The 133246-nt window shown below is 41.1% G+C and overlaps 1 protein-coding gene and 1 long non-coding RNA gene across 5 annotated transcripts; one reads left to right on the top strand and one right to left on the bottom strand.

The window, feature by feature from the left end:
- Positions 1–21616: 21616 nt before the first annotated feature.
- On the bottom strand, positions 21617–104344 carry ITGB6 (integrin subunit beta 6). Of its 4 annotated transcripts, none has more exons than XM_061135011.1 (16): positions 104199–104344; positions 104015–104090; positions 103188–103267; positions 100442–100646; positions 99441–99687; positions 89886–90051; positions 88077–88238; positions 83752–83847; positions 60121–60210; positions 53542–53676; positions 52681–53098; positions 45647–45869; positions 42566–42663; positions 35597–35716; positions 30274–30440; positions 21617–23782 (listed from the first exon to the last, which is right to left on the bottom strand). In XM_061135011.1, the coding sequence occupies exons 2-16, from the start codon at positions 104073–104075 to the stop codon at positions 23684–23686; spliced, it is 2367 nt and encodes a 788-aa protein (XP_060990994.1). In that variant the 5' UTR covers positions 104076–104090; positions 104199–104344; the 3' UTR covers positions 21617–23683. The 4 variants fall into 4 exon arrangements, with proteins under 4 accessions (XP_060990994.1, XP_060990996.1, XP_060990998.1 ...); XM_061135013.1 differs by having other exon boundaries at positions 89886–90048; XM_061135015.1 differs by lacking the exon at positions 104199–104344 and having other exon boundaries at positions 100615–100646; positions 104015–104029.
- On the top strand, positions 100744–105685 carry LOC133050769 (uncharacterized). Its single transcript, XR_009691693.1, has 3 exons — positions 100744–102980; positions 103074–103144; positions 105307–105685. It is a non-coding gene; the product is annotated as an uncharacterized LOC133050769 (long non-coding RNA).
- Positions 105686–133246: the final 27561 nt, after the last annotated feature.

Raw genomic sequence — 133246 nt, 5'->3', positions numbered from 1 at the left:
AATTTGTTACAATCCTAACTGCTCCCCCCCTCCCCAGTTGTATTTGGATATAGGGATTTTAGGAGTTAATTAAATTTAACTGAAGTCTGAAGGCTTTGGCCACCTTATGCGAAGAGTTGACTCTTTGGAAAAGACCCTGATGCTGGGAGGGATTGGGGGCAGGAGGAGAAGGGGACGACAGAGGATGAGATGGCTGGATGGCATCACCGACTCGAGGGGCATGAGTTTGAGTAAACTCCAGGAGTTGGTGATGGACAGGGAGGCCTGGCGTGCTGCCATTCATGGGGTCGCAAAGAGTCGGACATGACTGAGTGACTGAACTGAACTGAACTGAAAGGCTGGAGTCCTAGATAAGGTTGACCTTATAAGGAGAGGAAGAGAGATATCTTTCCACCCAGGCACCAAGGAGAGGCCATGTGAGGTAGAAGGTAGCCATCTACTAAACAGGCAGAGACCTCATCAAACCCCAAAATCTTCAGGAACTTGATTTTGGACTCTCCAGCCTCCAAAACTGAGAAATATGTTTCCATTGTTTAAACTGCCCAGCCTCTGATATTTTATTGAGTCAGCCCAAGTGGATTCATACTGTCTTACCCCAGATCCCCTGGAAGCAGAGCCTGGAATGAGATCCCTGGGCAGGGAGTGGAATTGAAGATCAGAGTGAAATAGGGAAGCAGGGACAGCCCGGGGGCAGGCAGCAGCAGGTGCATGGCATGGGCAGGGGTGAGGTGCTGTCACCTTTGCCCCAGAGGGGAGCTGTGTAGGGCTGGCTGTTGCTTGAGTTAAAATAAAAAAAAAAAAAAAGGTGGGTCTGAGAAAGTGGGAACATTTCCAATAAATGAGCCAATAAATATTCTTTTATGTAGAAGTCAGCATCCCTGCCTGGAGCATGTAGAAAAGGGATGTTTTCAGCATACAGGAGTATATAGACCTCAGTTGTAATGTATTTATCAGTCTCTTCTGTGGCCTCAGAACTACATTGCATACTATGGGAAAACCCCAAAGTAGATGATTCAGCCCTGTCTGAGTGGGCTGGCATCTATTGCAATAACTGTTATCCAAGTGGCACAGTTAAGTAAGAAAGTGCAATCCTGATGTTAATCCTTGGTGAGGTGCAGTACAGCGGGAGTAAACGTGGGAGAGGCCAGGAGGTGCTAGAGTGACTGTGCAGGGTTAGATGTGCTGTGATGGAGTGAAGAATATTTGGGAGGAAGAGGCTGTTTTAGGATGGGAAGAAGCTGTGCCAAAAAATACAGAAGTTGGCATGAGCAATGCTTGTATGGGAGAGAGTGAGTGGGCAGAGCTTCTGGAGTGAAGGGCAGCTACTGGGGCAGCCTGACAAGCAAGGTCAGTCACTGGGACACTCGGCTTCCTCCCACTGGCAGTGGGATCTGGGTGATGTGCACCTGCTGTGGCTTCAGTTTTAGCCTCTGTATAATGAGGGGAAAAAGCCTACCCTGACCCACAGCAGATAATATTCCAAAGGAGCAGAGCTATGAATATGAGCAGGATAAAGAGGGAAACAAGCCATATTTCATCTTCAAAGCAATTAGTGTAACGAAGAATGGTGATGACAGCTTCCTGGCCTCCTGACATCAAATTTCCTATTCAATGATTAGAAGACTCCTAGAGAGCTAGTTTTCATCTCTTCCTAAAGTATTGCATGTGTCTTTGAGGTGGAAAATGTGGCAAAGAGCTTTTAAGCCTTTGAGAAAATGATCCTTCCCCATCTCACGGTCTTGCCTGTGTTTCCGATTTGTGAGGCAGGGCAGTGTGATGGTTAGAGTAGGTGCTTTGCCACTTATCAGCTGGTTATTTAGTCTCCTTAGCCCCAGTTTCCTCCCCCCCCACCCTTTAAAAAATTTATTTATTTGGCTATACCAGGTCTTGGTTACGGTATGAGGGATCTAGTTCTCTGACCAGGGAGGGAACCCTGGCCCCCTGCATTGGGAGCATGGAGTCTTAGCCACTAGACCACCAGGGAAGTCTCTGGAAGTTCCTTCTGTATAAAATGCGGGTAGGTGGTACTATTTGCTTCATAGTGCTGCTGTATTAAATGAAATAGTGCTTGAAGAAAAAAAAGAAATAGTGCTTGGCACAGAGTCTGGCTTATTTTCAGTGTCCTTTTATGGGAGCTGTGGATGTGGGAGGAGGGAGTGGGGCTGCAAAAAGAAGAGCAAAGGGAAGCTCCGGAGGGAACCCTGAAGAGCTCTGTTCTGCTGAACTGATGTCTCCTCCTCACCCCTGCACCTCACGCACCTGGAACACCTGCATGCCTTGTACATCTTCCATCTCTCAGTTTATAACTTTGAATTAGAATTATTGTTTTATTTATATCTTTTACCTGAATGTAAATTTCTTGAAGAGCCCACTACCTTTTCCTTCTCTTAGACTCTCCAGGGTGGCGCCGTTCTGACACTTAGTAAATTCTCAGAATGTCCCTGCTGAATGCCTGAATGAAGGAGGGAAGGAAGTAGAAAGGGATACAGTATTTGGAGTCATTTGAAACTGGAAAAACAATTAGAAACATGAACTATGTTGAGTGAAAATGGTGAAGAAAATTCATTATATCCTTGCAGTCTCTACCCACATCATCACATGGATTTCTTCCCTATATATCTCTCTTATGAAAATATCAGTATTGCATTTAGGAACCACTGTGATCCAATATGACCTGATTTTAATAGTCATCTATTTCCAAATAAAGTCTTATTCTGAGGTTCCATGTGGATGTGATTTAAGGGGGACACTTTTCAATCTAGTATAACAACCATATGATCCAGACATTCCACTCGTAAGTATTTACCCAAGAATGTCCATGTAAGGTTTGTTCATGAATATTCATAGCAGCTTTATTGTTATAGCTCCAAACTGGAAACAACTCAGATACCCATCAAGGAATGAATAGATAGATAGATTTAGGTCTATCTATGCAATGGAATACTACTCAGCAATTAAAGGAATGAATGACTGATGCATGGAACAGCATGGTTGCATTTTGAAGCAATTATGCTGAGTGAAAGAAGCTAGACAAAAAAGAGTATATACTTTGTGATACAATTTCTATAAAATTCTAGAAAATCTAACTTAAGCTGTGGTGTAAAAAACAAGTGAGTTGTTGCTTGGAAATGTGAGTGGGAATGCAGGGCTGATGGGATAGGAGAGACTTAACTGAGCTAACAGGGAGTGTAAAAATGTACCAGACAGAGAGAATAGAGGCAAGGGTGGACATCAGATGCTTGAGAAGTTCTTTGAGTAGGGAGACTAGAAATTGAGGTGAGAGGTTTTGGGAACATGAAGCGTGACTAGGAAAGGCTTAAGCTAGGCCCAAAATCATGTTAAAAATCTTTGTGCTAAAGCCAAGGGGAAGCCATTAAGAGGTTTCACTGTGACCAGACTTATGTGCTATGTTTTAAAAAGAACTTTCCTGCCGTATTTTGCAGAACGGATAGGAGGTAAGCAGTTCCTAAGGGTTAGGACGATGTAGCAGGATCTTGAATAAAGAGATGGCTCTTGTCTGGACTAGAAACAAGTTGAGGAGAGGAGATGAGACTGGCTCTGATGTCCTCAGAGCTGCTGGGGAAATGTGGCCAGACATCTGGGCATCACCAAGGGCTCAGAAGTGGTCAGGGACCATGATTTCATAGTAGATGGTCTTTTCTTAATGATACGTAATAGCCCAGGTAGATGCAGGGAGAAGGTGGACGCTGGGCTTCATCCAGATTGATGTCACCCAGTCAGATGACAGCAAACTGAAGACAGTGGCAAGAAAGAACTTGATGATTGATGGTGATGGAATCTCACAGGACTCAACTGCATTATCACAGGTCGGCAAGTGGAGGCAACCAGAGGAGGCCCTGGGGCCAGACTGTTCCAGACCCTGGGTTTGTCATTCACTAGTTCTGTGACTGGAGCGGGTTGACTGTGACTCCACTGCCTTAGTTGTTTCATCTGCAAAATTGCAATAATAATAATAATAGTGCCGTTTCACTGGCCTGTTGTTAAGATTTAAGGAGTTTATACCTGAAAGGTGCTTCGAACAGTGACTGACACAGAGTAAACCCTCGGCCAAGGTGGTTTTATTACTAATTGTTATTACTTAAATAAAGAAAATATTTGGGGGGCAAATAAAGAATGGGGGTGATTTGGTTTCTTGCTGGGTGGAGAGAGAAGCCGTATAATGGTCCTGGTTTCTTCTCAGGAGCTGCCATTCCTAGAGAGCTTGCTGTATTAACACCGTGGTGGCGAAGAGGTAAGGCAGCCTGGGTGCCAATCTGCTCTGTGACCTATGCCAAGTCACTGCACCTCACCCAGCCTCAGCTTCCTTTCTGTAAAATGGAGCACTACTAGTGTCCACTGCATGTTGGAGCACGTGGAAAACACCCATAACCTGGCAAGGAGTGAGCGCTCATGAGATGTGACCACAATTATTAGATAATACCCACGTTGGTTCTGCTGTGAAGTAGGTCTCATTACAGTCATTAGATGCTGATGAGGACACTGAGAGCTTAAATGACGTATTGTTAAAGCCCTGCCCTGAGCTACCCATTAGCTTCATGTAATAAGCTATCTCATTAAGAGGAAATCGTACCTTAGATAAAAGAGAATATTGGTTTATGTAAGACAGGAATTTTCTAACCTATTTAATATGTATTTTCAGCAGCTTTCCCCAAGCCATTTATTAAACACTCCCGAGTGTGTTCAGAATATTGCTTTATGTTGTGCTCTAGCCGCAGCGTGGTATTTTAACTAATAACACCCACAGTGGCTGGAGTACTAAGGGGTGAAAACAACTGAAAGTTCATTGGGCTAAAGGCTTATTTCAGTAGTGAGTTAATGAACTAGTTTTTCACCTTTGTCTAGGCAGCGATTTATATCAATTCAATCCAATTAATGGCTCTCCCAGTATGCAGTATTTAGCCAGAAATTTCCACTCACATGGTAGTTTCAGCTGAGCCTCTGTCTTGACTGGTCTTCATGCTGCTGCTGCTGCTAAGTCACTTCAGTCGTGGTCGACTCTGTGTGACCCCACAGACAGCAGCCCACCAGGCTCCTCTGTCCACGGAATTCTCCAGGCAAGAATTCCTGGAGAATTCCCAACTGGAGTGGGTTGCCATTTCCTTCTCCTGACTGGTCTTCATAGGGTATCTTAAGTCTCCCCTATCAGGGCGTGATCTCATTTCTGCACACTCATGTTCTCCTTCAGTTTTCCACATGTAGCCTTGCAGAGGATGTGCAGACGAAGTAGGCAAAGGGGCACACATCTGAAGAAGAAACAGGAACCCCTCTGGGGAGCATGACCACCAGCAACACGTGTTGTCTGAAACGTAGCTGGTCTAGCGGTGCTCAGCCCTCGCCATGGTCAAAGTCCCCAGAACAGCTTTTAAAAACCACCAACGCAAAAAAACAAAACAAAACAAAACAACAACAACAAAAATACCACCAACGCAGAGGTCCCAGCTCCCAGTGATTCTGGTTCAAATGAGCAGGAGTGGGACCCAGGTGTCAGTACTTTTTTTTTTTAAAGTTCCTAAAGTGATTGTAATGTGCAGCTGGGGTGAAGAATTTCTGGCTTCTCCCATGAACCTCTCTTGGGTTCTGAGTAGGTAGGGGCAGAAGGTAATGTCTGGCACTTGAAAAGGAAAGGAAACCTATAAGAAACCTCTTAGTTCAGGGAGAGAGACTGGTTTTAGAAGTAAAATTTCCCACTGGCTGTGTTAACACAGGGAGGGAGGAGCCAGGTGTGGGCAGCCACAGCAGGCCTGGAAGCCTGGCGTGGTTGTCATGGGCGAACGGCACTGCCTGACTCGAGGGGCCCCATTTGGGAACTTGCACTGCGAGAGAGCCTTCTCCAGCCCTGCATCTCGTTACCCTGCAGGCTATAACTTTCCAGAACTTAATGGGAACCCTGGGGAACAATATTTATTTTTAACATTTGTCATTTTCTAGTAATTTAGATATTCTATTCCATTTAGTATTCAGAAAAGTGTATAAGGCAGTTTTTTTTAAAATCACCAATGCTGTTTTTAAAATAAAAACAATGACAAAATAGAGGGGTGGTTGCACCTTTTGATTTCACCTAAAGAAATTCTGATAAATCAAAACAGGTTCAATGGGCATGTTTGTGTCTTGAAGGATTAAGTAAAAGGAGGAGGAGGAGGGATAGAGCAGGGTAGAGTTGATGGGTTAAAAATCCTTCTTCCTCTATTTCTTAGCTGTGTTACTTTGGTCAAATTATATCATTTTGCTGTTTCCCCTCTGTATGTAGAACAACAAAAACCTACCATGCAGGTTGTTATAAAATGAGAAATAACATTGAGTTAGATGCCATGTTCTAGCAGGGCCTCCCCCATGCTCTGGGACCCACAGGCGTTCTGTGGGAGGGAAAATGATCCTAATGGAATAGGGACAGAGAGCCTGTGCTGTGTTCATACTTGTCTTCTCACATGTGCCCAGAGGGTTGGAGACTTGTCAAGTCTCATTTCTAAGACAATTCAAAATGTTAAAGCTCAGGGTGGAAGATGAAAAGAGGATTAGACATGAGCTAGTCATGGGGCTATGACAAAAAACTTGCTGACAAAGAGCTTCATTTGCCCTTCTCAGGTTAAGTGGGTTAAGTGTTAAAGTTCAGTGTAGCTTTCTGAGAAGGTGTGCAAAGCTAAGCGAATAGAGCCCTAATAAGTTGGCAAGCCTGTTTTATTTTTCTTGGCCTTCTAGAAATCTTCCAAGGAAGGCTACTTAGTTTTTCCACACCTTAACAACTTTTCTAAGCTAAAACAGAATTTATAGTGTTATTGAAAGTATGGATTTTGTAAAAGGAGAAGATATTGGTAGCCAAATGACCAGGACTTCATCAATTTAACTTAATTTTTCCCGTATTATGTTTATAAATCGACATGTAGTTTTGTTCCTGAATAATGGCTTCATTTTCATTTTATTACTAGAAAAAAGCAATTTGTTGGCCAGAAACCTCAGCCTTTAAGAATGATGGGTGAAATAACATTCTTAATACATTCCTAGTGAATCCAGTGGATTAGAAAATTATAGAAGACCTTTGCTGTATATTTAAAAAAATTTTACTTTCTTGGGCTCAGAGCATGCAGGATAGTGGTAGTTCCTCAGCTAGGGATCAAACCCACATCCCCTGCGGTGGAAGCACAGTGTCTTAGCCACTGGACCACCAGGGAAGTCCCCCTGGTATTGTAGCTTAATTGAGATGAAATTGACAAAAAGTAAACTACATCAGTGTAAAATATACTGTTTAAAAAAATTTGACATATCTATACACCCTTGAAACTGTTATCATAATCAAAAGAGTGAATGTATCTATCATCCTTATTAACTCCACTGTGTTCCTTGAAAAGCCCCCTCTTCCATTATTCCCTATCCTAGACCCCAGTCAACTACTGATCTGCTTTCTGTCACTATAGATTAGTTTGAGATTTCCAGAACTTCATGTAAATGAAATTATATAGCATATGCTTTTGGGGGGGGTTCTGGTTTCTTTCGTTCAGTATTGTTATTTGGAAATACAGCCATGTCATTGCATACATTAAAATTTCAATTATTTTTATTTCTGAGTGATTTTTCCATTGTATGGATATACCACAATCTCTTTATCCATTTACGTACTGATAGATATTTGGGTTATTTCTAGTATTGTGCTCAGAGAAGGCAATGGCACCCCACTCCAGTACTCTTGCCTGGAAAATCCTGTGGATGGAGGAGCCTGGTAGGCTGCAGTCCATGGGGTCACTAAGAGTCGGACACAACTAAGCGACTTCACTTTCACACATTGGAGAAGGAAATGGCAACCCACTCCAGTGTTCTTGCCTGGAGAACCCCAGGGATGGGGGAGCCTGGTGGGCTGACGTCTATGGGGTCGCACAGAGTCGGACACGACTGAAGTGACTTAGCAATATTGTGCTATTATAAATAAAGTTGCAAAGAACATTCATGTATAAATCCTTATGTGGACACATATCCTTTCATTTTTCTTGAGTGAATAACTATAAGAAGAATAACTGGATAAAAGAGTAGCTGTGCATTTAAGTTTTTCAGGAGCTACCAAATTGTTTTCCAAAGTGGTTGTACCATTTTACCCTTCCATCAGTAGTATATAAATTCCAGTTCCTCCATATCCTAGCTGTTGTGGGTTGAATTCTATCCTCCCTAAAGATATTAAGTACTTGTGGCCTAATTTGGAAATGAAGTCATTACATGTGATAAAGTTAAGATGAGGTCATCATGACATTTGGACACAGAGACAGGCATGCATATAGGGAAAACACCATGTGAAGATGAAGGCAGAGATTGCAGTGATACATCTACAAGCTAAGAAATGCCAAAGAATGCCAGAAAATCCCCAGAAGCTAGGAAAAGGGCATGGAACAGATCTTTCTTGAAGAGCCTTCAGAAGGAACCAACCTTCTGACACTTTTTTTGGTTTCTAGCCTTCAGAAACATGAGACAATAAATCTTGTTTCTTAAACCACCTTCTTTGTAGTACTTTTGTTATGGGAGCCCTTGGAATCTAATATTCTTATCAATATTGAGTATGGTCAGTTTTAAAAATTTTAGCTCTTCCTTATAGGAGTAGAGTGGTATTTCATTGTGGTTTAAATTTGCTTTTCTCATACAGCATGGTGCTGTATGTAGTTAGTAAGTTTATGTATTGCTTGTATTAAAATTTTCTGAGAGTAGATCTTAGGTCCTCACCAAAAAAATGGCAACTATGGGAGATGATGGATATGATAATCAACTAGATCATGGTAATCATTTCACACTGTATATGTATATTGTATACTTTAAATGGATGTAGTTTTATTTTTCAATTCTACCTCATTTAAAAATAAATAAATTTGCATTTCTCTGATGACTAATGTTGAAAATATTTTCATATACTTATTTGATATCCGTATATCTTCTTTGGTGGAATGTCTGCTCAAATATTTTACTCATTTTTGTTTTCTTATTACTGAGGTTTGAGAGTTTTTTTATAATTTGTAGATACAAGTTCCTTATCAATGTATACTGTAATTTGTAAATATTTTTCCTAGTCTGTAGCTTATTTCTTCTTCTCTTAATATTGTGTTTTGAAGAGCAGAAATTTTAGATTTTGGTAAAGTTCACTTTATCAGTTCATTCTTTTATGGATCACACTTTTGAAATCTACGTGTCTTTGCCTAATCCAAGGTCACAATGATGTTCTGTACTTCCTTCTAAATGCTTTATATTTTAAGACTTTAATTTTAGATCTCTGGTCCATTTTGAGTTAATATTTTTTTGTGCAGAGAAGTTCATTTGTTTACATGTGAATAAGCCCCGTTTAATTTTGAATATTGTTGGATTCAATTTGCTAACATTATGTTTAAAATGTTTTCCATCTGTGTTCATGAGGGATATTTGTCTTTAGTTCTCTTTTCTTGTAATGTTTTGTCTGGCTTGGTATCAGATTAATGCTGGCCTAAAAGAATGTGTTGTTAAGTATTCACTTCAGTTTTCTAGAAGAGTTTGTGTAGAATTGGTAGGTATTTTTTTCTTCTTTAAGCATTTGGCGGAAGTCATCTGTAATGCTATCTGGGCCTGGTGTTTCCTTTGTGAGAAGATTTTTAATTGTAATTTCAATTTCGTTTGGAGATATAGGAAAGTCAGATTACCTAATTTTTTTTCTTGAACAAACTTTGGTAGTTCTTGTCTTTCAAGGAATTCTTCTATGTTATGCAAAATTTCAAATTTATGAAGTTTGTTCATAATGCGTGCATTCTAACTTGCTTCAGTCATGTCTGACTCTTTGCGACCCTTTGGACTGTAGCCTGCCAGGCTCCTCTGTCCATGGGATTCTCCAGGCAAGAATACTGGAGTGGCTCACCATGCCCTCCTCCAGGGGATCTTCCTGACCCAGGGATCCATCCCACTTCTCTCAGATCTCTTAGGTGGGCTCTTTACCACTAGCACCACCTTGAAGCCCTTGTTTGTAATAGTTCCTTTTTTATTCATTTAATATCTGTGGAATCTAAAGTGATGTCACCAGTCTCTTTTCTGATATTGGTAACTTGTGTTTTCTCTTTTTCTTTTCCTCATCAATCTAGCTAAAGGTTTTCCCGTTTTATTTACCTTAAAGAAACTTTTGGTGTCATTGATTTTCTCTATTGCTTTCCTGTTTTCTATTTCAGTTTGATCTTTACTATTTCTTTTCTTCTGCATACTTGGATTTTATTTTTTTCTTCTTTTTCAGTTTCTTGAAGTGGAAGGGTGAGGTTGAGGTCTTTCTTGTTTTCTAATATAAGCACTTATTGCTACATACTCCCTTCCCTACTCTGATGGCATCTTATATAGTTTAGTATATTGTACTTTCATTCAGTTCAAAATGTTTTCTAACTTTCATTCTGAATTCTTCTTTGACCCATGGGTTACTTAGTAGTGTTATTTACTTTCCAAATACGTGAGGATTGTCCAGATATCTTTTTGCTATTGATTTCTAATGAATTTCTTTGGTCGAAGAACACATTTTGTATGACTTAAGTCCTTTTAAATTTGTTGAGATTTGTTTTATGGCCAGAAGGAGTATGGTCTACTATGCTAAATTTTTTTTTTTGAAAGTCATAGTATCTTGTTTATTTATATCATACCTGTTGTAAGCATCTGTGCTGAGTGGTTAGTCATCAGTCATGTCTGACTCTTCGGGACCCCATGGACTATGTAGCCCGCCCCCCGCCAGGCTCCTCTGTCCATGCGATTTTCCAGGCAAGAATACTAGAGTTGGTTGCTTTCCTACTCCAGGGGAGTGCTTTCCAGGTGTCACTAGTAGAAAAGAACCCATCTACCAATGCAGGAGACATAAGAGACACAGGTTCAATCCCTGGGTTGGGAAGATCCCCTGGAGGAGGGCATGGCAACCCACTCCAGTATTCTTGCCTAGAGAACTCCATGGACAGAGGAGACTGGTGAGCTACAGTCAACAGGTTTGCAAAGAGTCAGACACAACTGAAGTGACAGCATACACACTCCAGGGGATCTTCCTGACCCAGGAATCAAACCTGCGTCTCCCGTGTCTCATGCATTGCAGGTGGATTCTTTACCTGCTGAGCCACTGGGGAAGTCCCTTATTTTAAAATTATTTGTAAAGTAATTTTTGTTGGAGTATAACTGATTTATAATGTTATGTTCATTTCTACTATGCAGCAAAGTGAATCAGCTACACACATACAGATGTCTACTCTTATAGGGTCTTTTCCCTTATAGGCCGTCACAGAGTATTGAATAGAGCTTCCTGTGCTCTGCAGTAGGTTCTTCTCAGCTATCTATATAGCAGTGTGTATACATCACTCCCAGTCTCCCAACCCCCTTTCCCTCTGGGTAATCATAAGTTTGTTTTCTAATCTATGACTCTATTTCCATTTTGTAAATAAATTCATTTGTACCTTTTTTTTTTTAGATTCCACATATAAGGGATATGATATGATATTTGTCTTTCTCTGTCTGACTTCACTCAGTATGACAATCTCCAAGTCCATATGTGTAGCTGCCAATTATGCTAAATATTTCATACATGCTTAAAAAGATCACATTTTCTTCTGTTTGGAGTAGAGCGTTCTACAAATGCCAATTAGGTAAGTTGGGACAACTGCAGGACTGTAACTTCAGGCCACCCAAGATGGCTGTTCTCTTGCTCTTCACACATCCCCTGCCTTACCTACACCCTCCTCACCTGACTGTCCCTTTCTATTTAATCTTAGAGTCTCATCAGTAACTGCCTGCATACTTGAGAGCTCTCTATACTATGATAGTTTATCCAAGGGTCGTGAGAGGTATGTTCCCCTGTTGGTTTCTCTGAGCCAACCTGATGTCAGTTTCCCTCTCCCCCTGGGAGCAAAGACTGCTGCCTTGTCTTGTCCACTTTCTGATGCACTTGGTGGGGGTGTTGCTCCAAGACCTTGCTTCAGACATGTCAGATTCCTCCCATCAGTTAAACCACTGAGGTCTCTGTCACTGACCCAGGCTCTTTCTTTGGTTTGGAGGCTAGGCAAATACAGAGATTGCAAACTCAACAATGACTCACCTTGTTTGTTTCCTATCTCTCAGGGATAACTATCCTTTAATGCCTGGTGTCCATTGCTTTGAAAACCAAGTTTCATATATATATATATATATATGTGTGTGTGTGTGTGTGTGTGTGTGTATGTATATATATGTATATATACATATATATATGATACTTGATTTTCATATATATATATATTTATGTATATAAAACTTGGTTATATATATTTAAATATATCTTTATATATATTTATAAATATACTTAAATATTTAAATATATTTATATTTATATATATGAAATATATATATATATTTTTTTTTTGCAGGAGGGAAGGTAAATCTGGTTTGTCCCTGTTAGTCCATCTTTTTTGAAAGTTAAAAAAAATTTAAGGGATATTTTTTCTCACATTTACATTTGACCTCCAAATTGGCTTTAGATGAGGAGAAAGAGGAGACAGGAAAAAAAGACTAGCATAAGGAAGTCTAGAAATCTGTACTGTAACTTTTTTTTTCATTAGTTCATAACTCTGCTTTGCTTTTTCCCAAGGAGTATTGATTGTGTATGTGTGCTTGTGATTAGTATGTAATGCATTTCACACTTAGCTAAAATGAGTGGATTTTAGAACCAATGAGTAAACTTAGATAAAACCCACCAATCAAATCTGAGCAGCTAAATTAGATGTAAAATCTTAGAAGCATGTTACTGTGTCTGGGCTAAAATGTCTGTTTTTATGGGTACAAATGAACTTATTTACAAAACAGAAGTAGAGTCACAAATGTGGAGGACAGGGTTTTGATTACCAGTGGATGAATTTGGAGACTGGGGTTGACATATACGCATTACCATATATAGAACAGATAATTGATAAGAACTTGCTGCATAGCACAGGGAACCCTAGTCAATACTCTGTAATAGCCTTTATGGGTAAAGAATCTCTTGAAAAAGAGTGAATACAAACACATATGTATCACTGATTCACTTTGCTGTATACCTGAGGCTAACACAACAGTGTAAATCAACTACACTCCAGTAAAAAATTTTTAAAAAACATCAATGTCTGTGTTTTATTTAAGAAGAATACTTCAGACTCATAGTCTTATCTTATGAATGATTCTCACATTGGGATATCAGGTTTTCATCCAGTTTCACAGCAATGATATTTGAAGGACAAGGGGCTGTGCTAGGCATTCATCCTGAGAAGCCCAGTGAGTGGCCCCTGTGCCCCTGCAGTCACCCCTTTTCAGGCCAGGGCATGCCCGTGCCCACCACTTCTGGTCTATCCATCCATCTTAGGCAGTACAGGAGAACCACTGACCAGGGCTACCCTTCACCCTTCTTTCCTAGTCTTCATGAAGACTATTTGCCTTCCATTGGCATTGCTGAGACCATAGAACAGAAAATACCATCACTGTCTTGCATAAGTTACTAATTTTATCTATGAATGTCTACATTTTCTTTAGTCACTTACTCAAATACGGTCTCTTGGGTGATTTCTACAGGAGGTTCATCATCTCCATTTGTGCAGATTTTTGCTAGTTTCACTTCCAGAGTAATTTAACTTCCACCTCTGGGGATTGGCACAGTTGCCCTCTGCTGTGTTAAAGGATATCAGTTGCTAGATAAAGGGATGCTGTGCTTAAACCAAATCAGCCAGGTAGCTTGACTGTACTTTCTATAGAGTTCCACTCCCTCCAGTGTGATGACATACTCTGCCTTCTGGTTTTTCTCTGGTCCTCTGCCTGTGATTGAACTCCCTGAGGGGGTTATGTGACTCACCTAGGTGAGCCATAGAAAATTTGCATCTCTTTTCACCTCATCTTTCTTTCTATGTTTTGACTTGTGCTTCCTATTCAGGCAAATTCCTGTTTATTAGTAAGAGCAATTATTTTTCAAGGAAGGTTAAACGCAGATCTGAACTGGTCCTGGCTTGTTAGCTTGAGTTTCTTTAAAAAAAAAAAAAAATCTGAAAATCTGTCACTTGTATTCGTTGTTTATCATAAATAGTTGTGACCTTGTTACTTCCATTAGCATTCTTAATTTTGCCTGCAAGGCCTCACGACCTAGATTGTTCCTCTTCTCCCGACCCCCTCCATCTTCCCCACTGCCTCCTTATTTCTGAGAAAAGGCTGCAATTTGTTTTCTGGGCTGTTGCTCTTTGGGGACTGGCTAGGGAAAGGACTAAGTGAGATACATCACTGTGAAATTATTTTTAGAACTGAGTGATGACCTCTAAGGGTGTGCAATGTTAATCTGAGAAATGTTGCTTGAAATTGTTTTTCGTTTGTTTCCCTTCATAGCAGATATGTCAGTCCTTTGAGTCCCAAACCTTCCAAGTGTCAGCACCCAGTGGGTTATGAGTAAAGTCTTCTTAACATTCAGACCTGAGTTTCATTGGTGCTATTCTTCACCATGGTGCCTGGAAGACTAACGGTACCTCTTCTGAGGCTCATATTCACTTCTAGTATCTGGGGATCCCTAGGGGAGGGGGGCAACTTGCATGCCCCATGGAAGCTTGGTGGGACTCCTTCTGGCAATTGCCTCCAGGGTACCACACCCAGGCCTGGAACACTGCCCCAGCTCCAAACCCTGAGCTGAGTATGTGTCTCCAGGCCCCCCTGAGGCTCCCATCACTCCCTGATCTCCCTCCTGCTGCCCTTCTCCAGGCTCTGCTCGCTGCCCCAGCCCTGATTGAGACCTGTTCCACTGCATCCACTCACCTCTGCACCACAGCTGGATGCTCTGCCTTCCTAACCAACAGGGCCCATCTTTCTTTGGGCATTTGGAGGCAGCTCTCCTTTCAAAGGGGCCCCCCTCAGTAGACCTCAGGGTTTAGCAGGTCAGACTTCAGTTTACACAGAATTCTTTTAAGCACAGGCTTAAGAAGCTGCCCCCTCAATGTACCTAGAACCAGCATTCTCTGGTTACAATTTGATACTTGTTTTGTGTTATCTAGCTCATGGTATCAGAGACTTTTCTATGTTATTCTTTTTCATGTTTTTTTCTTGAAATTTGCTGTCTGTTTTACCTCCTCCCTTCCTCAGTTCTCTAATTATACCTGGACTTCAGCCTTGGCTATTCTATTCTTTTTGACAGAAAGTGATTATTGGAGGCATTCAGTGACTGAATACAGCTATCATTTACTGAACATTTACTGAGTGTCTATGTCAACTACTCTAACATATTATTTCAGTTAATTCGCACGACAACTCCAGGAACAGGTGAGAATACATGCAGTGGTGATAAGCAGACCCGGGCTGAGGACAGGAGCCTCTGTCAGATCATGTCTCTTCCCTGTGGACTCAGTATGTGAGGTTCAGTTCAGTTCAGGTGCTCAGTCATGTCCGACTCTTTGCGACCCCATGGACTGCAGCATGCCAGGCCTCACTGTCCATCACCAACTCCCGGAGTTTACTCAGACTCATGTCTATCAAGTCGGTGATGCCATCCAACCATCTCATCCTCTGTCATCCCCTTCTCCTCCTGCCCCCAATCCCTCCCAGCATCAGGGTCTTTTCCAATGAGTCAAACTCTTCGCATGAGGTGGCCAAAGTATTGGAGTTTCAGCTTCAGTGTCAGTCCTTCCAATGAACACCCAGGACTGATCTCCTTTAGGATGGACTGGTTGGATCTCCTTGCAGTCCAAGGGACTCTCAAGAGTCTTCTCCAACACCACAGTTCCAAAAGCATCAATTCTTCGGTGCTCAGCTTTCTTTACAGTCCAACTCTTACATCCATACATGACCACTGGAAAAACCATAGCCTTGACTAGACGGACCTTTGTTGGCAAAGTAATATCTCTGCTTTTAAATATGCTATCTAGGTTGGTCATAACTTTCCTTCTAAGGAGTAAGTGTCTTTTAGTTTCATGGCTGCAATCACCATCTGCAGTGATTTTGGAGCCCCGAAAAATAAAGTCTGACACTGTTTCCACTGTTTCCCCATCTATTTCCCATGAAGTGATGGGACCAGATGCCATGATCTTAGTTTTCTGAATGTTGAGCTTTAAGCCAACTTTTCACTCTCCTCTTTCACTTTCATCAAAAGGTTTTTTAGTTCCTCTTCACTTTCTGCCATAAGCGTGGTGTCATCTGCGTATGTGAGGTTAAACACAATTAAATGTTCACATCCCATTACTGCCTACATCTAAGTATAGGATAGTAAATGGTAACACTGAGTGCGGAGAAAGTTGTTTTGCAGTTGCAAGATAAAAATTACTGTGTGTCCTTTCCTGTGTCCATCTGGAACTGAAATCATTTTCAAGTTTTTGAATGAATCATGGAATTTTATTAAGGCATAAGTTGGTTATCTCTTAAAATGAATACTAGATTTGGATAAGCCAAACAATGAACGTGACCAAGAAAGCGTCAGGAAGAAAAGCATTGTGTCTTTTTCTTGCCTCTGTGACAAATTCATATCTTTTATTATGCCCAGTGTTTTTAATCTTCTTTTATTTCTACTTTTCTTCCCCAATTCTATCTTCTTAGTAGAAAAGTTTCCAAAATCTGACAAACTTCTTGAAATCAATGAGATAGATGTTTAATATACCAAAACTATGCAAGATACATTTAATAGCTAGTCTGCTTAATTTACATTTTCATTTTCCCACTGCAGTGTTTATAAAACTAGTAATATTCTGTAGAGAACGTGGGAGAATCCCATGGAGCCTGGAGAATGACAGTCCATGGGGTCCCAAAGAGTTAGACACGGTTGAAGTGACTTAGCATGCATGCACAGAGAACATAGAATATTGTCATTTATTATGGAAGGAGATAAATAAATAAAAAAAGACATAGTTCTTATTTTTAAAAAGTATGAAACAAAATAGTTATTAGTCAAAGGGTAGAATTATGAAATAACTGTTAAGTTTATTAGTAGCATTAAAGTGTTTTTTTGTAAGACCTTTCATAAAGGTGATTACAACTCGAATTCTAGCACTTTAAACAGTGTAACCTAAGAAGAACTCTTAAAAGAAATTTTAAGCAAATGGTAATTATCATTTTTAATATTTAAAAGACTAATCACAATACGTATCACTTCTTTAGGAAACTAAAACAAAACAAACAAAAGCCAAGAGCTTCAGAATTACCCATACTGGAGAGTCGCAGTCATTATCATTTTCTGGCTACTTCTGCCGCCTCCATCACCCCATCTCCACCTCTGCCTCTCCTTTCCAACTAATTAGCTAGCAAAGGGAGGCACTGGGCCACTTCCCCCTCCAAGCTCCCTGTCTCCTCTAGGAGGCAAGGCCCTTGGGGATGCTGGACAAGGGCTTGCAAGGTGCCGACTTCTTCCAATGCAGCCCCGAGGGCAGCAGGGTCAGTGAGGACAGCAGTGTGTGCCCCCAGCGAGGACTTGGAGGAAGATGGGGGCTCTCCCATCAGACAACCAGGTCCACCTACTTCACATGAAACACCAGCATTCTCAGAAAACACCCCTATGGATGTGGAAGTCTTATCTGCTGACAGAAGTTTCCTTGATATGCTAAGACCCCCCCCTCCAGGACCTAAACTTTCCCTTCTGACCTCCTGATGTGGATGCCACCTCTGTGTGCATAGCGGCAGACCTCTGAGGCATCTGACTTAAAAAGTGGCAGGCACGGCTCTGGAAGGAGAACTGAGCTCTACGTGCTTCACATTGACACTCAGGCTTGCTAACTTTCCTGGTTAGAGTCCCACACCAAGAAGGCGCTTTACTTTGCAGCTAGGTTTATCATCACCCTGCAGGTAAGCCTATGTAGTTCAGTGAAAATCCATGATTACATCTGGGAAAGCAACTCTAAGACCTACCCTACCAGGCTCGGATTAGTAGCAGTGAATTACTGGGAGGACAGAGGAGTGGGCAGAGCCCAAGGTAAGCACTGTCAGTGACCGTGAGGATTGTATGGTGTTTTAAGACTGAAGCACTGGAGTGAGCTGGCCTCAGGTCCAAACCCTGCCCTGAGCATTTATAAATTTAGGAACACTGGGCAATCCCTCAGTTTTCTGAACAGCTGTTTCCCTCTTAGTAAAATGGGGAAAACAATACAACCTCTCAGGAACTAAATACAGTAAGATGCGTAATATGCTTTACATCATGTTGGTTATAGTAGATAATCAATGAATGATGGCTTTTATTGTCATTATGTCCTTACCGGATTTAGACGACAGGAGAGCATGGTGGTTAATAGCATGATTCCAAAATCCAGAGTTCAAATTCTGGCTTCAAAGCTTGCTAAGTTCATGACCTGGGCAAGTTACTTACTATCTGTAAAACAGGAGATACTAGTAATACCATTCCATAGGATGGTTATGGGCTCTGTATGTGTTAGCCTATATAAAACTTTTGGAACAGTAGGTGTTACCTATTTTTAATAACAATACAAGTTATGTAATGCTAGTAAGTTACATCTATTAAAATAAGAAATATACAATAAATACCTCAACTAAAATAATAGATGTTTCTGGTAAGATGTGCCTGCACGTATGAGCTCAGTTGCTTTAGTCGTGTCTGATTCTTTGCGACCCCATGGACTGTAGCCCACCCGGCTCCTCTGTCCATGTGATTCTCCAGGCAAGAATACTGGAGTGGGTTGCCATGCCTTTCTCCAGGGGATTTTCCCACCCCAGGGATCGAACTCATGTCTCCTGCGTCTCCTGCACTGTAAGTGGGTTCTTTACTGCTGAGCCACTAGGGAAGCCTTCTAGTAGGATACATGTATTAAAGAAGAAATATATATGTATGTATATGTACACACAAACATGCATCAGTAGTAGGTCTAGTGAAGCCAGCTGAAAAAGAAAAAATACATAGTGACTTTTTCCCCAGTCAGTTATTGACAAACAATGGAGTTTCATGATGCACTGTGTTTTGTTGTTGACTTGGAACTAGGTTGGCTACTACACAAGGACCATGAATGTAAACACATTTCAGGTTGAGAAAGCATATCCTTTTTGAGCAGTAAGTCTCCTCAATAAATGTGTACCTAGAAATTACAAGGAACAGATTGAAATTTCAAACTGACTTCTGTGGGATTTGTAAAGCCTTGAAGTTGTTCATGACACCAAAGAGTGTGTGTGAGTTAAATTTGTGCCTCCCGGGGTCTAGCTCCAGGACAAGCTAAAGAGAGGAAAAATTCCCGAGTTGCCTATGCTGCTCTCTCATTGCTGGTTGTGCAGCCAAGTGGGAGAGAACTGAAAATCGGATATTTGACCTTCACTCAGCCTAGGGCGATTCACGTTTGAATGCCTCCAAAGCACAAGAAAGGCAGCATTTAACAGCCCACAGTCCATAGCTCAGAAGAATTTATGTCTTGGTCCAGGTAGTAGGACTATCAACCACTGCCTACTATTCTGGCTACTGAAGCCTCATGCAAAACTTCACTCATTTAGTACCAGGGCATCCCAGCCCAGCTGACCTAGTAAAGGAGGTCCCGGCCACTTTAGTTTCCTTGCTTTTTAGCTGTGTTGAATCTGCTGCTGTATAGTGAAATTTAATAAAAGACTTTCTATTTATCATGTTGCATTCAGTTCCTATTTCTTATTCCCTCTGAATAAGGAGTTTTAGATTTCCATAAAATGAGGACGATATGAAATCATTATGAATGAGCAACATTTAAATACCCTTATCCTTTGGAGAGATCAACTTACTCTCTCAGTTAAAGACTACTGTTGGTGGGATTGCTTCTCTTGTATCTTGTCCCTTCAAGAAGTTCTGCAAGAAATGGATATGGAGAGGTGAAGAAGAGAGCAACTCAGAAGACTCTTGGTTGCTTTGGGGGATTCGGAGTCTTCCATTTGGTGGGTTTCACAGGAGTATTTTGGGGCATGATTGTTTCTGGTGTTAACAAGGGGAAACCTGAGCCAGATTCACATACCATGCTGATTCTGCTGAGATTCTCATGGAGCTAGTCCTTCTTGCTCCTGCCTTGGAGCCCTGCAGGCTGCCTTTGTCAAGAGAGCAGCAGGCCCAAAAGGACGGATAAGTTTAAAGGTTGTTGCATGGCAGAAACCGACACTATTGTATAAAGCAATTTTCCTCTAATTAAAAAAGAATATCCAACTGCTCCTACCCCCATGTACCTCATTCTCAATATTGCCCAGACATAGTCGCGTTCCACAAAGACTCTTTTGTCTCTCTTTCCCAAAATTTCCTGCCTCTTCCTCAAAACCAGCCGGTAAAGCATGCTCTCTCTCCCTTCCCCTTAACGGCTCAGTTCAGTTCGACCAATTATTGCATTCTTCTTTTAATGTTTCTGTTTTCTCTCCCAGGTCCAGCTGCCACTCTGGACTCGGGCACAAGACTTGCTGTGGCCCTTGACCTCTGGTGAGTTTGTGGGAAGTGTGACTCTACCCCCAAGAGGACTGTGTGGATTGGTGCTGGGGCGACTCTCAGCTTAGACTTGGGGGGCCAGGTAGAGCCAAGTGGATCTGGGATGTGCATAAACTGGATCCAGCACCCTGATAGTGTGTATTTATTTGTTTGTTTTCTTTTTCCTGACTTGGGAGCACAGAGACTGGTTATTTTGTTCATTGCTGAATCCATAATCATAAGAAACATGTCTGGCATACATTAGGTACTCAACAATACTGATTGAATGAGTTCATTGAGCCCCTACTATGTATCAGAGATTGTTATAGGTGATAGAAGAGACAGGCACTGCTACCATTTTACAGATGGAAAAACTAAGCAGAAAAGTGACTTTCTCAGGACTATTCAAGATAGGAACAGTTTCCAGATTTCCTGACATCTGGCCTTTAGTCTATAAGAAGCATTTTGTTTCTGAATATTAGCGTGCTTAACTTGAGTTCCCCTGTCTTTTTGTAAAGAAAAGGTCTTATTTTCTGAGGGAAAGGACTTTTTCTAAGCTGATGTCCTTTGTGAGCATTTGGTCCCTCTCTGCTTAATTTTTCTAATTTGGAAAATGGCATTACACCACAAAGTCTACAGATGGATGCTCAGGAAGACAGCACTACCTGACTGTTGGTTTGCTGGGTTGCCATAGCAACCCAGACTGGGGAGCCTAAAGAGAAGAAATTTATTTTCTCACAATTCTGGAGGCTAGAAGTTCAAGACCAAGCTGTTGGCAGGTTCTTCCAAGGCCTCTCTCCTGATTGCCATCTTCTCCTCTTGTTTGGTCTTCTCTTTGTGCATCTCTGTGACCTAATCTCTTCTTATAAGGACACCAATCATATCAGATTAGAGTGACCTCATTTTAACTCACCTCTTTAAATGTCTTAGCTCCAAAGGCAGCCATATTCTGATTTAGACTTCAGATCGTGAATTTTGGGGCGAGAATCACAATTCAGCACAAACACTTACCCTAAATAACTTGATTTTACACAATGTGGGGTAATGTCCAGACCTGCTTAAAAACCTCATGATGTCAGTATTGTAAACTTGCAGCAAATTACAGCCGACAACCTGCTGTCTCCTGCCTTTAGTGGCTGCCTCTTTCTGCTCTTCTCCTTGGCTGAGACCAGCAAACCTGTCAGAACAGGTCACCCAGGGATACAGAAATCCAAGAAGAGGGTTTTGTGCCAGGTAAATAAAAGAAATTATCATTCACTTAAGGTTCATTGTTTAAATTACGATGTTTATTTATGTCAATGCAAAATACAATAAAGCAACTTACAAAAAAAAACCCATTGTATCTTCATGTAACAAAACTCTTCAGTGAACAGAAGTACTACTGTTAATGTTTTGACTTTTCAAGGTCCAGCCTTGGGTCAAAACAGGATGCAGAGAAATAGCAGATTTTTTTCTACTTTCCCCAATATACACACAAAGGAAATTTATATATACTAAAATCCCATTCTAGTAGTAATACAAAAATATCACACGTAGAGATGAATACCACTGTTGTGTCATTGGAATTGCAACTTCCTTATTGCTTGAGATTTCCCACCAACTCTGGGCTTCAGTCAGGAACGCATGGGTACATCAACCCTTCAGGTTTCCCAAGTGACTGTTTAGTAATTCTTTTAGTATAACTGTATACTCCCCAAGTATCTAATTTACCTGAGTTATTTAGAAACCTGAAAAAAATAAGAATTTAAGTGATCAAATTTTGTACCAAGCTCTCTGACAGAATTGAAGAGACTTATCATAGATTATTCTGTGCCAGTTCAGTGGATAAACAGGAAGCCTCAATTACCTAATGAACTACTCACCTAGTAAAAGGCTTCACATTACAATTTTCTCAAAGGTAATAAACATTGCACAAAAGTAGAAGACCTCATCTATATTCCAGTAGTTTAAGTGCTATTTGTCTAGCCACTACATTTTCAAACAAATGGCAATTATCACTTAACTAACAAAATCTTTCTATTATTTCACTGATAAGAGTCAGTCTCACACTGCGGAAAGCAGCAGCAGCTTGGAGTTAGAAGATCTCGATTCGGGAAGCTTGGAGCTAGAAGATCTCGATTCGGGACCAGTTCCTCCCACTCTCTGAGACTTAGTTTCCTTACGGGGATCAATGAGATGAAAGTGCTTTGTGAAGCAGTATTAACTATAAGGAATAATATTCTACGGAGTTCATCTCTTCAATTAACCTGTGGATCCCTAATTACCCACATGTATTTTGCAAGTAAAATCCAACTTTTTCAAGTAGCATATTCACCATATGCGACTGAAATATGCAAGTTGGGTTATGCAAATGGAAAAAAGAATACAGAATTAAGTAAGCCTATTACTCACAGGAGACTTGTGTATTCTTGATGTGTTTGGTTTAAAACCATTAAAAATTTTATTCTGTTTAACACATGGTCCTTTTGTGTTATTGAAGCTCATTTTGAATAAGCTATCTCACTATTTTAAGTTTTTGACAAGAAATTAAAACTTTCATATGAAATTTACGGGGTTTACCTGACTGTGAAACTGAGTTAAATGGGTTGAGAAATACAGAAGGAGTAATAGTCTGAAAACTCAAGGTCAATAAGGAAACTGAATATAGAAGTTTATTTTTCAGGTCATTAAACATAACCTAATGATAGGCCTGTTATTTTTGTTTTTTGCTGGTGACTTCCTAATCTATAAATTACTTTTTCTTAATCTGTAAAACAAAAAATATTTGACTTTTAAGGACATTCAAATCTGTAGAAATTATTAATACTTCGTTTTCATTCTTACATGAGGAGCATCTTTAGGAGAATTACATCCTATAGCTTAAGTAAAAGTTAGTATCTCATTTTTTTCATTGGTTAAGAAAAAATCTTTCTTTAGGAAAGGGCAGATTTACTAAAAGTTTAGAATTCATTGGCAAGTTTGACTATATAATGTGGCATATGGACTTTGTGACTTTGCTGAGACAAAGACTTCAGGTAGCTGTATTTCTGTAACAAATGAGATTCTAATTTCAAACATTTTTCAAATGCAAATCAGGCCTTCATGAATCATTTTGATGATTTTTTGAGGCATTAATGCAACAGAGTTAGTATTTTTGAAATGATCCCCAAAGTAACCCCTTTGCTAAGGATATTTCTCTTCTTGATTATTTTGAAATTGTTAACATCATCTCTAACCTTCACACAGAAAATGACTGATCTCCAAATGACCTATTATTATCTTAAACCAACCTTAAAACAACAAACAGAGAAAAATTAAATAGTGCAATAACATTTCATATCAGTGAAACAAAATTTGTCTGTGCATAAAGTAGTTCTATCCATCCGTGGAAAGATCAACCTTTTGTTTTTCCTTGTGTTTATAGGTTACATTTTTAAAGGTACTGGTGGAGCCTCTGTACAGTGGATTGGTTCCCTAAAAAAAGAAAAAAAAAAAGTCCAAATGAAAGTATGTATATTTTGTTACTACACAGTTTTAATATATCTAAATAATTTCAGTGTACATTACAGACTGGAAGAAGAAAGGCTTAATCTTGGAAGATATTTGAATAATTTTGATTAATTTGACATGTCATACTTTTGGCATTTAAAAATATATACATCTTTATTGTTTTTTTATTATGAAAAAATAATTCTGTATCCTAAAAATCTTGCCCTTTTTGGAAATGCACTAAATCATGGATTTTTGGAAATGCATATGGAACAAAAAATGGCTGCTTTGTTTGCTGCTGTTTTTCCAGAGCTGAAAACAGTTCAACTAGCCCACAGCAGGCCCTCAGAATTTATCAAATGAACAGAATGAACCAACAGGTGACCCAGAAGTAAAATGTGAAAGATAAAAATAGGAAAAGTGAACTGGTAGAAGCATACAAAGATGAATGGCATACACAGTGAGTGAAGTCAGACAGAGAAACAGAAATATCATATGATGTCCCTTATGGGCTGAATCTAAGAAGAAATGACACAAATGAACTTATTTACAAAACAGAAACAGACTCACAGACAGAGAACCGATTTATGGTTACTGTGGGGAGGGTTGGGGTGAGAGATAGTCTGGAGCTCGGGAGGGGTATGCATACACTGCCATGTTTAAAATGGATAACCAACAAGGACCTACTGTATAGCACAGGCAACTCTGCTCAAGGTTGTATAACATCCTGAATGGGAGAGGGGTTTGAGGGAGAATGGACAGATGTATATGCATGGCTGAGTTCCTTTGCTATGCACCTGAAACTACCCTAACATTGTTAATCGGCTACAATCGGATACAAAATAAAAAGGTAAAAAGAAAGAAAAGATGAATGACATAGTATCCACCTTTAAGAAATGCATTGATTGAGATGGTGAGAAGCATCAAACTAGGGCACAAATAATCTTGTTAAAGTAAGACCAAAATTCAGAAGGGGTTACAACTAGCTTCTTGGGACAGCAAACACCTGCTAGTAATAGTCAAAAGAATTTGGTGGCTTTCCCTTGCTAGAGAATGACTGTGGGAAGGAGAGAGTCACAAGAGATGGGCATGTGGGATGCCGGGCTAATGACAGAGTACTGGTCCCCAGGAGGATTGGGCATAACAGCTTTGCCCCGGGGACAGTAGAAAGGTTGTGTGCAAAGCCTGGATAATTCAATTGCTCTGTCTGGACTGTAGATGTGTTTCCAGGTGCCGTCACCAGGACCAGACAGCCCAAAGCTCTCTAGGTTTTTGAATAAATGCTCAACCTGAGCCTCCAATTTCTCTCCTTCAGTTTCATTGTTCCATGAAGGCATGAGGTGTCTGGATAAGGAACATTTCCTTTCCTCCCATTTCTCAAGGTTGGGCATGCAGACTTTGGCTTCAGAGAGCCTGGGTTCTAACCCAGCTCTACCATGTAACCTTACTTAAGCCGTTCTGAACCTTGGCATTCTCATCCATAAGAGGGATTACCAAAGTGCCCACCTGGTCCATGAGGACCATACTTCAGCAGGTACCTGGCACATAGTAAGTGCTCAAAAAACGCTGCTTCTTCTCATCAGTTCAATTCAGTCGCTCAGTAGTGTCTGACTCTTTGTGACCCCATGGACTGCAGCACGCCAGGCTTCCCTGTCCATCACCAACTCCCAGAGCTTGCTCAAATTCATGTCCGTCAAGTCGCTGATGCCATCCAACCATCCTCTGTCATCCCCTTCTCCTCTTGCCTTCAGTCTTTCCCAGCACTTTTTCAATGAGTCAGTTCTTTACATCAGGTAGCCAAAGTATTGGAGTTTCAGCTTCAGCATCAGTCCTACCTACATATAACTTCTTTGCATTTGGAATTTCCTTTTTTTAAGGTCCTGGATAGAGTGCTAAAGATATGCCCCACTTCTGGGCTTTGGGATTCAGCACAGCATTTCCAAGCCCATTTTTGAGTATGTATGGAGTCTGGGTGCCACCTCTGACCCTCTAAATTATCATACTTTGATCTCCTTATGCCCCAAATGGCAGAGGTGGTAGCATTTTCTAGGCATAGATTTGAAGAAAAAAAAAAACCACAATGCAATTGTATTTGCTTCCTCAGTACATTTCTCTCAGCTCTCAGAAGAACTGAATAAAATTAAAAACCATTCTCTGGCCTCTCCCTCTTGTTTCCCGTGGATACACTGCAGTATCTTCATTTTGAAGAGGAATTACATCTGCACCTGTTTCTGTGTTGCCCAGAGCCAGTGGCCTACCTCTGACTGAGCAACGTGTTACCTTTGTCCATGTGCCTTTGCTGAGAGATGCTATCTCAGTAATGAGGGCAAATAAAAGAGGTTCCCTGGTTGTGGATAATGAGTGAAGGTCAAGTCACTATATTGCTTGTACTCCTGAGGTCAGCTTGGATAATCATGAGGACTCTCCAGTCCTTACTTGGCCCTACTGGAATAAGAACTTGAGATTTGGAGGGTATATGGCAGATGGATGTGGTCTTAGATGCAAGCAGAGTGTTGTTCACAAACAAAATTCATGTGTGGAATTCTACTAAATTTAAGAGATTAATTTAATTGCAAACTAGTAAGTTTAAGTTGGGTACAGAAGAACAAGGTACTGGACTGAAGAGGAAAGATGGGAAAAAATGAGATGTGAAGGCTGTGAGTAATGAGTGGGGTACTGTCCTGGAGGAATTGAGGGACTCAGGAAACCAGACATTGTGTAAGAGGAAACAAGCTGTGAGTAGGGCCAGGGCAGAGCTTTGTAGGACTAGGAGCTCTTTTGTGGACCCCATCCCAGATCATGTCAGTCATCCCACATCTCACACTAAACACAGTTGATATGCACAACAAAGGAGGTGATTTGAGTTGCAGTTGACTGGATACACAATGCTATTTGGCAGATATTTTGTTGAATGTTTCATTTTGATTGTGCAGTTTTCTGTGTTTTGAAGCAACTTTGTTTATTAAAGTTTACAATATTTGATGGGGGTGGGGGGTCTCTTGCAAAGGTAGTCATAGGGTCTGGGCATGCTAATGGGGTGGTAGATAAAGCAGACCCCAACATAGTAGGAGGGTAAGGTGGAAGCTTAAAGCTAGGGTAAAAGCAAGTACATTTGATGCTGGCCAGTAGTTTTTCCTGGCCTCAGCCAATGATCAGAACTCAGAAGAATGAGCTCAAATGAAATGTTGTTGGCAGGAGAAAGTGGGGTGATGTCCAGCACTGCCTCCTTCAGTGCCATGCCAGTGGCAGCCTATCTGTCTAGGATTTCCAGCTGAGACACAGGCTTGTGTCTGGCTCCATTTCTGGTGGATCTGCCCTTCTGCGCTGTTTAAACAAGGTCAGGTTTCCTCCAACCCTCTGGAGTCACTAGGCTGACTCCCTCAGGAGTTCTGGGCGGTGCTAATTTAGGCTGTGGATTTTACAAATGCAATGGCACATTTTTTGAGCTTGAAAAAGTGGTAATAAGAAAGCTCTCTGTCATGACCTGCAGCTGCCTTAATGACTGCCTAACTGCCAAATGTAGACCTGATTTGCTTAGCACAGTGCAAAATCAATCCATGACTGTAACGAATGTCAGACTGAATGATTTTTGCCTTTAGTTAATGACTTGTCATCCTAGAAAAAAATGTCTACTCAAAAATGGATTTAAATATCTTCCCTTTATGTTTTCATAAAGACTATGGATGGGGGTTGTATTTCTAAAAGTGTAATAAGAGGTAACCTTTCTTTATAGTTGATGAATGAAATATTTTAGGAGGCAAGAACAAAGCTCTTTCTTATCCAGAACTCTATCACCTTTAGAGTCTAATGGGGGCCTAAGGGTTGGAAGATCCCACTGTTGTCCCTTGAGATCCCCTGGGTTTGAAGACTAAATTCAGTTCTTCGAGAGGAAAAAGGTTTTAGGTAAAAACAAAATCAAATCAAAAGACCCCAAAATGGATGCACTGAGCAGCATTCTCTTTTTTTTTTTCCAATAGGACATATTAGTGAAATTTGAATTGAATAATTTGAATTAAACCTCTTTTGCATCCAAGTGAATAATTATGACCCAGTCATTATCTAGTCAAGAACATCAAACATTTGTTATTCAAAGAAACTCAATTTAACAGGGAATAATATTTTTCATTTATGCTTTTATCTGTTTAATGCATATTTTAATTCCACTTTAGGTGAAGAGACAACAAAAATTCAGCATTTGAATTTCAGTCATGTTCTACATCCTGAGGGAAAACAATTCATGTTTTGGGGAAAATTAACTGTTAATTAAAATGTTATTTTAAAGATATTAATCATTTGTCAGGATTCACGCCTTTGTAGGAGAACATGAAAAAGTGCTGGTTAGTAGATACACACATTATAATTGCCCAAGTGCTTGTTTTCAGAACACCTGCCTATTATTTCTAGGAGGGTCAAGGCTGTGCTTGGAAGAAAAGGCTGCAATTAGGATTTCAGCTCCATCATAAAGCAACAATTTGGGAAATCTCTTATCCTCTCTGAGCCTCAATTTTCTTACATTCAAAAATGGGAGTATCAAGACTACTGCACAGGGCTCATGGTCTTTCAACTAACTACTGCTATTGCATTTTGTACTAACTTAATCACATTCTTGTTTGCTTCTTTTCCAAAAATTTTTCCAATTTAGGTTATTACAGAATACTGAATCGAGTTCTGTGCTATATGCAGTGGGTCCTTGTTGGTTACCTGTTTTACAATAGTAGTGTGTATGAACCTATGGTTACCAGGAAAATGGGTTGGGTGGGTAAGGGATGGATTGGGGGTTTGAGATTGACATGAACACACTAATCACATTGTTTAACCTGGTTGCCTTCTGACCCCTTCCAGGCATTTTCCTGACAGTTGGTGAGAGTTAAAAATAACATTTATGGCCAGGGAGTCAGGTGAAGTTAATTGCTCCAATACTTTGGCTTCATAGTACTGGGTTCTAAGTCACCAAACTAACTTGTCAGGTTACATTTTTACCTCATTAGAGATAGAAATATTATATCTTCATTGCAAATCCTCACTTTACATTACTAAGGATTTTGTTTAATTAGGAAAAGTCCACACATACACAAAAGAAGAGGAAAGTCATATCTCGAACCTCTGTAGACCCATCACCCAGATTCAGGGGTTATCAACATTTTGCCACAGTTACTTCAACTATTCCTCTCTCTCTTTTGGCTGAATTATTTGAGGGCAAACCCAGCTTTCACTTCCTTTTTACTGTAAACCTTAATTATTTTCTATCAAAGCCTCATGCCATTATCCTATCTAACTGAATTAACCATAATTTCTTGCTATCAGTCTAATACCCAGGTCTATACTTTTTTCCAGTTGTCAAAAAATATATATTAGTTAGAGCGCTTAAACCAAGATCAAAACAAAATCTATACATTGCATTTGGTTATGGTGTCTAAAGGTATTTTTAATGGGAAGATAAAGTAGATAAAAATATTCATGGTCTATTGCCCTGCATCATATATTATATTTATTTCAAAATAACTGCATAAGATATAACATCTCTTATTAAGATAAATGTACCTAAAACAGAAAATTCCATTTGCTTTAGGTATGGAAGATATCATTATAGAACTAGAGAAAAAAGTGTTAACATCAATTATTTGGGGAGATGAACCCAAAGGAACATTGCATTTGCCTGTATTTTCTCCAGTGATATCATGGTTTTAAGAATCAGCAATGTAAGATAATTGCTATCAGATAGCTGGACACACCATTAGAGAGAGAGAGATGAAATTAAAACCATGAAATTGTTTCTATGGGCCTCTAGAAATGTAATTATCTCTCCTGTGGAAAAGAAACACAGAAAATTGGAGTCCTGTTTTGTGTTTGCCCACTGTGAAGAGAAGACACATAAATTATATCTATTGAGTACATATATTTAAAAGTCGATACTTTGGAGGGTTTTTTTTTTTTTTTTTCAGGTAGCTGTTTAAAATTGATGCTATTCAGAAAAGCTAACTGGATGGTATTTTAAAAGCCTTCTTGCCTTGCTTTTTTAACCTATTATGAGTAATGAGTATTTCCATGGAAATTGGCATGAACTGTCATACTACTCCTGAACATTATTCCATTAGCTCTAACAGCCGATATATGGAAATGTTTAGATGTAGCATGTATGCTTGTCAAATGGGGCCTGCAGGAACCTTCTGGTGGTAAAGAATAAAATGTATCGCCTTGATGTTCCTAAGTAGCTAACAGTATAAGGAGTTTCATGTGACTCTTCAGAGTAGGGGAAATCTTCATTGCCATGAGACAAATGAACGCTGTGAGGACTATCTGAGTTCCAGATAATGGACAGAGGTCCCTTTGTCCCCAAAGCAGAACAGAAACCAGCTGTTGGGGATGTGGGGAGAGGAGCAGAGAAAGAATGTGACAGTTTAACTCTTAGTGCAGAAGAAATCCAACACCCCATCTTTTCCTCAGGAGGAGTAGCTAGCCCCTAGGTGTGCGCATACCGTTTGCCACTTGGCCTTTGACCTTTCTGCTTCAAATTTGGCAACTTCTTTCCTATCATGAAAAGACACCAGGAGCTTCCAAATGCACAGTAGGACGACTCCAATAAGAAGAATAGCCAGTGAAACCCCCAACATGATCATGGGAATATTTGGAGGTTTTGGACAGTCTGTGGAAACAAAGAAAATTATACTAAGGAGATTGTTCAATTAATGTTCTGATGTAGAGAAAACACTTCTCATTAAATTTTCAAACCATACTTTTTCTCCAGTAGAGGAAAGATAATAATCTCTTTTGTTTTGCTGAATTTTAAAAAATGACTTACTTGTTGAAGGATAGCCCTATTTCTTCAAAGGAAACAAAAGATAAAGTAAGAACTTGATTATTCAAAGCAAATGGATATATACTTGAAATGACTGACTCAAAAAGAATTAGAATTCTAAAGTGACAATTAATATACATGGGGTATTTAAAGCATCAGTGAAAAGACTGTAGTTTACTAAAGATGACCTCTTTTGAGTATAAGACAAAGTAGAAATGGAATGTGTACACACACATACACTTTTTCATGGATTTTCTTGAATCATATAGATTGCACTCAAAATTAAATACAACCTACCCCCGAGAAGTATACTACTTGCTCTTCCTTTTAAAATATATCGACAGAAAATAATCATGGTTTTCAGTTTTATTTTCACTCTAATGCAGTGCCCTGGTGTCTTGGAAAATTCCTGAATTGGGTTCAAGAGAGGTGGGTTCCATTCCCATCTGATGGACAGTAGCTGTCTGAAATCCATTAAGTCTCTCCATCTCTCTGAGCCCCAGTGCCTTCGTCTGTAAAACCAAGGTGTGGGGCTTCAGTGTTCCCTTAACTTCCTGATAAGATTAAGCCCAGGTGCTCATGCTTATTAAACCCACCTCTGAAATTCCTAGACCCATCCCCTGAGATTCTAATTCAGTTGGTTTGGATGGAGCCACAGACTCTTTATTATTAAAAGTATCCCAAGTGATTCTTATCTCTAGGGAAGTTTGAGAAATTAGGTGTTCTGTATAGTCCTTTCTACTCGAACATTCTATGAAATGTTATTTTGACTCTATTGACAATATTAATACAATTTTGTAATTATACAGTACCTTCTCTCATTGACAGCAGAATGACTAATAATACTTGCAATATGCCTGGGAGATGATACATTTCTTAATGAAGCATTATAATTAAGCTCTCCCTTTGCTATCAGGGAAAAAAAGTCCCCCATAAAATTTATCATTAAATATCTGCCTCCCTCTGCAAGAAGTGAGGCAAATCCGTTGTATCTGGGGAGGAAATGAATCATGTTTAGTTTATCCTAACTCTTATTGCTTTTAGATATTTAATAAGGAGAGTTATACACACAGGACGAGTCATGCTGCTTTCAAGGTAAGATCTATAGCTGATCTGAATTTGAGCAGGACTAATGACCCCCTCACAGCATGACGCCTGGCCTCACACAGTTTTGTTCTTTAGCCAAAAAGCCACGTAAGGTGATTAGGCAGAAATAAGTAGAGGAGTTAATGAAATAGTTACTACACTATGAAGATCTAAAGACCGTTTCTAGAAGAGCAAATGAACCATGGCTGCTTCTAATAGGTTAGCAACACTCCTGCAAAGAAAGTGGCAGGCCTGTGTCCATGAGAATATATACTGGCTATATCTTTGACTATGAAATGTCTGGGGTGGGGCATAGAATGTTCTTGCTCAAAGCAAAATGAAGCTTGCTGAGACCCTGCAGCCAGAATATGAATTAGGAGGGCTCTCTGGTAGGCAATAAATATAGGAGGAACGGGCATGGCCTGGTGGAGATAATCATTTGAAGAATTTAGAGTCGCTGGGAATTAAACATTTTTCAAGCAAGGATTTTGGCCCAGGATCCATAACAGGTATTACACAGAAGAAATTTCCACTTTCCATACTCTCTTTAGTATCTCTTGAGACGCTCATACTGAAGACCTGTTGTAGGTAGGAGAAAAGGCTTTCTCTATCACTGTGTACCATCCAGGCTTGTCTGTTGAGTCCAGGTCAGTGCGGCACCTAATTCTAAGGTGCTGAATTTCTAATGCTGCCTATCTGGTAGCCCAGTCACATGTGGTTATAGCTCAATAGTCACTAGAAATGTGACTTTTCAGAATTAGGCTTTGTGTTAAGTGTGAAATACACTCTGATTTTGAAAACTTGATAAGAGAAAAAAGTACAATATCTCATTAACAATTTTATATTGACTGTACATTGACATAAGATTTTGGATGTAATGGATTAAATAAAACATACTATTAAAATTAATTTCTTTTATACTTTTTATGGGAGGCGGGAGGATGGCTCCAAGAGGGAGGGGTTATAGATATAATTATAGCTGATTCGTGTTGTTGTATGGCAGAAAGTAACACAACATAGTAAAGCAATTATCCTCTAGTTAAAAACTACATAAAGGTTAACTAGAAAATTTAACAATACAATGTGATTTGCATAACATTTCTATGGGAGAGTGCTCTCTGACAGAATCTGGGGATCCAGATTTCTTTATGCTCTTTCAGCCAGTGGGAGGCAGTATAGCACAGTAGTTAAGAGCATGAGCGCCTGGCCAGCCTGCCAGAGATCCCAACCAGTGCTAGTGTTTAATTGCTGCAGGACCTAGCAAATTATTGACGTCTCAACTTCCTTACCCATAAGATGGAAATAATAGCAATACCTGCTTTATATGGTTGTTGAGAATGTTAAATTAAAACATGTGAAACATATGGAATAACACCTGACATGGTATTAATAAGGGCTCAGTAAATGACAGCTGCCATTACTGTTAGTAGCAGTAATATAGTAGTATTACACAAAGGCACCCTTCTCCCTTTCTATGCTCAAGACCTCAAGGGCTTGGAATCTCCAAGGTGGAACCTGTGGGTGTCAGATCCACACTCATATCTGTGCCAGGAAGCCTCCCCAACTATCATTCATCGTGGTTCTCATGAAGGCGGCTCTTGTCTGCTGAAAGTTTCTCTGGAAAGTAGATGAGTGAAGATATCCCTACATTCACACACACACTGATGGTGACTCTTCACTTGGCTATCTTTTTCTATTTGGTAGGAGAACCCTGGGACTCCTTAACTTTCACATTCTCTTTTCTCATTTTGCCTCTTTTCTCCGGGTGCCTCCAACCGTCTGCCCTGGGCTCTCTGGTCTTAAAGCTGTGAGAGGGGACAACAGACTCCAGGGTCAGGCTCTGTCCAGGGCCACCGGAAGCTCTGATCTATTCGGGAACATTTACCAGGAAAGGAGCATCCTTCAAGCTGTCAGGGGACTCCTGTTAAACCTTAGGGAGGTCATTTCCCACTCACTTTTTCCTGCTGCAAAAGCAGAGGGGGAATAAAAAGTCTTAATAAAAAGACATCAGGGCAGCTGAGGGCTTCTCAGAAAGATGGCATGTTGATATGCCACTCATATTGTGTGGACAAAAGAAGAAAAACCCAACAGTTCAGTAATGAGGAAACATTTAGCAACCAAAGGCATGTTTCACAAGAAAAGAAAAAAAAAAATCAACTAGACACAAAAGTCCTTGAATTAAAGACAGAGCCTATTCTGGAAAGTTTCATTTTTGTTTGAAACTTGCTTTTCCAGTGAAGTTAATAGTATAAGGAATGGCTTTGATTCCAGGAGAACTAGTTAAAGCCATTACCATGGTCACAGAGGGCGGGGGGTGTAGGTGAAGAATTTGCCTGTAGAAAACAGATAATGAGGAGGCAGGTGTTTGTACTATAAAGTATTTCTTCTTGGTACAGCAGGAATCACCTTAAATTTCCTTAACTAATGGCCTCTACAGTGCCCTTTATGTATGCATTTCAGATGAGATCTGGTGTGTTCAGGGTGGTATGGCCATAGACAATATGTATGTATTTCAAAGCAGCTGATTTACAGGAACTATTCAAGAGCAAGTCTCCAGGAGTACTCTGCCCATCTGAGCAACAAGGTCACCATCAGACACTTGTATCTTGCACTGTGCTGACCTCTACCTCTCCCTGACCCCTAGCTACAATGTGGTACTTTTCTAATCTTGTTTTCTTGGTAAGTTCATAGTGCTTTGAACTTACTTCTTGATAATGGTGTCATTGCTTTTCACACTCTTAAGTGATGGCAGTTTGGTGTTCTCGGGTTCACATTCAGGACTGGATGCTTTGTCAGCACATTGGTAGACCAGCACACACGACAAAACTCCTCGGCCTTCTAGCCTGCCTTGCTGCTATTGTCTGGGCCAGAAGTTGGGCTCCAGGCTTTTTGGGGAAAGAGGAGGAGGCTGATGACAAGAGCCAGAGAGGTCTGATTTCATGCAACTGTCGTTTCTATCGCAAAGGTTTAGGGGCACATCATTAACCGAAGACAGAAAAGGTGAGGCACCTGTGAGTATCTAAGCAGGCAGGCAGGCCTGTGAGGGTTAGAGTCACCCAGAAGAGGTCTAGAAGCCAGCTCTATCAGAGTCACCTGGAGAAGTGTTACAATGCAGAGTCCTGGGCCATATCTGGCCTGCTGACTCAGGACACAGGCAGTCTAACAAGCCCCCAGGTGAAACTCACTAAAACTTAAGAATGTCTCAACAAAAGTGCTTTTCTCACTATTTTCTTCTCTCCTGGCTATAAGCTTCTCTCTCACCCCTTCGCTGAAAATGAAGCTGACTCCATGAATTGCTATGGAGGAAAACTCACAAGAAGCGATGGACTCTGACTTCCTTTAGAGATTCCTTCCTTCCTTCCTTGTCACTCATGCCTTTTCTGACTCAGCCATCATTTAATGACCCATTGGGTAAGTTATTAACTAGTACATGTTTTACATGCATTTTTTCACTTAATCCTTGACTCAACCCTTAGAAGAAAGTACTGTTGTTTTCCCCATTTTACAGATGAGGAAATAGAGACATGCAGGGCAAGTATCTTCCAAAACGTCGATGAAGTGGTGGAGCAGGATCTGAGCCCAAGGTTGGCCTGATTCAAAGCTTGTTCTCTTAGACTGTTGTACTCCTCTTCCCTGTTCGTCTTTCCTAAAGCCACACCTTTCGCTGACATTTAACTGGTCCACCTTTCTATAATTCATCAGCCACCTTTTTGGATTAGAACACTCTTCTCTTGTATTTGATCTTAATAAGAGACATTGGTACATACCAAACCTTTCAATAGGTATCTTTCAGTCATTGGGAAATCAAAAAGTTGGAAATGTCTTTCCTGGCAAGCTACCCAGAGTACCTTTCTGATTGTTTTCTCCTTTCCCATGTAGTATCTTTTATCACTGACAAGGGAAGGCAAGCCACCCACCTTTCTCATTGATGCTGTGAATGATGGTTTTCCCTTCATTATCTGTAGTTAGTAGGAATGTAACAAGGCATTCATTTTCTCCTTGCAGAGAACAGGAAACAGAGCTATCCTCTGAGAAATCTGTAGATAAAGAAGTCATTCATTAGGTTAAATGAGTTTCCAAAAGATGTTTTTTTTTTTTTTAAAGCAAAGTAGTATTGAGTTTTATTATGCAAATAGAAATTTCCAACATTGCAGAATAGGAATAGAAAAGACATTAGGATTTTCCTCCACCCACTGAGGGTTTAATTTCTACTCCTGTTCCAGAAGAACAGTTCCAGGTGTGGTCAATCAGGACTGACCATCAAATGCACCCATCAGTCTGATAGGTGCACAATTTCAATGGAGTGAAGTGCTTCAAGGCAGGTACTGTAATGGGAATAGAATGGCTCAGATTATGGCAGTGAGGAAGCCATATGGTTTCTTTGGCTCAGAGTATCTGGGAAGAAGCCTAGATTACATTTCAGAAAGAGACTACACAGTTCAAACATAGTGGTATTTCTAAAGGGGCCTTTTCCACAATGTCCTAGTCAGATTGCTGGCCATGTATGCTCACAACAGTAAATATAAATCAATACGAGTTAACAGAGACTGAAGTGTTATATAGCATGGGGACCAGCAGGATAAAGATAAATCCCAGAATAAAAGGAGACTAGGATGCCCTAGTGGCACTAGCGGTAAAGAACTTGCCTGCCAGTGCAGGAGACTTAAGAAATGTGGGTTTGATCCCTGGGCTGGGAAGATCCCCTGGAGAAGGAAGTGACAACCTACTCCAGTATTCTTGCCTAGAGAATCCCGTTGACAGAGGAGCCTGGCTAGCTACAGTCCATTCGGTTGCAAAGAATTGGACACGACTAAAACAAATTAGCGCAAATACACACAGAGGATGCCCATTGGCCTACCACTCATATAGCCCTTTTCTCAATTAAAAAAAAATTTCAATTTTCCTCAAATCTTTTTCAAATAAATTTGAGGTTATTCAAGAACCAGAGAATGAGTGTCATGACAGAAATTGATCATACAGTAAAATGGTCAATAATGTTAGTACTATGTATCAGACATTTTAGTGGTCTGATACCTATGCCAAAACTATGTAAGGTTTTTCTAATTTAAAAAAAAACTTACTTAAAGTTCTCCTCTAAGTTAGAGACTTTTTAACGATACTGTTACACTTTTTTCTGTGTGTAAACCTGTAAATAGAATGACTGTTTGCTCTTATCTTAAAATTTTAAGACATATGATCCAAGTGAAAGTCGTTCAGTTGTGTCAGACTCTTTGCGACCCCATAGACTATACAGTTCATGGAATTCTCGGGGTCAGAATACTGGAGTGGGTAGCCTTTCTCCTCTCCAGGGGATCTTCCCAACCCAGGTCTCCCACATTGCAGGCGGATTCTTTACCAAGTGAGCCCTAAGGGAACCCCAAGAATACTGTAGTGGGTAGTCTATCCCTTCTCCAGTGGATCTTCCCCATCCAGGAATCGAACTAGGGGTCTCCTGCATTGCAGGAGAATTCTTTACCAGCTGAGCTATCAGGGGAGTCCATACGATCCAAAGCAAGTGTCTTATGATACAATGGGTCAGAATATAAAGCTGAGATTGTCTCTGATAATCTTGGACATAGTCTTTTTAGATCTGTAATTTTTCTCATTAGCTTCAACATAAAATTTTTTTCAATAAAACAGAATCTAGCTATGTTCCTCTGACTCTAATGAAGAAAAATTAAGCAATAATCTATTTTTGATTTCACAATGCCATAACCATAGAAAGATAGCAACGTTTTTTTTGCCTTTAATTTATAAAATTAAACACACCATGCCGAAGTTATAAGAAGCACGCCTGTATTATCCACAACAACTGAGACTAGTAAAATATTTGAAAGTGAAAGTCGCTCATTAGTGTCCAACTCTTTGCAACCCCGAGGACTATACAGTTCATGGAATTCTCCAGGCCAGAATATTAGAGTGGGTAGCCTTTCCCTTTCCCAGGGGATCTTCCCAACCCAGGGGTCGAACCCAGGTCTCCCACATTGCAGGTGGATTCTTTACCAGCTGAGTCACAAAGGAAGCCCAAGAATACTGGAGTGGGTAGCCTATCCCTTCTCCAGTGGATCTTCCCCACCCAGAAATCAAACTGGGATCTCTTGCATTGCAGGCAGATTCTTTACCAACTGAGTTATCAGGGAAGTCTTTAGCATTATTAATAAGATTTCAGAGGATAAATTTAAGTGAACAAACTGTTTCTGAATCCATTTGTTGGTGTTGTTTAATCACCAAGTTGTGTCTGTTTTGCGACCCCATGGACTGTAACCCTCCAGGCTCCTCTGTCCATGGGATTTTCCAGGCAAGAATACTGGAGTGGGTGGCTATTTCCTTCTCTAGGGGATCTTCCCCACCTAGAGATCCAACCTGCATATCCTGCATTGGCCGGTAGATTCTTTACCACTAAGCCACCTGGGAAGCCTCTTCAAATCTTTTACAAGCATCTTATTTACATAGGAATATTAAGAAATCTAATTACAAACTATTCTCATCTGGTCATTCCCAACTGTTTACCATCATCTGCCTGGGAGGCTTCCCAGGCAGCACTAGTGGTAAAGAACCCGCCTGCCAAGGCAGGAGACATAGGAGATACAGGTTCAGTCCCTGGATCCAGAAGATCCTTTGGAGGAGGGCATGGCAACCCACTCTAGTATTTTTGCATGGAGAATCAGATACAACTCAAGTGACTTAACACACCCACATGGAAATCACCTAGGAGTTTTGAAATGATGGATTCCAGGGACTCACCCTGGCTATTCTGATTTAAGAAGTCTGTGGACAGGAGCTTGCATATTCGTGAATTGTTAATAGTATCTTTAAAGAGGTGATTCTGATGAAGAGGTTTGGGCACCTCCAGGCAACACTTGATTAGTGAAATTTGTGCTATGTCATGTGTTTGACAGCAACACCACTACATATATAATTCATACTTTGGTCATTTTCAGATGACCTCCACCACACATTCTCCTACCAAACCATTCCAGTTAGCTAGGACTCATGGAATCTTACGGCATATGCTTTTACTTGTTGGAGTGTTTTTTTCCTTCCCTTCCTGCTTTGCCATGACAGTGCACACCCGCCCTGCTCTTCTAAAACTTACTTAATGGAACATTTCATTCTCAGGTAGAAAATATGTGGACAGCTTATAATACTGCTTTCAGTAATATTAATCCTGCTTTTTTATTTCCTCTTAAATAGCTACACCAAAGCACAGGGAGGCTTAATTTACTTGGCCGGGATTTTTTAAGTTTTAATGGAACTGCTAACATGACCTTTGAGTCATGACTCCCTTCTTGCTTTAATTACTTCACCACTCCTTTTCATGACTGTTATGACTCTAGATTTTGCCTGTTTTGTAGTGTTTGGGTATTAAAAGGGCATTATTGAATGTGTAGTGAAAAGGTCCAGCTTGGGCTGGAGATTTGCATAATTAGCTGCTAAGCTTTTCTTTTGTTATTCATTAGAAATGGACCTTTCTGTTTTACTCACTTGTATGAGTGCTAGCAGCACTGTTTTAGAATAATAGAACGAAAATAAGATCTCAGGCAATCCATGAAATCGTACATAGAAAAGGAAGAAATGTGAGAATGGAGGTTAAGAGGCCGGGGTCTGGGAAGGTCTAGGAAGGATGTGGAAAATATAAACTGTCTGCACCATTGACTCAAGATAACCATGTATTTGAGATCTTCCCTTTGGGGCAGAGACAGTACTTCTCAGAGAAAACAGTTTCCCAGGAAAGAAAAAAATAGGGTTCTGGGGTCAAATAAGTTTGGGAATCCCTCCTTACTCTAATTTTTCCTTTTGCCTCACCTGAAGATTCACAATGCACATTTAATTTAATGTACATGACAGCTCTCAGTCTTGCAAAGCAAACAAAAAGCTTAACTTCCCATTTGCAAAATTCATATGACCATTGGTGCTTTTATCCATGTGACATTTTCAGAACTAGGGTTCCATAGAACATACTTTGAGTAACAATGCTCTGAGTACATGAATGTTGGGGTAAATTCAAGACTTCTATTTCAGTAGAAAGGAATATAAAAGTTAAGCCACATGGCCTTAGAAATGCTCACACAAGTCATCATAGCACATTTGAGGAATAATTTATTTAGATTATGAAGTTTATGCTTACTTTACTCTTCACGTCCTTGTGAGGGGAAGGATGAGCTGATAAAAGATCCCATGGAAGAGCAAATATGCAGTGATAATTTTAAGATGATACGATCAATAACATGACCGAGTGAGTAATTTGGAACAGGACTTATTAAAAAGGCCCATTAGAAGATACATATGCTTGTGGCACTCATGGTAAAAGAATCTGCCTGCCAATGCAGGAGACACAAGCAAGAGACATAGTTTTGATCCCTGGGTCAGGAAGATCCTTTGGAGTAGAAAATGGCAACCCACTACAGTACTCTTGCTTGGAAAATCCCATGGACAGAGGAACCTGGCAGGCTACAGTCCATGGGGCCACAGAGTTGGATAGGACTTAGCGACTTAATAACAGCAAGAACAACAACAACCCATTAGAAGAGTGACTTTTAGATTCTCAGGCTGACAAAGATATTTTTTCTTTCAAATTCATCACAACTACTGCTTTAAATGGTATTAGTAAACCAATCACTTTGATTTCTGAATTAGAAATAGTTGTAGTCCCCTATTTTGAAGATAATTTAGTCAATTACACCATAAGAATAATGAAACAATTTGTTGGCTACTTGAGAATATAATCTTCCTCTCAAATCCAAGCACTTATGATCATCTATACTCAGAAAGGCATTTCCCTGGTGGCTCAGATGGTAAAGAATCTGCCCATGATGCGGGAGACCCAGGTTTGATCTCTGGGTCAGGAAGATTCCCTGGAGAAGGAAATGGCAACCCACTCCAGTATTCTTGCCTGGAAAAGTCCCATGGACAGAGGAGTTTCGCAGGAGTTTCCATGGGGTCTCAAAGAGTCAGACATGGTTGAGCAACTAACACTAACTAACTAACTATACTCAGAAAACTGTATATGTACATTCCCTATTTGTGATTTACATGTTTCCAAGGTTGATTTCTTTTTCCCCTCAGCACATTAGATGTCCCATGCTGTTAGTTACTTTGGTTCCAGTCATTTGCAGGGCATTTTCTGCAATTTTTAGTCATTTCTTTGAAACACATGGTAAATATACCAACTGTTTGCTGTGAAATGAAGCCAGAGGATATGCTGAGATTGTGGACTTGTTACTAATGTGGACAGGCCACAAACGCCATCTTACCCGGTGCTCAGTGTATTAGTGTAAGGTATTAATATATTAGTGTATTAGTGTAAGGTACATACCATCTTGTCCAATTTATGGCTATTTGGCATATTTATCTTAAGGCACCAGAAATGCACAGGCAAGGGGTTTCGTGAGCACTAAACCCACCCCTCCATATAGGGTTATTTAACTGTGCATAGTCAGAAACCTCAATTTTAAAACAATGTTGGTAATTTTCAAAACAATAGAAATATCACTAACTTATATCACTTTGGAAATGGATTAATTTCTATATTCTAGTTTCATTATTCAAGACACATATGCTAGATTGTCATAAATTATCATCTTGGTTATTTCACTCCACCCAAAATACATCGGAGTTGCACCTCTAAGGTGTGCAGAGCAAGGTTCCTACCTGAGCAGCGGTTTCTACCTCATGGCGGGTTTGTGATGATGGAAAAACAAATCCCCCCAGACAGTCCCTTTAGGAGGGTCAGTCATCAGGTTTTTTTTTTTTTTTTTTTTTTATCAGTTTTATTTTAAAGATCACAAATTATTTTTTAAATGCCTTCCCAGCTAAAATACAACCTATTTACATATCTGAGATAAACTTTTGCCATTAGAAGGAATCTGATTTTAAGTAAGTCACTTCAAAAATGGCAGACAGAAGCAAGAGCAGAGTTTGCTTAGCAGTAAAAGGTAACAAGGCTTCCCAGGTGGCACAGTGGTAAAGAATCTGCCTGCCAATGCAAGAGACACAAGAGACGCAGGTTCAGTTCCTGGGTTGGGAAGTTTTCCTGGAGGAGGAAATGGCAACCCACTCCAGTATTCTCGCCTAGGAAATCCCGTGGCCAGAGGAACCTGATGGACTGCAGTCCACGGGGTCACAAAGAGTGGGACATAACTGAGGTACTGAGCAAGCACCTCCTAAAGGGAACAGGCCTTTGTTGGAGTTTGGGACTGAGGGCACAGAGGATTAATGATGACCATGTGAGGAGGCAGGGTGGGAGGGAGGTCCAAGACAGGGGGGCGATATATGTTTACATAGGGCTGACTCACTTCATTATACAGCAGAAACTAACACAATATTGTAGAGCAACCGTACTTCAATTAAAAAAAAAAAAAAGATGACGATGTAATATCCAGGTCTGGAAAGTTGGGAGTAAAAACATGGAGGGAAGGGGAGGAAAAATGGCCACTAACCAGAAACTGCCCGATGCCTGAGGGCTGCTGTCAGAAAACCCATACTACACCTCACTTCTTCCTATCGTGAAATAAGGCAGGCAAATGACGGAGGATGATTTCAAGTTAGGGGGCTAATATTTAGCTCTTTCTTCAATTTTCCTCTTTTCTAATTAAAAAAAAAAAAAAAATTACAGCATTCTGGAATTCTCTCCAGCTGCATGTGTTAAGCGGAGATGAATCTGCCAACAGAGCTAAAGCCAAACAGAAAAGCTGGGACTTTAAATTGCTTGTATCCCAAACCATCAAGTCTTTAGCCTTCTGGAATGCATTTACTCTTAAAAATGAATGCGAGTGAACTAACCCCCCCAGTACAAATGAGGTTGAGCTACTGAAAAGCCCTCCACAGAGTTTCTGCCTCTCTAAAACTGTGCAAAGGAAAGGAAAGCAATTTAAGACAAGTAGAACCTTCTTCTTCACTGATGGTCGCACCAGCTAGTTTGCATTTGTCAACACATTCTTCTTGGGCCTGGCCATCTGCAGACAGGTAGCATTCAATGCAGCTCCTGTGAACATTATTCAATAGAATTAATCAGTTTTGTGATGGTGTAAAAATGGATATGCAATTGGGATTTTGCTTTCATGCTGTTACTGTAATTCCAGCTATAGAAATGTCCCAGAGAGGATGTTGTGTTTTGTTACTTTCAAAAAGATGGTTGGGTGATATCCAAGAGGAAACTGCTTTAGTCTGAATTCCACTCAGTAATCATTGCTCCCTAAGGCAGCCTTGATAAGAACTACTATCCTCATTATCTTTAATGATTGCTTCTGATTGGTCAGATTAAAAAAAAAAAATTTCCCCAACAAAAAAAATGTCCCAATTATTTTGGTATTTAATTTAGCTATATTTTCATTATACATTTTCCTGGGAAGGGTTTATGCTGCTAAAATAAAATTAGAGACTAAAGTGTGAATTTCTTAACAGAAATAGTCTGTATTTTAACAAGAATTCCAAAAATTCTCGTAGGTCATGAATGACTATTTCAAAGATTCACTTTTCTGTAACTCTTTTGAATGAGTTCAAACCTTGATAAGAGTATTTTCAAAAGCTGAGTATTACAGCCTGGATCCTCATTAATGCAGATTTTTAAGTAAAGGATTGCTACTTATTTAAAAGTGTATTTCCAAGACCATAACCCAGGAATTAAGCTACTCTAGTGATGGCTATACAGCAAAAGTAAAACTTAGATTCTGAATTAATCTTGTGCTGAAAATCACTTTACAGATAGTGTTTGGGGTAATCCAAAGCTGCAAAACTTTTCTTACTGTGAGCAAGCATCATACCGCCTCTCTCTTAACTCTGGCCCAGGAACTGTACACTCTTCTAAGCGCTGGAAACACTCCTCATTCCCGCTCATGCCTTATCACACCTCAGCTGAAACCGCACTTCCTTAGGCAAGCTTTCCCTAGCCCTTATCAGTCCCCTTGCAGTGGAAGCCTCTGAATTCCTCTGCTGGAAGGGTTTAGGAGCAGCACTCTCTGTGGAGTGGGGATAGGAATCTTATCTGGAAGTTGCCTTTGCACCGCAAGCACACTGCACTTATCGAGGTTATGTATTTACTTGGGGTGGTTTTGTAGGGGGCTGCTGAAGACTGTGAAAGCCTTAAAACCTCTATCTCTTTGTGTACCCTATTGACGGCTGCCCAAGCTAGCCTAGTAGCTTTATCTCCTGCCAGAGAATTCTATTGTTCCCTCTTTATCCCCTATTATAACTGTCAGCCCGGATATCATTATAATTACTTTTTAAATGTTCTGTCTTTGCCAGTAGATGCTTAGCACCTGTGACCGCAGGAACTATTGCTGTTTCACTATCACTGTATGTCTAAGACTTAACATGATTCTCGCCTGTAAGTAGGTATTTAACACCTATTTGATAAAGAAGTGCATGAAAGAATAAATGGAAGAATGGATTCCCCTCAAAACTAACAAATACCAAGTGGATCACTCTACTCAATTCCTCAAATTCAAACTACTTTGACCATTAATTTCATACCTTATAAACCAGATCTAAGATTGAAACATGTCTGATGAAACAAACAAACAAACTTCTGGTTACCAAAGGGGAAAGGGGAGAGGGAGGGGATAAATGAGGAAGTTGGAATTAACATGCACCTAGTACTATATATAAAATAAACAAGAATTTACTGTATAGCACGTGGAACTATATTCAATATCTTATAATAACCTACAGTGGAAAAGAATCTAAAGCTGAACACCTAAAAACTGACACAATATTGTAAATCAATCATAGTTAAATAAAATTTTTTTTCAAAAGAGATTAAATCAGGTTTACAGAGAAGATAAATTAGAAAAATAATGGAATTTAATATTAAATTGTATTCCAGTAAGCCTAACTTTGGGCTTCCCAGGTGGTGCGTTAGTGGTAAAGAACCCGCCTGTCAAAGCAGGTTAGACATAAGAGACACAGGTTCGATCCCTGGTTTGGGAAGATCCCCTAGAGGAGGGCAAGGCAACCCACTCCAGTATTCTTGCCTGGAAAATCCCATGGACAGAGGAGTCTGATAGGCTGAAGTCCTTAGGGCCTCACAAGGTCGGAAACTATTGAAGCAGCTTAGCACACACATACACAAGCCTAACTTTGTGCCAATGCTTCTCTTGGCATCTGTTCAGGCACAGTGACAGAGAAATTTTGACACTTGAATAGTGAGTAAACACTGAGTGAAAATTGGTAATATTGATTTTCTTACTTTGTTCACATTGGATATGCACATGTCCCCATTGTGGGTACCAAGTTTTTTTTAATGAAAATATGAATTGCTGAAGCATATTTGCTGTATAATACATTAAACCTGCAATGTTATAACACAGCCAGTTTGGAGATTTGCTTTTCTTGACCTCAATTTTTCATTAAGAAGTTAGCTGCCAAGCTAAGAAGAATTTTTTTTTTTTTATTGGAAAAAAAATATGATTGCTTTTTGTTGTTGTTGTTTGATGATAAAAAGAAAGTGTAATTCGCTCTGTAGAATGGCAACCAATGAAAGTTGCCAAAGAGCATGAGTGGAGAGCCAAGATCATCTTTCTGCTTCTTTGCCTTTTTGAGTCTGTAGATAGGAATGAATCAGTAAGGTCAGGCTATAAACTTGATAAGAAGCTCCTCTGTTTCCCTGTAAAAAGTACAGAAAGTGAGTGTCAGTCTCCCCCCAGGGCACTCCTGATGTGTGGCTGGTATTGTAAGGGAGAGGCCATCTGATGTTATCAGTGTGGGACCTCAGCTTAGCTTCCTTGAGAGGCTCTCATAGAAATGTGACTTTGTGGACCTGGATAATCAGCATTGGGAGGTAATGGAGAGGCTGATGTTCCAGGCTGTTGATCACAAGGGCCCTTCGGGTTTGTGTGTTTTGATGGATGCTTGGAGACCAAAGCCAGCAAGAACAGTCTGAGGTCTGAGTTTATAAAATGTCGTTACAACTTTGATCATCATGAAACCTAGGGACAAAGAGAGATTTTTGTAGATGGTAGATACGTTACCGTTTAGAGTTGCAGGGATCGCTGCAGGTGGGACAGCGTTCACAGGTGGGTCCCGAGGCTCCAGGATTCGTGCAAATGCACTTGCCGCACACACAGTCCCCTCGGCCGCTGCAGAGGATCCCGTCCTCGGAGACACAGGGGTCCGTGCTGGTGGTGCAGTTACAGTACTCGCCTGTCCAGCCGCTCCTGCACACGCACTCACCACAGTCACAGTCGCCATTATCTGCAAAACAAAATTCTGGGTTTCTTAGGGCTAAAACCACTTCCGGATTTTGTGGACCATCTTTTTTCTTTGCCTTTAAACACCATCAAAAAGACTGAAGAAAAAAAGAGGGAAAAAAGTGAGTGCTGTGCAGGGGTGGGAAGGAGTGTAGATAGGAGTGTATTTTGCTAATGGTGTGTATTTATTGACTTGGTCTCTTAACTGAAGATCAACTAGGTTGCCTGATGTTATATCCAATAGAATTTATGGGCTGGCTTCCCAGGTGGCATAGTGGTAAAGAATCCGCCTGTCAATGCAGGAGACTCGAGAGATGAGGATTCAATCGCTGGGTTGGGAAGATCCCCTGGAAAAGAAAACTGCAACCCACTCTAGTATTCTTGCCTGTGGAATCCCATGGACAGAGGAGCCTGGCAGGCTATAGTCCATTGGGTCACAAACAGTCCAACACAACTGAGCACATATGCATGAAATGAGATAATCTAGAAGCCTATAGTTAGCTACTTGGTGTGTGTGTGTGCGATTATGTGTATGTATATATACAGTTGGCCCTTGATCAACCCATGGGTTGGGGCACCGCCCCCTACTCTTAGGTCTCCCCTCAGTCCAAAGTCTGAGAATAACTCTTAACTCCCCCCAAACTTAACTGCTAACAGCTTCTTGTTGACTGGAAACCTTATTGATAACATAAACAGTTGATCAACACATATTTTGTATGTTACATATATTATATAGGGCTTCCTTGGTAGCTCAGCTGGTAGAGAATTCGCCTGCAATGCAGGAGACTCTGGTTTGATTCCTGGGTCAGGACGATACCCTGGAGAAGGGGTAGGCTACCCACTCTAGTATTCTTGGGCTTCCCTAGTAGCTCAGATGGTAAAGAATCTTCATGCAATGAGGGAGACCTGGGTTCTATCTCTGGGTTGGGAAGATCCCCTGGAGGAGGGCATGGCAAACCACTCCAGTGTTTTTGCCTGGAGAATCCCCATGGACAGAGGAGCCTGGCAGGCTACAGTCCATGGGGTCACAAAGAGTTAGACACCCCTGAGTGACTAACTGTATCTATCAATACTGTAAGTTTACTAGATGAATCATCTGGCAGTACCTACATCAAAATCATCTTATAATACTGTAGATATTAGGTAAATTACTAACACTAGATATCAAAAATGAAAAGATAATGTGAAAAAGAAATTCATGTTTATTTACAAATATAGCTATTTATGTATTGATAATGAAGAAACAATGATATGATTACTTTATGGCAGCCTAGTGTAATTAGTATCATTGCTTCAGAGTAGCCTGACCTATACACCAATGAAGGAATTGTTAAAATGTTTATGGTTATAGTATTATGGACATATTCATATTACAAACATGATTCCCTTTTCTTAAAAACCACTTACCTTTAATACTATATGCAGTTTCTCCAATCATGAGAGAGGCATACTAGACAATAATATAATGCTTTGAAAGCAAAGTTATCAAACAGTAAGAAAACTAACACATTATTAATTTTACATTAAATATCACTCACTTTATGCCTATGTAAGAATAGAGCAATATCTATATATACTTTATGCATTCACAACACATGTAAATTTTCTTTTTTGATATCTCTGTCTGGCTACATAGTTCCTCTGTAAATATTTTCAAATCATTGCAAATCTCCAAAAATACTTACAATATATTTATTGAAAAAATCTGCATATAAGTGGACCCATGTACTTCAAACTTGTGTTGTTCAAGGATCAACTGTGTGCATGTGTTTATATATTATTTTTCTCCCAGCAGTATAGATAAGAAGCTGTGAGTCCTGAGAAGTGTCTGTGGCCTTGGATAGGAAAGGGAATGAAATTCAAGGCATGAGATGCCCAGGGAAGAGGGGGAGGGAGAGAGAAGATGGAATTCTTCAGATGACCAGACTGGGCTGCTAGCTGGATGGGGCCTCTTCTTATTGCCCTCGAATGGAAGTAACACTTGTGGTGCCTTATCCACAAGGCCTGGCATAGAAAGTTTTTAATTTTTAAGTGAATAGATTGTTTTGAGGGAGAGGAGGAACAGCTTAGGACAGGGAAGACAATTAGTTCATTTTTGGTTCTGTGGAGTTTGAAAGACATGTGGGTGGTTGGATACGTATACACAGCCCTGAAGTTTGGGTTTTGTAATCCACCAGGGATAAGTGGCGATTGAAACTGATGGGGATGAGATTATCTGGGGCAAGCAGATAGAGTGAGTAAGTCCCTGGAGTGTTATCAACATTTATAATGTAACCAGAGATCCTCACAGAAGAGCCAGAGAGGTAAGAAGGTCTCCTGAAGAGCTGGCCAGAGGAGTGTATGAACTACTACAAAATGGTAAATAAAGTGTTTCAGACAATGGGCCTGTGTGTTCTTGCATAGTATTTTCTGGTTGCCTACCACGCCCAAGATCCTAAATTGGCATTTGATGATCCGAACAAACACTTACTTGCAAATATTGTAACATACTTTTCTTCGGAAAAAGAAGTGTGCACCAGGTATTGCCTCTCAAGGTTTGCTCCTTGGCAACATTCCAAGGACACATGGGCATGGAGGTGGTGCATGAGTACACAGTGTGTGGTACACAGACATAGCCGCTGATAGCTCGGCTTTGCGTCCTGGCTCTGGTACTTCTGGGCTGGGCAAAGTTGGGGAAATCACTCAACCCTTCTGTGCCTCAGTTTACTCATTGGTAAGGAGGGATTATTAAGAGCACTGCTTCATAGGACTGTTATGAAGACTATCTGAGATAATACATAATAGTGTTTAGAACAGTGCCTGGCCCATAAATAAGCAGTGTGTGCCGTGCTGTGCTGTGCTAAGTCATTTCAGTTGTGTCCGACTCTTTGTGACCCACTGGACTGCAGCCTGGCAGGCTCCTCTGTCCATGGGATTCTCCAGGCAAGAATACTGGAGTGGGTTGCCACGCCCTCCTTCAGGGGATCTTCCCAACCCAGGGATCAAACCCACATCTCTTACATTTGCTGCACTGGCAGTTGGGTTCTTTACCACTAGTGCCACCTGGGAAACACAAGCAGTGTGTAAATGTAAGTTATTGTCATGATTCCTAAATACTACCCAGTAGGAAGAATTTGATAGCAAAATTATCCAGCAGTATTAAAACTCCTGTAATTATACTGAAAACCAAACAGATGTGAAAGAAATCCCAAGTGAGGCAGGTTTCCATTTTTTGGAGATGCTACCATATTCATTGCAGAAAGAAGGATTCTGAGTTTTCTCTTGTAAACTTTGGTCCAGTAGGTGGTTACTTTTCTGTCTTCATGACCTGGCCTTAAGAGACATGGAGTAAGTAATCCCAGAACAAATGATAAACCACAAAGATTTTGAAGCTAGATTCTGACTGATGCTGGTGTGTGTGTGTGTACACATATGTAGGGAGAGAGACAAAATATGACATACACTTTTCTAATGAAAGATGAGTTGAAATTTATCTGGATCCATGACATTAATACTGTATTTCATAACCTATTTAATTCATAATTGAACTAATTAATTTAAAGCTAAGAATAGTTAGGTGATTTAGGCCAAAACCATTCATTTACTTTTTATACGTAAACTGTCATCTAAACTTCAATGGCTTTTTGTTTATTCTTTATCAAAGGGGGAAACTTACTTTCATGATAGGGAGAGATTACTATATTAAAGTTTATTCTGAAAAATGCATATAGTGTGTAAATATTGGCAAATGAAATGAGCATCTTGAAAGGCTTTGAGAATGCCCAAGTATATCCCTCCATATAAAAATTACTTGGCAGAAATTTTAGAAAACCCTTCTAAGAGCTCCTTGCAGAATTTAGAAACTCCTTTCTTTGGGACTTCAGAACCATTAACTGGGTCACAAAAATTGTTAATTGATATCCTCAAACAACTACTTATCTAAGGTACCTGTTCATACAACAGTAGCTTTATAATGACTTCATGTAGAAACAACATGATAATCAAAGATCAAGGAAAAATTATTAGGCTCTTTTGTTAGGGATAGATCTTTCTGGAACGCCACTGACTGATAACTAAGAGGACAATGGTAGGAAGTTTTTTCTATAATGCTGTTTGCTGGAGTTTCCAGTTTCTTAGAATCAAAATTTAAAAGACTAATGGAATTTGGGCAAGGGAAAAAAAAAAAATCAGTGGAGCCCTGTATCTTACAGATGGATGGAAGAAGGTGCATGAAAAGAACATCATGATAATAGCCCTTTGGAAAAGCGACACATTGCAGAGTCTATTTGTTGTAAAATAAGTAAATTTACTTGAGGAGTGGGGGCTTCCCAGCTGACTCTAGTGGTAAAGAACCCAGCTGCTAATGCAGGAGACTAAGAGATGTAGATTCAATCCCTGGATTGGGAAGATCCCCTAGAGGAGGAAATGGCAACCCACTCCAGCATTCTTATCTGGAGAATCCCATGGACAGAGGAGTCTGCTGGGCTACAGTCAATGGGATTGCAGAGTCAGACAAGACTGAAGCAACTTAGCACGCACACACGCACATGAGAAGTGAGGCTGTAGTATAGTCGGGCTGCTGCTGGAAACAACTGCATCAAGAGCATGTGTGTCCACAGGCCACGAGCAGTTTTACCCCCACACTAAGCACAATGCCAGGCACATAGTACGTATTCCATTACTCTTTGAATTTAAAGCTGAGAATAGTTAGGTGATTTAGGCCAAAGCCATTCATTTACTTTTGTACTTTTTTGTACTTGATTGTACTTCTAAAAGAGAAAGTTACAGAGTAACATCATTTGAGATGTTACTAAATACAAAATTGCTTTTGAGAAACAGTCATGGTTGAGGATGGGGAATAGATGAATACTCCAAGAGATGAAGGAAAAGGGCATTGGTAAAGTTTTCTGAGTCCCATTGCAGAAATAATTGTATTTTCTATATAGAATTTCTTTAGTGATCACTGTATCTGATACAAAAAGAGGCAGTATTGTCAGACTGTCTGAACTACAAATGGACAGATCAAACTGACTCTTTGAATTTATATCTGTCTGCACGCATGACATAAAATAAAATGAAAGACCATCAAACACTAGGACGAACTGTGTTGTTGAACACAACCCAGGATTTCTACCACCTTACATTTCTTTGACTTCAGGTTTAAAGGGTGAAATATAGGTGGGGTCAGTATTGCTGTTATACTGTATTTTATTACATTTCGGATTTTTTTTTTAAAGGCAATTTCAAATGTCTTGAGCACATATTTTATTAAAGATTTCTATTAGAACTGCAATCTAAGGTTCTGCTGAATAGATTCTTTCTGAGACGTGGTGACGGTCTCTGGCTTCAGGCTGTGTTCTGTCTGTATCTTGTGAAAAAGGACTGATGTGGGTTTGGAAACACACCCATTAGATAAGGAAAAACACCTTTGAATGAAAGGGGCGAGAAATGTGTCTCAGTCTGAACAGACCCTAAACTTTTCACTCTCCAAGGGGAAGGAACGAAGGCAGCCTCAGAGAAATCTGTTGCAATAGCAGAAGCCAAGAAATGAAACGGAGGCGCACTTCTAAGGGTATCAGATGGTTTTCAAAGAGCTTGGGATTCTCAGAGGCTTCTTTTCTTGGGCCTTTTCTTCTGAAAATCAGTCTCTTTTATATGTTCCTGACACTGTGGTTGGAAAACATAACTTGCTTGGTTTTCTCTAAAGGTAATGGCTTTCTGTTTTGAAAAGCTAACTGCTCACACACTGTGAAAAAAAAAAAAAGATGTGAGGGCTTAAATTCAGCAGTCAGTTACTCTTTCAATTGTAACACAAATCTGTATCATTTAAAAGTATATGAACACATTTGTAATTCTTGTCTGACTAGACTGTACTTAAATATATATGTGTATCTCTCAGAATGATTTTATCATAGTCATGTAATAGGTAACATATTCTTAAACTACAGTGATTTTACATCTAGAAGGGATATTAGAAAGTAAATTTTTCTGCTATTTATAGTTTTTCTCAATCTCAAAACATCCAAGGAATTTTTCATTTTTACCCTTTCCATAGCCTTCTTCACATATGTCCTCATTCATCTTATGCATGCCTGCATGCCAAGTTGCTTCAGTCGTGTCTGATTCTTTGCTACCCTATGGACTGTATCCCACCAGGCTTCTCTGTTCATGGGATTTTCCAGGCAAGAATATTGGAGTGGACTGCCATGCCTTCCTCCAGGGGCTGATCCCAACCCAGGGATTGAACCTGTGTCTCTTATGTCTCCTGCACTGGCAGGCAGGTTCTTACCACTAGCACCACCTGGGAAGTCCCGTTGAGCTTATACCCAGTGTCTAACCTAGTATATCACATAACATGTGTGTGGTGTGAACAAAGGTCCTGAAAGACCATTTAGTATTTTTGTGTCCCTTGTCCTTTGCTGTGTGTCCCTTAAGCAGCTTAGCTTCTTATCTTCCCAAAGTAATAGGCATTTAAGAGTTGGTTCACATACAAGGAGCCTGATCTAGAATAGTCTGGAAGATAATGGAATTTGATTACATGCAGTTTTGTGGCATCTGAGTAATAACCAAAAAGAAGCCATCTTTTATCCCCAGGGAAATAATAATAGAGATGTAAGTTCAGTTGGCAGAGATCTTACCCCTAGGGAATGTCAGAGCCAGAAAAAATATAAGTGAAGATTGGTTACCTTAGTCTAAAGGTGAACACGTTCAGTTGGTCAGCAAACATTTATTGAGCACCTATTATGTCCAGGCGGCTGTGGCAGGGGTCAAGGATGCAACGCTCCTCCTTGACACCTGCACAGTCTCCCAGGAAGGTGGATTTGGACATAGCCTACCTCCGCAGAGCAGCCCCTTGTGTCTCACGCAGGAGAAGTTGTCACACTGGCAGTAAGGCCCGTAAATGTTTCCATAGGAGGACAGGTGGCAGACACACTGCCCGCAGTAGCAGTCGCCTCTCCCGCTGCACGAGGGGAGCTCTGGGGCCTCTTTGCAGGACTCGGTGCTCAGCGTGTCCTCCCCGCACTCGCAGTGGTGACCCATGTGGCCAGGGTTGCAGGCACACACCCCACACTGGAAGGAGCCGTTGCCGTTGTTGCACTTGGAGCTGTTCACCTCCACTTCTTTCTGGCAGTCACAGCTGCATTCCGGGCTGACGAGGATTTCCAGAGCATCCCCCAGCCCCACGGGCTTGAGGATAATGTGCCTGCTCCTTCTCTCACAGTTTGGTAAACTCACAGTCACGTTGAATGAAACCTGGAAAAGAAAATACTAATTATCTTCTTCTAATCACCAAAATGATCCTCCCTCGTGGCTCAGCGGCAAAGAATCTGCCTGCTAATGCCGGAGATGTGGACTCGATCCCTGGGTCAGGAAGATCCCCTGGAGAAAGAAATGGCAACCCACTCCAGTGTTCTTGCCAGGCGACCCCATGGACAGAGGAACCTGGTGGGCTACAGTCCATGGGGTCACAAGAGAGTCAGAGATGACTTAGTGACTAAACAAGAGCAACAAGCCATCAAAATGTGCTGGAGGATACAGAGCACATGGGGACCAGCTTTCCCAAAAGCATTTATTAGGAAATCTTTGAAAATTGCTTTTGAAATTCTTGAAAGGAAAAGTCCAGCTTTCGTGCACTAAGATAGCTTCTGACAGGTCACCTGAATGACTTTTCAGATGGTTTATTGGTCTCTACTTACGATGTCTCCCACCTTCATGTGAGAGCATTTCTTTTGGTGTGGAAAGGGGATCCCGGTGTTACAGATGGCTGTGAATGACAGGTTGAGTCCTTCTGTGTCTCCTAACACTTCCAGCTCCACCTCAGACCGCAGTTCCTTTAGATAAGACATAAAGAGTTGAACAAGATCACAACCAAAAAATAGAGCCAGAAGAGAAGAATTGTGATCATGTTCGTTAAAGAGCAAATGAATAAAATTAAATTTGGTCTAAAAGAAATTCACCAGATCACCAATCAAGCAAGAAAGCAAGTAATACATACACACACACACACAAGCATATTTTGTCAAATCTAAGATGGCATCCATTACAAGATTAACCATTATTTTATCACAATTAAACTGTGACAAAATACTTGGAGATTGTTCAGCACTACATATGAATTAAACCTGTCAGTTCATCATTGATTTAAAAATTATTTTATCCATCTTGAGGGTTTGGCAAATTTCTCTAGTCCTGAATTGCAGGGACTGGATTACAGTCCAGTCTTATGAATTATAGTCCAAGCATGTCATATAAAAGGCAAATCTTTTGTTTCTATCTCAGTAGCAAAATATAACAATTGCTTTCTTTACTGGTCTTCTAAGTATCATCATTTTTTAGGTCCCATAATGCAGCTGGTTGTTACTCTGAAAGGAATACAGATCATTCCTCCAACAACGAATACTTGCTTTGCGGATAGCAGTATTTGCTTCCCTGTTACTCTGTTCTGGTACATTTCCGCATATATAATAACTTTTCAATATCAAATCATAGTGAAAACTTGGAAGATATTTTAAAATTGTGATTGTCCTCAACACTTATAGTACCAACAGTGCACATTCATAATGAATGAATTGAAGTGACGACAACACATTCAATTACTGCCAAGTTATACATGTGCAGGAAATGAAAACTACGTTGTGACTTTCACTCTACTGAAAGCACTGGTAAGATGTGACTAATCAAAATGTGTCCTAATGTTGGAGATGCTAAAGTGTGAGAGAAAATGTGCCTTGAAATCAATACTGGGATTTATAGAGTCCCTTTTGTACTTTTAGTATAGAGCCAAGTCTGGGGAAATGAGTATAAGCTAGGATTTCTGCCATCGAGATGATCATCTTGCTGAAAAAAATAAGATGCAGTCAAGTGAAGCAGTTAGCATACAGTGTCAGTCAGTGTACCATTAAATTAGAAAAAAAAAAAGTGTAATACGTAAGGGTTTGGGAGAATTCAGAAAAGAGGGTAGTCAGTGAAGGCCGAAGTATTAGAAGACCGGATCTTAATGGCTGTGTTGGATTTAGATTGCTGGAGGGGATGACAATGGTATTTCAGGTGAGGGGACCAGAAAAGAGAAAACTCTGTGCCAGGAGTGGTTCAGAATGGAGACAAGAGGGGCTCAGCCCAAGCCTGCACCCCAACTGTCTGGGGAGATACCCGACCACAGAAAGCCCTGTAGTTTAGAGAGATGAGTTAAGACCTGTGGGAAGCATTTCCTGAAGCTTTTAAACAGTGGCCTGATTTACTGAAACTACCACTGCAGGGAGACTGTCTGGAAGATGTGTGCAGGACAGGCTAGAGAAGAGGATAGGAAAATTTGAGTCAAGGAAGCTGGCATGTGACTGCATTCACCCCTGCCTGAGGTGTGATGAGGAATGAGATGGTTGATTACAAACGTGAAGAAAGGAGAGCACTAGATATGGGATATGTGGGTTATTGCAGGAGGGACATAAAAGCAACATTTTCCAGGAGAAAGACTGTCAAGAAAAGAGGAAAGGAAAGCTATTAGTTTGGGGGAAAGCTAGTGTTGTTATTATTCAGAGCTTCTTTATTCTTCTTTCTTTTGTAAAAGAGAAGTCTGTATTTGGGGGACAAAACCAAATTATTTTTTAAAAACAGAATAAAAACAAATTGTAAAATACTATGAATTAAGTCATACCTCCTCTAAAAGGATCTGACTTCCTAGGCACATTCCATTGATAGAATTTTAAAAGCATATTCGGATTCAAACTTTCCTGAAGTATAATTTGTCAACTGTATGTTAAGAGGACCCCACCTTCCTTATAATTCTAAGCTGCTTACTGTAAATTCTGAGTCACTCCTCTTCCCTGCTTTGTTATTTGTTCCACATGATCACTCCTCCCACCGACAGACACAGGCTGACTTTTTAGAATGTAGTCTTTGTCAGAGATTAAAGTGTCATTTCTCAGTCCTAAAGATTATTCACATCATGTCTTAAGATTTCAAATTCTGCCAATTTAGCATTAAAATGAACCCTGCAAATCTGTTTTATCTTAGCTAGTTACATTTCCAGTTTATTCACTCAGAAAATATTTATTGAGTGGCCACTATGTACTGGACCCTGTTCTATAAAACCTCTGAAATAGTTGATCCCTTGACTGAGTTTATACTCCAGTGTGGGAGGACAGAAAGGAAACCACACAATACATAAGAATACTATGTAGCACCAGAAGGTGATAAATGCTACAGGAAAAACTAGGGTGGGATAATAACGATTAAGAGAGTGTGGGCAGAGGGTATAGGCTGTGATCTTTTAAAAGTGGTCAGGGTGGGATTTGTTAAGAAGGTGATGTTTCAAGAAAGTGAGAGAAAATTAGCCATGCATGTTTATGTGAGAAAATGTGTTTCAGGAAGAGGGTGCAGCCAATGTGAAGGTCCAAAGATAGGCTGATGTCTGGAAGCAGAACAGCAAGGAGAGCAGAGTCACTGTACTAGAACAGAGTTAACAGAAGGTGAGTTCAGAGGTAATGGGGTGGAGGGGACCCTGGTAAGGTACTCATGGAATGTTATAGACTTCAACTGTTACTCTACAGAAATGAGAAAACAATTAGGGTTACCTAGAGAAGGGTGATGGTAATCTGCCTGCCAGTGCAGGAGATGTAAGAGAGGCGAGTTTGATCCTTGAGTCAGGAAGATCCCCTGGAGAAGGGCATGGCAACCCACTCCAGTATTCTTGCCTGGAGAATCCCATGGACAGAGGAGCCTGGTGGGCTACGGTCCATGGGGTCACAAAGAGCCAGACACAACTGAAGCGGCTTGGCACGCATGTAGGCATGCACACAGAAAAGTGATAGGAGTTAATATTTTTAATGAAAATTCTAGCTGTTTTGTTGAAAGCAGGATGCAGGAAAACAGAAGTAGAAACAGGAAATAGCATTTAGGAAATTTTGCAATAATTCAGGTGAATGAGGAGGATGGCTCCAACTAAGACGACAGTGATTGGATCAAATTCTAAATAAATCTGAGGGTAGAGTCCACAAGATTTCCTGATGGATTAAGTGTAACGTGTAAAAGAAAGAGAACAGTCAGGATCATTTCACGCATTTTGTCTCTAGCAGTGTGAAGAATGGAATTACCATTGGTTGAGGAGGAGAAAACTATTGGTGAAGTGTGTTTGGGAAAGTCCAGCTTATTCTGCTGAATAACCTGGACTAACATATCAACTGACTCCTAGATATCTCCATTTGGATGTTTAATAGAAACATATATCCTGGTTGCCAGGCAGCATGGAGGGCCTGTTTGAGGTCCATGATCCTGAATTTAAAGTGAGACCAGGTAGCATGATTGTATGTTTTTCCCACTTTCATTCAGCTGTGCAGAATGACAGGATTTGACCAGGACTACAGCTGGCCAAAAACCTCAAGAAGCAACAGGGTTCAGGGAAGTTGAGAGTGGATCTAAGGAGTGGCCAGAATGATTGAATTTAAACTGGAGAACCAGGTAGAGAAGACATCAGAGGGATTAGGAACTGTACAGAGAAGATATGGTCAATTAATTAGAGATCCTAGTGGGGCTGGAAATAATATTAGGGGAATTAGCAAGAAGAAGGTGAAAAGATTAGAAATGATGAGTGGACAATTGATTGCACACAATCGATATTATGGAGGTGTTTATTGGCAAGGATAAGGTTTAAGGTATGACAAGAGAGTGAAGATATGAAGAAGTAATTAAGTGGGAAGGGAACAAGGTCATTTCAGAATCAGAATTCAAGAAACTGAGAGCCCAGGATATGGGAAGGACCATGTATATATGGGCTGAAATCATTAAAAAATCAGATAGGAGTAGCACTGGAGATAGAGGCACAGTGAACTAAATGAGAAATGAGGGATATAACCTGAAAGTCTGTAGATTACAGCAGTTAGGGGTAGTGAGTAACATAATCTAACCAAAAGGAAGGAAATTTCAGCATTGGTATAATATACCCTATTGGAGATTTCAACAGGAATATTTTAATATGATTTTGCCAAAGCAAGGACATAAATATATGTCTGTATGTTTCATCTTTTCATTCACTCATTTATTGAGCATCTACTATGAGCTAGACAAAACAAAACAAGTCATTTCTTTTTCTTTTTTTTTTTAACAAGTCGTCTCTCTTCCAGGACTTAAATGCCAACCGAGGAGCTTACCCTTGGGAGCATTAATATTTCAACAGTTTTATTATGTGATTAGAGAAGGAAAGAGAGTAATAAATGATGGCCAGATGACTACACATCTGGTATTTAAGGTTTTTTTTTTTTAAATGTCACTGTAAAATACTGAGCTGAAGTTTGTAGTCACTAATTATAAACACAAATTGTTTGCCCCTGCCCCACTACAAGTCAGAAGTCTTCTATGTTTTCTCTCAGTATAGTCTCTTTCCTTCTCTCTCTTTTTCTAGGTTGGGAAGAAATCCAGTCCATGGGTCCCCATGTTTTAAAGTCCTTTTCAGTTCATTTCGGTTCAGTAGCTCAGTCATGTCCTTTTTGGACACATTTAAAAATTACACAATAGAAAAACAAGTTGAACTAGTGCCAAGATTTGCTGCATACTTCATAGTGATTCATCGAGTTTCAACCATAACTCCAGATCAAGATTGTTTGATTTAAGAATAATAGACACTTCATAATTTTGAGACAGTAAAATATAGACACAAGATTCACTTCTAATGTTTGATGTCTTAATTTCAACTACTCTGTAAATTATGTGAGTGGCTGGGGACATAAAGTGAGACATAAACCTTGACAAAGCAAGCAGAGGCCTGGACAGGGCTGGTCAGACGGGATAGGAAATATTTTTGACAATTCACTGTTTTATAATTTGCTTACCTCCTGTGAAGATGCTAGTAGCCAGCATTTTTGAGAGTCCTGAATTAAAGAAAATTGAGCATGTTCTAACACAGTGAAGGTTTGCCACGTGATTTTATTTGATTCTACACATTAAAACTTTACTGCTTGAGAGGGAGGAAGGTTTTTATAGTATTTTGTTGACAAGCTTTCCTGTCTGGAAGAATTTCAAGCATGAACTAACATGGTGATTAATTTTTGATGTGAGCTAAGAAAACTGAAGTTTCTGAGGATATGAATTAAAAACACCCTCATCTCATAGCTTTAATGAACCATCTGTGTTTTATTCTTTGAGAAAATGTATTTGAGAAAAAAATACGTTGCTTTTCCCTGTTAGAGTCTCAAAATTGGTGGGGTGATGTAAAAAAAAAACTGAGGTGGGGAGTTTCTTAAAATATGTTGCTCTTCCTCCACTTAAAGTTCCCCTAAGACATTTGTGAAAGGAATCTAGACACACCTATTTTAAAAAAACCTTCCAGATGATTCTGAAATGTCAGGGAACACTGGTTCTGTATATGCTAAGTATTGTTATACAGTGCATATGTAGCACTTATTTGTAATTTTAAAACATCAAAAATTAGCATTTTATTCATTTGTTATTATGCAACTGACATTTGGAGCAAATATTAGAGCTTTACTGCTTTATAAAATGTTATTTTTTTCATTCCTGTGCTAATGTAGGACTTCATCTTTGTGTGTGTATGTGTGCTTGCTTCTTTGTAAGGAAAAGCAAAAGAGGGGCTGATAGTGATATTTAGGAACCAAAATAAAAAGAGTTAGCAACAGGCCACCCACTGTTGATTGGGTTATGAAATGGAGACAAAGAGAGAAAACATAGCAACCCTGTAGGTATGTATCTTATTTTAAGGGAAGAATTCTGTCCTCAGGCACTAATTTACAAAGACAAGGCAAAAAAAGTTAAAAATGTATTTATATGATGTAACACTAATAGAAAATTTCCCTGATTCCTCAAAGCAGAGAATCTACAAAGTGGTGTTCCTGATGTGCGGTGCTGTGTTTTCCCTTGAGTTATGATGTAGCCTCATTAAGCCTGTGGAGTTAGTTCTCATAGCTGTTATTCATTGGCAATCTAAACAGTTTTGTGTTTTTTTAGGCAGAGAAGAGGAAAGCTTAATTGTATGACTCATGAAGCCTTTTCAGTAGAATTAAAATTCTGCAGGTGACAATGCCGCTATTGGTTATTACTATAAAAACAACTCAGGTTTATGAGTTTTCTACCTTCTGCCCCACCTTCTGGGAAAAATATCTGCAAATAAAGTGAGCAAAATTTACATTTTGGCTGCATTAACGCAGAGAGATTTTCTTTGGATAAGCACTATCTCTACCAACAAAGGAGAGTGCATTTAACCACCTAAAACATCTTAGTTTTTAAACATCAAATAAATGCAAAAAGACCCCAACAGTAAAATATCCTACTTCATAAGCTGAGATGATCAGCTGGAGAATGTTTCCAGAGTCCTTCTGAAGTACCCCTACTGTAGCTCCAGGAATGAGTTTTGCATAATTCTGTAAACAAACAAACAAGTCAGTCAATCTTTGCTCACTGTAACTGAGAAGCATTAAGTGTGGGGTTCAAACTACTGGTTGAGATCACCTCTAACTGGCCGGGAGAAACAGCTTCCTGATAATAAACGGCATTTGTCCCGAAACTGTAGCTGTGCCTCGTGCTGCTTCCTGAGCTCAAGCAGGAAAGGAAATGGCCAGAGTGGCTGCTGGGGAAATCTAATGTCTGTGGTGGCCTTAGTCTAGGGCTGTAACTGACATCACAGCAAGAGTTAAGTCTCAAATAGAAATAATATGTATATAACATTTTTGATTTGGGGAACATCCTTCTTCTAAAAAGTTCTGAGCTCACTACCAGGAACTGTCCTCTTTTTTTTTTTTTTTTTGTAGCATTGCAGAAACTAAGGCTTGGGTCTCCGAGTCCCTCGAGTCCCTCACAGTCATTGTCAGTTGCTTGGTAGAGCAAAGGAGTGAATTGTTTGAATGCTTGCTGTTAACTCCTCCTTTCCTAGCAGTAATGAGTAGTCTCTTAGGGATGTCAGCACAGTCCTGGAGTTGGTTGGAATCGCTCCTCACTCATCAGGATTGTGTGAATCAGCACTTAGGTCTAAACCGTCTGCATTCCCCATGTACATTTCTTCCCCTGAGATGTCATTCCCACCAGAGGAGAATTCACTTTCATCTTCATCCCTTCAGGTATCAAACATGGCTAAGGAATGAAGCATTGCAAAGAAAGCAATTTTCTAGACTGCTGAAAATTATCCCTTCCTTAAGTTTACGCTTTAAAACTATTTTCAAACAAAAATTTTCCTAAAATATATAGGACAGACTTCTGTCTTCTTAAATTAAGACATTCAAGCATACCTTGACATTTTTCTTGACTAAATAGTCATACTTATCAATATTAACTATAACTCTATAATCATCAAAGACTTCTAAAATTTAGAGACAGATCACACCCTTACCAAATGGACCCCACCCTCTATGCTTTTGTTTCTTTTATTTGTTTTTAAATAGTTTCTGTCTTCTTGTTAAGCTGTAAGGTATCACTCTCCTACCAAGTCATTCATTCATTTACTATTGCATTCAACAATATCTATTAAGTAGGCCTAATATGCTGTGCTATATCAAGGAGAAACAATCACTCATTTTGTCAGCTGTTCTCTTCTAAAGTATTTGTGTGCTGTGAAATTAAATGGCTGAATTTATTATAATTGTAGGGAAAAAAGAGAAATAAGCTTTGAGTGAAGAATTTAGGGCATTTCCTAAGGTTCAAACATAGTAACACCCTATCTCATGTAAGTAGTTAAAAAAAATGCACAAAACTAAATTGGAATTGGGGCTTCCCCAGTGGCTCAGCAGTAAAGAATCTGGTGCAATGCAGAAGACACAGAAGACATGCGTTTGATTCCTGGATTAAGAAGATCCCCTGGAGGAGGGCATAGCAACCCAGTCCAGTATTCTTGCCTGGAAAATCCCATGGACAGAGAAGCCTGGTGTGCTATAGTCCAAAGGGTCGAAAAGAGTCGGACACAACTGAAGTAACTGAGCACAAATTACATTAATTTTTGTTATTAATTATAATCATGATGCTATATAAATAAATAAATCAAGACAAAGGGAATCAAAGAGAGGAACAAATGAAGCCTAGCTGATGTTGGCACACCAAGGAGTGGTAGGAGGTCCCTCACTAGAGGTGGGCATCCAGGTTAAATCCAAACCTTCTACTCCCTGTATATGGGAAAGTGAGCTTTGGTTTTAATTTGTGGGGTTTGTTTTACTTATTTTACCATTTGTGATTGTGTTTAAGTTTGAAGAGGATGGAAATCTGAACTCTTAAGAGTATCAGTTGTCTACCTGCTTTGATCTACATTTTATTATTGAAGGGGCTGTGGGTAATCATCCAGGTAACATCCCTTGAGTTACTTTGGGTCTCCCCATCACTGCTTGTTGAATGGGGCCTCCTTTGGTTTCCCCAAGTCAGGTAGAACTTGTCAAACATGAGGAAGGCACCGGTTCATCAACTTACCTTTTCAAATAAACACATGTCAAAAGGGCCATGAAGCATGAGAACTGTGGTTAGCAGCAAATGCCTAAATGGGAACTTGGATTTCACTCAAGTGGAGCTGGAATGTGTGTAAATTTGACTGGTCCCAGAAGAGAAGGTGGAGAAAAATCTTTAGAGCTTGACAAAGAAAGGTTCAGAGTCATTTGACAAAGAATTCCAAGGCCCTTAGCTCTGCATGAAGCTGTTATCCTTGAAAAATGTCCTGGGATCTCCAAGGCCAATATATAATGAATATTTTCTAGAAGCACTAGTTCAAGTGGCCTCCAGATTTGGAGTTAATTCTTGGTTAACAAAGCCAAATCCATCCACTTCCTAAAGTATAATTATGATCCTGCCTGTGTATGACATCTGACTTTCGGCTATTAGGACAAGTAGTTTAACGTTAATAGCATTTGCTGATTGCCACTAGAGCAAGGGTACAAAGGAGTTGGCAGCTAGCAGTTCCCAGGCATGACACTGATCATTGTGGAGAGGAAGACTATTAATTAATTTCTGGATGCTGATTCCCTGTAAAAGCAGTGCAAATAACTAACTAAGGACGTGGGCAATTTGGCTTTCTGATCTAACACTGTAAAAAAAAATTACACTTTAAATCTTGTAGTATTATGATTACTGTAAATATCATGTATCAAATGCCTCTCTTTTACTAAAACTCTAAAGTGCTATTATAAATTGTCCTGATTAAACATGTTTAATGTTAGAAAAAGGGTGATTTTGCATGCCTGGATGTGAAAAATTATAGCAGTGTGATTGGGAAAGAGAACTCTTGGATATTAGAAATGGTGAACTCTGAAAACACAAGGTTGTATGAGCTGATTAGATATGCAGACTTCTCTGTTTGGGCTTGAATTTCCTGGGCTTGTGATCCCTGTTATCTGTCCATGGATTTTCCTAATTATGGATTTGCTCCCCTTCCTCACCACCGTGCCACCCAGGAGTTCCTGAGGTTGCTTTTCTCATTCGTATTTGCAAGGTTGGCTTTTTCTGCTCACCTTCGTTTTCTTGACTTCCTTCATCAAGCCCTATTTTTTTCTTTTTGGCTCACTTTGCCCCCATCTCAGAAAAAATTTATTTGTCCAACAGTCTCCATTTGCTCCCTGGAAATCTCCTGTCTGTCAAGGGTAGAGGATAAGACAAGGACAAAGGGTGATTTAGCCGGCAGGCATCAAAGCCTTCAGAGGACCATGCCTGAGTTCACACCTGCACATATCAGGGTCCTCTCAGAGAGTGTCTCTAAGTTCAGGGCCTCTGGTGTCTGACTGCCGGAACTGGCCATCAGGTGTGCTCTGGTGCTTGCCTGAGGGCAGAGGAAGTGCAGATCCACTCACCTGCCACCCCAGGTCACCATGGATAGGCTTTCGGGTTGTTATTCTCCTCAGAGACTTGGGCTGAGGACCTTGGCTGCCCCTTGGCTGCTTTTGATGCTCTCTTGCTGTCCTCTCCTTGGGAGAGACGGCTCCCGAACGGACTGCCACTACTGCTCTGATGGCACTTCCTATGGGTTAGCGCTCATCTTCAGGTTCAGAGCCTGGCTCTGTTCTGCGATATGGTTTATTATTAGCTATATCCTTGCTGGACATCGTGATTGGGTTTTTGCCTTTGGTGGTGACTCTCCTGGACCCTTATATCCTTCTCTTGTGACATTTCTGCTGTTGTGTTGTGGGTCCCTCACCACCTCAGGCTCATCGGCCACCATTTTGTACAGACCACACTATAATGTTCCTTAGCGGAGGAAGGGGGCTTCCCCACTGGCGCTAGTGAACCCTCTGCCAGTGTAGGAGGCAGAGGAGATGCAGGTTCAATCCCTGGGTCGGGAAGATCCCCTGGAGGAAGTCATGGCAACCCACTCCAGTATTCTTGCCTGCAGAATCCCATGGACAGAAGAGCCTGGCAGTCTACAGTCCATGGGGTCGCAGAGAATCAGACATGACTGAAGTGACTTAGCATGCACACAGCAGAGGGTGAGAAGTCGGAAGTCAACTTGCCATCTATCTGCTAGTAGCATTTTAATAAAGAATTTGTAAAACCAAATATTCAGAGCAACCTGCTGCTTCTCTTCAGGCTCTGTGCTTGCTTAACTCTTTCTGTGGAGCCTCATTAATATGGAGGGATTTTACACTCAGCCCTGTTTATTTTCGACATTATATGATTAACCAATGCCACTGTTCTTATTCTTTAACTATACCTACTAAATGTTTTCCTGCTAAAATATATTTATTACAAGGTTGGCTTGTAAGATTAAGAATCTATGAGCTTATATATACTGTTTACAAATATTTTTATCTAGTCTTTCACAGTATTTTTTTTGGGTCATTATCTTAAAATCTCTTTCATTAGTGGCTCCTGTTTGTGCATTTTCTCTCTCCCTCTCTCACAACTTTAGTAGCTGTATAACACATATACACAATGTACAAGGAATAAGTATATATTTCACTGAATAGTTAAAAAGTAAACAAGCAAGTGTAACTACCAAGATCAAGAAATAGAACACAGTCAGCCCCTAGAATCCTCCCTTGTACTAACTACCTCCCAGTCATTGTGAAACAAAAAAAAAAAAGAAAGCAATAGTGTCAGTCACCCTTTGCGACCCTATGGACTGTGGCCCACCAGGTTCTTCTCTCCATGGGATTTTCCAGGCAAGAATACTGGAGTGGGTTGCCAATCCCTTCTCTAAGAGATCTTCCTGATCCAGGAATCAAACCCACATCTCTTGCATTGCAGGCAGATTCTTTACCATTTGAACCACCAGGTCATTACACCTCCTCTAAAAGCCCATCCACTGTTTTGACTTTTCTCACTATAGATAGAAGTCAGGAGAGATCACTTCATGCCCTACACCAAAGCATGACCTATAAAGGAAAAGACAGATAAATAAATTTAAGAATTTCTGCTCTGAAAAGATGCCTTTAAGGGAGTGAGAAGAAACCACTGAGTGGGAGAAAGTATCTATAACACACGAATCTGATTCAGTACCAGAATGTCCAAACAACTCCTATACACCATCAAGGAAACGACCTCTTTTAGTTTAAACAAACAACAACAACAAAATATATATATATATATAGTATATATATATATATATGTGTGTGTGTATAAGAGGCAAAAGAATATATGAAAAGTGTTCAGCATCATTAATCATTAGATAAATACAAATGGAAACCACAATGAGATGCCAGGGTGCACGCAGTACAATGGCTACAATTGAAAAAACTGACGGTGCCCGCACGTACTTCCCACAGGAGTCTAGATTGGTACCATCACTTTGGAAAACTGGCAGTCGTTATTATGGCTGAACTTGACCTAGCAGTTCTGCTCTTAGGTACATCCACACAGCAGAAACAAACCCATGGTATATGGGTGTTCTGAGATGAGAAAATGCACAGAGAGGCAAAAATTCTGTTGTCGTCAAGACAGTGCTTCTCGGTGGTAATCAATGCATGCGTGCTAAGTCACTTCAGTCGCATCTGACTCTTTGTGACCCTGTGAACCATAGCCCTCCAGGCTCCTCTGTCCATGGGATTTCTCACACAAGAACACTGGAGTGGGTTGCCATGCTCCCCTCCAAGTGATCTTCCCAACCCAGGGATTGAATTTGGCATCTTTCTTGTCTCCTGCATTGGCAGGCAGGTTCTATACCACTAGCGCCACCTGGGAAGCAAGATGTCACCTAAATTGGAGAAAGTGCCAGTAATTCTGAAGTAGTCTCAGATCTTTTGGGTGTTGGCCACAGGGAATAATTAACTCCTACCAGGATTCCTTCTACCTGGGGGGTGGGGCTAAGGGAGGTGTACACTGGGCAAACTCCTCGGCATTCATAGAATAGTCTGACTTGCTTGTTAATCTCACACCTTTCACAGGAGTTGGTTTCAGGACGGAGCCCACCTAAGCTGCAGTTACTAATTCAGGGGACCTTGTGAAAGGATGGGGAGGTCCTAGCTAGCTTCCTGACATCTCTAAGCACCTTCTGCATTTGGCGCCTGCATCCTCAGAAACTCAAGACTCCTGGAGAATCTGTTGTTTTGAGGACTCTGGATGGGCCTCAGGGAAGTTGCAGGAGTGCTGAGGAGGGAATCCTATTGTTCTTTGTCTCCTCAGTTCCACATGGCTCGCTGGTCTGGAGTGATGAGCGTACAGTGCTCAGGGGGATAAAGGCACCAGAATTTGCCTGGTACACTGAACTACTATGATCTGCAAGAGAATAAGGGGCATTGACGTTCCTACCTGACAGTGTCATCTATTTAGATTTCCACAGAAGCTCTATTACTGTACTTAGGTACCATTATTATCTGTAATAATATCCATTATTATAAAAAGATAGTGAGGCCCAGAGAGTAGTTAACTCGCCCAAGGCCAACCAGCCAGGAAGTAGTTGAGTTAGACCCACCTGTCATGCTCTGCCCTGAAGTTAGCTCTCTTGACCAGACCACTGACAGTATGTGCCTGGAAATGGTTCTTCTGGTCTAGTGACATCATTGGTGAGCCAGAGAGAAGTTAGTGAATAAGCCTAAATTAGCTGGATGCATTTGCTTCCTGGGGCTGCTGGTACCAAGTACCACAAACTTGGTGGCTTACAACAAACAAAAATTGTTTCACAGTTCTAGGGGCCAGATGTCTGAGAGTAAGTGTCTCATGCTCCCCCTGTAACCAGTTGAGGAGAATCTTATCCTTGCCTCTTTCTAGCTCCTGGTGGTTGTTGATTGTTCGTGGCTTTCCTTGACTTGTAGATTATTACTCCAAATCTGCCTCCATTGTCTCTTGGTGCTTGCTCTTCTGCTTCTCTCTAAGACCACCAGTCTTACTGGATCCATCCTGCTGAGGTATGGCCTCATCTTAACTAACTACACCCGCAAGGCCCTATTTCCAAACAAGGTCACATTGAGGTACTAGATATTAGGACTTTAACATATTTTTGGGGTTGGGGGTAGGGCATAATTCAACCCATAACATTCTGCTAGGGCTCTTTTGATTTCTTTAACCTTTAAAGATTTTAAGCCTTCATTTTAGCTGGAGAAGTGAGTACCTTACCTGGTCACAGAACTAATACATGGTAGAAACAGATCTTGACTTCAAAGCCAGTGCTCGCTCAGCTCCCCTTGCTCACTGTGCAAATGCCAACAGCCATCAAGGGGGATCTCATTAGAAAGTTAAGAAAATAATGGCTGATACTTATATATGTAGGGGCTTAGAGATTATAGAACACTTTCCTACTCAAAGTAGAAAGAAAGGAAGAGAAAGCATTGTGGCTGTAATCGCTTTCAAATTGAAGGCTACATCTTGAAAGAAATGTACGAAGTCATGAAACCATCGAGGCAAAAAACATGTTTTTTTCCCTGTAGACTGTATTGCACTATTTATCTGGCCAAAGGAAAACAGCTCTTTGTGGATGGAGGCTTGCTTTTGTCAGTCAGTGTGCTTCTTCCAGAGCGAGGGGCCAGCTGGTTTGTCTGAAATAAGGCCTTCTGAAGGTAATCAGAAGGATTTCTTCCCAAGAGGTCTTTCGTTCTTGTGAGATTTTATTCTCCTGTTCATTATGGTAAAGCAGGGCTCCCAGTATTATGCAAAAGTTTACCCCAAGGCTCGACTGTGTTACTAGGACACTGAAGATTCCAAAAAGAATACGTAATTGTTTCTGGCACAAGGTAGCGTGAATGTCTATCTCTCAGTTGCGTGATACCCGTTTTGCCTTCAGGCTTTTAATTGTCAGCTTTCCACAATCTGGCGGGCAGGGGTGGGGGTGTGCTAATTAGATCAGGTGCTTGATCTTGAAGTCTGCACCAGCAATGACTAGGTAGTCGGCTTCGGAACTTTTGAGCACTCCCACTGTTTCTCCCTGTCTGCCCAGGAATGTAATTATCTTGTCAGCCGAGAAGCCACAGTGCTCAGCTGAACGAGTGCTAGGCAGCAGTCACAGAGCGATAAGGGGAGACGAATGGGCCCACCGTGCGTGACTGTTCTGAGACAAACAAATGCACAGAGAGCCACTGGAGAATGGAGGCGGGGAGAACAAAGGGGTGACCCTGAATATTTGTTCCTGAGGATACTTCAGACCTTCTCTTAATAAGGGTAGCCTGCTTTTTTGGAGGGATTGCGGATGCAAGTCCCAGAGCTTTGGAAAGCTTCTTTTAAAGCTGGAAGACACGTTGGGTTCAGTAGCTAGCAGCCTATGTGCTTTGCAGACCAAAAAGCAGGTAATAGAACTTGAAGGATGACTGGTAGGAACACAATGAAGGGACCAAAAAATAGAAAGCAGGTGTCTGGGTAGATGAGGACTGCTAAAGACCTAATGGCCCACTCTCCTCAAAGAGGAGGCTTGGGGTAGACCAGTAGCATCGGAACCTTCTGAGAGATGCAAAATCTCATTGGTTTTTTTAACTTTTTGGCAAAACGCTATACTCTTTTCCATAGTGGCTGCACCAGTTTACATTCTCCCCAACAATGCACAGGGGTTCCCTTTTCTCTACCACCACGCCAATACTTATTTCTTGTCTTTTTAATGATAGCTATTTCTAACAGGTGTGAGGTAATATTGTTGTTTAGATTTGCGTTTTCCTGATAATTTGCATTTCCTGATGTTGAGTATCTTATCATGTGCCTGTTGGTCATGTCTTCTTTAGAAATATATCTATTCAAGCCCCCTGTCCATTTTAAAATCAGATTTTAAAAAAAACCTATTGAATTGTATGAGTTTTAAAAATATATTTCAGATATTAACCCTTTATCAGGAATATGGTTTGCAAATACTCTTCTTCAATTCTTTGGCTGCCTTTTCATTTTGCTGATGGTTTCCATTGCTACGTAGAAGCTTTTTAGTTGGATGTAGTCCCACTTGTTCACTTTTGCTTTTGTTGCCTTTGCTTTGGAAGTCAGGTCCAAATGATTACTGCCAAGACTGATGTCAAGAGTAGCTTACTACCTATGTTTTCCTCTAGAAGTTTTATAGTTTTAGGTCCTCACATTCAAGTCTTTCATCCATCTTGAGTTAATTTTTGTGTATGGTAGAAGACAGTGGTCTACTTTAATTCTTTCATATGTGGACATCCTGTTTTCCCAGAACCATTTATTGAAGAGACTGTCCTTTTCCCCTTGTATATGCTTGCCTCCTTCATCATAGATTGATTGACCACACATGCATGGAATTATTTCTACCATATGATCTAGCAATTCCACTTATGGGTATTTATCCAAAGAAAATAAAAACACTAATTTGAAAAGATACATGCACCTCGTGTTCACTGCAGCATTATTACAATAATTAAGATATGGAAGCAACCTAAGTGCCCATCAATGAATGAATGGATAAAGAAGATGTTGTATACACATATAGTGGAATATTACTCGGGAATTAAAAAAAGATCTTGCCATTTGCTACATGAGTGGACCTTGAGGGCATTATGCTAAGTTAAAAAGTCAGAAAAAGACAAATACCATACAATTTCATTTACAAATATGGAATCTAAAACAAACACATAAATCAAAACAAACAAGCCAGAGTCATAGATTCAGAGAACAGACTGGTGGTTGCCAGAGTAAGACGGAGGGGGTATGGGTGAAATAGATGAAGGAGTCAAAAGTTAAAAATGTCCTGTTATAAAATAAATAAGTCATGGGATGTAAGACATAGTATGGTAACTATTGTTAATAATACTGTATTGCATATTTGGGGTTTCCCTGGTGGCTCAGATGGTAAAGAATCCACCTGCACTATGGGAGACCTGGGTTAGATCCCTGGGTTGGGAAGATTCTCCTGGAGAAGGGAACAGCTACCCACTTGATTATTCTGGCCTGGAGAATTCCATGGACTGTGTAGTTCATGGGGTTGCAAAAGAGTCAGACATGACTGAACGACTTTCATTTCACATTGCATATTTGAAAGTTGCTAAGAGAATAAATTGATGCTTTTGAACTGTGGTGTTGGAGAAGACTCTTGAGAGTCCCTTGGACTGCAAGGAGATCCAACCAGTCCATCCTAAAGGAGATCAGTCCTGGGTGTTCATGGGAAGGACTGATGCTGAAGCTGAAACTCCAATACTTTGGCCACCTCATGCAAAGAGTTGACTCATTGGAAAAGACCATGATGCTGGGAGGGATAGGGGGCAGGAGGAGAAGGGGACGACAGAGGATGAGATGATTGGATGGCATCACCAACTCAATGGACATGAGTTTGAGTAAACTCCAGGAGTTGGTGATGGACAGGAAGGCCTGGCATGCTGTGATTCATGGGGTCGCAAAGAGTCGGACATGACTGAGTGACTGAACTGAACTGAAGAGAATAAATCTTAAAAGTTCCTGTCATGGGAGTGGAGTTTAGAGAATAGATACGTATATATGTATGGCTGAGTCCATTCACTGTTCACCTAAAACTATCACATTATTGTTAATTGGCTATCAGTTCAGTTCAGTCACTCAGTCATGTCTGATTCTTTGCGAACCCATATACTGCAGCATGCCAGGCCTCCCTGTCCATCACCAACTCCCGGAGTTTACTCAAACTCAAGTCCATTGAGTCGGTGATGCCATCCAACCATCTCATCCTCTGTTGTCCTCTTCTCCTCCTGCCCTCAATCTTTCCCAGCATCAGGGTCTTTTCAAATGAGTCAGTTCTTCACATCAGGAGGCCAAAGTATTGGAGCTTAAGCCTCAACATCAGTATTTAGAATGAATGTTCAGGACTGATTTCCTTTAGGATTGACTGGTTGGATCTCCTTGCAGTCCAAGGGACTCTCAAGAGTCTTCTCCAACACCACACTTCAAAAGCATCAGTTCTTTGGTGCTCAGCTTTCTTTATAGTCCAACTCTCACATCCATGCATGACTACTGGAAAAACCACAGCTTTGACTAGTCAGACCTTTGTTGGCAAAGTAATGTCTCTATTTTTTAATATGCTGTCTAGGTTGGTCATAACTTTCCTTCCAAGGAGTAAGCATCTTTCAATTTCATGGCTACAGTCACCATCTGCAGTGATTTTGGAGCCCAAAAAAATGAAGTCTGTCACTGTTTCCACTGTCGCCCCATCTATTTGCCATGAAGTGATGGGACCGGATGCCATGATCTTAGTTTTCTGAATGTTGAGCTTTAAGCCAACTTTTTCACTCTCCTCTTTCACTTTCATCAAGAGGCTTTTTAGTTCTTCTTTGCTTTCAGCCATAAGGGTGGGGTCATCTGCATATCTGAGGTTATAGATATTTCTCCCAGCAATCTTGATTCCAGCTTGTGCTTCTTCCAGCCCAGCATTTCTCATGATGTACTCTGCATATAATTTAAATAAGCAGGGTGACAATATACAGCCTTGAGGTACTCCTTTTCCTATTTGGAACCAGCCTGTTATTCCATGTCGAGTTCTAACTGTTGCTTCCTGACCTGCATACAGATTTCTCAAGAGGCAGGTCAGGTGGTCTGGTATTTCTATCTCTTTCAGAATTTTCCACAGTTTATTGTGATCTACACAGTCAAAGGCTTTGGCATAGTCAATAAAGCAGAAATAGATGTTTTTCTGGAACTCTCTTGCTTTTTCAATGATCCAAAGGATGTTGGCAATTTGATCTCTGGTTCCTCTGCCTTTTCTAAATCCATCTTGAACATCTGGAAGTTCACAGTTCACATATCTCCAAACCTGGCTTGGAGAATTTTGAGCATTACTTTGCTACTGTGTGAGATGAGTGTAATTGTGCAGTAGTTTGAGCATTCTTTGGCATTGCCTTTCTTTGGGATTGGAATGAAAACTGACCTTTTTTAGTCCTGTGGCCACTGCTGCATTTTCCAAATTTGCTGGCATATTGAGTGCAGCACTTTCACAGCATCATCTTTGAGGATTTGAAATAGCTCAACTGGAATTCCATCACCTCCATTAGCTTTGTTCGTGGTGATGATTCCTAAGGCCCACTTGACTTCACATTCCAGGATGTCTGGCTCTAGGTGAGTGATCACACCAATGTGATTATGTGGGTCATGAAGATCTTTTTTGTATAGTTCTTCTGTGTATTCTTGCCACCTCTTCTTAACATCTTCTGCTTCTGTTAGGTCCATACCATTTCTCTCATTTATTGAGCCCATCCTTGCATGAAATGTTCCCTTGGTATCTCTAATTTTCTTGAAGAGATCTCTAGTCTTTCCCATTCTATTGTTTTCCTCTATTTCTTTGCATTGTTCCCTGAGGAAGGCTTTCTTATCTCTCTTTGCTATTCTTTAGAACTCTGCATTCAAATGGGTATATTTTCCCTTTTCTCCTTTGCTTTTTGCTTCTCTTCTTTTCACAGCTATTTGTAAGGCCTCCTCAGACAGCCATTTTGCTTTTTTGCATTTCTTTTTCTTGGGAATAATCTTGATCCCTGTCTCCTGTACAACATCACAAACCTCTGTTCATAGCTCATCAGACACTCTGTCTATCAGATCTAACCCCTTGAATCTATTTCTCACTTCCACTGTATAATCATAAGGGATTTGATTTAGATCATACCTAAATGTTCTAGTGGTTTTCCCTACTTTCTTCAATTTAAGTCTGAATTTGGCAATAAGGAGTTCATGATCTGAGCCACAGTCAGCTCCTGGTCTTGTTTTTGCTGACTGTATTGAGCTTCTCCACCTTTGGCTGCAAAGAATATAATCAATCTGATTTTGGTGTTGACTATCTGGTGATGTCCATGTACAGAGTCTTCTCTTGTGTTGTTGGAAGAGGGTGTTTCCTATGATCAGTGCATTCTCTTGGCAAAACTCTATTAGCCTTTGCCCTGCTTCATTCCATACTCCAAAGCCAAATTTGCCTGTTACTCCAGGTGTTTCTTGACTTCCTACTTTTGCATTCCAGTTCCCTATAATGAAAAGGACATCTTTTTTGGATGTTAGTTCTAAAACATCTTTAGGTCTTCACAGAACCATTCAACTTCAGCTTCTTCAACATTACTGGTTGGGGCATAGACTTGGTGTACTGTGATATTGAATGGTTTGCCTTGGAATTGAACAGAGATCATTCTGTCATTTTTGACAGAATTGGCCATACCCCAATACAAAATAAAAAGTTTAAAAAACAAAAAAGTTTCCATCATAAGAAAAAAAACCTGGTCACTATGTATGGTGACAGCATTAACTACACTTATTGTGGTGAACCCCATGGGCAGTGTATAGAAATACTGAATTATGTCACATATCTGACACTAATATAATGTTATATGTCAGTTACATGCCAATTTTTTTTAAAGGAAACAAAAGAATGTAAAATCTTAGGTCCCAGCCCAGATTTCCTAAATCAAATTCTATATTTTAACAGACTCTTTGGGTGACTGGAGATACCAAGGGAGGCTTAAAAATATTGATGCTTGGGTCTCCTGAGATACTGATTTAATTGGATCACAGTGTGGCCCAGGCCTTGGGTTTTTGAGAAAGTTTTTAGGTGATTTTAATGAGAGCTAAAGTTTAAGAATGCCTGGTATAGAATGGCCTGTCCACATCATCCTTGTTGTCTGGAGGAGGTTTCCAGGAAGAGCTTTGGCAATTTGGAAAATAAAGGTGCCATGATTTTAAAACTGTACACACCCAATCCATACGGGATCCTCAATCTATCATATACCTGTGACATCTGTTTTCTGCTCAACAACAAATGTGGTGTTTTCTAATACCTCCTACCCATGGAATAACACTATGCTTACTTTCCTTGACTTTCAAGACTGAGGAGTTTGGTTTTAGCCTACCTTTCCCACTCCATCCCCTTCTACCCCAGCTCACATCAGGTTGTGAACTTGTATACACAACCCTTCAGGTTGCTGCTTTATTTGTAATCATTTCTTGAAAGGGATAGTCCCTGAAGATCTTATAGAAGTAACGTCCCACACTCTCCTCTTCCATTATTCCCCAATGCTGTACATGATTCTCCATTTTTCTTTTAGTAATTCTTCCAAAACTTTTAGTATGTGGCCCAGATATTGCACGGAACATACTAAAACATAAAAAATTATTTATTGTTTATTTGAAATTCAAATTTGATTGGACAGACTGTATTTTTATGTGTGAAATCTGGCAACTCTAGAGAAAAAGTATGCCAACTCCTGAATTAGTAAATAAAATGCATCCAAACTGTTCAAGCTCAATAAAATTTTCTGTTTTGAAAATTTTCTGTTTACATTTTGAAGATTCAAGTCTGTAAGAGCAACAAAATACTGAACTATGTTGTAACAAATAGTGGCCACTTTGTAGCATAGTTTGGGCTCTTTCAGGTAATTAGCCATAATGTTAAAAATATATAATACTATCAAAGTTTTCTTATGCCTGGGAGCTATCAGTTTAATTTGTCCCTTGTGCCTTAAAGTCCTCTATAATTGTGTAAAAGGCTGTGTCATAAGAGTATACATAGGTACGATTAAAATCTGCATGGTGATGAAAGCCAGGGTGAGCTTCCTTTCAGCATAATGATAGTTTGGGCCAGCCCCACAGATACAGGGGCTTCTCTGGTGGCTCAGCAGTACAGAATCCACCTGCAATGCAGGAGATGCAGAAGACATGGGTTTGATCCCTGGGTCGGGAAAATCCCCTGGAGGAGGGCATGGATTCAATATTCTTGCCTGGAAAATTCCATGGACAGAGGAGCCTGGCGGTCTACAGTCCATAGAATCACAAAGAGTTGGACACATCTGAAGCAACTGAGCACGTGAGCACAGAGTGGCCACCTGCAGTTGTAGAAAAGGCTACAGGAGATAGACAGGTAACTGAGTCCCTGCACGCTGTGGGCCTTCCTAGAAATGGAAGTGTCATCACATGGCTTTGAGCACTTGGCAGTCTGGAGACGAGCCTCTGAAGAAACTGAGTTTATTCACAGATGTCCTCATCGATAGGGAGCTTTCAGGGATAAGAAAACAGGTACTAGAAATAATTTGCTGTTCCTATTAAAGATGTTGCATGAATGTTCAATGAAGTAACCAAGTATCATTTGAATTCAAAGTAGAAGAGGAGGGCAGAGGATGAGATGGTTAGATAGCATCACAGACTCAATGGACATGAGTTTAAGCATACTCTCTGGGAAATGATGAAGGACAGGAAAGCCTGGCATGCTGTAGTCCATGGGGTCACAAAGAATCACACATGACTTAGCAACTGAACAATAATAATAATTATTTGAATATGTAAAAACATAACCTGTAGGTAAACATGTAGTAAACATGGATCTTCTGGAGCTGCTGGGGGTGGGGGGCAAGTGTGTTTTTATTTGAAAACATACACCTTTTAAATCTGGCAGTCACTGATTCAGAATCTTGTAGAATCACCTCAATTTCATCTAATGTTATTCTTATTAATAAAAGCAGTTGTTTGACATATAACTAAGTGCAACCTGATTTTTATGCCTTTATAAGACTATAAATATATAAATGCATTCTAAAAATTTGAACATAATATATACAGTCTGATGCCAATTATGTTAAAGCATGTGAATGTATGTAAAGACAAAGGAGAGGACTTATTCTAAAATGTCAAGAATGGTTAGCTGTGTCCAAGTGGTGAGTTTATGGGTGATCTTTAGTTTCTTCATTGTGTTTTTCTCTATCCCCTTCTTTAAAAAAAATAACATGTTAATTTTATCATCAAAAAAACAGTAATTTAATGTGTGTCTTTTTCTTTTTTCTGTTTCTTTCCCCCCTACACTCCCACATTGTTAGGTCTTCCCTGGTGGTTTAGATAGTAAAGAATCTGCCTGCAATGCAGGAGACCCAAGTTCCATCCTTGGGTTAGGAAGATCCCCTGGGGGAGGGAATGGCAACCCGCTCCAGTATTCTTGCGTGGAGAATCCCATGGACAGAGGAGCCCGGTGGGCTATAGTCCATGTGGTCCACAAAGAATCAGACACCACTGAGCAACTAACAGTTCTACTTCCCATATTGTTGGCAGAAGAGTAGCTGATAAACCACTCGGAAAACAACTTGGATACACCCAGGAGGGTTGAGGATGCCCCTCCCCTGTGACCCAGGGGCTTCACTTTCAGAGGTTCATCCTCAACAGAGAACATGCCTGCAAGGGTGTCTGTGGCTGCAACAACTGTAGCACTGTAAAGCTGCAGGACTAGAAATGAGCTGAAGCCCTCAGTTGCAAATGAACATATTGCAGTAAATACATGTAGTGGAAAATGTGAAGCGGTGGAACAGAGTAAGCAAGAGCTTCTAGTGTCTCCATGGATAAGCCTCAAAAAGTGACACTGAGCATCACAATGTAAATGTCCTTAATGCCATAGAACTATATACTCAATCCATAAAAAGGTAAATTTTATGTTGTGTATATTTTACCATAATTTAAAAAAAAACACATAAAACTGAATCAAAAAGCAACCTGTAGAAATAATATATACAGGATGAAATTTAACTTGTGAGCCCAAACTATGTAATTAGTTATGGGTAGACATATGTTTTTAATAGTACTCAGAATATACACGGGAACGATCAACACTAAGTTTAGGATACTGGCGACTTCTACGGAAGGAAAGAGGGAAGTGGCGTCAGAGTTAGTAATTACACAGCAGACAAGTGGGTCTGGAATGTTTTGTGTGTGTGCACTCAGTGGTCCAGTCTTGTCCGATTCTTTGCGACCCCGTGGACTATAGCCCACCGCTATACCCCATGGACAGAGGATTTCCTAGGCAAGAATACTGGAGTGGGTTGCTGTTTCCTCCTTCAGGGGATCTTTCTGACCCAGGGATCGAACCTGCAGCTCCTGTGTCTCCTACATTGGCAGGCGGATTCTTTACCACTGTGTAACCTGGGAAGCCCCCTGGAATGTTTTATTTCTGTAAGATATCTGAAGCAAATAGAGTGGCAAAATGTCAAGACTGAAGAAGGCTGGCAAGTAGGTATGGTGGTGTTCATTGTGTTGCTCTATTTTTCCGTATACTTGAAGGGTATCATCATAACAGGCTATGTGTCTGCTTTTTCCCACCTGGCCAGGACCTTGATAGTGGTCAACTTAGGGACCAGGTGTTTTTGGTGGGGTGGCCAATGGCATAAAACTCTCTAGCTGTGGGATCCATTGGTATTGCTCAGAGCTTAAATAACACCCAAGGCAGAATCCAAATGTGTCTCTCTTTTCACATTTTCAGATTGCTCTACTTGTCTAAGTTTACAGCAACGGTAAGTAAAATCCATTGTTCACTGGCCTTGAAGATCTCTGCCGTTTGCAGGAAATGCTCTGCTGTATCCTTGTGCTCTGTGCTCTGACAGTTCAGCGACTTTTAAAGCTGTTTACTCTGTGAAACGGCTGCTCCTCTCCTGGCCTGGCAGCTAGGAATGGGTGTGCTCTTTCGCTGCAAAAATCCAGGTTCAGTTGTGACTTACCTCAGTGGTGGGGGCTGACTCAGATTCTCTGGGTTCAAATCCTGGCTCTCACATGCAACTTGCTTTTGGATTATTTTGGGTGCTACAGCAGTAAAAAGGGATTTCCCAGGCAGCTCAGCTGGTAAAGAATCCGCCTGCAATTCAGGAGACCCCAGTTTGATTCCTGGGTTGGGAAGTTCCCCTGAAGAAGGGATAGGCTACCCACTCTAGTATTCTGGGGTTTCGCTGGTGGCTCAGACAGTAAAGAATCCGCCCGCAATTTGGGAGACCTGGGTTTGATCCCTGGGTTGGGAAGATACCCTGGAGGGGGAATGGCAACCCACTTCAGTATTCTTGCCTGGAGAATCCCTATAAACAGAAGAGCCTGGTGGGCTACAGTCCATGGGGTTGCAAAGAGTCAGATGTGACTGAGTGACAAGGCACAGCACATAGAACATAGCAGTAAAAAGGAGATTAAATAATAAAGTGAGTTAAAATACTTAACCACAGCATTTGCCTACTAAGCCCTCAGCAAAACTTCTCATTTATTCTCATGGTCATAGTTACTGATCCTCTCTGGCCCTCAGTTCCAATGGTACCCTTAGCATCAAAGGTAGTTTCTTGATTGCCAATCAATTTGCTGTCCCTCCTAACAAAAATGGTGACTAGGAAAGAGTTAAAAACATTGACTGATGTGAACCTCTGCCCCCTCAGAAAAACTCTCCCTTGGGGGTCTCTAAAATATTGGATTCTTTAGGTAAATCATTGGCTTATGAGTTTGTTAATGCTCTATGGGGCTTTTTGAGGCAGGCATTGTGTCTTCTTCTTTCTAGTCACCAACCCTGGCCTGGCTCCTGGATGATTGATGAATGAATGAATGACTGTGGTCAATAGCATGTTGGTTCTCTTAATGTTAGACATTCTGGGTATTGTGTACTTTTGATATATCTAGATCTTGTATTAATGAAATACCATATTTCTACATGGATGGGCCTATCATTTTTTATGTGTGTTTTTTTCTGGATTATGAGTCTTTTAGTTATTCAGAAGAAAATTATTCTATGTATTCTAGGGGGTAACTACTGATGATTTTTCATGTTTCTGTCTTATTAATTAATCTGGAAAATACTTCTATTCAATTTACCCTGATAATCCAAGGACATGAGTTTTTATTTCCAAATATTCCCTCTTTGAGGGGGTGTTAATTAATGAGGAAAGTGTGGGCAACTGGCTCTCCTTTGTCTTTATTCCCTGGTACCTTCAAACAAGGGCTAGTGGTGCTAGTGATGAAGAACCCAACTGCCAATGCAGGAGACCTGGGTTAGATCTCTGGGTCGGGAAGATCCCCTGGAGAAGGGCATGGTAACCCACTCCAGTAATCTTGCCTGGAGAATCCCATGGACAGAGGAGCCAGGAAGGCTATAGTTCACAGGGTCATAAGGAGTCAGACACAACTGAAGCGACTGAGCATGCACGCACACACCGTTAAACAAAGAGAAATTAAGATCCTTTTCTATTACCCTTGAATTAAGAGCAATTTATCAACTCATAATCCAGAAAGTTATCTTTTTAATTCCTAGATGATTATATTTTTACTAAAAGCATAAACTTGGAATACCCCACCACAGGATGGGGTTTATAGATAAAGAACAATGTTTTAGACCATTCACTGAAATTAGCCATGTTACAACTAGCTATATTTTATCTGAGTGTAAATCATTGGAATTTGTGGTGATCCCCCACCTCCAGGTGCAGAGTCATTGACTGCCAAAGCTGGAGGTCATCTGGTCCAGTCTTTTTATTTAATTAAAAACTGAGGCTAGTGATAAAGGGATTTTCACTGGAGCAAATTTGTGTTGATCCTTTTCAGCAGAGGATATTATAAAACCAAACAATAACAGAACAGGCTAACAATGGCGAAGGGTCCAATTTTTGTTTTATCTCCCTCCCTAATTTCTCTGCCTCCTTTCAACTCCCTTACTGTGGTGAAACACTCAAAAGATGAGGAAAAAGAAGAAAGAAAGAGTGAAATTAAAACTGGGTTTTTGGTTCCTGAAAAACTGAAGCTTGTATATGTTTCAAAAGCCACACTTCTGAAATATCAGGCTCATAGCATACTGCAGCACCTTTCATGTTTGTTTTTAGATTAATGACTATCAAGTGGTTAATCATTCAGGGGGTTTCCTTTCACAGACTAGTAAGAAAGCTGGGGGGATGAGGGTGGGGCTTCCCAGGTGGTACTAATGATAAAGAACCCATCCATCAATACAAGATATATAAGAGACTCGAGTTCAATTCTTGGGTCAGGAAGGACCCCTGGAGAAGAAAATGGCAACCCACTCCACTGTTCTTGGCTGGAGAATCTCATGGACAGAGGAGACTGGTGGGCTACAGTCCATAGAATCACAGAGTCAGACACGACTGAAGTGACTTAGCACATACACAAGAAGGCTCTGGAGCTTATTCTACAAGGTGGCCCCAAGACTGACAGCAGAGTGTTCCCTCCCCTCTCTGGTACCATCTGGGTCCCAAGTGGAAGGACGGAGAAACAATAGCCAGAGATGCAGATGACCATAGTGATGGGTCAGGTACCCCTACCTACTCTTGTACATGGATTCCCTTGACCTTGACAGACATTTATCACACAAACCTCCACATCCCTATTTAGAAATTTTGACCCTATTTGAGATAAGATGAAGTGCTTGCATTGCAGTTTTTTAGAAAAGAAATTCATTCAACAAATATTTACTGAGAATCTACTTTGTATTGAGAATTGGCCTAAACAGAAAGATGAGTAAGATCCACTCTGCTCTTTACAGAGTTAATTATAGAAGGCTTTTTTACCTGCAGAGAGAAGGGCCTTTTGGTGGTAAAACAACCTTGTTTGGGTCCCTGTCCTCATGCTTTAGACACATCATGTGTGCTTAGCCATTCAGTCGTGTCCAGCTCTTTTTGACCCCACGGACTGTAGCCTGCCAGGCTCCACTGTCCATGGGATTCTCCAAGCAAGAATACTGGAGTGGGTTGCCATTTCCTTCTCCAGGGAACATTCCTGACCCAGGGATCGAAGCCACATCTCCTGCATTGCAGGTGGATTGCTTACTGCTGAGCCATTGTGAAGGCCCTTTAAACACATCACTCTGTCCTAATAACCACAAGGACATCAATTAGTGGCCTCAGATATTAGTGAGTAAACTGGAAGTGTCTTTTACCAATACATCTTGTTTACTTTCTAAGTGCTTTTTCAACATTACATCATAAATACCAGGTCATATAGTTATATATAATAACAATTAGCACCAAAAAACTCATCTTCTCCAGCCAGAGATAGATGTTTTGAAAGATAATGGGACGTGTTAAAGTCTTGCAAATAATTCCATGTGATTAATAACAGGATTTGACAATGTAGTCAAAAATGCTAATTTAATTGCTTTTCTCTCAATATCTCATTAGGAAGGAAAGACTAGTCAAATTAGGTAGTTGGAGTTTAGTAGCCTGATGCTAAATTGATGTAAATTAACAGTAAATATTTGAAAACAACAGAGAAAATTAAAAAAAATTTTTTTTTAAAGCTTGAGTAATTGAATCCTGATTCAAAATGGTATTTAGCAGTAGAATGTAATATACTACCTACTGCTCAGTATATTATCTATCATTATCTTTTGAACCCTGTAATTGGACAAACAGGAAACTATTCATAATAATAAGTTTGTTCAAAATCATCTGTTTTGCTGGAGTCTGGGTGCACACTGCAGTCATACTGATCTGAAGACAGAACTGCTTACTTTAGCCTTCCCACTGTTTGTTCATCACTGTTCCCACAAACTACAGCAGAACTCCACACCTGGGGAGTCCAAAGCGTCTTACGTAAACCATCGAAAAGTAGTCATTTTCCCCCCTGCAGCCCGTGAATAGGCAACACAAATCTTTATTTTCTGCGAGACGGGTGCCACTGAACCTGACCCAGCCCCTTGCTGGGGTGTATGTGCAAGAGCTATGTTGAACCCAGAACATGGGCAAACAGATTGTCTCCTGGAATTTTCATTAGATCCAACCACTTAGCGGTTTTATTTATCCTATCTCTGGTTTTATTTTTCTGTGATTCTTTGGTAGTTATGTCGCCTCTATCACAGCTATCCAAACATCAGGTCACGAAGGGCTCCTGCCCACATAGGGCTCCTTCTAAGAGATTTAAATGGAAAGGCAACCCAAGTCATTCTTGGTCTATTTTCAGTATTCATTATCAATAAAACAAAAGATCAGTATTTTCATGCTGTGTGAAGCCTTCAGGGAAGTGCAGTGTTGCAGTCATTATCTTTAGATCAGGCTGCAGCCTACTACCTGAAGAGGAAATGATGAGTCCATCAAAATAAAAATAAAATAATGAAAGGGTTAGAGTCACAGAATGGGCTGCTGACTGTCCCCTGCATGGCTTCCTGAAAATGTCCCTCTGAATTTAGTGGAGCCTAGATGGTAAAAACCACAGATCACAATGGAACATAAATTCACCTCGTAATGAGGTTAGTAGGCAGGCGAAATAAACGTCCTGCTGTTACATTGGAGGCAGGCTCTAATCTGGTGTTTTCCTTGGAAATGATCATTTCCTTTGCAACAGGGGAACGGTGGATGCAACCCATTTAAATCCGACAGATTCTGTTTTGCCACTGGTATTTTTCATCTTGCTATGTCTTTTTAATGGCAATCTTGAGGAGGCATTTAAATGAGTTGTGAGTCTTAAAGACTATTACCAAAGTAAGTTATGGGGGTCTGTGCTCATGATTATCAATCGTGTTTCCCAGATCCCCCTTTTAAGAACATAGTGCAACTCCCGCTCCTCTTTCTAAACAGAAGCTCAACTTTGGAAAAGGTGTGGTGACCCCCAGAGTCCTCTCACTCTAGCTTTAGGAATCAAAGGTAGAATAGACTCACTATTGTATTTGGAGTTTAAAAAAAAAAAACAAAAAAAACTTTTACCGCAACTCTACTACTTAAAACCACTGGAAACAAGTATCACATACTAAAAAGCCTTAAGAAAATGCACAGATCAGGTGAACCCACATAGTCTTTGAGTAGAACAAAGCCCTCGAGTATGTAGCTTGATTGCAAGGGACTTCCTTGGTTTTCAGCAGAAGGCAATCTCACCTGGTGTACAATGCCCTCCTCTCATTAAAAATGCAAGATAGGATCTCCCCGTGGATCCTTTCTGCAGAACCTGGTGGAAGTTGGCTCCATTGTCCTTAGCAGTGAGTGGCATTTAATCAAAGCCTCTGTGAAACAATCTCAGCATTTCCTGAGCTCTGTGAAGGCATCAAGCGAGTTAAGAGGTCCTTTCAAAGGAATGGGAGACCAGACTTTGAATTTAGGAGTATTTGAAGCTTCTGCATAGAAGGTACAAGCAATGTAATGGACACCTATTTTCTCTACTTTTTCTAGGACTCAGGCTAAAGACGTTCCTACTTCTCTGTGAAACTGCGCGTTAGGAATAAATCATTTGCTAGTACACCAATGCATGGCATTTTGGCATAATGTATTTCTAAGGCTGGAAAGAGACCACAGAAAACATTTGCATTTTGTAGTATGCGTTTTACTGTGGATGCGGTGGTTTATGAACATTTTTTTCACCTAGTGAAGCAATTCTTTTTCTGCCATTGATGTTTCCATTCAAACACTTGAACTGCAAATTCAGATACTTTGAAGGAGAAGTTATTTGGGGGCCCAGTTCAACAAGCTTTTTCCTTCAACTTTTCATGTCTCAGAAGTTTAAATTATCTCTCTCCACTTGTGTATTTTCTATACATTGAATTTGCAAATGTCAGAGAGTTTAAGTCAATTCTCCTCCCATTCTCATAATTTCCGCTGCTTTCTGTTAACTCTTTCCTCATCAGATGAAAAGTTGAAGGAAAGATAGATTGATTTTCCGTTAGATAGGTGATCCTATTTAACTATGCTAATTGGTACTGTTTTCCAACTTTTCATTTGCATAACTCTTCCTGTTCATATCATATCTGTCCCCCACTCCTTGCTGTACCTCTGTGTTTATAATTTAAATTGCAAACAGTATCTGAATCCACTTTGCCAGTGTCCAGTATATCTGGTATGTGTTAATAATTATCGAATGGTCTCCCATGTATTAAACTCAGTTAAAGTTTCATGTCAAATAATCTCCCTGAAGGAATTTCCCAAATTATGTTTGCTTACCTCATACAAGTGAACTTGTTCTTGGGTTACAGCAAAGATCAGTAACACGTTATTTTGCACCAGTTTGTCAATGAGTTGTCCAATTGTTGGATATTCCTAAAATTTAACACATAGATTTTAAGTATCTTCTTAACAAAACTATATAAAATAAAGGAATATTTCTTTCAGAAATATCTTACTGAGTTTGGCATTTCAGTTCTCACAGGCATTATTGTATCTATCATGCCAAGTAAACAAATACACAATTAGCATTATTTTCTTAATTGGTTTAGTAATTGTTTCCCAGATCTTGTAAGTCCATTTAATTCCTCAGAGTCAGTGCCTGCCAATGTGGAGTATTACGCTCTGTCACTTCCAAGGAGATCACTAAATTTATTTAAAGACTTACAGTATGTCATCTTTTCAAGGGTAGAGATGCATGTCTTCTTCTAAGTGCCACTTGCCAGCAGGCTCATATTGTTGGGGAGGTTAGAACTGAGGGAGGAGCTGTTAGACTATGATGAATGTGACCCAGGTGACCCTTGCAGCTCTGCCTGGAATTGGATGGGGCGGGGTGAGGGTTGAGCAGGAGCGAGCCTGCTGAGGAAGGACACACCGCAGTTCCTAAATCCCTCTGACTTGAGATGTTCCTGTGCAGTTCTCTGGTTTGCTCGTACTGCCTTTTTGATGTCATGAACGGGTTTTATGGGATGTTGCAATTTTTACAGGGCAATTGAAAGCACGTTGTACTCAGTTTCTTTCTATTTCATTGAGGCGTTCATTCCTGAGTGATATGAGCATTTTAAAAAATAAAGTCATTAATTATCATATTGGCAGATGACCTTTACTTTCCAAGACTAGAAAACATGAAGCCCATTTGCCTGGCCTGACTGCAAAGGTGGATAATATACAAAAGGGAAATTCACATTAGGGAGTGGTCTGCAAACAAGTCAGCTAAGACAAGTGAACCATGTCGGTTATGACTGCAGATAGCTCAAGTATAGGAACACTGACAAGTAGGCCTTCTTGTACGTGAACGTGCTCCCTGCATATATTCTCAGCACTTTAGGAATATTTTTCTAATATGTTCTGCATTCAAGTTGAGAGGAAAGTATAATTTTGTCTAAGATACTCAGGTCAATTACCTAACTGCAGATCTGGCCGTGTAATGCATGCTTTCTATCCCATTTGGATTTTTTTAATTACAGGATATCAGTAGAATCCAGATAGTATAAAGCTTCCTGAGTCTGACATTCTCAGCCTCCTCTGAGTTTCAATTGCCCAAACATTAAGTGTCCTTCACCCTTAAGCCTGAATTCCTCTGGTGCTGGTTTCTCCTTCTCTCCATATGTTTTTCGACCATCCAACCACTGTGCCTGTCTAGCCAGGATGGCACCATGTAGCCCTCCATAGGCAGGTGAATATGACTTTCTATTTGGTCCAGATATGCTGGTTTAACTCCCACAAATACATTGTAAGTTCCTCAAGGCCTGGGATCATGTCCTGTTATTTTGCGGCCCCAGGAGGCTGGCCCAGCATTGAGTGCGTAGGAGGTGCTCAAAGGCCCTGGGGACTATGTTACAGGCAAGGAACTAGCCCACGACTCTGTGCATTGTAGCAGCTTGCTCAGCAAGAATGATTTGAACAGGTATTAGAGGAGAAGGTCATATCAGGTAACAGGCACTATTTTCTTCTGTTTTCCTGTGTTTTCTGAGATGTCTATTATGGGGCATTTGAATATTTGCAAGAAAAAAAATAACAAGAAAAGTATACATATCTCAGTTTCTTACCCCTCATTGACCAAAATACAAAAATGTGGCTACCCTCACTGACCTTATAATATGGAAGGACAACCTACATGATTAAAACATATGTAAATTTGATGAACGCTACTGATCAAAAGTTGGGCTTCCCTGGTGACTCAGATGGTAAAGAAACTGCCTCAAATGTGGGAGACCTGGGTTCAATCCCTGGGTTGGGAAGATCCCCTGGAGGGAGGGCATGGCAACCCACTCCAGTATTCTTGCCTGGAGAATCCCATGGACAGAGGAGCCTGGTGGACTACAGTCCATGCTGTCGCAAAGAGTTGGACATGACCAAGAGACTAAGCACATTGATCAAAAGTTAGGTAGAAACATCCATGTTGAAGTTTAGAGATTTAGGTCAAGAAATGGTAGCAGGTAATTTACAAACCATTCAGTTCAATTCAGTTCAGTCACTCAGTCATGTCCGACTCTTTGCGACCCCATGAACTCTTTGCGACCCCATGAACTGCAGCACTCCAGGCCTCCCTGTCCATCACCAACTCCCGGAATTTACACAGACTCATGTCCATTGAGTCAGTGATGACATCCAACCATCTCATCCTCTGTCATCCCCTTCTCCTCCTGCCCTCAATCTTTCCTAGCATCAGGATCTTTTCAAATGAGTCAGCTCTTCGTATCAGGTGGCCAAAGTATTGGAGTTTCAGCCTCAGCATCAGTCCTTCCAATGAACACCCAGGACTGATCTCCTTTAGGATGGACTGGTTGGATCTCCTTGCAGTCCAAGGGACTCTCAACAGTCTTCTCCAACACCACAGTTCAAAAGCAGCAATTCTTTGGCGCTCAGCTTTATAGTTCAACTCTCACATCCATACATGACCACTGGAAAAACCATAGCCTTGATTAGACAGACCTTTGTTGGCAAAGTAATGTCTCTGCTTTTTAATATGCTGTCTGCTGGTGCTGCTGCTGCTATGTCACTTCAGTCGTGTCTGACTCTGTGGGACCCCATAGACAGCAGCCCACCAGGCTCCCCGTCCCTGGGATTCTCCAGGCAAGAATACTGGAGTGGGTTGCCATTTCCTTCTCCAATGCATGAAAGTGAAAAGTGAAAGTGAAGATGCTCAGTCGTGTCTGACTCTTAGTGACCCCATGGACTGCAGCCCACCAGGCTCCTCCGTCCATGGGATTTTCCAGGCAAGAGTACTGGAGTGGGGTGCCGTTGCCTTCTCCGAATATGCTGTCTAGGTTGGTCATAACTTTCCTTCCAAGGAGTAAGCGTCTTTTCATGGCTACAATCACCATCTGCAGTGATTTTTGGATATACATATCTTAGTATATGATCTTAGTTTTCTGAATGTTGAGCTTTAGGCCAAATGAACCATTAGATTTTTAAAAACTAATTGCCGATACTATAGTAAGCATTTCTATACATTATCTCACTTAAATTTTTTTAGAGAATGGTTTTTCCAACCTGATATTAAAATTCTGCATTCTCTTTCCTTTTTCTTTCTCTGTCTTACATACACCTCTGTAGCATTGTCATTTTAAGAAGTCACTTAAATTCTCTGTACCATATTTTCCCAAGTATTAAATGGGGATAATATGACCTTTTCCAGGTTACTACTCAATACTTCAATTGTATTTTAGCATGTTCCAAGCACTGTGCTGTCAGGAAATAGGGATAATAAACGAGTTTTGGCACTGAGGATGCATGTTAAAGGCAGACAGATATCAGCAAACACATTTCCATCTAGTGATGGTCAAGAAGCCCTCTATGTACAAGAGCTTGGGAGAGATGATTGCTTTGGGACACAGTGGATGTCAAACAAGGACCTCCCCCTTCCCCAGAGAAGTCATGATGGAGCTTGGTTTTAAAAGATCAGTAAGAGTTTCTCAGCAGCCTCGGGGGAAAGGGCATTTCAGACAGAGGGAATAACATATGCAGCAGCATGGCAGCCTCATGGTCTGTTCAAGCGAAGCAGTTAGACACACAGGGTTCTGGTGAGGATCAAATCAGATCATATACATCAAAAGAGCTCTGAAATTTTTACCTTGTTTTACAAAAGTCAAGTTTTTTTTTTCTTTGAATGTCACCAGCATTTTTTAAGTGATAAAAATAAGTCAAATGTAATAAGCACCGGTCGAGCAGCACCTGATTAGTGGTTTCCCAAGGAGCCCCAGGGTCCCTGAAAACATGGAATTATTGAGGGAACATGACTCTGGGACCATCACTCCTAGGGTTAGCCTGAGCCTTCCTTTCTAGGGCTGCGGTTCAAACAGAATGAACTGACTATATTGCATTTTGCTGCCCTCTCGCTCTTTGAAAAATTGGGGAGGTTCTGGGATCATTCGTGTTATAGCAAATCTGAACTTATCACACATCCCCACTGCCCCCTGCGCTCCTATGGGAACCTCCAAGGGCGAGGAGAATTGAGAAAGGCCAATCTGTTAACCTCAAATCAGAAAAGGCGCACTACTTCTACTAAGTGTGGGTCACTCTGCTGTGTGGTACAGCGACTGTTGCTTCATTTGCCTACTTGTAGCCCTGAAAACAGTGTATGTAGAGTATAGGTTACACACCAAGACTGTTGACATGGAGTATTCATTCTTGCTGTCCAAGTGACAGAGCCCATCGTTAGGAATGACAATGCCCGCCAGTTTGCTGTCCATTCCAAAATGAGAGTCGGCATCACTCACAAAGACCAGGAGATGGAGGGAATCATTCCGCCAGCCAATTTTTTCCTACAATGATAAAGAAGCATTTGGCTTGTATGGAAGAGAGACAGGCATTTATTGAGAGTGAATCACTTATGCTTGGACACATTCAGATTATCAAAAAATATATTGCTAGTCAGTCTATTTTAGACTTTTTCGTCTATTGTGAGTTGGTAATATTAATGTATTAAAAATTAAATTATGAGACATTTGTTTTATCCTGGATTACATTTTCAGATGATTTATGCTTCAGAAAAAATAGTTTCACTACAATCAGTATCCAGTTGATCTTGACTTTTACATAGTTAATTATTTTTACTGTCCAGCTTTTAATTTACCAGAAAAATGAGAGAAGGGAGTGAGGGAGGTTGTAGATTATCCCAAATCCAAGCTAAAGCAAAACTAGTTAAGAATGCAATACAGAATGGACTTGAAGTAAGCCTACTTTATTAAGATTTCACCCAACCTGTAGGCATATTTCTAGGAAAAAGAAATATTTCTCTTTTTGAGTGAAAAAGACATATTTCTCTTTTTACTGTTACCATCCAAAAATTATCAACATAATACAAGGATAAAAATTGCTTATCAAAGTGTGACTGCAGAGTGCTGCTAACTGCTAATTAAGATGGTCTGTTGTCTCTTTCTTCATACAGCTATCCCCTTTAATTAAGATTTGTCCAAGAACTAGTCAGCTTCTCTGATCGCTCAGCAGTAAAGAATAAGCCTGCAATGCAGGAGATGCAGGTTCGATTCCTGGGTCAGGAAGATCCCCTGGAGAAGGAAGTGGCAACGCACTCCAGTATTCTTGCCTGGAGAATCTCATGGACAGAGGAGCCTGGTGGGCTACAGTCCATGGGGGTCACATGACTTAGTGACTAAACCTCCCCACCACCATCACACCAGAAACTAGTAGAACAAAGTTCATTATAGTTATCCCCTTGTACCTTATTTTTTTCCTTCCTTCCCTAATTCCTTGGCCCTCCCATGTTCTAGGACCCTCAGTCCTATCATTTCCTGGTATTTTCCATGAAAGTCATCTGAAAACAGGAGAATTGTTCCCATGGATATGTGTCTGATTGTCAAGGAGGAGAGGTATTCAAGCATTATTGTAGAGACACTGTGGCTTTTGATGTTTATTTTGTTGGTTCAAAACAATAGCTACCTCATCGTATGTACAATTTTATTCTGAATCAGAGCATTTTTACTTTTTTTATTAATTGCTACATTTGACTCTTTTTTTCCACCTTGGTTAGCTCAAAAACTAATGAATACAACCTACATCTTTGTTATTTTTGGCTGCACCACACAGCATGTGAGATCTTAGTTCCATAATCAGGGATCAAACACACACCCCCTGCAGTGGGAACACAGAGTCTTAACTACTGGAATGCCAGGGAAATTCCTGATCTCGATCTTTGAGAATTATTTATATATGACTTCTTTTAACCAATTTTTCCCAACAGTATTACAATTTTATTAGATGATTCGAACATGAGGCATAAAAATTGTCCTCATTTCAACAAGATGGAATAAATGGTGTGTTTTAAGAAAAGTATCTGTTGTAGAAATATGGTCACTAAATGAAAGATAAAGTTAGCTAAGCTTTTCAAAGATTTGTTCACAAGAGATGAAATCTGGGTTAACAGAATGAAACACTGCTCATCCTCAGCATACCTTACACACAGCAGCTTGCATAATTGCATCAAATCCACCTTCTGGAGTGTCAATATTAGCAGAAATTTTCTGATTCTTCACAATTTCATTGAATCTTTCAGTATCATTTGTCAATGGCAAAATGTGCTTGAATCCAAATGTAGGCAAACAAAAGTATGGAATACTACTGCAAAAGGAAGATGTAAAATATTCTTGATGAAATATGATAAAACACACAATGAATGGGTTTAATAGCCTAACAGCATTTCCTTCCATGAAGATGCATTTCCTAAAGTGCCTGACTCTATAACTTGGCTCTGAGTCTCACTGTTAAGGTTGTTTTATCATCTCCTACCCACCCCTTCCAAATGGGTTACACTAGCTAACACAAAGAGCTTGCTGTGTGTCTTGCATTGGTTCACAGAAAACAGATAATCTGGTGATCAGATGCTCCGTGTATGTAGTCACTACCTTCTATTGTCTCTCAACCAAAGCCCACCATCAAGTTTACATGATGACAACAATTCTTTTGTATTCTGATAGCTTAAATTGTCATCAAGGATGTCATCCTGTAGCAAGACTAAGAGAGGAATCTATCTTCTTCCTCTGCTCAGTCCTGCCTGCCCAGGGCCTGAAAATCAGACTAAGTCTCTCGATTCTAGAGCCCAACTTTATTGTGATAGAACAGACCATGTGGGCCAACCTGGGGTAAAACCACTACTAAAGACAGTTTACATCTGGGGGAAATTCCATGTTTGGATGAGGTCTGCCCTAAAGACATCACAGTAGAACAGAAATTGCTGATCCTAAATTCAGTCACATTTTATTCTGAAAGCCATCTAGTAGTTGTACATGAGATTTTGAGCAAGTACTCAACCCTTCTGAGCTTCGGGTTTTCTTTTGTGAAGTGGAGCTAATAATGTACAGCAGTTTCTCAAAGTGTGGTCCTTGGACCAGCAGCATGAGCGTCACATGGGAACTTGCTATAAATGCAAAATCTGGGGTGTGACTACAGACCTTCTAAGTCAGAACTGGTAGGAGTGGGTTGAGAGACCTGTGTTGAACCAAGTCTTCCTGATGCATTCCAAAGCTGAGAAACACTGGTGGAGAAGGACAGAGACAAAAAGAAGTAGCCACCAATGAGGTTGCGGTGTGCTGCCTGGGAAGAGCTGGTTGATGTACATGAGCAGCTTGGCAAGTTCAAGAGCCTGCCTTGTCAGCATACAAAGAGCTAATGCAGCTTTCAGGATTTGGCTCTTTTTCACCAAATTCATCTACCTGAGGTATATGGTCAATTCTCATTATTCACAGATTCCATATCTTTGAAAATTCATATTGCTAAAATGTATTTATGACCCCCAAATCAATCCTTTCAAAACTTCTTCAATCAATCATGTACATGAATGAGTGTACAAAAAAGTTGAGTCACTTGATATGCATGTTTCCAGGGGAGGTCAAATAAGACTCTGACTTCTTGCTTCATCTCCCATACTGTAAAGAAATATTCTTTTCAGGGTCTATTTGGTGACATGTGTGTTTGCATTTTTGTGCTTTTGGATGATTTTGTTGTTTAGAGTTGCCCCCCAGTGTAGTGCTCAAATGCTGTCTGGTATTCCTAAGTGCAGGAAGACTGTGGTGTATCTTATGGGGAAAATACGTGTGTGAGCCAAACTTTGTTCTGACCTGAGCTACAGTGCTCTTGGTTGTGATTTCAATGCTAACAAATCAACAGTATGTATTAAATAAGACATCTTTAAACAGGAACATGCAGAAAACAAAAGTTATTGCTCCCTGGGTGAAAAAGTGACCAGAGATTCGCAGGAACCTAGCCCTATGTTTCCCCTTGGAACAATATTCAGCATTCTCTAATGCAGGGTTTGAGGAGACTTCACAGAACAAGACTTCTGTAAATGTTGAGAATCAACTAGATATACAAGTCAAAATGATTACGGATTTATTTACATTGAGAAATGGAGCTCTGCCAGAATCAGAATTCTGGTGTCTGCAAGGATAATCATTTACTTCCTGTCAGTAGACTTTCTCAAAAAGTAGACCATAAGCTGATGTATTCTCAGGCTTCAGAACAAGGGGAGTTTGAGTTCCGTAGCATTGAATGGTACAGTCTGAGATGTCCTATTTCCTTAATGAGGTATTTTTTTAGTTTTCTAATGATTTTAAGAACTCTATCTCTCAAAAATATGAAACTTTTTTTTGGCAATTTTTAAATTCAGTTTACAATGTTCTTGGATATATGTACCTTAAAACTTTTTATGTAGTCAAGTTTTTCCCACCTTCAAATATGAAATGTATTTTAAAATGTGAAATGAAGAATTTTTAAAAAGTTAACCTACAAAATGATAATAATTTAGCATTTTTCTTAATTGCCTCTGTAATATTTAAAGTAGAAGAAAGATGCATTAGATTTAGAATAAAAAGACTGAATAGTTATCTATCCTTGGACCTCAGTGTCCTCATCTATAAAATGAGGGTGCTAATAATAGCTACTTCTAAAGTTGCTGGGAAAATTACATAAAAAGTATTTTATAAAAAGTATATAACTGTGTTTTGAGGTTTACATTGTCCCTGGAGCCCAACTAGTCTTGAAAGTGAAAGTGTTGGTTGCTCAGTTATGTCCTACCCTTTGTGACCCTATGGACTGTAGCCCTCCAGGCTCCTCTGTCTATGGAATTCTCCAGGCAAGAATGCAGTAGTGGGTAGTCATTCCCTTCTCCAGGGGATCTTCTTAACCCAGGGATTAAATCCTGGTCTCGTGCATTACAGATAGATTCTTTACCGTCTGAGCCAACCAGAGAAGCTAGTCTTGGAAATTGTTTAATATTTTATTTGGGGGCTGTTGGTTCATACTGTATCAAAATGGCATTAGGGCCTCTTCTGGAGCCAGAGAACTAGAATTCCTATCGTCTGATCAGAAATTTGTACCTTTGTTGGTTAGAATTATTTGCTATGTAGTTCTTGCTGCTGCTGCTAAGTCGCTTCAGTCATGTCCGACTCTGTGCGACCCCATAGACAGCAGCCCACCAGGCTCCTCCATCCCTGGGATTCTCCAGGCAAGAACACTGGAGTGCGTTGCCATTTCCTTCTCCAATGCATGAAAGTGAAAAGTGAAAGTGAAGATGCTCAGTCGTGTCCGACTCCTAGTGACCCCATGGACTGCAGCCTACCAGGCTTCTCCCTCCATGGGATTTTCCAGGCAAGAGTACTGGAGTGGGTTGCCATTGCCTTCTCCGATGTAGTTCTCACTAGAACTCTAATCTTTTGGAAAGGAGAATACATTTTTTATTAATTCAATAAACATATTCATGTGCTGGGAGACGAATGTAGCTTAAGTAAAGTATAATGTCAGAGCTGGGTCACATCAAGAAATTTTGAGTGGAGACTGTCCGTTTTGGTCAGAGTTCTTCCTATAAAGAATGCTTATATTTAGTTGTTATTTTCTTAGATAGCAATTGAAGGAATTATTTATTGCTGACTATAAAGATATATAACAAAAGGTTAACACCATCATTTTTAGTAGAATTAGAAATGATTTCCATTTTTTATGTCTGTATTTTCACATGGTCTTATTACCTTTGCAATTTAAAATTATATACTCATTTTTTGTGTGTACCTATAGGAAATCTAAACATTCATGGTTGAGTTTTCTTCTTTGCAAAACTACAATGAATTCCTCATGGTTCAAGTCTTCAAAAACAAAATAAAACACCAAATTAAATGTGAAATATTGTTTATAAAAATCCCTCAAAATATTTGATGGAGAAAATTTTCTTTGTCCTGTTAAATATTTTTAAATATATATATATATTACAATTCATTACAAATATGGAAAATATGGAAAATTTTTATTGCTGTGTCTTAGACAATAGCGTAAGGGAAACTTCTTTCAAAAATGTAAACTATTCAGGTTTCCTCCATGGTGAAATTTTTAGTGACCTTCCATCTAATGAAGGTAGAGAAAACAAACTACTTGAAAAAGCACTAGAGATTAGATTAAAACAAGGTTTTAAAAGTGCGGCGTGCAGACCCACAGAGGTCCCTGAGACCATTTAAGAGTTTTTCAGGTCAAATGATCTTCATAATAATAAGAGATAATATTTGTCTTTTTCACTGTTGACATTTTCACTGATGATGCAAAGTAAGAGTTAGTAAAACTGCTGGTGCCTTAGCATAGGTCAAGGCAATGGCTCCAAACTGCCTAGTGTTCCTTATATTTTTTGCCATCAAACATGCATGATAACAAAAAAAAAAGTGCTACTTTCACTTGATTGCCCTTGATGAAGCTGTGTGTGTTAGTCACTCAGTTGTGTCCAACTCTTTGCAACCCCATGGACTGTAGACCACCAGGCTCCTCTGTCCATGGGATTTTCCAGGCTAGAATATTGGAGTGGGTTGGGTTCTGGAGTGGGACACAGGTTCAATTTTATTAAGTTTATGCTCTCGGATACATGTTTTTTGCAAATTATTTCTGTGTAACCACATAGGAAACATGCATACAGTGTTACTGCTGTATACTGAAGTACATGTTTACAGTGGAAAAGCACTTTCATGGTTGGTTGAACTGTTGTTTATGGAACAACCATTTTACCTGAAAAAATGCTTGACAGCCCAAACCATCATTTCAACTTAAGTTTTTGGCAGACATCTTCATTAAAATGAAGAAAATAAGTCTGTTACTTTCAGGAAAACAACTATCAGTATTTGTTGCCAATGATGAAATTTGACATAACTAGAAAATTAGAATTTCACAAAACTTTCATCTGCTACCCATTAACAGCTTCTAAGTACTTCAAGACTTATCTGATGGGATTAATGATAATATTAACAAATATAATTTTTTAGATATTCTATCATGAAATTTTAAGATCTATGTAACTCATTGAAACTTCGTTTTCCAAATGACCAAAGCATTAAATTACAAAACCACATGCACACACACACCAATGAAAGAGCCATTCAGGCTCTTCCCTGGTGGTCCAGTGGTTAAAGAATCTGCCTGCCAAGGCAGGGGACACAGGTTCAAGCCCTGCTCCAGGAAGATCCCATGTGCCACAGTGCAACTAAACCTGTACACCATAGCTACTTGAGTCTGCACCCCAGATAGAGCCTGTGCTCTACAATAAAGGAAGCCACAGCAACAAGAAGCCCACCCACCTCAGCCAGAGAGTAACCCCTGCTCTCTGCAACTAGAGAAAGCCTGCATGCAGCAGCAAAGACCCAACAGAGCCAAAAAAAATAATAATAAAAAAAATTTTTAAGCCATTCAAAGTTCAAAGCAAATCAATGGTTTTTAATGTAACAAAATAGGAAGTTCATTGACATGTTTTTCAGATTCTACACTGAAATGTAATTTATCTCTTGTCCAGTTTGAATGTAATATCAAAGAAGAAAGGTCTACAGTCATTGGAGAAATCTATTAACTGCTTTCCCCCTTTTCAATTATATATCCACATGAAGTTTGACTTCGTTCATGGAATTCAACCAAAATAAAATATTACCAGAGATTAAATGAAGAAGCAGATGTGAAAATTCAGTTGGCTTCTTTTAAATTAGATATTTTAAGAGATTTGTAAAAATTAAAATAGTGCCATTTTTCTTGTTAACTGTTGTTCTATTTTGGAAAATGTAGTTATTTTTTCTAAAGGTATACTATTATAGTAACATGCAGTGTGTTTTTCATTGTAATTATCAAATAAATTAATTACTAATTATTTTTATGTTTTCTTAGTTTTACACTCTAGGACACTGAATATTGATATTTTGAGGATCTTAATTTTTAGGAGTGTAAGAAAGTTCTGAGATCTAAAAGTTTTAGGACCATTAGATTAAAATAACTAGAGAAAATTAGCATTAATGAGAGGAAGGAAATTAAAACTGGGTTTGAACGTCTATTATGTTCCAGCCTACTCAGTTCTCATGATAGCCAAAGAAGTGAATATTATTATCCCCATTTATAAATGAAGAGACTGGCATTCCAAGGTTGATTTAAGCCCAGGTCTGAAAAACTCCATGTTTTTTCCTTTTACTTCTCTTAGCCTTTGTACTAAAGAACATTTTATTTCTTAATTATAGGGTTTGGATTGATCAAAGGATTGACTTTTGTGTTGTTGTTTGAATTTTTGGTGTGTGTGTGGGGAGTAGAATCTCAACAGAGAAACTTGGAGAATTAAGGACATGATTAAAAAAGAAAAAATATAATATTGCAGCAAAAAATTTTCATTATTTATAACTTTAGCTAATGGTAAATTTTGCCAATAAGAATAAGAGAAACACCTCTTGAAAACAGGAAAACGTTGACCTGTCAAGTGCTCAAATATGTGGTCCTTATTAAGGTTCCTAGTTACTGTAATTTGTGCAGGGCTCTGGCCTCCCTTCCAGCAGTCATGTGTGGATGTGGGAGTTGGATCATGAAGAAGGCCAAGTGCTGAAGAATTGACGTTTTTGAACTGTGGTGTTGGAGCAGACTGTTGAGAGTCCCTTGTACTGCAAGATCAAACCAGTCAATACTAAAGGAAAGCAACCCTGAATATTCATTGGAAGGACTGATACTGAAGCTGAAACTCCAATACTTTGGCCACCTGATGCAAAGAACTGACTCACTGGAGAAAACCATGATGCTGGGAAAGATTGAGGGCAGGAGGAGAAGGGGACGACAGAGGATGAGATGGTTGGATTGCATCACCAACTCAATGGACATGAGTTTGAGCAAGCTCCGGGAGATGGTCAAGGACAGGGAAGCCTGGCGTGCTGCAGTTCACGGGGTTGCAAAGAGCCATACATGACTGGGCGGCTGAACAACAACTAGGCCTCCCTTTATCCCACTCTATTGGTATTGATAGTAGCTACCACCTAGTGAGAGCTTCACGGTCAAGCTCAGTATCAAATGTTTCCTTTCATTATCTTACTCCTTACAACCCCCTCAGTGTGATCGGTATTGCTATTCCAAACTAAAGTTTGGAGAAGTGAAGGGGTTCCCCTAAGGTGACATTATGAGTGAGTAGATGAGTAGGTACATGGTTACATGAGTATATTTAATGGATCAGCGGTTTAGAACAGAATGTCCAGAATTAGACACACATACAGTTAATTGCTTTCTAAGAAAAGCATCAAGATATTTCAATGGGGAAAGGAGAAACTTGCTTAAAAAATAGTGCTGAAACAATTGGATAGTTGCATGTGAACAAAAGATAAACCTAGACTTCTCCTCATTCCAAATGGAAACACTAATTTGAGATCAAAGACCTGAATGCAAGTGCTTCAACCACAAAGCTTCTAGAAGAAAACATAGAAGGAATATTTGAGACATTAGGGTAAACAAAGATGTCTTAGGACAAAAAAATACACTAATCATAAAATTAAAAACTGGGCTTCATCAAAATAAAAAATAATCATACAATTTAGCAATTCTAATTCTAGATATCTATCCAAGAGAAATAAAAACATACATCCACACAGAGACTTATATGCAAGTGATCATAGCAATATTTCTTCATGATGGCCAGAAATTGGGAAACAACCCAAATGTTCATCAATGGACAGATAAAGTATAATAAATTTGTACAAGGGACTATTACTTAGGACAAAAGGGAAGAAACTGCTGATAAACATGAAATCAGGGATGAATCTCAAAAACATGATGTTGAGCAAAAGAAGCTAGATACAAAAGGTATATAGCATATTTTCCATTCATGTGAAATCCAAGAGTAGGCAAAATGAATCTAACTTATAGAAATCAGAAAATGGTTGCCTCTGAGAAAGCAGAACTGACTATAAAGGGGCATAAGGAAACTTTCTGAGGTGATGGAATTGGTCTATGTCATGTTTTAAGTGGTGATCACATCGGTATATTCAACTGTCAAAACTCATGAAATTGAACATTTCTGGTGTGTGTATTTTAGTTCATGTTAATTATACCTTGAGATATGGGGGACTGGGGACAAATATTATCTCTGATATTTGCAATCAAGCACAATTCCTAGGAGTTGCAATCAGTGATGAATTCTTTTCAAGGTCAAAACACTTTTGGCCATCAGATTCTAGTTTGGAACCACATCGAAATGTCTTAAAATGATACTGCAAAAACTGTTTTATAGAGATTAATTTGTTGGTGTAAACTAGTGTTAAAAGTCAATATATGTTTGGAAAGCCATTTCATCTATACTAGATTCAGAGTAGTAAAAGGTTTGGTTTTGGACCAACCCAGATCTTGGTATAGATCACTGATTAGTCATGCTGCCACAGGTAAATTACTAACTTCTCACAGACTTTGTTACTTCCTCTCAATATAGAGATGATGGAACCTGCTTTGACCTGAAGTTATTATGAAGACTGAATGAGGTCATGTACATAAAACCTTCAGCATAGGATCTGGCACAGAGCAAATGGAAGTTCTTTTTCAAAAGAAGGATATAAAATACTTTTATTTTGACCATGTCATTGACATGTAGAGGTAAGCTATCACAAAGCAACTTACCTTTGACCATCACCCATATAATACACGGTTTTAGTAACTGATTAGAGCATATTATAATGGAGCCATTGCCTCATTTCCTACTGAATTTGATAGCAGTGAAGGCTACAAAGGCATTCTCTAAGCAATAAAAGAAAGTCACATTTCCCAAAGTACATTAAAAATTACTCCAAATGCTGTTATTTTGGCAGCAGTCATTGTAGTGGAGACAGATACTCTGAGGAAATGTGACTTACTGTCAGTAGCCTCAGAGAGTGGTGGTCACTGAGGATAGAAAGCCTCTGAGGGGCTAAAGATGGGCTCAGGCCAGTGGAACCTACAATAAAAGATTCCATCCCTGTGTCTGCAGAATACAAATCCAAATTTGTCACAGCCTGCCTTCCAAAGGGAGGCAAATATGGCAAATACTGTGAAGACCCAAGCTAGAACTGGATACAGTAAATCCTGTACATACAAACCTTCAAGTTGTGAACTTTCAAAGATGCAAACATGCCCCTGTATGCCCAATTTTTACTGTACTACTGTACTTTTCAAGGTACTTCACTGTAAGATTAAAAATGTTTATTTTTTGTGTTTGTTAGTTTTTAGGTGTTATTTGTGTGAGAAGTTTTATATACGTATTACAGTACAGTAGTAGATAGCTGATTGTGTTAGTTGGGTACCTAGACTAACTTTGTTGGACTTAGAAAGTGAACTTACGAATGCGCTCTTAAAACAGAACTCATTTGTCTGTAGGGGACTTATGTATTACAATGATGTCTGCTTGAGAATGGAAACGTGTATATGTATGGTTGAGTCCCTTTGCTGTCCATCCACCTGAAAGTATCACAGCATTGTTAACTGGCTTTACTCCAGTACAAAATAAATGAACTTTTAAGTAAACATAATAGTTTACTTAAAAAAAAAAAAAAAAAAAAAAAGGATGACATCCCTTTAGTTCTGAACAACCTGGGCAATTGAGAGCTGCTGACATCCAATCAGATGGGAGGGAACTGCCAGGGGACCAGCAAACTCCTGCCAAGCTCAGCTCAGAGCAAGACTTTCTCTATAGGAAATCAGTGTTTGAAGATTCCAGAAAATCATTTACTTACCTGCAAGGGTTGGCCATTTCTTCTGGTGTTGTTTTCACAAAAGGGGAGACAGGTTTCTCCACAAAAGAACCAAAGCCCAGTCTAAAGTTGCTGGTTAATTTAGACATTTCCTTGGAGAGCAGGGAGCCCAGCTCTTTGATGGTGTTGAGGTCGTCGTCCATGGAGGCTGAGAGGTCCATGAGATAATACAAATCCACAGGGTAATCCTCGGTCTGGCGAACTTGAACTTGCAGGGTCTGTTCAAGGCCTGTAACACCCTCGCAAGAAAAGATGATCCATAAAAACCCATGGAGACTTAGTTGTGACTAGAACTGTCACTAGCTATTTCATTTCAATAAGAACTTACCAGAGATACTTGCAATTCATACACTATGTGGCCAAGTTTATAAAGGAACCAACCCATGGATATCTTTCACCCATGAATTTAGAGCAACTGAAGGAGGTGAAAGTTGGGATATTTTATATCTCCTTGGGAGAACTAGCATCCATTTAGATGAAAGATAAGCTGATTTTTTTTGTATGTGGGTTTTAAAAAGAAGAAAATAAAGAGGTGCTTAAAGCTACATTACAACCCTTGAAGAAATGTGAGGTAAGCCTTAACAACATTTGAGTAATTCAAACGGTTACTATTAGATAAGGCTATTTTTGGTAACACATTTGGAGTACAAAGTGACCAATGTGAATAAAGAAAAGTGTTAGCCTCGAAATTCTTTATTTCCTTAAGAATGGGAAATCTGAGTCATAATAAACAATGACATGTAATATGGTACAAGGCGTATTAATGGAATAGCTGTATTATTATATGTGACGTTCCTGGAGGAGGGCATGGTGACCCACTCCAGTATTCTTGCTTGGAGAATCCCCATGAACAGAGGAGGCCGGCGGGCTACAGTCCATGGGGCCACAAGGAGTTGGACACGACTGAGCGACTAGGCACAACGCAGCGTATATATGACATTAGATTTATTTATGAGCAGGTGATTGTGCAAATCATAACATACCTGGTCTCAGTTTAAGAGCCAAGCTTTGAGGTGAAATCTGAACGATGTTGGAGCTATTTTTCTGTCTGCCTATGCTGAGAGGCTTATTTTTAAGTATTTCAACTTGGGAGACAGGGTTTTCGATGAAGGTTGGTTGACATCCTTTAGCTAAAAGATTTGCTGGAGTATCACACCTTTCTCCAACTCCAGATAGGTGGGTAAAATTCTAAAAGAGAAAAAACAATAAAGAGAGAAAGACAACAATAAAGAAGAAAAAGAAGACATCTTTTATAAGATTATTTTTTGCATACTTTGCTAGTTAGGTATCCTGCCTTGATATATTACACCCCCATATGCCTGACATTGATTGTAGGTCTAAAGTTATAGCAAAATAACCAGAGAATTCTGCCAGTAAAATTTTGAGTAAAAGTGGAGTTTCCCTTTAATTGTATTCAAGTGAATTCACTTGACTTATTTTTTCCTTTTTTCCCTTTTTTTTCATTTTTCTTTTTAATGCTCACTTTTTTAAAGCTTCTCCTGTGCTGTGACCAGATCTTTGGAATAGCTGGGTCACAGAGCTGACATCATCATGTGAATTATCATGGAGGATAACCTGCAGGTGTATGCGATCCTGGGACTGTTCAAATTCTCAGAGTGTCTATTGCTAAATCCAGCGACTAAGAGTCTTTTCCGTGGCTTCCGAAAGGTCAAAGATTGTGGTATCTCCCTATCTACTGCCTGTCCTGGTTCAATTTGTGGATGTATTACCCTTATATTACAGTATTACTTCACCAAAGTTGACCTCTTGGGGACGTTATTCTAGTTTAAGATCTTTTAGAAATTCCTCCAACATTGGCATGTGGGGAAGGAAAATGAAAGAGAAATGGTGTAAGAGATTGCTTTTCTGCTTTGAACTCAGGAGTTTCCCAGTTCCCCTCTGATCCATCTGAGTTTCCAGAAGCAGTGAGATGAGTGAGTGTTCCCAGGCAGAGATGCAGCCATCCAACCCTGGAACACTCAGAACAGAAAGATGTAGTCAAGAGATAAACACCTATCTTACCCATCAGCCAAGACTGCTCTTGAGTGGGTGAGGCTCTAGGCAAGGTTGAACTTCAGGCCTGTTGTCTCTCAGGCTTGGAGAGACACAAATCAAGTCCATACTGTTTTCCTTCATTCACTGGAATTCTAAGCCACTCCTGCTGTTTCACCAACTAAGAAAGCTACATTTCTCCCAAAGTTGACTTTTGAGAATATAATTTGTTATCTTTCAGCCAGGCCTGTGTATACTTGAGGCCCTAGTGAGGGGTAACAAATTCTGTAATTTCCCATGATTTATCCAAAGCACAAGGTGGCTTAACAAGCCCTCAGAATCCTTCTTAACACTGTGTCACTGATACAACCTATAATCACTATGTTTGCCACAAGATCAGAGGTGGCATTAACCCTGGAACCTTTTTTCTATCTGCTCTAAAGCAGAAGCCTAATTTACTTTTTGCTCCAACTGTCTCTATTGATAATAATACTTCTACTATTAGTTATATCAGTGAGTGATCTCTCAGAATAATCTGGCCTTTTGATTAGATTTGACTACAGAGTATTAGCCACAAGAAAGGCTATCAGGTGTAACTTAAGAGGCTCTCTTCAATGGGTGCAAAAACAAAATTTTTTTTTATATGAAAATTCTAGAGGTGGGCACTTTGTTAGACTGATCTGTTGTTTTATGTCTCTGACATTAAACTAACATTGGCTTCTTCAGGGAGTCAATGTCAAAAAATGTGGCTTTTCCCTCTATGTATATTCCCAAACCTGCTTTGATATATGAGCCCAAAGTCACTGCGCTTCTGCTTGACCCTCTTGGTAGAGGTCAGGGAGTGAATTGCGTTTGTGCCCTGCTCTGCACGTCCTCCCTCCATGGACACAGGTAACAAATGTGGAGTTTTAACAGCCACAGCCTGGTTTTGAATTGGGCAACCAGGTTCTTTACGTTGAACATTCTACTCAGTTCTTGCTGAATTTGGCAAGAATCTGATGGTTTGATTTGTGTTGAGATTCTCTTTATGAGATTTAGTAAAGAACTGTTTTCAATCCAGAAGGAGCTAATATAGATCTTTCTTACTAGGAATCATTTACAGATTCCTCTGTAGTGTCACCGGAAGCCGTGATTCAGGATGGCTTGTTATACATTCCCCACTCCCTCCTGCCACTTTCACATAGCTTTCAGTTTGATCAGATGGGATGTCTACTTCAGGTTTTGTTATCATTGTGCTACAGAGTCACACAGCGGATGTAATTTTTAAAAGAATTGGATAATATTTGAACAGTAAAGTTTACCCCGAGCCTTCTCTTGGATCCTGTCAGTGATTCAGAAAGGATGCTTGTCCCCAGATGAAACAGAACTATGATACTGAAATTAAACGTATGTTGAACTTGAGAAAAGATTGCCTCCATGAGCTCTGGTTGCCCAGAGCCTCAACATTTTACTTGTGAGCAGGAAGAAATGGCCTTAAAATAAGAGGAGGCATCAGGTCAAATAAAGAATCTTGAGTTCATATATTTCAGGGTAATTTGACATTCACTCCCTTCTCAAATTGCTTTTGAACGTAATCATACGAAGCACACTTGGCATCACTAATGTTTACGTTTTCCCTTCCAGATTTGTGTCACTCCTATAACACCATGGAAAGCGGGACACTGGGAGCGGTCACAGATGGAATTGCCGTAAACGTAAGTGCCCTTTTTACAAACACTCTGAGGGCATTTGCTTTACCTCCTGAGAACACCAGGCGCACTGAGGTCCAATGAGTAAGCAGTCCTCACAGGTCTCCGCACCCCCCACAGCACAGCCACCTGTGTTCAAACCCAGCAAGACACAAGGGATTCAGCACACTCTCAGCCACTCCACTCGTGAGACCGACAGCTCTTAAAGCACTTGAACAAAACAGTATCAAAGTTCATTTTTCAGGCTTCGAAGATCAGTCCTCAAAATGTTAGCAATCCACAGTGAAGTTTGTATTTTACATTTATGGCATTGAAAATATGCATGTCTTAGCAGCCAAAATAATCAGTCTCTTTTTTTTTCTTAAAATGTGAAAGTATCTCAGTGTTCACAAATATAGGATCATCATACTTATCACCCTCATTCAGCATCATCCCCCTTTAATTTTTCACAATTATTCACAGCCACTAAAGAATCCTTCTCTTTCAAATGTACTATAGCTTTATTTTAAAAGATAGATCCCTTTTCTGTCTCAAGGTTATCACTCTCAAGTGGAAGGCCTTGTTGTACAATAAGATAGCTAGAAAAGTTACCAAAATGGTTGTCACAAGGGTATTAAGAAATCCTCTTGTGCGTAGTGCTGTTTAATTCTCTCATTAAGGTGCCCACGCAACCTTTGTATTTATTTACCTAAAGCCCGGAGCATTCGCTGTGGGAACAGTCCTGCGTCTGCCTGTAATTTGTTAAAGTGTTCGTTCAATGGCAAAGAGCAATTGAACAGCTCAAGTAAAAAATGACTTCAGATCTAGTTTCTGAGCCACATGACAGGTTTGTCAAGCGTACCACAAAAGCAATATATCGGAGAACTAAAGTCTTACCTTGTACGTGATCATTCCTTCCTAGAAATAGAAAGAACAGGCAAAGCAGTTCAATCCCCATCCGTTTCAGTTCTCGCTGTGCAGACAGATTAAAAAATGAATTGCCTTCAACATTACAAGACCAAAGCTGAACACTGTTAAAAGTCTTTCTTTCTTGAAGTGTAAAATTGTAAATACTACTTACGCTGCTTTGAAAAGAAACTTGAGATGTAAATTAAAAAGTTTTCATTAAGACTGAAATGAAAACAGAAGCTACCTGGACAGGTAAAGAAGAAAAGCTGTGTTTAAGAGCAACTCCAACATGATTTACTTCCTTGTTCTCCTTATAAGGAAGGCAGGTGTACAATCACCAAGAAGGTGGGGAAATTCATTCAGCAGAAATTTTTCTGTAGGTTCTATCAGTCTCTCTGCATCCTAGAGAAAGTTTATATCTTTAGTAAAATAATGACCGATGAAATGTCAAAAGAATAATTGAAATATGATCTGAAGTTGTTTCTAAAATAGTTATAATTTAATGTAAACAGTAAAGGTGATAAACAAAAATACAAATATGTCAGTTATGTACCAGGAGGGTTTAAAAAATGAGCTAAAGGAAAATACCTGAGATTTTTATGTTCCATTGTTAAGTCCTTTCAGAGAATTGAGATGAACTCTGAAAAATAAAAATCACTATTTTACAATTTATGATAGAAGGCAGGCTAGGGAAAGCAAAGTACTGTGTTCCATTGTTTTTTAAATTGTATGAAAGATATTTTTCCCCATAAGTATCAAATTCTTCTTTAAATCCATTATTAGAAAAAATAATATATTAAAATTAAATTAGAACAAAATTAGTCTCAAACAACAATGGAAACAGAAAACAGTGGTTCCTAAGATTTTGAACCCCTCCCTTCCAGATGGTGACCAAGTTCTCTTTCTTGTGTACCATCCCTGCTTCCAACTTACTACTTGGCACACAGAAGATGTTTATTTGTTGAACAAAAGAGAGATTTAAAATATATATATATTCTACAACTAATTTCATGAGTCTGATTATGAATGTTTTCGCATGTATTCAAGATAGTGTTTGGGGTGTGTAGATACTGCAAACAAATATTTATTTTGTGACTCTCCAAACTGCTTAATCTTAGACAGGCTTCTTTGTGGCCGGAGTTATGTCCTGGGAGACTATCTTTTAAAAGTGTATTTCTAGGCAAGTGTGTGAAACCTGTGCGAAGAGGGGAAAGCTAATTATGGACTGCTCAGGTTCTTCTCAGAAGGCTTTGTTCAACTTTGAACTCTGTCACACACAGGAATCTGGAAAGAAGATGGCAAGAAGCCTGCAGAAAGCCAGGTTCCTCCGTCCTCCACTGTCTCCCAGAGTTCGCTCAAATTCATGTCCATTGAGTGGGTGATACTATCTAACCATCTCATCCTCTGTTGCCCCCTTCTTCTTTTGCACATCAGGGTCTTTTCCAGTGAGTTGGCTCTTGGCATCAGTTGGCCAAAGTGTTGGAGCTTCAGCTTCAGGATCAGTCCTTCCAATGAATATTCAGGGTTGCTTTCCTTTAGGATTGACTGGTTTGATCTTGCAGTATAAGGGACTCTCAAGAGTCTTCTCCAGCACCACAATTTGAAAGCATCAAATCTTCGGCCCTCAGCTTGCTCTGTGGTCCAACTCTCACATTTGTACGTGACTACTGGAAAAACTATAGCTTTGATGATAAAGTGATGATAAAGCTTTGTTGGCAAAGTGATGTCTCTGCTTTTTAATACACTCTATCTCTGGATAATACTTGTATCCTATATTAGTCATCATTCATTGATTTATTTATCCATTTAGTCAATAAATATTTATTGAGCATCTACTTTGTGCTAAGCATTGTTCTAGAAGCAGAAGATAATATCAGTGAACAAAGCCAAGCTCTTGACCTGTGAGGTGTATATTCCAGCCTGGGGAACAGAGTGGGGAGACAGACTCTTAAAATCAGGCTGTCCTAAAGGGCTATGAAAAATGATAAATCGGGGTAGGAGGAAAGAGGGGTAGGAAGGGTGTGTTATTTCACTATCCTCTGTGCAGACTTCCACCCTGCCCCTAAAGTCCTGATTGCACAGCTTTGTTTAATATCTGTCCTCAGTCACAGCCTCTCTGATCTTCAGTCCTCCCCCACCGCCAAGCCTCTGCACATGCCATTTGCGCTTCTGGGAGGCATGGGCCTCCTCCTCATTCCTCTCATTTGGCTGATTCAGCTCACTATCCACGTCTCCCACAGACATCAGTGCCCATAGGGAGGCATTTTGAGTCTCGCCAGGCCTCCCTTCCTGGGATCTTCCCCAGGATGGCCCTTTCCAATCTTCTTGTAATTGCTGAAATCCTTGCATCTCTCCCCCAATAGACTGTGAAGCTCTTTAAGGCATTGATCTATTCAACAAGTATTTATTGAATTCTCTACTGTGTATCAGGCAGTGACTGTGTCTCAGTGATCTTTATATTCCCAGCAAGTAGCATAAAGCCAGATACTTTGACGTAGTCAATATTTATCAATAAATGGATAAATTTTACCTTGTTGTTATCTAGTATTTTACCGGTGACAAAGCTGGTACTTCACAAATAGTGAATAAATAAATGAATAAATGGTTTTAGAAGACACAGCACGCTGTTAGAAGTGGGGAAAGACGTTCCCTGCTTGGGCTGTGAAAGGGCTTAAAATGCAGGGTGGAGAAAAGGGGCAGAATTTAAGAGAAAATATAAAGAACAATGCTACAAGAAAACCTCCATCCACTCTGGATGATTCATCACAGGGAAAATATTCTTGCTTCCTGAAGATCTGGTGCCTGGAGGCCTCACCTGGAAAGTACCTGGCCATGGCTGTGGGGCTGGAAGGAGTTCTAGCTGCTCCCTAAACTTGCTTCCCTGGTGGCTCAGTGATAAAGAATCGCCTGCCCGTGCAGGAGACAGGGGTTTGACCCCTGGGTCGGAAAGATCCCCTGCAGAAGGAAATGGCAACTCACTCCAGTACTCTTGCCTGGAAAAGTCCATGGACAGAGGAGCCTGGAGGGCTACAGTCCATGGGGTCACAAAGAGTCGGACACAACGTAGCAACTGAACAACAACAAAAACTGGTCAGCACTGAATAAAGTCTCCCAAATGAAAACTGTGTCGCCGCAGACAGGGCAACCAGATGAATTATCTCTGTTTCTGTATATACATAGAACTTAAACTGGCAAATACAGACTAAAAATATCAGGGCTTCCGTAATGGAAGCTGAAACTGGCAGAGAGAAAGGACATCAGGTTGTAGGAAAAGTGATGCTTAAGGAGTGTTGGGAGGAATCGGCAGCTCTGAGGAGACAGATGAGTGAGGCAGAAGAGAACTCTAATGAGTCAACAAGAGGACATGTTGCAAATGTCACTGGTAAAAACAGCTGAGGAGGGTGCCTGAGCCGTGTGAATGGAAAACACCAGAGTTAGACCCCCACACTCACTTTGTCAAGGGGAAGGAACTTGGCCCAGGCCATGATCCCTAATGCCCTTTCGGATTAGATCTTTCTCAGGCACAGCTCTCCCTGAGTTTCCCCAGGATCTTATCTCTTTTAGCACAATGTGTATCCCTTCAGTAAATTCCCATTGCTTAGAGGTGGTTGAGGGTGTCTCCATATTCCTTAAGATCCAGAGATCCTAAGTCACACCATCTAGATTTTTAGACCTGCTGCTTGGCCCATCAGATAGAAGCCTACCATCCCAAGGGCTCAGGCTCCCAGCCTAGGACTCTGGGGGCCTGACCCTCTTCAAGAGGTCTGAGCCCAGGTGTGGGTAGAGTCGCAGAGCATCACACAGCCCGAGGAAGCAATGATCCCTGCACCCCACTCCTTCATTGGCCTTTGCTTCTGAGACTCTTCAGTGGAATCCTGACCTCAGGAAGTCACGTGAGCTCATCTGACTCACTCTGTTTGGCTTGGATCTTGCCTGGACCCAGCCCCTCATTCACATCAGACAATAACAATCTGGGGCCGGCTAGGCCAGCCCCAGGGCACCTCAAAACACTCCTGGGAGAATAAACACTGAGTAAACCTGGCTGGGAGCCAAACTGAGCTCTAAGGACCTAGTAAGGACTGCTAACTCTTGGGATGGGATGGCCTCTCTCTGTTACCAGCTTTATTTCAAGTACAAGAAATAGATCTCCCTCCAGTAGGCTTCCTATGAAAGTGTTTCATAGTGAACAGCTGAAAGGAGACAGTGGAAGTGGAGACTTTGCTCTTGGGTCTAGCGTGGGTGTACCTGTGTGTGTGACGCACTGCCTGGTGGGCTGTTGGCAGAAGGTTGTGGCTGACCTGCAAATGTGTATAACCTGGGAAGCACAGAATCTGGAAGCGCTGGTTGCTCAGTCATTCAGTCATGTCCCACTCTCTGTGACCCCACGGACTGTAGCCCGCCAGCCTCCTCTGTCCATGGATTCTCTAGGCAAGCATACTGGAGTAGGTTGCCATGCTCTCCTCCAGGGGATCTTTCCGACCAGGGATCGAACCTGCATCTCTTGCACTGGTTGGCGGCTTCTCTACCACTGAGCCACCAGGGAAGCCTGAATTTGGAAGAGGAAACCTTCATTTCAAATTTCAAGACCTTCAGAAAAATTATTTTAAAGGAGGATGTGTAACAGTTCCCTGTCACCTTTGTGTACAATGCTCAAAACATGCTAAGTGCTAGAGAAAATTTTGTGGCCTAGGTCTTACCTTCTAGTCCAGAGTTTCCTTTTTTAATTTGGTAAAATATAAAATTTACCATTATACCTGTTTTCAAGTGTGGCATTCATTGGCATCAAGTATATTTATACTGCCATGCAACCTTTACGACTATCCATCTCCAGAAAATTTTCACCATTCCAAACCAAAGCTCTGTACCCATTAAGCAATAATTCATATTTTCCCCTCCCTTTAGCCCCTAGAAGCTACCATTCTTCTATGAATTTGAGTGGTCTAGGTACCTTGTATAAGTGGAATCATACAATAAAGCCTTTTGTGTCTGGCTTATTTCACTTAGCAAAATGTTTTCCAGGTTCATCTACTTTATAGTGTATATCCAAATTCCATTCCTTTGTAAGTTTAAACAATATTCCATTGTGTGGGTAGACCACATTTTATGTATCCATTCATTTGTCCCTGGACATTTGGGGTGTTTCCACCTTTTGGCTATCATGGATAACGCTATTATGAATATTGGTGTACAAGTATCTGAGTCTGGTCCTACTCTGTGTCCTTGGGGATAGCATTTATCTCTCAGGATTTTAGTTTCCAGACTGTGAGATAGTGACAATACCCACTTTTCAAGATTATGGTAAATATTTAATTATATTATTCTGGATGAATCTAGATTTTGTGGGGCCTAAAGATTATATAATATAGGGGGCACTTTTTAAGAAAAGGAATGTAAATGAGAAATAAATTGGAAATGAATGTACATTAACTTAAAAATGAGAAAGAGAGAAAAACACAATAAATTACTAAAGCCTTAAAGATTCCAAGCCCTTTCTTCTTGAAACTACATTAGACAATCAACTGGAAATGTTTACCTAGAAATGCTTCCTGATGGTCATCTGGTTTCCCATTTCCCTGGAGTCACCTGCAGCTCTCAGCCCTTCCACCTTAGTGAGCCAGGGGCTGGGCCAGAAGCTTCATCTGCCTATGGTAAATCCCCATCTGACTTCTTTCAGGATATTTGTTTATTGTAGACAGCTTTATTGGGCACTTCCTATGTGTCACGTACTGTTCAATATTTTATTAGTATTGTCCTATTTCATTCTCACAGTTCCCCTTTGAAGTAGGAACTATTTTATCTCCATTTACCAGATGAGGAAACTGAGGCAGGAGTAGCTACATAACTTGCCAACTGTTTCAACTCACTCAGGCAGCAAGCCCCAAAGACAGATTTCTTCCAGCCTGAACTCTGCATCTCCGTGCAAACTGCCTCCTAGTAGGTATGAGATATTCAGAGAATCCTAAAGCAGCTGTCAACAAGAAATGAGATTCTCCAGGGGACCTTTCAAAAAGTCTGTCTCTCCGTCTCTAGACCCTTTGTTCCAGCTCTAGCTCTCTTTTCAGGTGTCTCCTTTCTGGTTTGTTTCTTGTTCATCCTGTGGATCAGTCACCACCAGAACTGAGACAGAAAGGTGGTCCTGGATTATACAACCTTTTCTTTATTCCTCCCTAGACTTAAATCTCATACAATCACTTAAAAACAAAGGAAACAGAACACATTGCCCTTCAGGGGAAGGTGACAGCTGAGCCTGACACCCTGTCCAGGAGAGGGCTGGTCACTGGCATTTCCTGTGGGCTGGAGATGACTCAGGATTAATTAACTCCTGGGGCTCCGTCACAGCCACCCTACCCTGAACCTTACCCAGGAGCTCAGAAGTCAGTCCCCTACTGGTAAAAGGAAGACAGTTCTCACTTGGCAAGTCTGATGCCAGTCTTGTATGTTAGACCTGCTTGAGAAAACCACTTTCTCTGGGTTAGGGAAATTATTTGAAGGCATAAAAGAACTGAGCTCCTTCTGTTTCCTACTTGTAGAATAAATCCAAAGATGGGATTTTCCATGAGATATCAGTGAATATGAATTTAATCTAATTTGACTCTCAGAATGACTCTCTAATTTTTTTGATGTGGACCATTTTTTTAAAGTTTTTACATTTGAATTTGTTATAATTTTGTTTCTGTTCTATTTTTTTTTTTTTTTGCCATGAGACATGTGGGATCTTAGCTCGCTGACCAGAGATGGAACCCACACCCCCTGCATTGAAAGGCAAAGCCTTGGCCACTGGAACACCATGGAAGTCCCTCAGAATAACTCTCTCTTCATGCCCTATTTCCCATCTGTGAAGCAGATGGTATGCAGGGCAAGAAGTCCATGTCAACAGGCAGAAACACTGACCTCAGAGTAATTCACTCATTCATGTCTTGCAAAACTGCTGAGCATTCTTTTTTTTCTTTTTAAAAGATAACTCAAGCAGTCTAACCCAAGGTTAGGATTTGTTGGTTTCAAACAATTTTTTCTCTTTCCCTGATGAGCTCCATCTCTTACTTCTGAGGCTGCAATGGGCTGGGCATTACTAGTAAAAATAAACTCTGATTCATTCACTGGCTCATTCAGGAAGTATCTACTGAGATCCTATGTGCCAGGTACTGCTTTAGAAACACTGTGTTGATTAAAACTAACAAAGTTTCTGCCTCATGGAGCTTGTGTTCCTGTGGGGGAGACAGGCAATAAACACTCAAACAAATAAAGATGTGAGATGGTGATAAATGCTGAAACTGAAGAAAGAATGGTAAGAGGTCAGAGAGTGAGCAGGGTGGGGTGGCCAAGGAAACCTCTGATAAGGTGACGTTAGTACAACCCCCTCCCCCGCCGGCAGGAGTGTCTGGGGACAGGCAAGTCAAGATGACTGATGACACTGGATTGGAGCATAGGGCAAGGGGTGGGGGGGGGGGGGGGGAGCCCAAGGAGTTACTGGGGGACGGGCCAGAGAGGCAGCAGGACTATGGAGAGCTGTCAGGAGAGCCCCGAGAGCCACAGTCAGAACTCTGGGTTTATATTTTGAGTGTGAAGGGAGTTTTTATGGAGTTCTAGTGGATTATGATGTAGCTTATGTTTTAAAAGGATCACTCTGAGCAGACTACAAAGGTAGCAAAGAGGAAGCAGGGAGACCTATCAGAGGCCATATCTGCTTTGGAGGACAAAGATGAAAGTTTGGATAAGGAAGATTCTGCGAGGTGGCTGAATTCTGGATATACTTGTAGAAGAAGACAGGGGTTACAAATGGATTGCTTGTAGCAAAGGAGAGAGATCAAGGGCTCCAGGACGACTCCAAGAGTAATGGAGACACCTACGTGATAACTCCACCATCACCACCAACAGGTTTCTCCAGAACGTATTATCTAGCACGCACCCATGGTGAGAGTCACAGTGAGCTCTAGGTGACTCTCGTAACCTGGGAAGTCAAAACTGTGCAAAAGGTGTTCTGTGGCTGAATAGGAAAGGCCAGAACTATGCAGGCAATGCTCTGTGGTGAGACCGTCTACGTGCTTATGCGGTCAGCATTCCTTCGGCCCAGTGAAAGTACGATGAGCTGGCATCTTCTGTTCTGGAATTCACTATGACTTGGTTTGGGGGAGCAAACAAAAACCTGCAATATCCCCATGGTTCTGCAGTCCTCTCTAGCAACAGGGGTAAACTATTGGGGTCAGCTTCAGTAGCAAAAGAGTCTGCCACAACAAATTTTTAAAAAGCATATTCTTTATTAGGCCACTATAGGAAGACAGGTGAGATGAACATATTTTACTTTAAAAAAAATCTTTCAAAGTAAGATTTCAGACTCCTTTTCATCTTAAAGATGCAATTTATGCAGCTACAACATCAAAGAAGGTGGTTATTCTTTAAAAAAGCTGGGGAAAATGGTGACCGATGATTATGTTGATAAATATCCTTAAGGAGGTCTATGGAGGATTTATTTCAACTGCCACTTTAGGAATCTCCCTGGTGGTTGCTGATGCCCACTCATTGAATCAGGTCAGTATGTTTACACATGCTGCCAGCACCCCTTGGATCATAGAAAAAGCAGGGAAATTCCAGAAAAACATCTACATCTGTTTCATTGACTACCCTAAGCCTTTGACTGTATGGATCACAACAAACTGTGGAAAATCCTTAAAGAGATGGGAATACCAGACCACCTTACCTATCTCCTGAAAAAACATGTATGCAGGTCAAGAAGCTACAGTTAGAATTGGACATGGAACAATGGATTGGTTCAAAATTAGGAAAGGAGTGTGTCAAGGCTGTTTATTGTCACCCTGCTTATTTAACTTCTATGCAGAGTACATCATGCAAAATGCTGGACTGGATGAAGCACAAGCTGGGATCCAGATTCCCAGGAGAAATATCAACAGCCTCAGATATGCAGACAATACCACCCTAATGGCAGAAAGCAAAGAGGAACTAAAGAGCCTCTTGATGAAGGTGAAAGAGGAGAGTGAAAAAGCTGGCTTAAAGCTCAACATTAAAAAAAACAAAAACAAAACAAAACAAAACAAAAAAAAACCAGCAAATGGCATCATTCAAATGGCATCCAGTCCCATCACTTCATGGCAAATATGTGGGGAAAAAGTGGAAAACAGTGGCAGAGTTTATTTTCTTGGGCTCTAAAATCACTGAAGATGGTGACTGTAGCCATGAAATTAAAAGACACTTGCACCTTGGAAGGAAACCTATGACAAACCTAAATAATATAGTAAAAAGCAGAGACTTTACTTTGCTGACAAAGGTCCACATAGTCAAAGCTATGGTTTTTCCAGTAGTCATGTATGGATGTGAGAGTTGGACCATAAAGAAAGCTGAGCACCGAAGAACTGATGCTTTTGAATTGTGGTGGAGAGGACTCTTGAGGGTCCATTGGACTGCAAGGAGATCAAACCAGTCCATCCTCAAGGAAATAAACCCTGAATACTTATTGGAAGGACTGATGCTGAAGTTGAAGCTCCAATATTTTGACCACCTGATGCCAAGAGCCTACTCATTGGAAAAGACCCTGATGCTGGGAAAGACTGAGGGCAGGAGAAGAAGAGGGTGAGAGAGCATGAGAGGGTTGAATGGAATTACTGACTTGATGGACATGAATTTGAGCAAACTCCAAGAGATAGTAAAGGGCAGGGAAGTCTGGCATGCTGCAGTCCATGGAGTCACAAAGAGTCGGACAGGACTTAGTAACTGAACAACAACAGCAACATTTACGCAAAGCCAAATAGGGAAAAGGACTGAGTGTGATGCAAACAACCTAATAATTAAAAAGACTAAACAATAAGTCATTCTAAAAAGCTGTTCAAAATTAACTGGGTGATATCTCGAGGATTAGAAAAGGAGAAAGAAGAAAATCCTTTAAAAGCAAATTTTGCTGGTATCTAATTAAAAGTATGTTGGATTTTTAAACAACAGAAGTGGTGAATCTATATATTATTGGGCCTAATTACTTTCAGACAAAAAGTGGCTTCAGTGAGCTGTCAGGGTGAGAGGCTTGTTTGAGGGGGTGTGATAGCCACCTGTTTGTCCTGCAACTTGTCTCCGCATCACTCTGGGTGAAGCTGTGCTTGCAGAAGTCCCTTCCCAAATCCAGGTAGCTGATGGCAGAGTGATAGGATGTCAAGCCATGCCTGGTACAGTGAGACACTCAAGCAGAATTTCAACATTTGTTAATAATTTTCTTCATATCAAGTTCAAAATTTTGAAGTTCCAGCCCAAACATATAAAGTGAAAAAAAATTTGATAGAAGAAAATTGCTGTTAGTTGTGAATATTTGGGGAGGTTTTAAGGGGCAAATATTCCTTACACATATATGAAACTATAATATCCTGGACATCCATAACTGTGCTGTGCTTAGTCACCCAGTCATGTCTGACTCTTTGCGACCCCTGTGACTGTGGCCCACCAGGCTCCTCTGTCCATGGAGATTCTCCAGGCAAGAATACTGGCGTGGGTCGCCATGCCCTCCTCCAGGTGATCTTCCCAACCCAGGGATTGAACCCAGATCTCCACTGCAGACAGATTCTTTACCGTCTGAGCCACCAGGGAAGTCTGGACATCAATAGAGTTGTGCCCAATAGCATGGAAAATGCAGTTGTTAGCCCTGATCTCAGTCCAGACCTTGGCGGATTATTGGCCAGTTGTTGCATGGTGTAATCTATTGGAATGGTTTGGAGACTAAACTTTAGGCCATCAAGGGTTAGGAAGACAGGATCGAAATGTTAACTGACAGAATGTTTTGTTTTTATGTATGTCTCCAAAAGTAGAACACTGAATAAAGTATGGACAATGTATGTGTGTGTGCTCATTCATGTCTGACTCTTTGAGACCCACAGACTGTAGCCTGCCAGGCTGCTCTGCCCATGGAATTTTCCAGGCAAGAATACTGGAGTGGGTTGCCATTTCCTCCTCCAGCAGGTCTTTCCAGTCCAGGGATTGAATCCACATCTCTAGTATCTCCTGCACTAGCAGATGGATTCTTTACCACTAGCACCACCTGGGAAGCCTTAAAGTATGGACTTTAGATAATAATCATGTATCAGTATTATTTCACAAACTGTATTCTGAAGAAAGCTGTTAATCTTTGCCCTGAAAATAAAATGTTCCTAGAGTTCAGTTAATATAGACTATTAGATCTCCCCTATTAGAAATTGCCAATACACACTACACTATTAAACACCCTAAGAAGCCCCAAAGTGAAGAAAATTGCTTACCTTTGTTTAACAATTAAACAAAAAGTGTTTGCTTAGAAAAAGCCTTTTTTCCCCCCTCCATGTACTTATTAACATTTCCACCTAATATAGTTTCAGAGGTGCTTGAAGAGAGTACATATGTAATGAAAGTTTTATGATATTTTACCTCTCCTGCTGTCAAGGAGACCCAGAAGCAAATTTAAAGATTGTTGCCAGATTTCTGAAGAAAACTCTGATGTGAATTCATTTTTTTTTTTCTGCTGCACTTTGAATGCATTATCCAATTCAAAGACTTTTCAAGATGGATTTTCTTGAAGATAATTCTCTTTGCTGAGGGAAGCCTAGAGGGCAGGTCCATTTAGATGATAGTTCAGATAAAGTACTTGGAATAATAATGACTCATTCCTACACTGAGACCTAGGCCCTGACCTTGGTTACTTAAAATGGCCAAACGTTACAGTCAAGCTAGGCTAGTTTTCCTTGTGAAACGGATTCCAAGCACTGCTATATGTTGCTCTCTTCTGATGAGTCTTGAAATCATGTCCTTCAGATTGAGACATGAACCCACAGTCTTTTAACTGAGATCATGCACCTGGTTTCAGGACTTCATGATGCTCAGATTCTTGATATCTAATTGCAGGAAGAATTAAATGAGAGCCAAAGTAATAGAAAAGAAGTGGATTTATTTAGAGGGAAACACACTCCACAGACAGAGTGTGAACCATCTCAGAAGGTGAAAGAGTGGCCTTGGACTATGGCATGGTTAATTTTAATGGGCTGGGTAATTTCATGGACTAATGTGGGGGAGGATTATTCAAACTATTTGGGGGAAGGGGTGGGGATTTCCCAGAATTGGGCCCCTACCCACATTTTGCTCTTTGATGGTCAGTCCTGGAGTTGTCATGAAGCCTGTGGGTGTGCCATTTAGCTCACTGATGTGTTCCGATGAGCATATACTGAGAGGTTTAAGATCTAGTGGAAGTCAGCTCATCCACCAGCTCAGATCCACATGGTGCTAATCAGTTTATGCCGTGCCCTTGGGTTAGGCCATTCTTTCAAAGGTTTTCCCCTGCCCCTTCCTCCTGTTTCATCCTTACCTGGGCACAGGACTCCCACTGCTGCTTGAATCTGCCCTGTGCCTGTTTCTTTTTGGTCCAACAGCCCATCTTCAAGCTCTCTGTCTTTCAATCAACCCAACTCGCTTGTAGAAGAGTACTTTCTTTAAGACAACAGCATTCTCTTTTTGGTAGGAAGCATCTCTTTAGGTAAACCTATGGTTTTTCCAGTATTCACGTAGAGATGTGAGAGTTGGACCAAAAGGAAGGCTGGGTGCCAAAAATTGATGCTTTTGAATTGTGGTGCTGAAGGCTTTTGAGAATCCCTTGGACAGCAAGGAGATCAAATCAGTCAATCCTAAAGGAAATCAACTCCGAAACTCATTGGAAGGACTGATGCTGAAGCTGAAGTTCCAAAACTTTGGCCAACTGAGGCCAAGAGCTGATTCGTTGGAAGGGACCCCGATGCTGGGAAAGACTGAGGGCAAGAAGAGAAGGAATTGAAGAGGATGAGATGGTTGGATGCCATCGTTGACTCAGCGGACATGAGTTTGAGCAAGCTCTGGGTGACAGTGAAGGACAGGGAAGCCTGGAGTGCTGCAGTCCATGGAGTCGCAAAGAGTTGGACACAACTTAGCAACTGAACAACAAATCTCTTTACTTGATAAAATGCAATAGTTTGTTATAAATGTGTTTCTGTTTCTGCTTTCTCAAGCCCTTAAGACAGGCTCAAAGAGGGGACAATCAGTTGCATCTGGATCTCTGCTTCTGACAGCAACACCCTCCTGAAAATCCTCGCTTCTTACAATGGTTAGCTTTATGTCGTTATTTAGCAGTAAAAGCGTTATTCTTTCACTGAGATGGGAACCTAAGTGAATATGTAAGAAACACTTAATTTGTCTACCTTGTGGGTTGTCAAAAATAGTGGCCACTGTAACTCATTTTGCTTAATTTTCCAAAAAAAAAAAAAAAAGAAGGTGAAATACAGTGTAGGTGTTTTTAAAAAATTGAATCTAGTAGCAGAGTTTGGAAAACTTTACACTAAAAATAATAGCATCATCTTACTTAAAAAAAATTATTTAGCTTATTTCATGGAAAACTTCAAACACTATTGATAATTCCTTGATCTTGATACTAGCTGTAAAATAATAATTGTTAACAGTGACTCTTACAATGTGCCAGGCACTGTTTCCAATTTTTATCACACTGTGAGATGAGATACTAAAATTTTCCCTGTTTAAAAATATTTAATCTAATTTAATATTTTAGAACAGATTTAGATTAGTACAGAGAGTTCCCATATGTCTCGCACTTAGCCTTGACTAATTTTCTCTATTAGTAACATCTTACACTAGTATAGCACATTTCTTACAGTTAATAAACCAGTATTGATACATTATTATTATCCAAAGTCTAGACTTTATCCAAATTTCCTTAGTTTTTACTTAACGTCCTTTTTTGATTCAAAAATTCCATCCAGGCATAAACAACAGGGACCTACTGTGTTTATCATATGGTACCAGGAACTATATTCAATATCTTGTAATAATCTATAATGGAAAAGATTCTGAAAAAAAAAAAAATCCCATCCAGGAAACCACAATACATCTGTGGTCACGTCTCCTCAGGCTCCTCTTGAGTTCTCTCCATCACACAAAAGGAAAAAATGTGGCCCAGAGAGAGGCTGAAAAACCTGCCCACAGTCTCATTGTTACTAAGTGGAAAAATGGGCCTCAAATCCCGGCAGTCTGATTCCAGGCATGTGGTTAACCTTTGTCTATTTTTACCTTAGTAGTAGTATTTCAACCTGAATTTCTTAAGTTACTTGTCAGTTCAGGCAGCAGAGAGATGAGCAAACCTGACCCAAATGACCCTTGTAGTCAGGTGGACATTTTCCATAATAGAACCACAGCGCCCCTGATTTTTGGTGGCTTGAGTAGATAGACCTCAGAAGAAGCCAGTAGATAGACCTCAGAGCATCCAACTGAAATGGATGCTCTCACAGTTCAAAAGGCCAGAAGTCCAAAGTCAAGGTGTTGGCAGGGTTAGTTTACCCGAGAGGCTCTGAGGTTCTCTAGGAGGAGAGCTTTTCCATGCCCCTCACCTCGCTGCTGGCAGTTGCTGGCATCCCTCGGCATTCCTTGACCTATAGACTCACCGCTCCCATGCCTTGTCTCCACGTGGCCTTCTCTGTGAGTTCTCCTTCTCTGTCTGTGTCTTTTCTCCTTTGTTGAAGACACTTGTCATTAGATTTAGATCCCACCCAAATAAACCAAGACAATCTCATCTCAAGATCCTTCACTTAATTATATCTGCAAACACCCTTTTCTGAATAAGATCACATTCACAGATTCTGGGTGGACATGTCTTTTGATGGAACCACCATTCAACCCATTATAGAAGTTGGTAATACACACCAGGTTGTTGTGAGGATGAAATGAGACAAAATTACATTAAGTATACTTGATGCTGGCTTAGATGTGTTTTAAAAAATGACGCCATTTTTATTATTACTCTTTTATACAATATGAGGCCCCCCAATAACAGAAGTGTTAAATTGGGTAATAAATTCATTCATCAATGTCTAGTTTATATGACTATTATTATCCTTATTAATTGCTTCATATTATGGGCTTCTTAATGGGATTCCCTGGTGGCTCAGTGGTTAAGAATCCACCTCTTGATGCAGAAGACTCAGGTTCAATCCCTGGGTAAGGAAGACCCTCTGGAGAAGGAAATGGCAACCCACTCCAGTATTCTTGGGTAGAGAATTCCATGGACAGAGGAGCCTGGTGGGCTACAGTCTATGAGATCGAAAAAGGGTTGGACACGACTGAATGACTTAACAGCAAGAACAATGGTCTTCTTAGTTGGTAGTGTGCAGTCCTGCCAGGAACATCACAGGGTTGAATTCAGCCTTTCTTATTCCTTTCCTAGGTGTTAAGGGCTGAAGGGAATCCTCAGTCAACACTTTCAGCTATGACACTTGTCAGAAACACAAAAGGACTTCAACCGTATAAATGATCTCCTGTTAAAGAGAGTTATGAGCCAGGCACCAGATGAATGAACTTCCTGTCTGTTGCCCAGGCTGATAGACATGCAGCAGAAAAAGCAGCTGGGCAGCCTCAGCTGTTTCTCTGATCTTTGGTTGCCCTCTGTGGTCACTGGATGCAGCAACCCCACTTTCTGATCTGGATCTTTATCTCTTTGGGGACAGAGTTAGGACTCAGTGCTGAGCTTTCAACCCCCACCCTCCTCCACCCCCATCTCAGTGCATTGCCCCCTCCCCTGCCATCCCCGCCAGCACTGTCTCCTGCGGTCCCCTGCCATCCCCGCCAGCACTGTCTCCTGCGGTCACTTCCTGGCAGCCACAGGATTCCATGAGCTGGCTTCACTGAATTCCTTCTGCATTTGTCAGACAGACATAGAGTCTCAGAATGTTAGGGCAGCAGGAAGGGCCTTTAGAGAGCCAAGTCTAACCCACTGCATTGTCTCTCCAACACTTTCTTCAGTCAATCAATGCATTTGCACTGATTATCTACCCTGAGTAAGGCAAGATGCTAGGGGTTAGTTACAGAGCAGCTTCCCAGAATGACAGTGGGTCACCTCTACATTCCTGAGTAGGTATCTAAACGATCTCCCACGAGCACTGATAGCTTATGTTTCATATGCTTGCATGCTTAGCCGCTCAGTCGTATCTGATTCTTTGCAACCCCAAGGACTGTAGCCTGCCAGTCTCCTCTATCTATGAGAGTCTCCAGCCAAGAATACTGGAGTGGGTAGCCATTCCCTTCTCCAGGGGAATCTTCCCAACCCAGGGATTGAACCTGGTCTCCTACATGGCAGGCAGATTGTTTACTATCTGAGCTACCAGGAAAACTTAAGTTTTACTTAGAAATAATTCTTTAATGTATGTGTTTTTCACCTGAGCTCTATCAACAGCACCTGTGGGCGGGGAAGGCTGTCCATGTTCTCGGAAGGGGAAATAAATTGTATATTCATTTGCACTATCCCAGACTGAAATTGACTTTTCCTTTCATTATAAATGTAGACAACAAACCAGGACTAGCAGTACCTGTAATTCTCACCAAGAGGAATTACACATACACTTTACAGTTTTTGCCAAGACCTCAAAATGTTGTCAACACTGACAATTGTGTCCAAATCACAGTAGTCATTAGACCCGCCGCTGGACCTTGATAAAGTGTTAAAGAGGTCTGTGCATGCGTGCTCAGTAGCTCAGTTGTGTCCAACTCTTAGACCCCATGGACTGTAGCCCACCAGGCTCCTCTGTCCGTGGGATTTCCCAGGCAAGAATACTGGAGTGGGTTTCCCCTTCTCTCTCCAGGGGATCTTCCCGACCCAGGGATCAAACTTTCGTCTCCTGTGTTGGCAGGCAGGTTCTGTACCTCTGAACCACCAGGGAAGCCCTTACTTCACTTTACATTGTCTTTAAGCAATCTCTCATTTCCCAGTCCTTTTTTCCTCCCTTCATATATTACACAACTACCTGAAACACTACATTTATAGGTCAACTATTTGCTTTCAAAGCCTTACATAACTTTGCTCCAATCTATTCTTAGAACTTATTGTCCAAGACTCTCCTATGAAAACGATAGTTTCTGCCAAATAGGTTTTCCCCTATTTCTGAGCAAGACATTGCTACTGATTTCTGCTTAATCCCTTATCCTTTTGTAAATGCCTGCACTCATCCACCATATCTGCTTAGATCACATGTATCCTATACACCCATAATTGCCAAGCTCAAGTGCAATCTCTTTCTTAGTACCTTGGCCACCAATGCCTGCTTGACAGGAATTTCCATAGTCCTGAATATATTACTCATTTGGGATTTGTTAACCTCAACTATATTGAGATTGTGGTATTTATTTTTTAAGTAAATTGTGTTTCTTTCTTTTTTTTTGAAGTGAGAACTGGACAATATGAAGATACTAGAGGCAGGAAGATCCAAAAAGATCTGTGGGAATACTTTTACTTTTTAATGTTTTCTTATTGTGTTAAAAGTCACATAATATAAAGCATACTATTTTAACCATATTTTAACTGTACAGTTCAGTGGCAGTAAGTACATTTACATTGTTATGCAATGCTCACCATTATCAACCTCCTGAATTTTTCATCTCCCTAAACTGAAACTCTATCTCCATTAAACACTAAGTCCCTGTTCTCTCTACCCACCACCCACCCACCCCCAGCCGCTGGCATCTACCAATGTACTTTCTGTCTCTATGAATTTGACTCTTCTAGGTGTCTCTCTCTCTCTAAGTGGAGTCAAGCAGTGCTTGTCCGCACCTACTGTATATCGGAATGCATTGCAGAAATAGAACAGAGATGTAGAGAACAAATGTATGGACACCAAGGGGGTGGGTGGAATAAAATGGGAGTTTGGGATTGACATATAAACACTACTATGTATAAAACAGATAACTAATGAGAACCTACTAAATAGCACAGGGGGGAAAAAGAGAAAGAACTACCTCTTTGTAGGACATCTATTAAGTTAACCTTAAAAATTTCATCCCCTTGGATTTAATAATTCAGGTGTGAGGTGACAGGATTCTTGACTAGGATGGTGTGGTAGATTTAAATATATATATAGTTATTTATTTATTTTTGACTGTGCTGGATCTTTGTTGCTTTGAGTACTTCTCTCTAGTTGTGGTGTGCTAGCTTCTCGTTGTGGCGGCTTCTCTTGTTGCAGAACATGGGCTCTGGGGCCTGTGGGCTTTAGTAGTTGTATAACGAGGGCTCAGTAATTGGGGCTCCTGGGCTCTGAGGTACAGGTTCAACAGCTGTGGCTTACAGGCTTAGTTGCTCTGCAGCATGTGGGATCTTCCTGCACCAGGGATCGAACCCATGTCTACTGCACTGGCAGGCAGATTCTTTACCACTGAGCCACCAGGGAAGCCCCAGATGTTTTTAAATCAGAATATCCATTTTATGCATGCATGACCACTGATGTCAAGCTTGGCCATACGCTTTGCTTTGCAGCTTATTTAATGAGTGCCATACATCTCGTTGTACTGAACTCAGGAGAAGCCGTGTGGCTTTCTTTGGCTAATAAAATATGAATGGAAGTGATAAATGTTACTTCCAAGCAGAAGCTTTAAGATCTCAGTATGAGGTCCCACTACCCTCACTTTTCCCTCTGCCATGAAACTAGTAACATTCCTCATAGGACCTGCTCCATCGGCCTAGACTGCTGCTGTTACCGCAGCTTATTTTAGCCTCAGCTGAGGATGTAGGAAACAGAGAAGGCTCCATTAAAGAGAATACAGGGAGAGGGAGTTTTGAATTTAATGAGAGAGACGAGAGCAGCACCTCACGAGCTCTGGGCATTAGGATGTCAGCTCAGCCATGACAAGGAGCTTACTAAAATTGTCCTGCTCTGCCATTCTGAATTAGGGCACCCAGAGGGAGAGTCTTCAGGTGTCAGGCCTAACCTGACTCTCTTCCCGCTCCTTACTTTTCTAACTTGACCCTGAAATGGGGAGGGCAGCGCTAGATCCAATGAAAAGCAGCATTTCTGGGGCTCCTACACTGGGTCACTGAGTGTGTTGTATGTCAACACAGGAATCTGGCCTTCCACCTACAGGCAGTGGGACTCTAATGAGGTAACAGCAGCGCAGTAGGAAGGACTGATGGACCCATAGCCATGATTGAGACGGACCTGAGGTGGGAGAAGGGCATTAATGAATCTGGGCAAGGAGCTTAGGAAATATGATCTAGTTCAGAGAACTGTGAGTGAAGAGGGATTGACATTTTAGAAATCTAAAGATCTAAGTCTAATTTTCAGACTTCCTAATATTTGATATCATTTGTGTCCTTATACTTCACCTGAAATCAGTGCACCTTTTAAAAAGGAATCCAGGGGTGGGAAGGGGAAAAAAAAATAAAAAATAAAAAGGAATCCAAAATTATCTCCACTCTCACAATCAACCTCTCACAAGTGTCTGCCTTATCTTCTATCTAATTGCCAAGCCTGCTTATCCATCATCATCACAATAATGATAATAGTAGTGATTTAGCATCTACTATGCCTGGTCTTATGCTAAATATCTTGTGTACAGTAGACCTCCTTATCCACAACGGGTATGTTTCAAGACTGCCAGTGGATGCCTGCAACCATGGACAGTACTGAACCCTATATATACACTGGTTTTTTGTAGACATACGTACCTGTGATAAAGTTTTATTTATAAATTACACACAGTAAGAGTTAACAACAATAACCAATAATAAGATAGAACAATTATAACAGCATACTGTAGTAAAAGTTGTGTGAATATGATCTCTCCCTCTCTCAAAATATCTTATACAAATATAATGCCTTTTCTGACTTGACTAAGCACTGTGGCCATAACTTTTGCAGTTTAAAGTGAGACAATAAAACAAGCAGAGTTTTTTTCTTCTTCTTCAGGACTTCATGGATAGAAGTTTCCTTTTTATCATAGATCTTAGCTACCTCGGCCTATGACTTTTTTTAATCTCCTTATTAAGTTGGGAACTTTTACCTTTTCACTTAAAGGAAGCATTTTACAGTTTCTCTTTGGTTTCTGTGAATTGCCAGCATCACTACTCCTGAGTTTTGGGGGCCATTAGTAAGTAAAATAAGTGTTACTTGAACACAAGCCTTGGGATACCTCAAGAGCTGATCTGGTCTGATAACCAAGATGACTACAAAAAGACCACGGGGTGGGATGCCCTGGACAAAGGGGTGATTGGCATCCCAGATAGGACAGAGAGGACAGAGTGAGATTTGATCACACTCCTCAGAACAGCACACAATTTAAAACTTGGGAATTGCTTAATCCTGAAATTTTCATTTAATGTTTTGGACTGAGGTTGACAGCAGGTAACGAAAGCTGCGGAAGACAAAACTGAGAATAAGGGGGGATGACTGTACATACTTAAAAATTTAATCCTAACTGTGAATGGGCCATTTGGTAGAATGTCTCTGAGTTCCAGACTTAGCCCTCTAGACCCTGCTCTGCAATGCTGAATCGGGACTCTGCAAACCACAGTTCTGCTTTGCCAGCTGCTTCATGTTAGGCTCTGTCAACAGGGGCCGTGCAGGCAGCCGGCAAGGCAGAGGGAGGGAGCAGGGACCTGCTGGTTCTTGTCTGATTCCTGTTTCAGAGTCTCCCCAGCCGCCCCTGGCCGTGGAGTTCACTGGCGTCATGGCGGTCTGATCCAGTTTGCTGTTTTCTTCCAGCACTCATAGAGCCAGCCTCCTCATGCTCACTCAGAGACCCCGGTGCCAGCCCGGCAACACCCCTCCTCAGATCTCTGAGTCTTGGCCCTGTGAGAATCCTCCTTAAATTTCTAAATTAATAATTCCAGATCCCTCCCCACCGGTTTCCCAGTCCTAAGGGTGGTAGCTACTTCCTGCAGTTGCTACCTCAGTGACACTGGAGGATCTTTTTACCCTTTCAGATGACTAGGTAGAAATTTTGTACACAGTCAACAATTTCTTATAGTGAATTCTTTCTGTTGAAATAACTGGTGTAGTTTCTGTCTCCTATTGGCACCCCTACTGGTACAGTGAGGTGAATAGTCTTCTTTCCATTTCATGAGTAAGGTAACTGAGGCTTGGCCAAGAGCCATTAAGTAACTTGCCCAATGTCAAGCTGATAATAATTGAATTTATGTAAGGATTCAAACCCCCCTTTTAGCTCCAGAGCCCAGGTCGCAACTGCTCCCATCTCTGCTTCATCTTGGGTCTCACTAGCTTTTTGAGCACTTCTCTCCTTTGTGTCCCGGTATGCCATCACGAGGCAGGCTGCTCTTTCCTTATTCCCCGGCCACTCTGGGTCAGGGTGGCAGGCCCAGGGAGCGGGTGGTGCAGCCTAGTCTGGGACCAGAGAGATGGTCCGTCCAGCTGCTGCTGGTGCCCACACCTGCCATGTCGAGGGTCAGGACCTGGCATCCCAGGAGGCACTCTGCAGCCTTGCCTGAGAGTTCTCTCTGCTTCGTGTGACGAGAAGTGGAGCTCCAGGGTGTGCTGTCAGGACAGCCGGGAGCCCTGAGGGAAGAGGGGGTGCACACCTATGGGAGCGAGCAGGCAATGGGATCTGCTAGGGGCTCCCCAGTGTTTGGCCTGTGTGTTTGAGAAGGAAGCTGAGACTTTAAACCTTGGTCCTCCATGAATTAAGCCAGCCCGGGGTGATGTGGTTTGGCTTAGTTTCATAGCTGGAATGCCCTTCTTCAAACCAAATGAGCAGAACAATGAGAATGGTCCATCCTCCCAGCCACCAACTTCCAGGCCTGGGGTCTGACATAGAGGCCTGTGCTGTGGGTGAGGCTGGGCCTAGTGGGATGGGGGGGCATGGCGGGAGAGCCTCGGTCCCGTGGCTCCCTCCCAGAGCCTGGAGGAGAGGGAGACACCAGTCTTAGCGCCTGGCCGAACCCAGCCTACACTGCACCTTGATCCTCTACCTTCTACTCCGTCTGTATGGCCAGGTTAACATCTGGAAGTTAGCTGCAGGTGGTCTGGGAGGCAGGCAGGACTCTCAAGCCCCTCACAATGTCCTTGCTCCCATTTCACAGTTGGAGAGAGGGAGGCTGGGAGGATCAGTCTTCTACAGATGACCGGGAACTGTGGGAAGGGCCAGGTTGTTGACTGTGCTCCTGATGTCAATGGACATGATTAATTGAAGACTCCAAAGTTTGCCTACAGTGTTTCAGGCACTGGATGAAGGTGCCTGCTTAATTCAGATAACCTGAACAGTCGGGCAGTGGGTAAGCACATTTTGGTTGTTGACATTGTAGATTTGTCTATTTAATATGATAATTTTCTAAGAGATAGACATAAGGTGTCTTGAGGAAGGGTTATCTTATTTTCTAACTTGAATAAAGGCACCACATGGGTATTACTTGTCTCCTCAGATTTCCCCCGTCTTGACACATACATCCCACTGTCGATTTCTGTTTGTGTCTATTGGTGGCTATAAACAGCAGATGCACAGACCTCTTTTCTTCCCTCTTGGGGAGGGAAATTGAGGAAGAAGCTGCTGGAGGTGGGAAAGGGTTCATTCCTTACCCTCATCCTGATTGGAGGACTCTGAACTCTGGTCATGGGGCAGATGGCCCAAGTAGATAAAGCCTGCTCAGGAAGCCTTAGGATGTGAGGTGTGGTCAGTGAACGGCCTCAGGTCCAGTGACAGCAGCTGGTGTCCTCTTTGCCTGGTGCCCAGGACTCTCCTGGCCCCTAAGGTCTGCAGGACTGGGTGGTGGCCCTACCCTTGACAGGAACCCTGCCCATCCCAGGACAGGTGGTGGCAGAAAGGTTGCCCATAGCTTGTGAGCAAGGAACAGTGACAGGGAAAGAGAGGTGCTCTCTTTGTGGCCATACCTACACACCTCACAGATTTAGAAGTCACTCCCCCTGGCCATAGCTGGGAGACATTTGGGCGATGGTGAGATGCTTTTTTTCATTCATCAAATATTCAGGGAGTATTGGCAAAGTTTCGTTGGTTATTTTATCCAGCGTGGTCAGGGTAGTCCTCTCTAGGAAAATGACATTGTATCTTAGTATTTGTTTGTTTATTTAAAAAAATGTTTTTTTGGTTTTTTGTTTTTTTTTTGGCTGCACACACAGCTTGTAGGATCTTAGTTCCCTGACCGGAGATCAAACCTGCACCGCCTGTATTGGAAGCACAGGATCTTAACCACTGGATCGCCAGGGAAGTCCTGATATTGTATCTTAAATGACTAGAGGAGGAGTGTACAGGGGGCTTTTCAGGAGGAAAGAACAAGTTCGAAGTTCTTGAGATTGGAGCATGTGGGTTGCTCTGGGTGCCATAGGGTGGTCTGGGGCCATGGGTCTGGGGAGAGTGATGGAGGTGGAGGCAGAGAGCTAGCAGCAGGCTGACCTTGAAGGTCCTAGAGCGCACTTGGGTTTTCCTCTCAATGAGCTGGAAAGCATTAGAGGGTTTTGAGCAGAAGAGTGATGTGTAGTTTGATGTACGCAGATGAGGCTTTTAGATCAGCAGCCCTTTGAGGTTTGCTTACAGCGACCTTTGATGGAAGTATTTGGGGTCTGAATCCAAGCAGAGTGAGCCACGCTTTTCATCACCAATGGCTTCTGCCTCTCCACTGCTGAAAAGCTCGTTAGGCTGCAAGAACCTTCTCCTTCTAGCCTGGTAGTAGATGTGACAGCACCGTCCACGCCTGCCAAGTCCTTTCTGACCTCCCAGGAATTTATTTCACTGCAATCATCCTTCCCACTTACTGGAACGCCCACCTGTCTGCCTTCTCTAGGGGCCGCAAATGCCTCTGGGTTAAGGATCTTATCTCAGTTTATTGCAAGGCCCTCTAGGATGCCAGAGATCTAGTCCCATTAAAGCCTGCACGTTTAAAACAAGTCCAAATGCTGAGGCTTGGGAGATTGCCTGCCTGGTAATACAAATCTATAAATCCCAGTTCCTGCTGCTTCCAGGCTGACTGTAAATACCCTGAAAATTCAGCTTCAGTGGAAATGTTTTGACCATTCTGCTTCTGGCTCAATGGGTCATAATAAATAAAAATGAAAAGTGGTGGGGGAAACACTGGATTACATTTATTTAAATCTTAACATGGCTCGGCTTGGGGAGAGGGTGGCTAAGGACGGTAGGCTTGTTCCTGTCGTGACAGACTTGCTCTTCTTGTTCCTAAACCCAGGCCCTCAGGGTCTGGACAGCCACCTCCAGCCTCTGTAATGATTCACCTTCATTTCTGAAGGCGATGGAGACAGATGAGTCACCATTATTTCAGAAAGAACAGTTGATGGAAAGAACCTCCGTTTTCCTCTCTGACTAGGACAATTGTATAATTCCCGACCTGTGGGAGGCACCAGTATTCACAAGGGCTACCCAGCCTGCAAAGAAGCAGGATATCAGAGGCTGGGGGTATTCTAGGAAGCCTGGATGTTTGGCTGAACTATGTCATATGAATTTGAAGTTAGGGTCTGGGGGCAGCCTGAATTCTCTAAAATAGGGGCTACCCTATAGGACTGATATATTTCCTAAAGCAAACCTTGCCCTTCTGGTAACAGCAGCTGTAGTGAGGCAACACTGGTGATGCAACACAACCATAGTAATGTCCAACTCATTTCATACCCCAGACTGTAGCCCACCAGGATCCTCCGCCCATGGAATTCTCCAGGCAAGAATATTGGAACTGGTTGCCATTTTCTCTTCCAGGAGATCTTCCCGACCCAGGGATTGAACCCGTGTCTCTTGCATCTCCTGCATTGGCAGGCGGATTCTTGACCACTGTGCCACCTGGGAAGCCAACAGAAGTGGCTGCAGTGTACCAAGTAGCCCCGAGATGCTGCAGTCCCACAGCCTCCACCCGACAGTCCCAGGGAGATCCATTTGTGACGTCAACTCTGACATAGGCACTGATAGTTCCCAGAGCTGGGGGCAACGCTGCCTGGGTTCCACGTGGGGCCGCGTGACCAGCTATGGAGCACCCGCGGGGGGCCCAGCTAAGGAGGGTAAATGAGATGTAGCTGTGCATGCCTTACTCTGCAGCAGCAGACATCTGCCGACTCTATGACGTGGTCACTCTCTTTGGTCACAGTGACCAGCCCTCCCCTCTACCCCATCCTGACCCAGAGCTTTCTTTTCTGACCATTCAAAGGTCCCTGAGCTACTCAAGCACAGTAACAGCCCATTGCTTTTAGGTTAGCTCTTCAAAAAAAGAATATTTATTTATTTTTGGCTGTGCTGGGTCTTCACTGCTACACAGGCTTTTCGTTCGTTGTGGTGAGCAGGGGCTTCTCTCTCGGTATGGGATGGGCTTCTCATTGTGGCGGCTTCTCTCGTTGCAGAGCATGGCTCTAGGGCGGGAGGGCTCAGTTATTGCCGCTCACAGGCTCTGGAGCACAGGCTCCGTCATTGTGGTGCGTGGGTTTAGCTGCTCCATGGCATGTGGGGTCTTCCCTGACCAGGAATCAAATCCATGTCTCCTGCATTGGCAGGCGGATTCTTTACCACTGAGCCACCAGGGAAGCCCTTAGCCTAGCTTTTAAGTCTCCATTCTGCCCACTGATGGTCTCAGTGGCACTGGCAAGGCTCACCACTGTGGCTGTGGACTGTGTTGACTTCTGGCCTTTGTTAACACACAAACATGCAGAGGCGCACGCTCCCCACAGACCATATCCAGAGTGCACCCTCAGAGGTTCCCCATCAGTGGTGTGAAACCAAAGTGTGGGAATCTCTTCTAGAGTGGGGGCATCTAGATCACCACAGAAGGTAGAGTTCTTGCCCTAACTTCTTGTTTTACTTACAGTTCAGCTCTGTTTAAGTAGCACTGTTTCCTTTCTCCTGGGGTGTTGATGGGAAAGGACCTAGTTCTGTCTGTGTCATTAGGAACATGCCTCCTCATAGGACACTCCAGGGCTTTATCTCTGGAGGTGAGCTTTCAATTCCATTCTAACTGGAACTTGCTTCTTTCATGTGACAGATGCTCAGATAACCAACAAGGACTTACTGTATAGCCCAGGGAATTCTGCTCCATATTCCATAATAAACTAAAAGGAAAAAGAATGTATATATATATATATATATATATATATATATATATATTCTGAATAACTTTGCTGTGCACCTTAAACTAACACATTGTTCATCTATACTTCAATATGAAATTAAAATCTAAATAATTAAGTAAAAAGGCACAAGTTCCCATCTCTGCCCCCAAAGAAGAAAACTGAGTTTCCTTGTTAGCGAGGTGGAAAACAGTCGCATAATTTATAGTTAACCCCTTAATAGATAACTTCACAGACCCAACCCGAACAGAACTCTTGGTCAATCTGGGGCACTTCCCGTGGGAGTCACAGTGCCCTGGCAGGGCAGGAAACTCTTTCCCAGAGTTTGGAAACTTAGAATGTGGCCCTAGGGCAGGATGATTACAATTAGCTCCTGTTAATTAATTATGCTATTTAGGTGCCGAAGCAGAGCCACCCACAGAGGGCCGGGTGCCACAACAGGACTGTTGTTCAGCCCATCCTTGCTTCTGGCTCCCCCTTGGCCCTGGTACTTAATTGCCTCCCAACTGAGTAGATCTGAACCTGTTTACTGAGCCTCCCTGGCAGGGATGTAACCAAATGTCCTCAGGCCTCATCAACCTGTGGGGGCCAATTAAATCACATTTTCACTCCAATTTTGCTAGCTGAATGAGCTCCGCCTCCAGAACGCCAGCCCTCCATGCCTCCCCTTTCTCAAAATCTCTGCTTGTTTGGAGAGAGTCCACAGGATGTATCAAGTATGCTTAAAAGCAGGTTACAGCTTGTGGATGATCCCAGCTTTTTGATCATTGGAAACTGCCACTCTGCTACTGCCCTCTGTACCAACCCCTCTGCCAGGGGTCCAAGTCTCCCTTCGGCCTAACCTGTCCCAGGGGCTGAGTTGCTGGGGCAGGGAGGGCTCCCTGAGCTTTGGGGCCGAGGCTGTGCAGAACTTATTGGTGTCTTGGTGATGTTTAGTGGACTTGGCACTCCAGTGCTGCCCAGAGTGGAACGCCAGTGATATTACCCAAGGAGATGCTCCTGGGGTGCTGTCCTCCCCCAGCTGGTCTTCCAGCACTGCAAAGATGCAGCTTAGCCTCTGCCCACCTGCAAAGCATCCTCGGGTCTCTGTTTCCTGTGAGCCCTCCTCAAGCAATGCCACACTCCTTGCAGAGGTAGGGAAAATAGCTTCACCTCGTCCCATGTGGTTTTTCACATTTTGAGTCCCAGAGCCATTGTGAGCACCCAAACTGCCTGGCTTCCCTGGTGGTTCAGATGGAAAAGAATCCACCTGCAATGCAGGACACCTGGGTTCCATCCCTGGCTCCAGAACATCCCCTGGAGAAGGGCATGGCAACCCACTCCAGTATTCTTGCCTGGGAAATCCCATGGCCAGAGGAGCCTGGCAGGCATCCAAACCTCTCCTGCAAACAGCTCCCAAGCTTCTGACTCTGGCCTCACCCTCCCTTGGGGATCAAACCCTGCTAAACATCCTTCCTTCCCCCTTCTCGCCTTGTGTACCCTCCCTCTTCCTCCCACCTCTCCCTCAGCATCCATCCCTCATTCATTAAAATCTTCCCTGCTCCCTAAGCTAAAAAACAAGATGATACAGCTCAACCATGCAAATAAATGTTTGGAAACTGTTCGTGGGTCCTGGTCTACGTGCCTGATCTCCACTTAGGCTCAGCTGGCCCTGAGGAGCCTCTAACAAGCCAAGCACTGGCATCTAACATGCCTATTCCTTTTTCTGGCATTAGAAAGCAGCTTATAGCTCCTTGGCACCAAGGTCCTGTGATTCCTTCTCATTAATTTCCTCACAGTTTCCCACAAGGATCAAATGAGATAATGTGGCGAAGTGAAGTGAAAGTCACGCAGTCATTTCTGACTCTTTGCGACCCCATGGACTATACAGTCCATGGAATTCTCCAGGCCAGGATACTGGAGTGGGTAGCCTATCCCTTCTCCAGAGGATCTTCCCAACCCAGGAAAAGAACTGGGGTCTCCTGCATTACAGGAAGATTCTTTACCAACTGACCTATCAGGGAAGCCAGGCAGTGGAAAAAGTTATCCCTAAATTGCAACTGGCCACGTCAGTGTAATTTAAGGTTACAACCTTGTCTGCTGGAGATGCTGAATAGATACCAGTACAGAGTGGCTACTGGGGCCATGACACTAGCTATTTATTTAGTCATTCATTCAAAAAAAAATGTATTTTAAGCACCTGCTGTGTGACAGGCTCTTTTCTAGACACTGGAGATCTAAAGGTAAGTAAGAGAAAATATCCTAATGGAGAAAGATAAATAAATAGCAAATAACAGTAAATAAATAGTTAACAGTAAATAAATTTGAGATAATAAATAAGAAAATAACAGATTGTGATAAGTGCTCTGTAGAGCATTGCTTTACGATGATATGGTAGAGGGTGACTAGGCGCTTCTGTTACAGTGGATACCAGATCTCAGTGAGGAGGTGACAGCAAGTTGAGATGAAAGTGAAGGATGAGCCATCAGTGTGGAGATCAGTGGAAGGAGGATTCCAGGCAGAGCAACAGCAAAGGCAAATGGTGGAGGCGAGCTCAGTGGGCTCTGGTGATGGAAAGAATCTAGGGAGTGGACAGCACTGCCAGAAGAGGCTAGTCCTGTGGGCACTAGAGGATCCAGATGGCAGATGGCTCTGCAAGGCAAGAGAGACATCCATATTTTGCTTTAAGCAAAATGGGAACAATTACAGTTTGAAACAGGGGAGCCACATAATCTGATTATGTTCTAAAGGGATCACGCAGGCTGTTGGGGGAAGAATGTATTTTAGGGGAGCAAGAGGGGTCTGATGTGGAGGGCAGACAGACAGTGATCCGGTGACTGACCCAGAGTCAGAGAGCAGTCAACTTTGGGGTCTTTGGAGGCAGAGCTGACAGGACTAGCTGATGGTCTGGATGGAGAGAGTGAGGAAAAGAGGAATACAAGAAGGATCCCTGACTGACAAGGGAAGCCCCTCACCAGCATGGAGTGTGGAGAGATAGGACTAGGGTAGTTGTCAAAGGGTCTGGAGCGTGGCTGATGCTATTAGAGGACAAAGGGGTACCAGCAAACCCCACCCTCTCTCCCACTTTCTCTGACATGTACATGTACAGGTTCTGAAGAAAACCTGCTAGAAGAAATCATTTTGTGTGTGTGGTTTTTTTTTTTTGAAAGCAAACCAAAGCCCCAATTCCACCGGTTGGAAAGTCAAATAACTTTAACATAGCCCAAGGCTGGTAGAGTGCATTCAAGTAGCCAATGGTTTTGTTTACCTGTTGAAATATCCATGGTGGCAGGAGGGAGAGTTCAGGAGCTGGGCTGGGCTTAGGGACTGCTGATAACAGTCTTAGCTTTGGAATTTAATTTGTGTTACTCAAAGGTAAACCCGAGTGCCTGTTCTCATGAAGGCT

Source organism: Dama dama, chromosome 33, assembly GCF_033118175.1.
Source record: "Dama dama isolate Ldn47 chromosome 33, ASM3311817v1, whole genome shotgun sequence".
Lineage (NCBI taxonomy): Eukaryota > Metazoa > Chordata > Mammalia > Artiodactyla > Cervidae > Dama > Dama dama.
The sequence above is the reverse complement of the archived record's forward strand: the minus strand, read 5'-3'. Positions and strand labels throughout refer to the sequence as shown.

What these genes read in the sequence shown, in the direction of transcription:
- ITGB6 (XM_061135011.1), bottom strand. Translation starts at nt 104,075, where the DNA reads ATGGGGATTGAACTGCTTTGCCTGTTCTTTCTATTTCTAGGAAGGAAT. An exon ending in AAGGAATGATCACGTACAAG is followed by an intron (nt 103,268 to 104,014) that starts GTAAGACTTTAG and finishes GTTTGAACACAG; the next exon opens with GTGGCTGTGCTGTGGGGGGT. An exon ending in TGCAAGCTGCTGTGTGTAAG is followed by an intron (nt 88,239 to 89,885) that starts GTATGCTGAGGA and finishes TTATCATTGTAG; the next exon opens with GAAAAAATTGGCTGGCGGAA.